At 43.5% G+C, this 142,452-nt stretch overlaps 4 protein-coding genes and 1 long non-coding RNA gene across 8 annotated transcripts; 4 read left to right on the top strand and 1 right to left on the bottom strand.

Moving 5' to 3' along the window:
• The first annotated feature begins 8,795 nt into the window (after positions 1-8,795).
• On the top strand, positions 8,796-14,310 carry SGMS2 (sphingomyelin synthase 2). Its single transcript, XM_010226097.2, has 5 exons — positions 8,796-9,412; positions 10,278-10,395; positions 11,775-11,928; positions 12,897-13,063; positions 13,832-14,310. Exons 1-5 carry the CDS (start codon positions 8,958-8,960, stop codon positions 14,033-14,035), a joined length of 1,098 nt encoding a protein of 365 aa, XP_010224399.1. The 5' UTR covers positions 8,796-8,957; the 3' UTR covers positions 14,036-14,310.
• Positions 14,311-24,368: 10,058 nt separating this feature from the next.
• Positions 24,369-33,081, top strand: CYP2U1 (cytochrome P450 family 2 subfamily U member 1). Its single transcript, XM_010226103.2, has 5 exons — positions 24,369-24,813; positions 27,340-27,969; positions 31,324-31,485; positions 32,158-32,325; positions 32,755-33,081. Exons 1-5 carry the CDS (start codon positions 24,369-24,371, stop codon positions 32,931-32,933), a joined length of 1,584 nt encoding a protein of 527 aa, XP_010224405.2. The 3' UTR covers positions 32,934-33,081.
• A 2,675-nt stretch (positions 33,082-35,756) lies between these two features.
• Positions 35,757-49,447, top strand: HADH (hydroxyacyl-CoA dehydrogenase). The gene is made up of 8 exons (XM_088523984.1): positions 35,757-35,896; positions 37,927-38,055; positions 39,348-39,505; positions 42,936-43,062; positions 44,026-44,115; positions 44,871-44,943; positions 47,708-47,824; positions 49,099-49,447. The coding sequence occupies exons 1-8, from the start codon at positions 35,768-35,770 to the stop codon at positions 49,215-49,217; spliced, it is 942 nt and encodes a 313-aa protein (XP_088380110.1). The 5' UTR covers positions 35,757-35,767; the 3' UTR covers positions 49,218-49,447.
• A 2,350-nt stretch (positions 49,448-51,797) lies between these two features.
• LOC148594783 (uncharacterized) lies at positions 51,798-57,234 on the top strand. Its single transcript, XR_015913327.1, has 3 exons — positions 51,798-52,084; positions 53,050-53,109; positions 57,203-57,234. It is a non-coding gene; the product is annotated as an uncharacterized LOC148594783 (long non-coding RNA).
• A 2,046-nt stretch (positions 57,235-59,280) lies between these two features.
• On the bottom strand, positions 59,281-110,605 carry LEF1 (lymphoid enhancer binding factor 1). 4 transcript variants are annotated; one of them, XM_088524019.1, is made up of 12 exons: positions 110,351-110,605; positions 109,526-109,589; positions 108,154-108,287; positions 85,003-85,135; positions 82,245-82,335; positions 79,950-80,033; positions 78,010-78,132; positions 77,172-77,334; positions 73,777-73,884; positions 71,550-71,598; positions 70,839-70,879; positions 59,281-60,319 (listed from the first exon to the last, which is right to left on the bottom strand). In XM_088524019.1, the coding sequence occupies exons 1-11, from the start codon at positions 110,603-110,605 to the stop codon at positions 70,845-70,847; spliced, it is 1,239 nt and encodes a 412-aa protein (XP_088380145.1). In that variant the 3' UTR covers positions 59,281-60,319; positions 70,839-70,844. The 4 variants fall into 4 exon arrangements, with proteins under 4 accessions (XP_088380145.1, XP_010224398.2, XP_088380147.1 ...); XM_010226096.2 differs by lacking the exon at positions 70,839-70,879; XM_088524021.1 differs by lacking the exon at positions 79,950-80,033.
• Positions 110,606-142,452: the final 31,847 nt, after the last annotated feature.

The following is a 142,452-nucleotide window of genomic DNA, read 5'->3' as shown; positions in this document are numbered from 1 at the left end:
CAGCTGGCACTTTTTCTTTAGTCAGGATATTTTTGCAGCTTTGTAATTGAAGTGACATGTGTTCACTGTGTATACAGACAAGATGTAGATGTTACAAAGGAATTGTCAAAGACAACGATGAGGAAGTATGATGTATTTTCCAGGAGTGATGCAGAAGACCTGTGTTTGTTTATTCAGCTGTTTGCTTGTGGGGATAACCCCTGCAAAATTGAAGTAGTAATGGGGATTCAGAATGGGCATCACTAACTTGGTTCTTGAAGTAATTCCTGGAAGCTTTTTAAAAGCAATGCTCTCAAACTATTGGGGTAGGGATTAAAACAAAAGTATGAAGATCAAGTTTTTCATGAGTGATAAAAGCCTCTAAGCCAAACCTGATGAGGGGCTTGGCATAGGAAGGCTTGAATACTGCAGTGAGCTTTAGCGCAGGGATGTCAAAAGACAGAAAATGCTTCTTATAAAAGGTTGTAGTTTGGTAGGGATGCATGCAAAGAGGTGTGTAGTATTTTGGATATGTCTCAGTAGCTCTGTGAGGGACAGTAAATTGAAGCAGGGTTGTTCTTGGCCTCTTTTCAACTTATCTGCTGACTTCTAGGGTGGTGTCTCAAGTGGAGATAGAAAAATGTATGGGAAAACTTACTGTAGTAGGAGTTTTGGGGGAAATTAGTAACTACTTCCTGCTGCTGCCCCACCATTACCAAACACTTGAAAACTTATTTAACAATGATATCTGAGGTTACAGAGATGCAGTGTGACAGGTAGAAGAATAAATTATCCTAAGGAAATGTCCTTCTGCCTTCATGAATTTCTAGGAGAAACAAAATTGAAGGAAGTATTGAAGTGTGAAACTGAAGTGTGTTTAGTGTTTAAAGCTAAACCATGTTGTCTGTCTTAATGTAAAAAAAAAGATTTTTTTCTTGTTGGCATAATGTGCAAAGTATTTTCTTCTATAAATAGAAAATCCTGAGCTAGTGGAACACTTAAGTTTAAAGAAGACCTGGGACTATGTTGGAAGTTTAGATTGTGTGTGTGGTTTTTTTTTTTTGGCGGGGAGCAGGGAGGTAGGAAATTCAGTGACTCCTAAGTCTCACTCAATGCTGAATATATTCTCATTTGATTTGTATAATAGGGTGTAGCATGGTAAATATTAGTGTTGGTGCAGAGGGTAAACATCAACCAGGATGCATGTACAGGATACTCTAGGGAAGGAGGAAAATGGGGAGTGAATAACACCTTTTCTGGAAAGGGCTGTTCTCACTGCTGGAGGCCTTGAATGCTGCACATGTTGCTCCTGTGCAGAGCTCTCATTTGGAGTGTGGGGAACAGCAGTGGAGCTGAGGGCTGTGTGGAACTAACTTGAACTCTGGTTTGATGCTGACCAGTTTAAAACCAGCTCTAAGAACACTGTTGTAATATAATTAAATATAACCAGTAGTTAAATATAAATATTTGTATTAGATGTTAGTGTTACTTTAGTGATAGAATCTTTTGTCTGGATTGTGTAGTTTGTGTTTTTTATTTATCGCTTGCTAACATTATAAGCATACCTTGCAGATGAAAAAGTCCTTCCTTTTAATTTCTGGAAAGGTATCTTATTGCTTTGGAAAAAAAAACTTAAACACTCATAAATGCGGATGCTTGTTTTAGACATGGTACTAAACTTTCTGGGAGCAGCAGAAGGGGAAAACCTGAGAGGAATTGCATTTCCAATTGCCTAGATATTTTTAGGGTGTATCACTGATGACTTCACTGGCTTCCCTTTCTGAAGCACCTGATGGTGACAGGCTGTAACTGAGTCCCCTGGGAGCCTGGGTGAGTCAGCGGGGTTCCCAGTGCCCTGTGCTGTGCCTTGGTGACTAATCCGTGCCGATGTGTCAGATGTGTCACCGTGTCACCGTGCGGCTCAACCTCTGCCCTGTGCGGCTGGGTGCGCGGCCTGCAAAACGCAGCCAGCCTCCCCGGGCAGGAAGCGGCCTGCAGGGCCTGTGTGGGTAGGAGGCAGCGCGGGGCCCAGCGCCTGCCGCGGGGTTCTGAGCACCCCTTAACTGCCCTGCCCTCCGGGAGGGATCTGTGCTGGGAAAGCGAGTGACTGTGTCCCTGAGCTGCAGCAAGAGGGAAGGGATCTGCATCGAAAGGCTTGCGCTGCTGAGGAAGCAAGCGGTGTGGAAGCTGAATGCTCCAGAGGGGTTTTTCTGGCACTCTGCCAAAATTGCTCTGCCTGATAAGACTGAGGAAGAGCAGTGACCTTCACTGTTATGTTTGTGAAAGTCTTACTGGGAGGGTAAAGGTGTAAGCGCAGTAGTTTCTGTAGTGTTACAAAATATGTGGTGATGAATCATCTCTTCTGTCTTTTGTTCGAAAGCAGCTGACTTGCAGCTTGATAACCAATTCAGCTTAGACTACTTTTCTAAGGACCTAAATTACTGACTTTTTTCCTCATTTTTTTTCGAGAGACTAGATTGAGCATGATCATCTAGCTTCTTTCTAGAATGGAGAGGTGGTGACGAAGCTGTTAACCTGTTTGCAAAGAGGTGGATATTTTCGAATAGCACTCTCTAAGGGTACATTGGCATTGAGGATTAGGAGGAGAAAGAGTAAGTTCCCTGAGAGGTTTAAGTGGCTTGGCCAAAAGGAAGCTGAAACCAGTGAATAAAATGAAGCCAGAGGATAAGAGGAGAGAATACTGGATGCTTGCATACTTGACTCAAGACAGTAATGTAATCTATTAAGCACTGCAAGACTCTGAGAAAGTAAAGGTTTATCTTTTTTTATGGATTAAAAAAAATCAGAGGGATTCCATAGCCAAGAGTTTATAACTTAAATTTGAAATCCTTAATGCTTTTATACAGGAAGCTTGCAGGAAGTTGTAGCATGAACTATGTTAGCAAGATCAGCTAGGACTGGGACCAAAAAAACAAAATAATTTCAAGAAATTACACTATTTCAGAAGCTATTCAAAGTTTATCTTCAAAAGCAGTGTACAAAAACCTTTATCATATTTTTCCTATATTATCAGGTTAGGGAACAAATGTGCAAAGGTTTTTAGTGTTCTGATATAAAATTGGTTTGATATGGGTGGGAGTGAGGCGAAAGCTGATGAATTAACTGAAGAGACCAGTCTGTGACTGAGATCGAGGGGAAAAAGCCATGAGATTGCTGAAAGATCAAGTTAACCTTTGCTGGATCTCACATTATCTCCAGCTGTGTAAGTTGTTCCTGCAGTACTTTATTTCCAGACCCTTTTATTGCAACTGTCAAATACAAAAATATTCCAGCTCTGTGAAATGATTGAGTTGCTTTAGTAAAAGGGAAAAGATAATACTATGTAAAAACTCATTCAGTCTTATATTAATGGCAGTTTCTAATCTCAAAGTAGATAATGTTTTAAACATATCTGTCTTGCTCCAATACTGCAGTTCGTACTTGAAGCAGCAGAATAAGAACAACTGATTTGGGAATCTGACTGCTCAATGCTTGATTAAAATCTTGATTTTAAAGAATTTTGAGAAAGGTTGTGAAAGCCCCAAACACTGGATTAGAGACACTGACTGTTAATGAACGGTGGTAATTACGTGAAAATAAATGACTGACAAGCTGAATGCTTGTTGTTCCAAAGTTGGCTCTTCATGCTAAAAATGTGTAAGTGCTTTCTTAAACTGTCTTAAAGCACTACTGCCAGCCAGTAACTGTTTTAAAGGGTAGTCAAATGCAGAGGTAGCAAGCTAAAGAAGTTACTTGCCTGATCAGTTAGACATTTAGAATAAACTATTTTTACTCCTGCTGTTTGCCTCTTGCTCTCAAATATTCTTTCTTGAGAAAAGTTGGTCCGAATTGCAATTGCTGCCTCTGTAATACTGCTGCATGAGAAGCAATGCTTCTTGATAAGGAGCCTTAAACACTGCGGCAGTTCCAAAAAACTTGTCCCAAAACCCTGGGTGTATGCCATAAAGGCATGCATTTTATAACTTTGTGTTACTTGGCCAGTTTTGCACAGTCCCTGTCAAGTCCCTCTAGTGGGTGCTCCAGAGCTTACAGTTATAAGGGTGGGTTTTTTATTTTTAAGTCCTGAATGCTTGTAAGGTAGCTGGGCTTCATATGGGGGCTTTCCGTCTTCCACAAAGGGAGGAGGAGGTTCTTTTAGTTAATGCAAGGGCAGCATGGAAACTAAAAAGGAGAGAGGCATTGGAGGGAGCTGTATAGGTCTGCTTAACCACAAGGATGCTCTGCCCTTGAGGACATTGGGGAGGAAAGCATCTGTGCTATTTTAGAGCTCATTTTTCAGGCAATGCTAGAGCAGGGAGGTTGCAGGGTTGTTACTGTCCTCTGCCTCTTCCATTTCTCTTGCCAGGCAACTGGCAGCAAGGGGCAGAACATTTGTTTTGGTTTTCATAAATGGGGTTTCTGCTTTGTCTCAATATGGGGGATGTGTATTGACAAGATGCTGCCAAGGAGAAACCCGAGTTCTTGCACATCACTGCTCAGATGATATAGGTCTTATACCATCACTGTAAACAGTCTTGACCACAATATGCACTTGGCTTGAAATAATCTTGCTGATTTATCAGAAACAGTAGATCAATATTCTTTATAAGCCTCTGAAAGTGCTAGGAAGGAACATAACTTTTTCTGCAAGCTTTAGACATTATAAAAATGTAAATGCCACTTTTATTTTCAGAGTGTTAAGTGGTTGTTCATCTGTAGTTAAGGTGCACCTTGATCCCAAAGGCTTAACTAGGTATCATTAAGTATTTCCAAAACCATCTTTCTTTGGCCTCATGTTGCTGGAGATGCTGGGTATGTGGGGGTAGGAATCACTCTAAATTTCCTCTGCCCCTGCTTGTAGAAGTAAAGATACACTGATCTTGTCTAGGTCTGAAGAATCTTCCCATGGGCAGTGGGCTGCCAGGCTGTCCAGCTGCTTATGGGGTGGGCAAGGATAATCCAGTTTGGATGTCATTATGTTCTTTACTGGCACTGGAACTTAAGCTCCTTAAAAGGGGCCATGAAGCAAATGGCTCTGATGGCCTTTTCACAGGAGGGAAGTGCTTTTCTTTAGTACAAAGATTTCTTTGATTTAACAGGTTTACCTGTTTAAACTGATTTAATCAATAGTGGGATAATCACTTTCTTTAAATGAAGCTAGGGCTATATTTTGACTACTTCACTATGACTGATGCCTTTGTCTTAAGAGTGCTGGCTTCAAGATGTTATGTTTTTCTGTCTTCAGTGATCAAAAGGCACAGGGCTGCTTGTGAAATAGACTGTTTGCAGGGATTAGTGATCCTTGAAATGGATATGCAAGCTAAAGATGAAATTTTGAGAGTCAAAATATAGGCCTCACTTAGAAATGCTGCATTAGTGTAATGTTCCATTAAGATTTGGTGTTTCATTAAAATTCTGGAGGGAAAAGCTGGAGTCAGACAGCTTCACTTGTTAAAGCTTTATTTAATGCCCTCCTATTTTGAGGGTTAAAAAGGCAGTGCTGGAGAATACAACAGTGCATTGGAAGTCTTAGTTGCTTTATAATTTTCAAAGCATGTTCCCTACTTGGTTCGAGCTTGGAGATATACAATACACTTCTGAAATTCAGAAATTGGAATATGAAGGAATAATAATTTTTAATTGAAGTAGCTTAGCAGGGCATTCAGTTGTTCGGTTGATATAATATTTGCTTGCTCTAAGCAAAAGTGGGACAAAGCTCTGATACCCTTTGATCTCCACTTACTGTGGGAAAGGGTCACCTGGTTTTGTATTGCTTTCTGGGGCAGAATGAAACAGCTGGCACACTATTTCTATTTTCCCTATCCTTTTATTGAAAGCACATGGTAAATCATTGGTTAGGCTATGGCTCTTGTATGTAAATCCAGAGACTTGCAGGAAAACATTGTGATGTTAGTGTCTGCATATTTTTTTTTTAGTGGAACTGATCTATGAGTTGATGCTTGCTGGAGCAGAGTATATGGAAGCTGATTTTTCTGTTGCTGGCATTTGGGTGTTACTGGAAATGGGGAGCACTATTTCTAAGTTCTTTAGTTAAAGAGTAGACATGGCAGAGATGGGTATAAAGAAGCTTGCTATGTAGCAATCAACTTAATTGGAACTAGAGTTGTTTGCTTTTGGGATCAGGTCTCATTAAAACAGAGGAAGGCAAACAAAGCTTGAGGATAAACCGATGCCATAGACCTCTGTCATCTTACTCTTTTGACTCTGTTTTTTTTATTTTTTTCCACTGAAACTACTGACAATGAATTAGGTTCATGAGCAGGTGGTAATTTGAATAGGAAAGCGCAAGATTAAAAATAGTGAGAAGCTATAGCTGCTCCTACAGGTCAATCCCCTCCAGTAATGTAGCTTCTACAAATGATATCTTGATTATGCCTTAAAACACTGGTGACTTCTTCCTTTGAAATGCATGTGCATGGTTGCAAGCCTGAGACTGAAGAAGGATTGCTGCCCCCTCGAAAAGGACAAGGACAAAAGGATGAAAACGTGGTAAGGACCATGTCAGCACAGGGTTTGACCCTGTTGCCTGCATGCCAAAGCAGTGCTGATCAGTGTAGACCTAGGTGTCAATATATTACTCATTGCAGAAGACTCTGCAACTTTGATTACAAAAGTTTGGAAGTACTAACTAACTTCAGCTAAATCTCCATTTGCCTATGTGTAGATGTGAAATTAAAGCACCTTTTTTTTTTTTTTTTTCTTGGATATTGCCTCTAGCATTCTGGTATGGGTATCCTTACCACCAGACTGAGGGAGCTGAAGAGTGTGTGTGCAAGAAGGACTTGCAGAAGCTGTGACTTTGTTCTGCTTCAAGCATCTTTTCTTTTGTAGCTACTTGAAAATAGTATTTGTGCTAGTGGTGGGAAGCATCACAGAAGTCCTTGCCCAGCTGCTGGGTAAAGTATCCTTTTCTTAGGAAGCCAGATTTGCAGTCTAGTAATAAGAGGCAATAATATCAAGTTATTTGTTGTGGTGTGTTTATGTATGGGTTTTTTGTTTATTTTTGTTTCTTTCTGTTTTCATACACTTTATTGGTAGAGGTTCAGAAAGAGCCTACCTGTGAGTTCCAAAGATACAACCGAGCAGTTAACTTAGAAGCTTTTTGAATATTTTAGAGCTACTTGTATGAATGCTAGTCGGGTTTGGAGCATGTAGCTGCTTCTTGTTTCTCTTTCTGCAGTGAGGGCAGGAGCTGTAATGTCAGCAGGGTTTACATGCTGACCATGTTAAATGCCTCTTCCTCCTCTTTTAATTTGCTTAAACTTAAAAAGTGTCTTTAAGAACTATGCATGTAATGTGATTTTTAGAGGTAACTATTTCGCAGCTTGCTAAGGGCTTTCCTTTACTAATGTGTAAAGTAACATTGGGTGACTGAATAAGAGCGGCCGTGTACGTTGTGGCCTTGAGGCCTTGTACGTTGAGGGCAAGCAAATAGTCCTCAAGAAGAGGGTGTCGCTTTGGGATACATCAACATGGGCCTTGGGTTTCACATAGGGCTTCACCTGGGGAGTTGAAGTGCTTTTCAGGCCCTTGTGGCTTTTGTCTTGCCTCAGTGGCGGTAGACGTGTTGTTGCCCTGTGCGTTTGGTTTCCCGTGCGGGCGGTGGCTTCGGGCGCAGCTCTGTGATGCGGCGGTTCTGTCACAACGGGGCAGCTGCGCGGAGGGCCCTGCGCCGTGCGCGGCAGCCCCGCTTGGCGCCCGCGCTTCTCCCCATGCAGCAGTGACCAGGAGTGGCACAAGGTGGTGGGCGCTTGGTGTGTGACACGTTATACAGTGCTCGCTTTCAGAGCCTGACAGCAATAAAGGCATATATTGCTACTGTGGTAAGTAAGCAGTATTGCAGGACTGCAAAGGCTGGAAAAATGGCAATTATCTAAACTCTAGCTGTTCATGTTCTGGGGACATGAGTTGCTTTCCTTTCTTGGGGAAAAAATGTTATAAAAGGCATGCCTTCTGTCTGAATTTCACTGGATTTGACAAATGTAGGCTGAAATAAATCCTGCATGATAACAAAGTTTGCTACCTGTTCATGTTATTTTAGCATCTGTCCAGGCCCATTTGTAAGCAACATAGGAGTAAATACATATCTATTTGTATCTTCTTACTTACGGGTTACCTTAATTGAGGATTCAATCCAGAGGATTGTTTCTTAGTTCTCTGAAAAGTCCAACCTTATTTAGTGTGCACTAAAGCAGTTACATAGATGCGTTGTTACTCTTTTGGTTGAAGCTTCAATTTTAGATCTTGGAGGAATTAGTAGAGCCAGTCACTGAGTGAATTTTCTAGATGGGTGTGTCTTTGCCTTAAAATCAAATCCTGTACACTCTTCTGTCCCATCCCCTGTACTAAAAAGAATGACAAATCGCAGTGGACAAACTATGTTAATATCTGCAGCAACCCTCTTGTTAAGGAGGTGAGAACTTGTAAAGAATGCCTGTGAGTGATAAAACAGTATTGCTGCAAACATGGCCTAGTCTTAACTCCAACTGTGCTGTTGTGCTCATGAATGTCTATATAGCTTATCTTGGTGGGTAGCAGGGAATCTATGTTGATACTAGCCCCTAAATTCATCAAGAGGTACTCGATAGAAATTGGTTTGGAATTATTTCACAGTAACTACTTGTCTTTAATGTCTTTTAATGTACATGTACACAGAACTTGTTTAAACTTGTAACAAGCATTTTATGATTTAATTTGTTCTGTACATTGCCAGATGCATAAATCTTCAACACTATTTTCTTTTTTTAGATGATACAGCTCTAGGGGAAAGAAAGACTTGTCTCCAAGATTTGCTTTACACTATCTGAATAGTGAAAGCACAATGAACATTTCTTAAGGGCTTTACCAGAAATTAAAGGTCGTCTAGAAACAAGCACATTGAACTTCAAGGAGTAAGAGTTCAACAAGAGCCTGGATATTGCTAACCAGTAAACCTGGTCTGGACAGACAGCTTAGGGATGAATACCATTGAGACAGCAAAGCTCGAAGAGCACATGGAGGGCCAAAGCAATGACACTTCTAATGGCTACACGCGACCTACTCTCTCTGTTGCTGAAGAGAACAAAAATGGCACTAGTAAACCAAAGGGCTTGTCCAATGGCTTGCGGAAAAGCACAAAGAAGTATCCTGACTACATCCAGATTGCTATGCCTGCTGAAACTCGGAACAAGTTCCCCCTGGAGTGGTGGAAGACAGGCATTGCCTTTGTCTATGCTCTCTTCAACTTGATTCTAACAACTGTCATGATCACTGTGGTCCATGAGAGAGTACCTCCCAAGGAGCTTAGCCCTCCCTTGCCTGACAAATTCTTTGATTATATTGATCGTGTGAATTGGGCTTTTTCTGTATCAGAAATAAATGGGATGATACTAGTTGGATTATGGATATTCCAGTGGCTGTTTCTTAGATATAAGTAAGTAGCTTTATTTTTTTTTTCCTTCTGCTACATGCTTTTAAAATGTTGGCTTCACTTATTTACCTTAGGAAGCATTGGACTTTATTCTCAGCCAGTACTCAGGCATACAGCTTTCATTGTATGGCTTACAATGAAAAGAAGGTAGAATCTCTAGCCATGTGGTAGAGTAGTGCTAGCAGGAAAAGGGCAAGGGGATGACCTCATTTGAAAATGAGGCACTCCCTGTGCTGGATGCAGAGATGAGGGTTTTTCCCTAATTATAGAATAATATTTTTAAAATCTGATTTGACACATGTGCTAGTCATATTCTGGGACTGGGATTCCCAGAATGTGTTTATTGAAATGTGTATGTTTAAAAAGGATAATTCTGATTTTTTTAAAGAAAAAATTATCCTCCAAATCTAAGGAGGAACTCATAGTTCACTAGTACTAAACTAGAGGCTTTCTTCTTGTTTTCTCTATTTACTTAAGATATAGAGGTTTTAGAATTGTTTGCTTGTTGATATTATAGGATGGAAATATGAAAATTGCTGAACCAAGCAAAGCAAAGATTGAGAGCACACCTAAACTGTTACCTACATTAGATTGTGGCCAAGCTAGAGTGGTTAGACCAACATAGTTGGAACTCTGTAGTGGCTATCATTTCTTTCTGCATCTGCCATGATCTAGCAAGAGTAAAAATCTGAAGATAATGTGCAAAATTTTTTTTGTATTTGACTGCCAGATGTGCAGTGGGGATCAGAACAGAGCTCTCCAGAGATCCCCCCTAATTTTAAGGGTTTAGTCATTTAATAAAGCTAGAGGTCCCCAATTTTGTTATACATGTATCCTTCATATGAATCTTTTCACTTGCTTGTTTCAGATCGATAGTGGGACGCAGGTTCTTTTTTATAATAGGAACTTTGTACCTGTACCGCTGCATTACCATGTATGTTACCACCTTACCTGTGCCTGGAATGCATTTTCAGTGTGCACCAAAGGTAAGAACCTTTACTTCATGGTACTTCATGTCTGAGACTTTGTGGCTCCTTGGAATAAATTTTTCTAGATACATTGGTCATTTAATAACCAAAATAACTTTCCATTGATATCTTTCGGAAGAGTAGATATGATCTCTAGCAATAAATCAAAAGTTGCATGAAATATTAACAGCTTGAAGCTGTTGCAACTAACATGCTTCAAAATAGAACCTGTGTTGAAATGTTAACTGCTGCTAAATGAGTGAACTGACCTGCTGTAGTACCCTTTAAAACAGAGGGGGGGACTGGGGAGAAGACAGCATATCATGGACTTCACCGTGTTTCTCAGTGACTGGCCTGTCACTTAAGCCTTCTGAAGACCTTAGGTTGTCTGCATATCCCTGCCAAAAACCTAAAAAAGTATGTGTGACTAAACCAAGTTTAGTTATTGAGCTAATCTATAGAAGCATACAGTAACACTTAAATTTGTCAGCGCAGTTAAGCAGTGACATAAAAAGTCCATTACTATCAGTTTAGATTACTGGAAAATTGTAGGCCTGGGATTGCTCCAAATTCTCCACAACGAATAAGGAGCAAATAGTATGGCAGCTGCACCAAAAAAAGAAAATGTGGGAACAATTTGGTCGCGTGCTGAGAAGATGGACCTCTTGAAGCTTTTCTGTGCTGAAAATCACTTGTGTGTGTTACTGGCATCAGAACAAAATTGAAAGGCTCTGTTAAATACATGCTACAGCTAAGGAAAACTTTTTTACATATATATTTTTGATTCTAGAATATGTAACATCTTCTGTGAAGAGCTGATTTGAACAGTGAAGTGTAACTGGCTATTTGCCTAATGTGTGAAGAAATAAACTGTTTGTAATGCATATTTTAAAAAACAAAACAATCTCCTGTATAGAAATCCTAACTGAGTTTGTAAATAGAAGTAAAATTAAGCAAGCTTAAGGTTTTCATCAGGTGGAAATGTTGCTTGGCTCTGAATAAAATGGCAGAGCTGGTACATATGGCAGTATGGCTGGAGGGCAGTGTTCAGTGGTCTCCATCCAGTTCATCAGTGACTATTATGTGATACCTAATATTACACACTTACAGAATATAGTGAAAGGATAAACAGGGTTTTCTTCTCATATGCCTATTAAAAAAGTGTGGGTTTAAATATGAAATAGCCTGGGAAAGAACAGACACAATGTTCAGGTGTTATCAACCTGGCTTTTAGCAGCTGTTACCTTGTAAGTATGCATGCTACTTGTCTAAGAAGTGTGTGGAAGAAACCGAAGAACAGAGACAAGTGTTACCTTTTTGTCTCTAGTCCATGTATGTTTGGGCAAGAAGCTTAGTCAAATCACACAGTCTATCTATTTTTTCCTTTTGTTTTGTAGTTGAATGGAGATTCTCAGGCAAAGGTGCAGAGGATCCTGCGACTGATTTCTGGTGGTGGTTTGTCCATAACTGGATCTCATATACTATGTGGAGACTTTTTGTTCAGTGGTCATACTGTGGTACTAACACTCACATACTTATTCATCAAAGAGTGTAAGTTGTGGTATTTTAAATTTTTGTTCATATCTGTTGTACTGGCAAAACACTTGACAGGAGTGCTGTAAAGATTATTGTTTAGCCTATTACACAGATTCTGTGTTTGAAATGTAAAATGAATTTGATTGTAGAGTGAAAATAGAGTAGTGAGAGTGTGATGGGCTTTAAGGGCCTAATGTGCCTAGATACCTTGCTTCTATTTTTATAAATATTGTGATTACTGATTGAAGCATTCAACTTTCCATTATTTATTGACAGATTATGCAAAATGAGTAAAACATACTATAGTTAGATATGCGGACTTGCTTTTTGCAGCATGCCTCATATACCTTAAAATTTAGGCCTTTTCTGCAGCTTGAGCTCCCAAATCTGATGGGCTGGGGCTAAAGAGCCCTTTTACTCTTGAGGCTTGGCCGCTCATGACTGTGCCAGTTGGGTGTTTCTTTCTTTCTTCATATATCTGGAGTTAGAATCTATTCCTCCTGACTGCATCCCAAACTACAAAATTGCTAGTTTGGTTCATTGGCATGTGCAAATTTCCCTGAAACAGAAGTAAGGCTGGCCAGTATCAGTTACATGCTTTCCTTTACTAAGATGTTCAGAGAATTGTTATAGTGCTATGTTCTGCCTAAATTGTTGTATAATGCACTGAAACTAGAAAGATGTTCCAAGCACCCAATAAAATAACCAAAGGGTATGTTTTACCTTGATCTTGTCACTTTTTCATGTGCTCTGTGACTTAATTGGAAAACCTAATTTGACTAGAAAATGGGTCATGGTGCTCTCTGTCTAACCTTAAGCTCATCTGGGGTTCACTTGGCAAAATAAGAGGACTATAGTAAGTTAGCTTAGTTCTTTGTCCAGTTTTGACAAAATTGGAGCTTTTACCTGTGCTTATAAATTAGCTATGTGTTAAAGTTTGTTTTTCCCCACTGTGGACTCTTTACCTCCTTCCCATTTGACAGATTCACCACGTCATTTCTGGTGGTATCACTTAATCTGCTGGCTGATGAGTGCTGCTGGCATAATTTGCATCCTTGTTGCTCATGAACACTACACTGTAGATGTCGTCATTGCTTACTATATCACCACACGTCTCTTCTGGTGGTACCACTCAATGGCTAATGAAAAGGTGAGTACTGGGTATGTTTATAATCAATACATAGACACCATTTGTTCTGTAGAAAGGCCAAAATTAGTTATTCAAATGGAAATTAAAACACAAGTTTGATATAAATCTTTAAACTGAGCAAAGAGCTTGTCTTTACTGTGATTTAAGATGTTTTTTCTTGGTTGGGACTGCTAAGTTAACCTGTGTTTTGGCATTGAACACTTCAATGTTTTATTGCTGTGGTATAGAATAGACCTTAACTGTCTTAGATGGAATAAACAATAACAACACTTCCGAAATTTCTTTCCAACTTGAACTATCAAGAACTCCAGTGGCAACTCTGCCATAAAAGTCATTAAAATAGCCTGTTCAGAAGGCATCTGCTTTCACTGGGTCGAGTGCCCTTTTGAAAAGGAACACAAATATCAGCTTTCAAACCATTTAGCCTAGTCTGCAGCTATTGGTCATCTACAGAAATATGGCACATGGCAGAAACATGCTTGAAAGTACTTGCATTCAGAAATGGATGCTGTTTTGTGCCTTTGAGTAATACAGTTCCAAAGTATCACTCTGTATAAAATATGTTTAGTTGTCAGCATACTTTTGGCCTATGATATACTACCTTTTGGTATCAGGTTTTTCCAGGCTAGAGACACCTATTCTCCACATAAGCACATTCAGATATATTGCAATTTTTAACCATCCTTATGACTCAGTTGATTATTAATGCTTGGAACTGATTATCTTGTCTTTGTTTCCTTTTTCCCTTGCCTACTTGTGCCAATACAGACTTTAAAGGTCTCTTCGCAGACAAACTTTCTATCTCGAGCATGGTGGTATCCAATATTTTATTTCTTTGAGAAGAATGTGCAAGGCTCAGTTCCTTGCAGCTTTTCCTGGCCAATATCGTGGCCTCCCAGCTGCTTCAAATCTTCATGCAAAAAGTACTCACGGGTTCAGAAGACAGGAGAAGACAATGAAAAATCTACCTGAAGAAATGGAAGAAAGTCTGCTCTGTTTTTTACCAAAACACTAATGCTGTAACCAAAGTTCTCAAGAGGACTACACTGTAACTGAAGAAGTGGACCAAACCTCTGTGCAATTGATTGGAAAGACAATTGTAGACAAATATATTGCCATTTCATATGTTTTCCTGTCCATCACACTGTACAGGCCTATTCTACTCTTCAGTCCTAATAGATTGCGCCTCTTGACGGGATTTTTTTTTTCCTTAAAATGGAGCAGGACTTTGCTTTACAAATGAGATAGAGGTGCCAAAGAACACACCCCTTCCATTACTAACTGTCATTCATTCACAAAAGCACCCCAAAATCCTGTCTTTAGGGTTTCTGGAGTGTAAGGGCAAAAATGTGTTAAATTTTACAGGCACAATATTTGTGTATTAAGATAAATGGAAAATAACACAATGGTGGGAAATGTTTTGTTGCTTTTTTCTTGCTAATGAAGGTAAGGCCTTGCATCACTGGTACAGCTGGAAGCAAGTCTTGACTTTTTACACTCTATGGGAATGAATATCCTATGACCCTAAAATATTACCATCACCATCTCCCCTGTGTTCTACTATATACCAATTTTTACATTTTTATTAATTTTATATAAAAACTGTGCTACCTGGTGACTGCAAATTTGGCATAGCCACTAACATGAAGCTCAAGGGGCCTACAATTTTATTTTTAAAAATACCATTTCAAAGTCTAGATCTTTAATTGCAGTTTGGGCTTGTGTATAGCTATACAGTGCCTATTGGTGTGTATACATGTAAGCAAACACACGCATACACTGCTGTGTAGTTAAACACATTAAAACTACTTAACTGAAAAGAGTGTTCAGACTGTTCTTAATTCAGGCAAGAGTCTTAGGTTTCACCTGCTTAAGGAATGCAAGGCCAGATCCTACATGGGGCTGTATTTTTTTTAACTTTCATAACTATCTCTTGAAACCGCTTAAAGTGTGCTTGGGATCTTTTTTCTGTGTTTTTAATCTCTTGGCACACACTTCTGATTTATTAAAAACAGTGACAAGTGAATACATACAACAGAAGCATTTCTTTAATTAGTACCTGAAACCATTTCATATTAAATGACACTGGTTTAATTCACATGCAAATTACCTTTTTCCCAGGATTTTAGTCCATGTAGAATGGCTATATGAGCGTATTCGTTGAGGTAGTAGGAAGTTACCATGGTGTAAACATGTAACAAAAATGCAAACAATGCCGATCAACAGCTACCTAGTTCTTTTTTATTGTGTTGTTGGGAAGTGAAATAGAAAATTACCATCCCATGTTTAAGTGTTTGTGTTCTATATTCATTTCTGCGGCTAGTCAATTTTATTTCCAAATCTTCAGTGAAGTATGATAGCAGAAGAGAGGTAAAGTGATATTAAAGGAAATGCTGCTTATTTTTAAAATGTCTTGAACTGAGTGGCAAGTGTGAACATAGTTTAATGACAGCTTGTTTTTAAAAAGGATGGATACAGTTAAAATGGGATATAGTATTCAAATATGACTTTTTTCAGTTAGAGGGATCAATTACTATAAGCTATACATGAGAATAATGTTAATGTGCATTTCAAACTTTTTTGTGCATTATCAAGTATAATACAATAAACATTGTTCTTTACAAAACATCCTTGGTAAGACTTAGAAATTAAAGTAGTTCTGCTGATGCTTGGTTTTGTTATTTATAGTGAGCTGCTTCTGTGTTCTTTGTTATTTTGCTTTTGTCTTTTAACATGCCCTTGGAGGTTGTGAGTGTGCAGACCTACTCGTGGTCTCATTTGACTGTTGCTGGCAGAAAGTGAGCAGCTTAATCCAATTTCAAGCATTTATATGAAAGCAGTTTTTCTGTATCTATGAATTGGTACAATGTTAGTCTGTAGACCTCCCCCAAAAATTGCTATATCAATCCAACTTTGTAGAGCATTAACATTTTTGAAGATGAATTTATAAGCCACTCCTAGTAATTGTGGACGAGTTTTGTTGGTTCATGCCTTGAATTCATGTGATGAAAAGCATTCCAGTAAGGATCTGAAACGGTTGGTTTCATCTGTGGATAAATAACAAATACTTTGATAGCTTAGATACTTAGTTAAATAACCATTGCTAGCCTAGATATCTAGTTAGCTAAATAACCAATTATTGTGTTGGTGAGGGTTTTAATCTATCAGTAAAGTATAGTTCAAGAATTTTTTAACACTTGTGAAATTCCTAAGGAAGAGGGGAGTCAAGTAAATATTTAGTTTCTATTGGATGGTGCAAGCTTTCACTTTAATTCTTGTTCTGGCCTAGCCCTGCTTTAAGTGCTTAGATTTTATCCATTGTATCAAAGCGCTTAAAAAGGGATATTGGGTGTATTGTGGGTATGTGACAAAGAATCATACTTTTGTGCTACCTCAACAGCTTTAGGTTGGTATTGTTGTTTTAAATAGCATAAGTTGGAAGACTTTTTAAGCCTATCTGTAAAGTAATTAAAAGGGGGTAAGTAATGCTACTTTTTAGTGCTTATTTCTATAGTATATACAATATAAACCATAGGTGTCCTGTGAAAATGATTATTTTTAAGAGCATACTGATTTTTGTATTTCAATACTAGAGGTTGACAATATGGCTACATCCTAAGAGGGAAGAGGAATGCAATGGCTAAAATGAAGAAAAGGAGAAAATAATCACTTAATATACTAGTCAGTTTTGACTGGAGGCTCTTATCTGGGCCATATACACCCTTTGTGTTATAGTATTACTGTAATTGTTTTTCCTTGAGTTCAACAGTATTTGTGTCTCTCAAACTGCACCTGTACTGTGATCAGAAATAAAATGCTCATTCTTTCTACTGAGGAGCATTTATGCTGAACTTCTCAGCTAGCCCTTCCTCCAACACTTGCTTTAATGCCTTACTTGCATCCAAGGTTTCTTAAATTCCAATGTGAAAATGGATTTAAAAGGTTAACTTGCATATTGAAAGAAATGTGCTGCTACATGATTATAGTAGATACTTAACCAATGCCAGAAATAACAGTGGTTTCAAGTGTATGCTAACTTAAATTTTTATAGTATGTGCTTAGCACTCCCATGTGGCTGTAAATAGTATTAAATGTTAATTGTTCTCCATTTGTGTTCCTGGAAAGACAGCTATGGTCACAGTAGCAAAAAAAGGCAATGCTATATAACCTTACTGGGCTTGTTTCCCTCATAAAGAAAGGGGAGAAGGAGAAAGCTGTATTTAGTAGAGTAGATGATACTACTTTCATATAAATGAAAGCTCACGGAAATAGAACTGAGATGCATGTTAAGGGATGAGAATTTTCCTGATTAGGTTGTCCTAGCTGTATCTTAAATCTGAATATGCTCCAAGTCTGAGTACTCTCTTGTTCTGTCATTAGTATATGGCTGAACAGTTTACTCTTCCTGTATAAATTATTTGGTGCCTGTGCAAATCTGTCTCCTCATGTCAGAAGACAAGTATGGCTTGCTGCTCTAGAGATCAGTTCCCTTAATTGTAGTGCAAAGTAAAGCCTTTTCCTTTCTTTTTAAAAGTAATTTTCCACGGGGCTTTCTTTAGTAACTTAAATGACCCTGGTTTTAGTTCATCTTGAATTGCCTTTTTTAATTTCTCTATAGAACTCATCAGATGTTCTAAGCAAGTACTAAAGATTTGATTGCTTTACTGGCTGGTTTCACAGCTGTAAAGCTCTGTTTTCTTGATATTTTGCAATATATAAAATGCTTTGGATTTACCTAGAGGTCTTGTCTCAACATATAGTCAGAATGACACTGTAAGATAGGGTTCTTCTGCATTGAAGTGTTATATATCAGACACTAAATTGGCAACTGAAAATCTTAAAGAAATACTTCTGCTGGACACTGCAGCTCAGTGTTCCTGCTTAAGTGCGTGTAATCTCCTTGTATGCTATCAATCATTTATGTAGTACTATTATGTTGCTTCCTATCATCCAAAAAATCTGCCAAGGCACTGGGAATGAAGGCCAGAGGCTTCTGTTTTTAGTTATTAAAAGGAAAGGAAAACTGAAACCTTAGGTGGTAACTACATGTATTCTTTTTTTTTAACAACAAACTAAGCCATAACTGCACGAACTTTCAGGTACCATAGAACTAGCCTGTATCTGTGTACTAGCTAGTGCTGTAAAAAACAAAGCTGGAAGGTATCAGCCTGTATTTAAGGTTTTTATCATACAGTACAGTTGTGCATCTGTACTATTGGGTGTATTATGTTTCATGAATAGCCTCCAATGTAAGAAACTCAGACTGAGATACTTGCAGACTTTTAATTATTTAACTGTGATTATCAAACTTTCATATGTCTTTTCTCTTAGCTGCTCTAACAGTTTCTTACAAGAGTAAACTGTTGTGGTGCTCTAAATGTGATTAAAAATTTGCTCCAGGTGGCTGAGGCTTCCGTAGATTTTTATGGCTTGTTTAAATACGGTGCATAAGGATTTCAGGCTAGGTGTATAGATAGCTTATGAAAAACATTGGGAAAATGCTCATACTTGTAGATAATCTTTCCTAACAAATCCCTTTAAGTGCCTGAATGATATTTTAAGATGAAATAACTATATTGATCACTTGATAGTGTGGATCTCAAGTATTCTGTGTTGTTGAAGATTCTTTATTTTCCGTGGTGGTATGTGTTTTGAGGTCTTTTTCTTTATCACATGAAAGACTTGATTTGCTTTCCAGTGAAAACTTAATTTCCTGAGCACTTAGAATTTAACAAATAGCATGAGAAACTTTTTAGTGCTTGTGTGCTATGGGCTAATGTTCACTATAAAGCTCCAACCCACATAGCAGGGAAGATTGCTGTTTCTGGAGGAACTAGATGGTGATTACAGCCAAATGACTGAGCCACATGCTACAGGCAGCCTTATCCATACCATAGTGAACAAAGATGCTCTATTACCACATTTTATTTAGTGGTCACTTTCTCAGATGATACCGTGATGCTGTATTGGTTGTCCCTGCCCTTTCTCTAGATGAGGAGTGAATGTTTTTGTCCTTTCCTTGCAATGTGGTTGGTGACTGCTTATACTCTTGGTAAATGTCAATGGGAAAAGGTAGTTCTATTTTTAAGTCCTTGTGTGTGTGGTGGTTCTGGCGGAAATACAAATTTCAAGCCATGCATATGTGCTATTAGTTCCAAATTTTGCCTTTGTGTTCTGCCCAATATCTTTAGGCAGCTAGCATTTGTGCAACTTCAAAGCCTTGTTACAGGACAAACTTGTGTACCAATTGATATATTCACAAAATTCTCTTTTGAAATGTGTTGGAAGGATTTTTTATTATTATTTTTGTCTTTAAACAAAGGATTAAAATGAGTTGTCTAACTAGCTGAAATAGAGGCATCTTGTGTAGGCACTATGGGTGTGTGCAGGGATCTCCAGAACAGATACAATACTGGATGCCGAGCATGGTCTCCTTCCATGTATGGGATCTTCCATGTTGCATGTACATCACAAGCTGGGCCATCTTCCATATCCTGCTGGGAGCTCTTCAGGTCTCAAAGACGGCAATAGCTCGAAGATCAATTCTTATAGTTGCTTTTGACCTGTACAAGGCAGGGAATGGAGCTATCGCTCTACAGAACTGTAGCTGGTACTTTGCTTAAAGCGTAAAATTAGGACTTGAAATGGGTAGGTTAGTTTGTGCCTGCCTGCCCCTTCTTTATTTTTTAATTAGAGGTGGTAAGGATGCTGAGAAGCAGGAACATGACTTTACCTTTGCATCTGTTGTCACTTTACCAGCTGAAATATGTGTATAGACCTTCAAGGGCTAAGCTTGCTTCAACTTCTCTTTCATTTTGGCTAACTTGTTGCTTCTGTAAATGCTGGTTTTGCAATCTGTTTTTCAGTTACGGCCACTCAAAATGCAGCGTGCCTGTTTTAACATGGGAAGAATTGCACTCTTTTCATCTGCTTCCATTAACTGCCTCCTAAATAGCTTGATGCAGATAAGCGTATGACCTGTGGTTAATTTTGTCTGCCTTCCAATCTCAAGGGAAAACGTGTTCTTGGGTAAAAACACTTTTACACAGCTTGAAGCCTGGAACTTTTCAAGTACAAAATCTCTAGCATCTGGGATATACTTTGTATGGCAGGAAGCACTTGCTTTGAGAAAATCTTGATGTGCTGCTGTTAGTAAATTGCTAGTAGTTATTTTCCTAATTCAGGAGTGTGTGAGATATGACAGTCTGACTTCTGACTGTTTTGCAAGGTTGGTGTCGCACCAAAACCTGAAAGCACAACAGGACCTAATGATTTGTTGGTTACAGTTCTCACTGCTTTCATGTGACTGAGGAGGAGAAATCTAAAGCCTTCTGTTAAGAACAATAGAGAATGTCACTTTTAAATGCAGTGCTGTTTCTGTGTGATAACTGGAGATAGGGCTCCAACCTAGGAAAAGTTATCCAAGAAAAGCTTTTGTTACTGCTTAAGTGAGATTTGTGCTGAGCCTTCTACCAGTGTTTGCAAACGGGGCTTCCTTTTTGTGGACAGCATTCTGAGCCGATAAGTCAGCTCTTATGTTGTAAAACTTCCAGGATACTAATAATGCTTGCAGCATGTGTCAGATTTTGGTTTAAGTGAATGACAGCTGAGTTTTGTGGTTTTTTGTATGCCATGGGATGCTAGAGTACTGAGTTGAAAGCTACTGCAATCTATGTTCAGCTATTTAAAGAACAAAATACTTGCACTGGCTGTACTTAAACAAAAAGTGCAATAACATGAGCATCTTTATAACTTTTTTATCTCTAAAGGTGCTATTGATTACTTGCACTGTTGACCATGAGTTTGGTAAAAGTCCATTTAAAAAACTCATCCTATGTGATTTAATCAGTTGGCACATCCAAGATGATATTTCTTTATTGACAGTCTATCTACTAAACAAATGCAATACTTCAGACAATTTATGTAATTGCACATGTCATTAAAAATCAAAACTATGTTGATATATGGTGCTAATAATCTCTTAGTTATCCAGAGCTGGTTATCTTTTCCTACCTTTTAACACTGAGCAGAGTTGTGATGCACCTTTTCAATAAAGCACAATTTCTCACTTTAGCCTGTTTCAAGTGCTATTTATTTAAATATATTCCTTTAATTTTTCTGCTCTACAAAAACTGAAAAATAGGAGTGTATATGGGTTTTAACTTGAACTAGACCTCCAAGATCTAATTTTTATGTGCTTAAAAAGGACAATAACCTTTAGAAATTCGGTATAAAATGTAAGCATGATATTGGGTAGGATGAAGGTGTAAGAAAACCACCCTGAGGTGGTAGTGGTTGTGGGGGGGAGGGAGGCTACATGGATATTTCTCTGGTTTCATCATCATTGAAGTCAGAGAAGAGAGGATATGAAGTAGACAAAATCATAATAGAGAATGCTATTACTCAGTAGTTCCTTTTTTTGCTTTATAGACTATGCTGAGTAACCATGTCTCAAGAGCAGAAGTGAAACTTTGCTTAAACGGCAAAGCAAACTATAGTGGGGACGGTGACTAATACTTTTTTTTAAAAAAAAAGAAAATATTGGTAGTATGATAATTTATTTTTTCTAAGATATCCCTTAATTTTTAGTTAAGCTGAACAGATGCTTTGTTTGAGATCTAATTGTGAATATTCTTTCCAGAACTGATCTTCTAGATCAAGAACTTGTGAAAGTGCCTTAAACTAAGGTTGCTCAGATAGAACAGAAGTCACTAAACGTCTGTTTTAAAGCTTCACAAGCACCCTACAGAGGAGAAACTGTTTTGTGTGTTCTGATGTAGAAAACTTATTTTTTCAGTCATTGTTTGGTTTGCTGCATGCAATGAAGGGCACTGCATGTCCTGGACTCTTAAGAGGCATCTTCTTGGTCATGTTAAATTATGAACATTCTCAAGGCAGCAGTATTAGTGGTAGTAAGTACATCTTCAGGAACACGTGAAACCTTTAGTTCTTGTTAAATGCCCCTGACTTTTCAGCTCAGCAGTTCCAAAAATGCCTTTGGAAGACCCAAAGGTGAAGCCATCTGTAGTGCAGTCAAGCCACAGCAAAAACAAACTGTGCAATTTAATGCATCCTTCAGGGAAAACTGGTTATCTTTCATTTACCAAAAAGTGCAATATTAACAGAAATGGTTGCATGTATAAATGCCCTACAAAAAGTATTTGTGAGCATGTGATATATCCTTTGACTAATGAACAAATGAGTGTAAATTTTCCTTGCACCTTTTTTTGAGTTAGGTACATGCTTTTAATTATATTACTCTTATTTGGAGAACATTCAAGTGTTTAGAATGTATTTGTGGCAGTATTTTTATGAATAAAGTGCCTATGGAAATACACATCTAAAAGTTGCCTAGAAACTGAACTAAGCTTACAGAAACAGCTTGCAGCTGAATGGCAGGAAACTCAAATTATGTGTAACTAGTCAACAGTGTAAGCACTGATAAGATTCAAAGGCTCAAATGAAGTTTGATTACAAAATATTGTTTTTAAGTTCATTTTGTTGATTTAGAAACTCTCATCTTCAAAGAAAGTTAATTTGACTTTTTCCTTTTCCTTTAATGAAACTTGGTTCTGGTGCTGGTTTTTTGTTTGCTTGTTTCATGGATTTTTTTTTTCCAGTTCAGAATAGAGTTGGCAAATTCTTACCCAAAATACAGGGCAAAACAGATTGAGGAGTAGACTTTATTTAAACTGCTAAGTAAATAGAAGGTCACTTTTGTTACACCAACATCAGGAACTAGGGAGGAAACATTTGAGTATTGTTGTACTGAAGCTTGTATGTATAGTTATTAGTGACAGAGAATATCACATGCTATTCAAGTTGTCTTTTACTGTATTTTTATGCCTTAAAAGGAGGCTTTGGTGTCTTAGGAGGAAAAGAAATTGTCACATCAATTTCTATTAAGTAGAATCATCCATTGAATCACATTTCATGTGAAAAATGGTCTCATTTTGATAAAAATAATGAATTTGTCCTGCACAACCTAGAATTACCCATATGCCACTGAAATTGATCTTTCAGCTGCATATGGAGGGAAGGAGAAAGCATCTTGTTATTTCTCAAATATGCTGTAAAGGGGAGACTAAATTACTTTTGTGTGAAGAAAATAGGTAAGAATTGTATTTTTTCCAGATGGAAAAAAAAGCTTCTTTTCAGACCTCAGAACTCAAAACTAAGCTCCAGATTAAATATTTTTAGCTAGATTTTTCACATTGTCTCTTGCTGTGATTGTCTAATAGTTATTCCAAGTTATAGTTGCATATTTTTGTGATCACTATGGCTAAGCCACTGGCATTTCAGCCCAAAGCTGCATTCTGTTCTTCAAGGTCACTTGCATTTATGAAACTTTTTCTACTTAATCTGAGGGGTAAAAAAAAAATGTTAACCATTTAAGCTGTATCTATGTCTAAAATTCATGTAACTTCTCTAACTGCAATAAAACCTTTTTATATAGTTCAGCCATTCTTTCAGAGCTACTTGTCATTTTATACTTATTATTAAACTATTACATTTTTGTAATGGGGTAAGTACCCTTTGGTCTCTGCTGCTCTTTCTTGGAATCCTTTTTTAGCTGTCTACTGGTCTGGTGGCCTGTGGTGCTTTTTTCTTAAGGGAAGAAATACTGGGAGCACTTAAAGTCACTGCTGCAAACAGGTTTTTACACATCTAAGTACCTTTCTGGAGAATAAATTGTAACAGTGCTTATAAATTTGCTTGTAAAATTCTTGTAGGTTTAGTCCTAGAGCTGTCCTGGGTTGGACAAGAGCAGTGGATGAGCCTAGACCTCGAGCAGCCCTTCAGGAGAGGCATGGGTGATAGTGGAACTTGGTGGTGTGTAGTTGGTGGTGTGCTGGGGTTGTGGGTGTGTGTGGTGTTTTTTTTTTTTGTTTTTGTTTTTTTTTTTCTTTTTTTCCCTTAAAGGATCTCTGAGCCTCCCTGCGTGGTAATGGGAAAGGATGATGGATTCTCTGAGCTTTTAGAAGCCCAGTGAAAATAAATGTTTGCAGAGGTGGAAGGGAAGGCTGTAAGGGTGAAGGGCAGGCGGTCACGCCAGCGTGCAGCGCTTTGGACCCGCCCTCGGCCTTGGCACGGCTCCCCCCGCAGGGCAGGAGGCGGAGGGCGCCGCTCGCCGCCCCGCCGCGCCGTTAAAGCGGCGCAGCCGCCCCTCATCCCGGCGTTGCCTCCCCTCTGCGGCAGCCCCAGCGCCGCCAGGCCGCAGCCGGCCCCGCCATCTTGCGGCGCCGCGAGGCGGAGCGGGCAGGGAGGAGGGGGAGAGGGAGAGGGAGGGCGGCCGCCTGCGAGGATGGCGGCGGAGGGCGCCTGGCCTTGGCTGCTGCGCGGCCCTAGCGCCACGGAGCTGCTGCTGCTCGTCCTGTGCTGGCTGGGCTGCTTCTGGCTGCTGCGGCGGCGCCGAGCGCCTGCGGGGCTGCCGCCGGGCCCGGCGCCCTGGCCGCTCGTGGGCAATTTCGCCTTCGCGCTGCTGCCGCGGCCGCTGCTGCGGCGCTGGGTGCCCGAGGTGTGGGGCGGCCGCAGGGGTAAGGGCAAGGGTTGCCCCGTCTTGTCGCCCCACGTCTTCCTCACGGGCCTGCGCGACACCTACGGCGGCGTCTTCCGCCTCTTCGTGGGCAGCCGCCCCCTCATCGTGCTCAACACGTTCGAGGCGGTGCGCGAGGCGCTCGTGCTCAAGGCGGACGTGTTCAGCGACCGGCCCTCCGTGCCCATCGTCGTCATGATCACCCGCAAGAAGGGTAAGGAGCCCTGCGCGCCGCGACCGTTACGCGCCCTTAGCGGTCCCTTAACGGTCCGTTACTGCAGCGGCGGGCGGAGGAACTTAAGCGGGGGAGGGTTGAAAACCCAGATGGTCCCTGTTAAAAGGCAGTCGGTACCGCGGCTGTAACAGGGCTAAACGGGCAGGTTTTAGGTGCGGATCTTGTGGCCGTTGTTGCAGTGTCTGAATCGTCTTAGCCATGACCGGGGGAAGAAAAGGCGAAGAGCAGTCGAGTGTTATTAGATCGGTGTAAACCGTGTGGTAACAATGACACAGGGGTTATCCGGCGCTATCAACAAGTAGGTTTTTTTTACAGAGAATTTGTATAAATACTGAGATAAAATCCCTGATAAGCAGTGAGCAGCTTCTGTGAGCAGGTGCTGCGGGGAGGCTGGAGCCTCTAAGCAGCTCTGCAGGAACCAGACTGATGCTGCCACCTCTGCTGCGACCCAAACTGGGCAAGAAACTGCGCTCTGGTGTGAAGATAAGAAACCTTTGTCGTAGCTGCCTGCCGGTCACCACTTCTGAAGTACGGAGCTCCGGGGGACTCAGCAGGGCTGCAGCTGCAATAATAAAATCTAGTTGCAGTGGGCAGACCCCAAGCCAAGGTCCCATAAAGGGGTCGGTGGCAGACTTCAGCTAGTATTAATTTACCAGCGGGGTTGGAATTTTGTTTTAAAATACATTTACTATCATAGCTTGTGAAAATCCTGAGTTGGCTTGTTAGCATTTTCCAGAACAATGAAGGACTTATCTCAGCTGTCTGTGGCTGTATTGTGAATAAGGTGCAAATAATATGTTCTGCATGGAGGAGGGCAAAAAGAAGTATCAGAAACAGCAGGCACTACTGTGTGGTGAAGGGGGATGGATATCGTAACTGGATAGGAGATGCAGTAAGAAGCTAAAGGAGATCGTGGACATGAGTTCTTAACCCAAGACTTTTGTGCAAGTGTGCTGGATCTTCAGCTTGTATGGGGAAGTAGAAATATGGACCTTTTTTTCTTTTAGGAAAATGTTTTTTTTCTAAAGCAGTAAGGGGTAACGAGGATTCAGGCTGAAGGGTGAACAGAACCTGAGTGGTTCATCAGCCTTTATGGTCCTACCCTGCGCAGATCTAGACATCAACATCTGCCATGATTTTTGCGCTTTTCAGTGTCCTCAATATTGCAGCAACACTAAAAGAAGCAGTGAGAAATTAAGTGCGTGTGTGGGAAGGTAGCCAAGCAAGAAACTTGCTGTTTTAACAATATTTTTTTTTTCCTAAAAATGAGTTGTTTCGCTTCTATACCACAGGGACTCTTGTTTGTCTGCGTGTGTCTGTGTGTTTGCTTATTTATTTTTAACTGGTTGTACTGGAAGGTTTTAATAGTCAATTCAAAAAGATTAGTGGTCTGAAATGAGCAGGAACTGGTAATCGTGGGTTGATGTTACTTTGGAATTAAGCATATTATAAAAAGGAAATTGAAAAATGCTATCTGTGCTGGGTACATCTGACTTTGCTTCATGTGAGGATTTTCTGTGAAAACAGTCAAATACTATTCCATCTTCATTGCCTGGTAATGACCTGCTTGGTTTAGTTTCCCTCTTATCTCTGTCATTCTAACTTCATGCTTCTCTCTCTCTCTCTCTCTTTTTTTTTTTTTTTTAAATCCCCTTCTTTCCATATGCCCTTAGCTGTGGGGTTTCAGAGCTTTGGAAGATACAGGGCCGTGGAGAGCTCTGTGCCAGGCTGGGATGGTAATCATCGCAAGTGGTGGGAGTGGATTTTAGTTATATAGTAATATCTCTGATGTGTTTGTTAATCTAACAAGGTGTCCTTGTTTGTAAAGGAACAACGTTTATATTTGAAGCTAAGGCATTGCATTCAAATTATACATTGTGATGACACATTCATGCAGAACATGTGCCTTGAGGCTTGAGAGTTATGGAGATGCAAATGAAGTATGTCATTAACAAGTCACTCTGAATCTGCCTTCGCCTTTGCAATTTGTTTGCAACATACCTGCCTGTCTTGTACTTTAGTTATAGTTAAAGAAACATGTTACTAGTAATAAACTACACGCAACAAACAGATTTGAGAAATCTTGTAGCATGAAGAAAAGAAATGAAAAAAACAAATTGTGTTTAATATCTTGCTGTTCTGTCCTGCTCATGGAATTTGTCTCAAGACTTTGAAAAGAAGATTTCCTGCAGAATTGTTACCATTTGTAATAAAGCCTCTGCAGTGCCTTTTTTTCTTCCATCTATTAGTGTCTTGTAAAGACTAATAAAGACATTGATATAGTTATTATGTACATTTATTGTTTGGGAAAATGAGGGAGAGGGATTTTCCAAGGCTGCAAAAGTTGTGGAGAGCTGCTTTCTTTCCCTAGCTCCTAGTCCTGTGCTTGGACAGATTTGCCATATACCATTTCCCTCTGCCCGGCCTTAGGGTTGCAAGGCGTGTTTAACTATGCCCTCTTTAAAACAGAGAGGCTTGGTTTCAGGCTCTCCCTTTCTCTCCTAGGTGTTATTTTTGCACCTTATGGCCCTGTCTGGAAGGAACAGAGGAAATTCTCTCTTTCAACGCTTCGCTATTTTGGAGTAGGAAGACATAGTTTAGAACCGAAAATCATCGATGAACTGAAGTTCATAAAAGAAGAAATACTAAAGCATGGCAAGGATCCATTTAATCCTTTTCCGATTATTCGCAACGGAGTGTCCAATGTTATCTGTTCCATGACTTTTGGAAAGCGCTTTGACTATGAAGACACTGAGTTCAAGACCATGCTGAAGAACATGGCGCGGGCCCTGGAGCTAAGTGTCAACAGCTCTGTGATGCTGGTCAATGTCTGCCCTTGGCTGTACTACCTTCCCTTTGGGCCTTTCAGGGAACTTAGGCAAACAGAATTAGATATTACTGCTTTTCTCAAGAAAATAATTGCACAGCACAGGGATACACTGGATGTAGCAAATCCCAGGGACTTCATTGATATGTATTTCCTCCATGCAGAAGAGGAGAAGAATAAGGAGAGCAGTTTTAATGAGGAATACCTGTTTTTTATCATTGGTGACCTCTTCATTGCAGGCACAGACACTACTTCCAATACACTGTTGTGGTGCCTACTCTATATGTCTCTCTACCCAGAAGTACAAGGTAAGACTATTCTATTCTACCTATTCTAGGTGTTTTATTTCAGTCTGTAAAGCTCCTAGTGATTTTCAGGCATGCTTTAGCAGGAAGGCATGGAAGCAATCAGGTAGACAGGAACAATGTAGAAGTTGTTTAAGTTCATGGCTGTATGTACATATAACCTAAAAGGCTGGTATGTAATAAGACATGATCTATAGTCCTCCTCTGCTATTATGATCGTTAGATTACCTCTGCATATTAACAATCTAAATTGACCAATCCCTACATTTTTTTTTCCAGTTTGGGACAACTTCCATCCTTAAATTACTGAAAAGTAATTTAAGGGGAGCTTGGCATGTTTTAAAAGCTTTGGCGGTTGTCACCTCTCAGGTCTGTTGTTGCTTCTAATCACTATTTGACAAATGCTTTATGAATTTAGGAGTGATATAAGGTATATAAGGCATATAAAATATATAAGTTCTGGTGGTAAGGTCTGCTTTTAGGCTTCCCTGGGCACGTGCTTGATGTAGTTGCAAGGCCCCTTTCTCTCAGTCCGAAAACATTACAGCAGTTGGTTAGGCTGATGATGACTTGGAGAAAAGAAAAATGTTGTGTCCGTGTTAAAGAAGGGTGAGTAATTATTTTTATCCTCTATTTGGTGCTTGAAGCTGTGCCTGGAGCACTGTGGCCAGTTCTGGACCCCAAGTACAGAAAGGACATTGCCATACTGGAGCAGGTCTGCTGGAGCTAGAACTCAACAGAGTTCTAGAAAATGCCTTGTAGAGAGTTGTGGTAGACATTGAAATAATAAAATAGTACTTGAAAGAGTTATTTTCAGGATTTAAGATAAGTTTTCATCTTCAAACACTTATTTCTTTATTTTTTACTCAGTGTTATTAAAGTGTATGTGGTTGCTATGATATCATTTTCTTCAGTAGGCCTTGAAAATTGTATTTGAAGCAAACTTAGATAGTTGAATTTAATGAAAATAAAGCAACTGATTTAGGAACAGCTTCCCGCCTGAAGTCACACACAACAACTGATTCTAACAAAAAAGAGTAAACCTCAAGGTAGGTTTTGGGGTATTGTAGCTGCTTTGCAAATTAGCAAATAGATACTGTTTACAGCATCTATCTATCTGGAATGATCTCTTTAAAAAGGTCAAGATCATAGTTAACTGTACAAAGTCAACGCAAATGGTTGAGCAAAGATTGCAAAATAGGGCATTAGTTCAGTATGTAGGAGATAGAGTTCACTGAGGATAAATCTGTAGAAGTATTTTATTGTATGGGCTTATTCTTTTTAATGGTGCTGTATTATCACTGCTAATGTGACAATTGGGCAGTTACATGTAGTAGATATGTTCTAAACTGTCCAAGTGAGATTTATAAAGGTTTTTTCTTCTTTTTAACTGCCTTTCCTGCTGTCTGCTACTATACCTGGTCCTGTTATTTTTCCCTTTTCTGCTGATTTCTAACACTTCTAATCTCTCCAGTTGCCCTTTCCAGAGTACTCCCTGAGTATGTGCATTGCTTAGTTATGTAATGGAATCCTCTTATTTTCAGTATCCCATTCCTTATGTGTTGGGATTGCTTGGGTGCTTGGGAAACCGATATGGCCCCCTTTTTAATAGTGATATGTTTCTCTTATCCCATTTATGGAAGTGCATAACTTTACTGCTAGTGAGTGTTGCAGACAGACACTTCATGGAAAGGCACATGGTGGGTTATGAGAAGGGAAAAAAGCAGCAGCAGCAAACAGGACTTGTTTGGCTGCGGAATCCAGTTTCGCTTCCTACATGAAAGGGGGGAAGTGGGATGTGCGCATAAGCAGATATGGGAAATCATTGTGGTGGCCTTGAGTTCTGAAGATCTGTGGAAAGTAGGTAAGGTTTCTTTTTTATGTATGTGTGTGTGTATTTGGTGGAGCAGTTCAAATAACAAGGAGTCTTGGAGGCTCGGTTTTTGCAGATGGTAGTATAGTTAGTAGCAATTTGGGGATTTTTCTGTAGGATTCCACATATTTCTGCAAAGTCCTATGAACTGTTGTTTGGCATAAGACTTGTGTGATACTTGGCACGAAACATCCAGTGTAATTATTATTACTTTTTATGAATGCAGAAAACTTTCCTCATTTAAACCCCTGTGGACATGCATACCTGAATGCAGGGCTATGATCTGTCAGTGACGAAAGTAGCAGAAAAAAACAATCTGGTACCAGAGCGCTGTTAGCAAATATTTTTTTGCTATGCAGTCCTTATATGAGAGCTTGTTTCCCTAGCATGCTTTATAGAGGGCAGCAAGTGTTTGTAGAGCACAAGCCATATGCTGTTTTTGAGTGCTTTCTATCTCTTTGAAAACAGAGATAGTTTTTGCATTAAGCTTTTACTTAATCTCGAATCAGTGCTAGGGAGAGAGGAGAGCAAAAGCTCCAAAGTGCAAGTAGCCTGGATTCCAGTGAACAGGACAGCCCCAAAATACTCAGGGTATCAAGAGTAAAAAATGACATTATTTTTGTTTAACACTTAATATTTATATATTTCCCTCTTTAAACATAGTCTCTTGTGTATGCAACCAAAATACAAGTTAAGTGTAATAAAACTTAATATTGTCTCATAAAGGAGTGAAGCAAATCTTGCATCTCAAACTTGTATAAGTTTCTGACCTGAGCCTTTAGTGATGTGAAATAATTTGACACTTTCCTTAGAGACCTAATTTCCATTCTCATTCATCCATCTCCTGTCTTTAATTTGAAGAAGGTCTCTCTGGGAGAAGGAGTGTTTTCTGATGCCTTTTTGAGTACTAAAGTAGTAGTTGAATGTGGTTCAGTGAACTGAAAGTAGGAAATAGTATGGCTTTAACGTATGCAGTACTAGATTGGGATTCTGCTCCAGAATGAAATAACTGCATTAAAAGTTTTCCCATGTCTTCACTATCTTTTTCAATTTTTAGAAAGGGGTCTTTCTAGAGATGGGAAACGAGAGCAGGCAAGCAGTGTGTGTGGCCTGTGGTGGTGGTCCTTGTTCTTTTCATGCAGACCAGGAATGGTATTTTCACCATTCCAGTTACTGCAGAGTTACAATATAAGCTGAGGTTATTGTTACATTTGGAACTGGAATAGAGCTTTTCCTGTATTTTTCCTGTATAGAAAAAGTATCTGACGATGAAGTTGTTTCACTCTGTAGGCGCTTGTCAGGCTGTGCTTGGTTGCTTTGTTCTTAACTCTGTCTGTTCTTAAGGCTTCTCTTGGCATAGTTATTTCATTTAGGGTCTTGCAGTCATCTCTGACAAACTTATGCAAAAAATGATGCATAGACAAGTGAAACTGAAATAATGCCGTCTTACTCTGCGTCTTTTTCTTCTCTATCCCTTTCATTAGAGAAGGTTCATGCAGAAATTGAAGCAGTTCTAGGATGTGACAAAGTTCCCTCTCTCACCCACAAGGCTCAAATGCCCTTCACCGAGGCAACCATTATGGAAGTGCAAAGGATGACTGCAGTTGTTCCCCTTTCTATCCCTCGAATGGCCTCAGAAACCGCTGGTAAGCATTTCTAGAGACTCATTAATACAGTGTTTCTTATGTGGATGAAAGTCTGAAGGGACATCTAGTGAGGATGTAAAAAGACCTCATTTATATCTTGTAACATGTAACCCTAACATGTAAAATGTCATTCACTGAGATTAGGTGGGCTTGAGACTCATGTAGCTAAGGAATGTGCAGTGTGGTTTATAGTAAGACAGTGGGATGCAACTGAGACTAGTCGCTTCAATATCCTTTAGAGATTACTTATCCCTCTTCCTTACCCTCTGTCTTCATTTTGATAGGGCACTGTGACAACACAGGAATAGGAGAAAAAATAATCAAATGGCTTCCATTTAGCTGAGGGCATTTTTGGTTGTGGTGCTGCTGTGATATTGGCATTTCGAATGAGGCCTTGGAGCAGAGCAATGAGACTGCAGCTTCCCTGCTTCCTTTTGCCTGCAGGGAGCTCTTGGCAAAACATGGTGTCTTTCTAGCTGCTCTGACCTCCCACATGCTGCCCCAGTGGGTCTATAATTCAGGTGGCAGCAGTGCTACTTAAACTCCTGCTGTGTTTGCCGTCCACAGCTATGTATCCCTGTCCTTATCATGAAGTATTCTAGTCCTCCTTCAAGTATAAAGGTATCCTCTGTTTGCTCCCAACAAGTTCTGTTTTTGTGCTTTGGTTTAAAGTGCTGCAAGGATATGTTATTCCTAAGGGCAGTGTGATTGTGCCCAACTTGTGGTCAGTACACAGAGATCCTAATATTTGGGAGAAACCAGATGACTTCCAACCAACAAGATTTCTGGATGAAAATGGCCAGCTAATTAAGAAAGAGACCTTCGTTCCTTTTGGAATGGGTAAGATACTTGGTTGCATTCAGTAGATGGTGTTTTGGGGGAGGGCAGGCAGGTATTTTTTGAAGTGTAGAGCCTCGAAGGCATGAAATTTAAAAGGGACTCATAGGAGTAACTATAGAACGTCTTTTATTATTGTGATTTGTTACTTGCAAAACAAAGTAGTTGGATTTTTGAAAGTTTCAGTTGCCTGGCAGAGATGAGAAATCATTAACAGTAATTTGATAATACAGGGTAAATGCAGTTCGCATCAAGCAGTAAAACTGAGCAAGACTCAGACTCAAATACTGGAGACAAAAGCTTTAGAAGTTTGTAACTTATTGCTTGAGGCCTTCTCAGATTGGAAGATCTACAGGGATTGTGTGCATAGCAACAAATAGATCAAGAGTTATTATAAAACTGGTAATATGTCTCTTTCTAACTGTTCTTTAGGTAAACGTGTGTGCATGGGAGAGCAGTTGGCAAAAATGGAGCTGTTCTTAATTTTTGCGAGTCTCATGCAAAGTTTTACATTTTTGTACCCTGAAAATGCTACAAAACCATCCATGGAGGGAAGGTTTGGTCTAACCTTAGCTCCGTGTCCATTCAAACTAATAGCTTTGAAGAGATGATAATAACATCAAAAAAGACTAAATGAAGAAATATTGCACTTTATTTCAGCTTTATTTTGTTTCCAACTTACTGTGCTACTTCCCTTTCAGAAAAACACCGACTGCACAGACTTTCATAATTAGTGGCAATGTTCCTTCCTGCTTCTGGAAGGGGATGATTTTATTGTGTCAGCTATTGCATTCCACAGATGAACTGACAACGCTGTAGTTTGCAATCTGATATTGAAATTTGTTTGCACTCAGGTTCTGCCCTCATGGGCAACTGCTGGTTGTCCTGGTTGACTTTGAGAACTGGAGTCGCATTTCAAATACAGCAGCACAGGCACTACCGATGTATCTTGTAAAGATTTAAGCATGGAAATGAGCAATCTGACAAACTTGAGGCTTGGCTCTTTCTTCTGTCTTGCATATGGCGAGAAAAAAAAAGTTCTGTAGTTGGTATAATATATTACTGTCTTTTTTATACTGTTTAGCAGTATTAACTAATCATGGGGGAAGCCTTTCTGAAGGGAACACTTGCTCTGCATAAGCTCACCATTTATTTGAAGATCTCTCAAATGTTTAATCTTCTGGGGGTCAGGCAACAATTAACCTTTAAGTAATTGTTTTAATCATCTTTAAATCCCTATACACCTCTTTGATTTAGCAGAACTTCATAGGAAGTAAATCCACATATCATCTTTAAAGGGAGTTGTATTTCAGCCTTTTTTCCCATTGGGCTCTAGACAATGCTAGCGGTGTCTAGCTCCTGAGGTTAAAAGTACAAGATTGTAATGTGAAAATGACTGCAGAATGAATTTGGGTAGTCTGTAGCAGAAACCAAACCTTAAATCTAGAAGAAAATTCAACTCTTGAAATTGAAATTACCTCTTTTTGTAACTTTTTCACTTGAAGCCTTAAAAAAAAGGTTGTGCTGCAAAGACTGCAAAACAGTTGCTTTGGGTATAAAGTTTTCTCTTTGTTATTTTGAATATCACTGTGGCTAAATTTCGGAATGATGCATTTGGTTGCTAAGGTACCGTATGGTTTGTGTAAGAACCTGCAGTGCTTATGTAAGCTCACCTTCTACCTTCATAGGCTAATATGTGCTTCAATACCTATGCGAATTTTTTTGAAGACTTCATAGCATAATAAAAAGTTAATACCAAATCTAATTATACTAACACTAGGCTTTGATAAAAGCCTGACAGCCTGGAATAAGCATTTATTCCTTAATATTTTACAAGGAACAAGTAGGTTCTATACAGTTTAATTTTTTTTTGCCTGAACCTCCTTAAAATGGTAATGCGTAATTGCAAAGCTAAAATTACATATTGATAATATTTATCTTTTTGCTAGAATGTCTTTTTAAGCAGCATAATGATCTTAATGTGCAATTGATTATTTATATAAAATACATGTCCTTTTTAATCAGTGAGGGCACATTTTAAAAGCACTTTAGTTTCTTTTTATAGATTCCAAGGAAGACACAATTCATATAATCTAGTCTGTGAAATGACTTGATATGTATACTTGTTTTGCCTATTGAATTTAGTTTAAATGTGATCTTTGACACTATCTTTCTACAAATGCTACCTTCAGAGTGCAATTTTTGGTGATGCCTATAATCAAGTACTGCACAATGTGACAAGCCGCAAATGCTGATGTGACGGTGCATTTGTGTTAATGTCTGCCAGGATGCAAGGTGGTGCTGCAAATGACAAACATACATATATATATATATATATATATGTATGTCCTGGATGTACTGAAACCTTCATAGAAGAATGCCATGGAAGTGTCTAAACTGTACGATAAAAACAAGAAGATGTTTCTGGTTGTAAAAATGTGTAGCCATTTTTGGTAGACTTGTAAGTAAAGTGGTGAAAGAGATGGTTTTGTATTGTAAATGTACCCCTCTTCCATTTTTTTCTGAACAGAATTATCTCTGAGGCCTTATTGAAATATGTATGTTTGTAGAAGTGGAAGTCTACTTCTGAATGCTGAAAGTATCTGTATTTCTAAAATTGATTTCAGAGTTTGCTTTAAAATCATTTTGTTTTTAATAAAGCCATTCCTAAGTAAGTGTGTGACAGCTTTGCATTGTCCTTTTAATGAGTTTCATTTGCTGGCTAAGCTTGTGATTTTTTGTTTTACTTGTTATAAAAAAGGCTCTTGAGTTAAGAGGATGTTACAGGATGAAGAAGCAGAAGGTATTAGGGAGGTAGGAGAAGAAAATGAGGATGGGAACATACATGTTTTGGGTAAAAAATAGAAATGTTATGCCTGTTCCTTCCTTTGGTACAGTTTTAAAACACCATTACTCTGAAGGAATAAAAGGCAGAGAGAAGAGTGGAGAGGGGAAGACAGGAGTGAGGGTGAGTTGCCTCTGTGAGGAGAAAGAGCCGAGGAACCGGGTGGGAGGGAAGCAGCTGTGGAGCTGCCTCGTGGTGGTAACTTGGCATTGGAGAATGTCATCAACTACCTGCTCGGCCACAACGTGTGTATGCAGAGAGCAGTTACCTGCCCAAGTTTGAGCTCCTGTAAAGCCTCACAGCTCAATGTCAGTCAGGTGAGACTCGGTGAGGAAATGTTTCTCGTTTTATGAAGGGCAGGGTTTAATGTTGAGCTGCCCTGGTCTGTGACCTTGAGTCCCTGTGAGCACGGCGGTGCCCTTCGCCACGCGCTGACGGCGGAAACCAGCCCCCAGGGCAAGGGTTGGAGGAGAGGCCGTGGCCGCCGCTCCGCGGCACGGGCCCCAGCCGCGCTTGGCCGCTGCCCCTGGCGCTGCCGTTAGCGCCGCCCCGCGCGCGGCGCCGCGCTCGCCCCGCCCCGCCGCGCTCGCCGTCCCCGCCATGGCCTTCGCCACGCGCCGCTTCGTGCGTGCCGCCTCCTCCGCCGCCGCCATGGCGGCCGCCAAGAAGCTGCTGGTCAAGCACGTCACCGTCATCGGCGCCGGCCTCATGGGCGCCGGCATCGCCCAGGTGAGCGCGGACCCGGGGGCGCCCGCGGCAGCGCGCGCGGAGGGCGCCATGGCGGCCGTTGGGCGGCCGTTAGCGGGCGCGTGCCGCACGCCCTGCATGGGGCTGCGGGCTTCGCCCGACTGCGCCTGCGTTTCTTTCCTTTTTTTTTTTTTTTTTTTTTCTTCCGTTTAAGTGCTTTCTGTGGTGGCTGCCGTACTGCCGTAGTGGGGCCGTGGTCCGGTCTGAGGGCAGGTTTCTCTACGTCGCCGCTTGGTTCCGGACCGCGGTGCATGGTCTGGGCATTTGCACGCTAATTGACTGCCTTTAGTGGCTCTTGATTGCATAGATTTGTCGCGGCTTTGGGGGCTTTATGAGGCTAGCTACAGCCTAGCTGTAGTTCACAGGCATAAAGTTTAACCAGCAAAGTTCTCATGTCCGCTCGGGGCAGCACAAGACACTGTTGCCGCTCTCTGCGCCTTCTCGCATAGTTCTCATATCTTTTCTTTCCCCCGTGCCTTTTCCAGTTAATGTTAAATCCAGATGGGATTTCAGACTTGAGGCCTGTCTGTACAGATATGGGAAAGGGGGCGTAGAGGTGGAGTAGCAGCTCTGTGCTTGGGACGAAAGTGTCACGTGCTGGGCGCGAGCGGCTGCCTTGGCCTTGCTGTTACATACCAGCCCTATTCTCCCAGCCCTCGAAGCCTGCCTCTTCGTGCTGCTGATCAGCAAAGGCAAACTAAGGAAGCACCCATTGCAGATAAAACATTACGTGTGTGAGGCAAGGATTAGGAAAACAAGTGTGTTTCTTAATTCCAGTAACTGGAGGGCCTCAGTCTTGAAACATTCTGCCCAAGTTTTCTCTCTTAGAGCTAATTGCAAGAAAGCAGCCCCAAATTACTTTAAAAATCTCTTATTTTAATACATTGTGCTTTTTATGAAAATTATTGCGTAGCATATGTTTCCAGGATGTACTCGTGTTAATGGCGGTGCTTGCCCTGGAGGAGGGGAGCTCAGCACTGTGACTAACAGGCCTGTTCAGCAAACCCCCTGGAGAGGTGGACCTGCAGGAGTGTGTGTCACACCATGAGATCTGGTGGTCTGAAACCAGAAGAACCTTGAGTTTGTAAATAGCACTGTCCTGTTTTAATGAGTTAATCCTTTTCCTTCTCAGAAATGAAGATTTTTCATGTTTCTGGCAAATCTCTAGGAGTGGATTTTTTTGTTGTTTCCTTTTTTTTTTTCTTTTTTCTTTTTTTCCCCCTTTCCTTATGGAATTAGCTAGTTGTTTATTAACTTATCTGGTAAAAACACTTCTCTGTACCTTGACACTAGAACTTGAGATTTCCGCTAAAGGAACCTTCATAATCAGCCTTTTTACAAAAGGTTGTTGCTCTCATGTTGGAGAAACCTAGGCACTGTTTAAAGGTTGTAAGTCTGTAGGGAAAATCTGCAGTTAATCTGCACATTCTGTTAGATTGCCCTTTGTTGCTGTTGTTAGGGTTTTTTTGTTTGTTTGTTTTATTTTGTTTTAGCAGCTTGTCAAAAAATAAAGTGTGATATTCAGCAGTATCTGAACTGAGGTTGCAGTCTTCTACCGCTGCAGAGGAGAGAGGTTTGGTCTGCTGACCTCTACCTCTGATTTATGCATATTAAATTCATCTCAAACCAGTGGTGACTGTAACACCAGGTGGGGAAGCTTGGGCAAGAACAGTGACAGGTTGTCTTCGGAGGACAGTTTTCTGTTCTGATTTAATCTCAGCTAACTTGTTTTGCAGTTGATCCTGTAGGCACCATTAGTTTTTAGTCCCTAGGTGCAAGTTAGATGTAAAGTGAAAGTCTACAGAATGTAAGTCCCTCAGGTGTGCAATTTAAAATAGTGGTGTGCAATTTAAAATAGTGGAAACATTGAGTGCCTAATTTTTACATCAGCTGAATATCCTTCAGTTCTTTTCTGCCTGCTTCTAGGGAGTTGTCCGCCCCAACAGAAATTAATACAATTGTTTTATTATCTTGATATCAAATCTTTTTTATTTTTATTTTTTATTTTCCAGGTTGCAGCAGCTACAGGACACACTGTGGTGTTAGTAGACCAGTCAGAAGAAATCCTTAAAAAGTCTACAAAAGGAATTGAAGAGAGCTTGAAAAGAGTGACAAAGAAGAAGTTTGCAGATAAGCCTGAGGTTGTTGTTTTTGTGTTTACACCTTTAGGGAAACTTAGGCAATACAAAACTGCCATTTTGAACTTCTGATTGCTGGCAGTTGCAGTATTATAGATCTTGTTAATATACTGGCTTGAAAAGTAAGCCTCTTCCCTATGCTGGAAGAGCCTGCATTTTCTTGGATTTTTTTGACTCAGAAAGGTTGAGAGAAGTCTTCTCTTATTTATTCTAGACTTTAGCCTTAAGATAAAGGTTTCATTAAAACACATGCTAAACTTTCTGATAAATTGTTCATTCTAATTTAATCACAAGTATCTTTATTCAATCAACTGGGAATTCATCCATTTTAGCCATAAAAATAATCATTACATAGTTTGTCATAATACCTATGTAAGGAGGCTTTTGTTGATTAAAAGCTTCAGCACAAAAAACAATTACTGCAAAGGAAATGAAATTGCAAGTTTAACTACTCTGTACCTGAACTAGAGATGCAAGATTCTGAGTGTTTACGTTAAGACCTACATACATCCAGTTACTGTGCAGCAGTTGATGCGTTTAAATTTATATCCTAAAAGTTATTTGCTGCTTTGCCTGTTTCTCTAAATTTATTTGGCTGCTTGGAAGGAGAGGAAGTGTAACATTGCACTTTACAGCAGATGCGATTTGTATTTTATACCTATTTCTCTAGATAGTATATCCTAGTATTGATGATTATCAGCATGAATGGTGCAGCACAGAAAGGAAATGAAAAAGGACTTGTTTGCCTCAGTCAGTATAGGCGAAAACCTGTAATAATAGCAGTATAACTAGAGCAATATAATTACCTACACATAATTACAGAGACTCCAAATCCTGCTTTGCAGATGCTTTTAATCTAAAAGCAAGTTGTGCACATGATGTGGTTATACTTCAAATATGACATTGTATTTTTAGTATGCAGGTATGTTTTTACTTGTGTTAGGTTTCTATTTTCTTTTTTTTTGAAAGTCTTTCATTTGTGTTTGATTTTTGTCTTCACAAACAAGAGTCAGTGATTGGCAGTTTTGCTAGTCAGAAGATAGAGATTTTTTTTCCCCTCATTTCTAGCAAAAACTAGGGTGAAGATTGTGCTTTTATGCTGAAGGTTGAACTTGGGAATGGATTGAATAGCCTTCCTGAAATATGCTAGGAACTTTCTCATCGATTTTGAAATGTAGCAGAATGCTCTAAGTTTTGAGGGCTTAAATACACTTCAGAGGATCTATATGGGATTTCCGTATAGAAATAAATGAAATCATTGTAAATAGAATTTGGAACTTGTTGAAATCTTTCAGGCTGGCACTGAGTTCATTGAGAAGACCTTGAAGAACCTGACAACAAGCACGGATGCAGTAGCAGTGGTCCACAGCACAGATCTGGTGATAGAAGCTATTGTGGAGAATCAGGAAATAAAAAATGAGCTCTTCAAGACGCTGGATAAGTTTGCTCCAGAGTGGGTATATTTTTTCTGTTACTTTTTGAAACTTACATCTTTATCTTCTGTCTTTCTTTAAAGCCTTAATTCTCCATTTTCTTAAAAACATATTTTTTTCCCCTCAGACTAATAGGGAATGTAGTAGAGAATATTTGACAGGTGCAGATGTTCCAGACATTTTCAGATGCATAGACTGGATTTATTTATTTCTTGCATTGCTTCGTGTAGGGGGCTTCATCTTATGTTTGGATATAAACAGGTCTGTGATATGTTTCATCTACTCAAAAGATTTAAAAGTCTTCTTTTCCAAGTCATTCTAAGTATTCCTTTCAGCTACCAACAAATTTTTCATATTGAAGAAAAGCATGAGGAAGACTAAAATTTTCTGCAGCAGATTAACTTTAATTAGCATAAGCCTGTCAAATTGCTAAATAGAAAATGTTTTTGTGCAGCTTATACTTAATATTTTGCATCTGTTGTGCTTGGGATCTTTCATAATGATAGTTTTATAGAAGCATGAAATGAACTGGCTACTCCTTTTTATGCAAATTCTGTGTACTTAACATTCAGTCCTGCAATTGATCTGAAAGTTGGTTAGTTTTTTATTTTTTTTTCTCCTTACTGATGAAGAAAAAGGAAGTAAATGGTGAATCTAAGCTGCAGGATAACAGCATATCTGAAAGAAAGAAATGCCAGTAAAGTTATGAAACATAATAGCAGCCAAGTGTTTAAAATACTAGCTGTGAGATACAAATGGAAATTTTTAGTTATGTGAGAAATACAGGGAGTTTGACTTCATGTGAATAACATGAGGGAAAAGCAGAAATGTTCAGTCAGTATTTTCCCATGTTTATATTGATGCAATTGGTTTTATTTACTGTATTTGATAAGCTGATGTAATATAAAGCAAGAGGTGTCAGTGCTGTTGTCATACAGCCTTTGCTAAGATTTCAACATCAACTTCACAATTTAAACCAGTTGACTGTTACATTAACATAGGAGGGGCAGTAGACTTGAGGTTGATTGATGTCTTAAGATTTATTTAAAGATGATTTTAATTGAGTCCTTGGAAGATTTTTGTTTCTGTGACCCTTTAGACATTGATGACACTTTGAACTGTATGTTATAGGCAAAGTTTATGTATGAGGGCATGTGTTAATGCAAATCTTCAGGCTTACCAGAGGGGTAGCTGATGGGTAGCTATGTGCCTGTGTTATTAACTTTCCATATAACATGAAGAATTATGGAAATGTGAAACTTTGTGCTTTTCTTCCTTTGTACTGTATCCCACTTGTGTCCCACTTGCTTCTTCAGATGCGACAGGTGTATATTTATTTCCTATATTTGATTTACAGCAACAAAGATAAGTCTTCCTATTTTTTTCAGGCATTTAAACACTGCAGTACCTTTGCAAACAGGAGCATCATGAATATGTGCTCCTGAATTTTGAAGTATCTGCTTTCATAAACTTCTGCTTTCTTTCTTCCTGGTAATCTCTGGGTGGTGGGAATGCAGGAAACTTATCTAGAAACTGGCTAGTGTTTCTGGATTTTTCAATATGTTCAGAATCAGTGTGCTTTAAAACTGGATAAGAAGAAGTGTTCTTCAGATTCACTGTCAAAAAAGAGATGAACTATAACAGTAAGTTTTATCAAATAGGTTTCTCTTGAGTTTAATTCTGGTTTTCATTTCGTCCTGTGACCCACTAGATGGCACCAAAAGAAAGCACACTGATGCCTGGAAAAGCTCTTTTAGAGCTTTGCTAATATTGCTGCTTTCAAAAGCCTTTGAACTCAGCTGTCACTTGAAGATTAGATTGTGTACCTAAGTCATGGAAGTATTTTTCTTCCATTGTAAACTCAGTTTAAATCAATTGGTTGATCAGAACAGAAAGTGTAAATAAAACACCCTCGAGTGCAGTACAAATTTAATTACATTTTTTTTCGTATGACGTTGTGTGAGATTAAGGCACAAATATGATGCTAAAGTCTTTTATTGTAAGTGCATTATTTTGTCTGATGTAATCTCTGCTAGGTTTAGATTTGGGTTGAAAATATTTTTATATGAATATTTTGGTTCTCTGTGTGTAGTGACAGATTTTTAGTAAAGATAAGCATCTTTCAAATGGGGGGTCAAAATTCTGGAATACAGAATATTCTTTTTATTACTCCACCTCAAAATATGTAGGACCTGCTTTATGGTGAGGAAGCAACTAAAGTACTTTTGTAAAAATTATGAATAGAAAGTCTCAGAATTTTTTATTTCCATCTCCTAAAGCAATTCTCAAAATGTCAACATAAATAATAAAATGGAAGTCAGAGCATGTTTTTTATCCTAAAATGCTATCTTTTAATGGCCCTGTGTGATGTCTCCATGACTTGCACATAACTGTGAAAGCTCTGTTGTGAAGCTAATTTACATCTTGGTAGAATGTAAATGAATTGCTAGTACAGATTGACATTTGACCAGTCCAGTAGGATAACCTTTTGGAAGGTAGATAGGATATAGTCCAAAATGGAAGGTATGGTTTCATGTCTAATTTAACTGCTGATTTTTGCAGCTCATGTGAGTTTTCTGAAAATATCGCTCATAGAATCATAGAATGCTTAAGGTTGAAAGGGACCTCTAGAGGTCATCTAGTCCAACCCCCCTGCACACACAGGGTCACCTAGAGCACTTTCCTGTGTGCTGTCGGTTTGACAGGGATGTGAAGGCACTGCAATATTTCTAAAATAAAGCATTATGCAAATAGTAAATCGGGTACATGCCTGTGAAAAGGATTTCATATATATAAATGTCTTAAAGTGAGTTTTTAAATTTTTTTTATATCCCTTGAAGTATTCCTTTTTGCATCCCTTGTAGCTGTTTTTTGTTCTGCCTTTTCATTGGCTCTTTTCTCTGGTAGTAATCTTGTTTATGAGGTCTCTAACTGATGATTATTAAAAATATTCCAAATATTTTTAGATTCCAAAAATTTGAGATGTCAAAAGGTTTGATTTCTGTAGATGTCTAAATGATTTAAAATAACAAATTCCATTAGCTTTCCATGATTACTGAATAAATTTTCTGGAGCAGGTTTGGAGTAGGTTGTTAATTATGTTTTTTCTTTAACTTAAAAATCCATGTGCTTGATGTACTGAAGTGTTCAACATACTTTACCTGGAGTTGTAATCCCACACAGCGCTGCTTCCAGTGGTGTTTTTTTTTTTTTCTCTCCTTTCCTTGTCATTGCTCATTGCTGTATTTATACTTCATCAAAAAGATAAGTTTGATCTACAGGGATATATCTAAGTCTATGGATGTCTACTCCGGTCTTCCACTGTCAGAACATCTATGTCAGAAACATAGATGTCAATTTTATTTTATATATATATATATGCACATACACACACACACACACATATATATACATATATATATATAAATTTTTTTCTGTCTCTCTCTCCAGGCATACAATCTTTGCAAGCAACACTTCATCCTTGCAAATCACCCAGTTGGCCAACTCAACCACCAGGCAGGACCGTTTTGGTGGTCTCCATTTCTTCAATCCTGTGCCTATGATGAAGCTTGTGGAGGTAACTGTCTAATAATAATGTAATAAGATTTAAAAATACTGAAATATTTATTAGAAGTCATTTCAATCTTGCATAAATGTGACTCAGATATTTTTATATAACTTAAAAGTAAAAACTACTACTATCTCCTTTCCCCTGAGAAAGGGTGCCTGCTACCGTTGGTTTTGTGTTGACCTCATCATTAGTCATCGGATGACTGGGAGAGAACTCTTAAGCAACTTAGAAGTATTTCCAACTTGGAGTTCAACCATAATACTTACGTATTGCAATTTGCTTGACAGTTACTGCACGTGGAGATTGAGTTTCGACACAGATATCACAACCAGTTTAGCTTCTGCAAATCATTATTTTTTTATGTTGGGTGTCTAATACATAACTTAATGCATTCACACTCTAGTAAATGTTCTGGGAAAGACTACACATGGCAAAAGGAAAATACTCCTTTGAGAAGAAAATCAGATGGGAAGGTACTACTTGAAAGCTAGCAGGCTATTCCAAATTCGAAAAACAGATTTTCATTTTTCTTTAATTGCCTGTGGTCGTGATTCGTTTGGACAAGTAATGTTGTGTCCTTTACATAAACAGCGGTGTGTGTAAATATATTTCTCTAGAATCATGTCAATATGTTCTCAAGACAACAGAGACTATGTGCTTGTAAAGTTGTTCTGTTACACTGTAATCTTTGAATGGGATTCTGAAAAGATGTTTTTACCATTCATACCAGGTAAATGGGGAAGTTTTCCAAACAAACATTTAATTTCAAAATATGAAAAATGCTTTGGCTGTCTTTTTAAAAATAGCTTTCTGTCTCTGCTGCATATATAATAATCAAATTTGTGTTTTGCAACACACATTTTGTGAATTTTTGTAATAGAATTCTGAACTGTGGTTTGCTGTCATACCATGAGGTGAGAAAGATTCTGCTTAAAAATGTATTTGTTCTCGCTTACTTCCCTTGTCTAGGTTATCAAGACACCAATGACCAGCCAAAAGACTTTTGAATCGCTTGTGGATTTCAGCAAAGCAGTGGGAAAGAGTCCTGTCAGTTGTAAGGTGAATACCTTTGGATTATGAGGGAGGGTGTGCAGTGTTGAGAACATCTATTCCCTCTTAAAACTGTTTGGTTTAAGGTGGTAGTTTCTGTTAAATTGTAAGTGCACATCAAGAATGTTCAGGCTGCTTTTAGTCTAGATCACCTTTTCTCCATTAGAAATATTTGATAAAGGAAGCCTCCCCTTTTACCCCAAGTTCCTCTAAGTAGGGTGACTCTAGTCTAAGCATTCTGTATCAGTTTCATATTAACTTCATCTGAGAGCAAATATATTTTCGTGGAAGCGTTGGTGTTTGCTACTGAAGTGATTTAACTTTCAGAAATGTAGTTTAGCAGTGAGCAGTGGGGTAGAAGTACACTGCTTAGCAGGAATACTTCTTGCAATGCAAGCACACAAAAAGCCATGAGGAAAAGAATACTCTTTTTTAACCTTCAGATACAGTATCAGCATAACTTTGCTAAGGAGAAGATTTTTACCAACTGACTGTACTGAGTTGTTTTAAGGTTTACTGAGTTGGACTTGTGGTCATGAATGCTTGCATACTGTTCCTTGTTTGTGAAATTCATCCTTTATTGCTCAATAGTGAGCAGATTTAATCAGATGAAAAATATAGTTTAGAGCATTCCAAAACTTGATGATTCAAAAAAGTGTCATCTTGCCCTTATTCAGTTTGTCATATAGTGTTTTGAGTATAGTACTGGTGAAGAATTTTTATCTAGAATCCTTTTTTTTTTTTTTTTTTTTTTTTTTTTGTAGGATACTCCAGGGTTTATTGTTAACCGTCTCTTGGTGCCATATATGCTTGAAGCTGTTCGACTCTTTGAGAGAGGTACTTATAGTGGTACTTACTTCAGGAGAAGTTGACATATTACTCTGCTAAATAATAAATATCTTCAGAAAAAGCGTTGGGATTCCATTGCAACTTCCATACCTCAGAGGGTGGAAATGAGAATTGGAGGTAGTGTACTTTAAATATCAGCCACTGTGTGGAGTTGAAAGGATCTTGTCTTCATTTTGAAATGCCAGTGTATGCAGAGACAGAAGTTACTAATTCCCTGTGTGGGAAACTTCTGGTGCTGGAAGATGTTTCTGGTTTGGGGATGGGAGGCAAGTGTAATGCCATTGTAAAAATACCCTCAGCCAATTGCTTAGGAAATCCCTTCTCCCTCCACCAAGAAGCCATTATGAAAGTGCCTGGATATTCCGTCAAGGGACCATTAGGAAAGTTCTCCCGAGGTCAATTATATAGGGCTTGCTAGTGAAAACACCAATTCACACACAATTTTCAGGTAAGGAGTATAAAACTCTCTATCATCCAGTAGTGGTATTGGAATACAGGTGACCTGAGGTGAATCCTGTTGCCCCTGAAAACCTCTTGTTCCTCTTCGGTGGCTTTTTTTTAGACCTGTGTTCTTTAGGAAATTCCATTTAAATGCTGGTTGTTTTCACATTAATAATGAGCATAGGTAGAAATAATTACAATCGCTGAAGAAATGCTTAATTTACAATGCATAAATAATCATTTTGAAAAGAAATGTAGCTTATAATGTGAATGAACAGAGAGGAAATTAGAGTGTGGCAGAAAAGTGTTCTCTTCGTAGCTGCATACTACTAAGAACATTATTTGAAACGTTTTGTTTTTGGAAGCACCACTTTCTTAAAGATGAAAGCTATTCATTATCTGAATTCCTCCAAATATACTTTAAATATTAAAGTATCTTTTATAGCACATGGGAGGGATGGTTTGATCTCTAGGAATAAATATAAACCCAACACTACTTGTTTATCCATCAACAAATGTACCTAATTACATCTCAAAGAGGGGAAGAGCAAATTTCAGTGACTTGAAAGGAAGGCATGGATGTGAGGGGGCATTACTCTCTTAGAAAAATATCACAATTCTTCTGAATAGTTTGTGGATTTGTTTTACTATATGTAAAAAAAATGCCTTTAAGTGGCTTGTATCACTGTGCATGTTCCAGGAGACAAAAGAACTTAGTTAAATATAGAGAAAAACAGTCAGTGAATTTATATATTAAAATTGACTGTTACCTGCCCAGGCAATCCAATACTTTGATTTCATCTTTATTCTGTTTGTAGTTTTTTCAACAGAGGGATATTTCCAAGCTTGTTAAAGCTCATTTATTGACTCTTGACTCTTAAGAAACCGGTTTTAAAAGATGGTTAATGTTTTGAGAAGCCTGATGGCTATCTTTTGATTCATATTTTCTGTTGAATCAGGCTAAATTTTTATCACCTCGCTTGTATTAATTTTTAGAGTAGACTCTTGAGTCAGATTGTCATTTACATTAATGAGGAATTTGGGTCTCTTTCCTGACAATACTGAACATTGAAATACCATTTTATTAGGTCAATCTTGAGTCTTTATTTATGCAAAATCTCCATGGTTTAAATGGTTAAAGATTTGCATGCTTTTGCATAGGCAAAATACACTTAGCAGATTAACAGAGGTTTAAACAGGGGACATATTATAAATATTGATGTGTAATAGTCTGTTTTCACTCTTTTTAATGAAAACCTAAAAAGCAAAGTCAGTCAAGTTTCTGTGGAAGTTTCCTATATCCTAGTAGATCTAAGAATAAGCTAGGGTACAGCTCTTGTTTGTCCCTTTACCCTTTTTAATTGTGTTGTAATGCTGCTAATTTCCTGCAGACAGTTCATATTTGTGAATTACCATTAGCTGTAAGGTGGCAAAGTGCCAGGTCTAACAGTCCAAGTGTGCCAATTCCATTGATAGAGGTAAACGTAACTGTCAACCTCAAATATGTTGAGTGTTTACATGTGTTTGACTTCAGGGAACTTAAATTATGCTGGCATTGTGAAACGTAGAGGCTAAGTTTTCCCCCTTTCTCGCAAATAAGAAAGCAGATAAAAAAAGAGAACAGTAAAGAATAAAGGGAGATACATTAAAATCAGTGTTATTTAATACAAAGTTATCAGTGATGTTTTTCTACTTACAGGAGTTTTTGAAAATGTATTTCTGAGTTTCTGTGATTTAGGTGCATGTACAGACTTTGCCTGCTAAGCTTGTGCTTAACAGGTATTTCCGGGGTTTGCATAGCTTGATTGCTTTTTATAGGATCTCCAAATGTGCAGTAGAAATAAACAGTAGAGATGTGCCTGCCTCCACAGCAATATAAATCATACTCCCAGCCAAAGAAAGAAAGGAAGGTTGTCTGTGACTAATGCAGTCAGTGCAGGATTTGTAAACTGCATAGCCACTGACTGAAGCAGATGGTGTCGATTTTTGCCTCTGCTAGAAACTCTTGATTCTTTATAGCGATGGATGCTTCCTCCAGGCTTTCTGGTAGGTTGAGCCTGGTACATAGAAATGCAAGAGGAAAGCAGGAAGGGAGGAAGCAGGCCTGCAGTCCTTTGGTGAGAGAGATTTAACTTTGTATTCCAGCACATATTTTTGTGTGTGCTGACTCCAGTTTTTGTGGTTCTGAAACGTGCAGAGAATTCAGTGAAGAGATCACCAGCATGAAATAACACCCTGTTAATTATTTATAAGTGGTGGCAAGGAGATGCAGAATCCTCTCTGTTCATCAAACTGTCAATCTTTTCTCTAGGAGATGCATCAAAGGAAGATATTGATGTTGCTATGAAGCTTGGGGCTGGCTATCCCATGGGTCCATTTGAATTGCTGGATTATGTTGGACTGGATACTAGTAAATACATTATAGATGGTACTGTTTGCTTATTTTCTTTTCTTTCTCTCTCTCTTTTTTTTTTTTAGCTAAATCGTAGGTAAATGTTGTAATCTGACTCCTCACTAGTTTGAATAGAATGTTTATGGTGCAGCCTTGTAACTGTTGAGGAGAAAGGAACAGGAATTCAACCACACAGAGTAGTCGACCTTGGTTGTGGTCCCATCTCCTTTGCTAATCCTTGCCATGGCTACTGCTGCAGCAACTGCAAAATCATAAGCTGTTGCTGAAATATAGGTGCCTGTTTTCTAAGTGAAAACTGGTCTAGAAACTGTCTTAAAGTAAATAATAATAATAATAATATAATAAAAAGAAGGCAGCCCAAATGGACAAATCTTGCCTTTCCCCTCCCTCTTCCGCACCCATTAAGGTACACGAGGCAGAAATAATGTGCCCTTGCTATCATTTTTAGCTTTGATTTTTGTGACATCTTCAGTTTCTTTGGAGACCTGTGCATATGGGCATGCACATGATATGAGGAAAGAGAAAACTCTTTACCCAAGCAGTTTCTGTGCTTTATGTGGAGACGTCTTGCTGTATTCTTTTTTTTTTTTTTTTTGGAAAATTTACCTCTTTAAAGTGAATGTAGGTACTCTATTTCATATCAGATATGAATTAGGAATAGAGTTTGCATAGAGTTTGCATATTGTATGAAAATAGAGTTGGCCACTTTTTAATGACAGGATCATCAGAAGTGTTTATGGAACAGCATAAAAAAGTGTATGTCTAATATAGCACTGGCTTTGAGATATGACAAAAATGGTAGCAGGGTGTAGCACATTTTGAAGGCAGACATACATTAGTCAGAGACAGTCAAGCAATGTATAATTTCAGTCAGTGTTCTGGAGCAGGGTTGTGTTCTCTAACTGACCATGTCTTTCACAGATAGAAATTCAAGTTGAATCTCTTTTTAGCTGACCCTTTCTTTTTCTTAGTCTTTTGCTTTCTTTTATTTTAAAGATTCTCACTTGTTTTTAAAGTATTAAAAATCCCCAATTCTTCAGCTTACAAGAATAAAGTCTTCTGAGTAGACTGTGCCTAAAAACTAATTGCTAGACTTGCTCATGATTATGAAGTGAGCTGTGCTTTATGAAGCACAGAAACTTTATGAAGGTTTGGGAGAGTCTAGAATAAATTTCAAACTTCTTTCAGTTTGCTAAACTTTTAAGTTTTTTTTCCAAGGAGATGAAAATCTCTGTCTTTCCATATAAACAGGACTATTACTAATCCATGCACTTTTTTGCTTCCACCAGGATGGCATGCGTTAGAACCCAACAATCCTCTTTTTGCTCCCAGCCCTCTGCTGAATAAACTGGTAGAAGAGAAGAAGCTGGGTAAGAAGACTGGAGAAGGATTTTACAAATACAAATGAACTCCAAAATTTGGGAGCTGTTAAACTTATCTGTGTATGCTATTCAGCATTTCCAGACTACAGGTGAATTCTGCTTATGCCCTCCCAAGGATGGCATGAGCTGCATTTAGAGCATAATCCACCTCTGAACTGATTGTACTACTTAACAATTTATGTGCCAAAAGCATGTTTTGGTAGATTAATTTGTCTTGAAATTCTGAAAAGCTTTACATGTACAGTGCCTTCATGCAGATATTGATTCTCTCCCCCCCAAGTGCAGGACATACTGGCAAGTGAATTTATGTATTTTCACATGTTGTTTTATTAACAGGGAAAAAATCTGAACAATAAGTAAATTTTCATGAAAATAAATTTTTCAACAATTGTATACTGAATGCCCTGATTTCAATTGATGTACTTGGTCGTAGTCCACTGGGTGGCAGTCTTTTTGCGCGCTGGCAGATGCAGAGGTGGAAAGGCAGTATGTTGTTGTGTTAGGATTTTTCTTAATTGCAGTGCTAATCTGTAGGTGTAAATTACAGTGTCACAGAATCACAGGAAAACATTTTGTACATTTGTACTTGCACCACTTTGCACCAGCCTTGAACAAGCTTATGCTTTTGAGTGTAATATTAAAAACAACAAAAAAACCCTGCAGAGACAGGCTATCACCTGCACAGAAGAGTCCCAATACTGCCTTTAAAAGAAAACTCTGTATTTCTATTTGGATTTCCAGGCTTTTTCAATTGCAGGTCTAGGGCTACCTTTTGCTAGTTGCTATAGAAACATAATGAAGGTGTTTCCTAATTTGATGAATTTAGTACATAGATTTGTTTTTAATAACTAGACTAGGAAGCTTATAAAGTCTTCTGTATACTTTTTGAGACCTATAAATTGGCCTTATTTAGTGGCACTTCATTCTAAGTGTCATTTTTCACTACAGCACTACTCTACTATTGCCATCAAGTACTTCAGGAGATTGAAACAGCAATCCATGCTGTGTAAATAGGTGTGGCTAGTGGTGTGAGACACCTTGTGCTTTGTAACTTTATTTCCTTGGGGCCTAGCAGAGTCCGGATTTGTTCTTGATGGGAGTGCTGCAAGGCTGCCTCTTCTCCAGCTGCTGGAGAGCACATGAGTGTGAGGGTTGGAGCTCCAGTTTAATTGAGTAGTAGCTTGCTTTTATTATATGTATTTTGGATCTGTAAACTGAGTGCTCATATATATATTTTTAATTAAAGAAATGATGGATAAATATTTAACTCTCATATGCCTCTTCCTCCCTGTTCTAACGCCCAACACAGATTATCTGTAAAGAAAGTGAGGCTCGTGTGCTAAGTTGATTGCACATAATCACACAAGAAGTTACTGAGAGGGGAATAAAAATTGTTGTTTCTTTGGATCCAGGATCCTCATTCCATATTTTTTGCTTTTCAGTTGCTTGTCATGAAAGAGTGTCAAAAGAAAGAAATCATACCGTGGACAGTCTCTTTCCTTTTATAAAATTGTTAATGTGAAGTTGAATTGTTTTTTCTAAACTAAAGTCTACTTCTTGTGCCTAAAGTCCGTTTCACTTGAAGGTTCTTAGTGCCTCTGTCAATCTAGTTAATCTTAAGTGCTGCAGGAGCAATTAGCTTCAGAGCTGCTGTTTTCATTATTAATTAAGAACGGGAAAATTTGTATTACTCTTGTACCTTAACAATGCACGTTCTTTTTTTAGAAAAATAACATTGGTAAGAATTGTTGTTTTACTCAAAAGATCATCTTTCCTTTTAATTTGGAAAGGCTTAGGTTTAAAGCACAGCATGGACTGTTTAATAATAAATGTGCAAAATATTTTTCACCAATGTAGATGTGATATTTCAGAAAAATAAACTTTCTCTAAAAGAGCGTTTGCCTTTCAGGAGGTCTAACAGCTACAGTATGTATGTATGCAATATATACAAGAAAACTGAAAGAGGCATTTTTAAGTTTGGCTTGCTATTTCAGAATAAACTTCTTTTTCTCTGTAGCAAATGGGACACATGGAGGTACTTTGCTGGTGGGCACGGATGGTTTATTCTGTCAGCATGCGGAGTACTGTGCCAGGAAGAATGAGGTAAAGGGCCAAAATGTCAAATATACTTAATTAGATCTAGATTAGAGTTTATATTTGTATTGAACCACTGAAGCTACTGAATCAAGGTAATTTTTTGTTTTTACTCCCCAGTGAGGAGGCATGAAATATGTCAGAAGTCTCTTGTTGGGTTCAAGATCACGATGAACACTCAAATTGGTCAGAAATAGAAAATGAAATAGCCGCTCCTCATTTGTAGAATAGTTTCTGCAACTTGTACAGCAAGTAGTTTAGATACAATGCTAGAAGACTTAAAGAATGGGTAATGAAATAAACAGAAGAATTGTCTGCCTGCAGCTTTTCCCCAGTAAAGTTGACTTCAGAGCCCCTAGCTGTGCCTGTGACTGGATTCCAGAACCCAGAAGGGATCTTCGGCTGCATGTTGTGTTGACTAACAAGCAGGGACCTTCCAGCTGGTCCCTGTGTATGAGAATACTACTGTGGACACTCTGCCCTTCCTGGATTTTATTGTATAGGGGAAAACAGATTGTGAAAACATGAGGAATAGAAAAGAAGGAAGCAAGGATGCTTGGTTTCCATCACTGGCTGCTTTAAAAACCTTTAGTCTTCCTTATCTTTTTTGTCAGCAGACCTCCCAGCTTTAGAGCGTTTGCCCCACTTCCATGAAAGCTCTGAGACGTAGGCTTGGCACAGCTCGGAGGCAGCTTGACAGTCAGCAGCTGAGGAGTCGGATGTGCGCCCAGCTACTGCAGCTGGGAAGATGGCTCCAGATGCAGCATCTGCGTCATTTCAGCTGCCAAATGTGCTCCATGTATGCTCCATGACATGGGTGGGGAAAAGGCAGGAGCGCAGCAAACTTCACAGGGGAATTGAGAGTAAAGTCTTGGACTGGAGGAGAATGCTCTGTATGAGGGGCTTGTGGAGTACAAAGTGTGAGAGATAGCAGTCAGATTTGATCCAAAGGGGAGATGAGTCTGGTGTAGAAATTAAAATGTGGCTTAATTCTGGCTAATGAAACACTCTCCACTAATGCCACTTAGCAGAACAGTACTTGTGTTTGGGTCAATAATAAGAGCTGCTTGTTTGCTGAGTGCAGATATCCTGAAGTAATAAAGGTCAGTCTGTGTTTGCAAAAGTAATCAAGCTTTTCAAGTATACTACTCTAGCAGATTAATTTTCTTAGATACAGATATCAGCTTGCAGCATGGATTTGAATCCGGAATGGATGTAGAAAGTGGGCTTTGTGCTATGTCATTTTTCCAATGTGGGAACTTGCAGAACATCACTTTGGTAAGATTTTAGTTTAGTTTAGAGAAGGGAACTGGGAAACACATGTTTTCAGTGTACCCAGCAAAACCAAACCCCTGTGGTGGGAAGATCTTGCGTGCTCCTGGCTTTCTGCCCTACTAGGGTCAATAAAGTCTGCAACTGAGTAAGGCTTGAGCCAGCCCTCTATAAACTCATTCCTGTTGGCAGAAAAATATGTGCCATGGAATGTGAGGCGAATTCTGCTAGCACCTACACTCTTCAGCACCTGTTTGTTGTAGTGTTACTCTGTTCCTTCTGAACTGTAGTGCAGTATTGAAATCAGGAGTCCCCAGGCACAGTGACCTTTAAGTATGTGCAGTGTAGTTGCATATAGGTGATGGGATTGCTTTGTTCCTTGGGAAGAAAATAAGAGGATGCCGAGTCATGGGAAAGTACCTTTTGGTTTCTGCCACTGTTTTGCCGAAGTGTTGCTAACTTACATTTGATGAATAATTCTTCTCCTTGCAGACAGATAAGAGAATTTGTTTGACCTGACAGTTGCTTGCCGTTCTCTAGTGAACTCTTTGTGTAAGTATCCTCTGCGTGTTGTTAGCATCATGACATAGAACATGTTTTCTGCATCTCCGTATTGCTCTTCAAGCCTATATCCATTTTCATAGCTATACTGACTGATGGTTGTCACAAATGTTAGAAAGACAGAACTAAAAGATACCAACAGGTAATTACCAAAATTTAAATTGCCAGTAAGGAAGTGGCTTTAAGGATATAGGTAAACTAGAAGTTATCTTTGTAGTTTATAGTGACTAACTTTCCTTTAAAAAAATCCTGCTTATGGTTTTGGAGTCTGTGTTTCAAGTGATGCAGCCTGATGTAGTCATCTTGTGCCTGTAGCTATCATGCTACACCCTTCCTCTTCTGACTAGTGTCACAGCAGAGTGAGCCATATTTCAGTGTTTTTATTCATAGCTATTTGCAAGCCCATGAAGAACTGTAAAACGGACCTGAATGATGCCTGTTTTTCTGTGCTATTCAGAAGAGCTAAGAACAGCAGCTGAAACAGATACTGTGATCACTTTGGAGAGCTCCATCTTCTCATGCTGTATGTTCCTTCAGTAGCTTTTCCTTTTTGCAGCCCAAGGAAGTGGCATTTAGCCTTCTGCTGAATTCTGTTAAGAAGGGTTAAGCGCAGGCACACCCTGTGCTCCCTGTAGCAGTTGGTAATTTTTAAGATGCTTTGTAGAAAGATCTGTCTAGAATTTGATGATCTTCTCAAAGTTCATGTTAAAACTTAAATCCCTTTTTATGTACTATTCCCTATTCAGTATACTTACGCCTTTATAAAGGCAGTGCTTTGCAGAGTCTCTTAAAATGTATGTAATGAGGTCCAGGGTTGTTACTGATACTATATTAATCAGATTTAGGATTGCATGCCCATAGAACAGCTTGGTACTTGTTAAATTCCCTCTTCTCATTTGTTCCCTTAGTTGTTTTTTTTTTTTTTAATGTTTTCTATATATTGCAAATAACTTACAACAGTAGATGCTTTTCACAGAAAGCAGCACCATAAGCTGTAACCCTGGCTGGGTTCTTTGGTTGCTACTGGAGCAGGAATAATGCAAAACGCCAAGCCTAGTTATTAAAGGAGCCATTTCTTTTGCCATGTGGTGGCATAAGGCATCAAAATGAGGCACAAAGCCAGGTTTAGTTTTTAGCTTTGGGTCAGATGCTGCTGGTTGGCGAGGGCACAGGAGGATATTTAAGCATAAGGGTTTTGCTTGGCGGGCACTGAGGAACTTGTCGCTTACTTTGGCTGTTGTAGGCTGCCAGATAACAGGATTTTTTCCCAGCCTGTTGTTTAGTGCTGCTTTGTTGGTGCATCTCTGTCCTGCCTAGTAACAGCCTCTGCTATTCTGGTCCCGTTTTTCTGCCAGTAACCACTTCTAGGGTGGTTTTCTGTAAATGGACAAACCCTTACAGTATTTGCTGGATAAAGAATGCAAAATTTTTGTCATTAGAAACCTAAACCCCCCATTTGGAGTCTTGGCTTCTGCAACAAAAATCTTGCGGATTAACCACTTTCCCCAGTAAGGCTTTCTGATGAGCTGTGGGAAGAAGTGTACACTTGGCGGTAGGTCTACAGTAAACAGCTGGAACTTGCATGTGGTGAATTAGCACCAAATAAAATCCCCCTTTTTTGCTTAATTTTCATTTCATTCTCAAATGGATCTATTAAATGTTTGTGCAATAGAAATTGGTTAAACTGCGCATTTGCAATTTGTGCACGCACTGAGATTCAGCTGCTCTGCTGATGGCAGGGCCCGTGTAGGTAAAGTAGTGGTCTGTGATGTGATGAAGGGACGACTCTATTCCCAGCCTCCTCCTCCTCAGCAGGCGGCGTGTCCGGAGCTGGGTGGAGGCAACCAGCCGTTGGGAGCCCTGCTTGGTAAGTTTTCAGCTGCTTTAGACTGACCTTTTGAACAGTGCAAAGCTGCAAACATGAACAGGTGTAAAGAGATACTGTAATTGTGTTTCATAGACACGGAAAGGTGTTCTAAAAGGTAAGATATTTCTGACATCTAGTTGAAGTCACCATTTCTCTGAATATGACAGGAGGGCTGATGGGTTCCTTCTGGTTGATGTTACAACTCTTTTCTCCCTTAAAATTTAGGCAAGTAGGCAAGATTTCTAAAAGCCTTTCATTTTAGTTGGAGACCTAGTGCTTTTTTTCCAGGATGTCTTAAGCAGGTGTGGCCTGCAGCTTCCAGTGACTTTTTGGACACTGAAATGCCTATCAGAATTTAAAGGAGGATTTATTTAAGAGCCTAATTTTCAGGGCCTCGGTTTTCTCTAAGTCTTGAGCTTAATCCTCAGAAGAAGGGGGACTGTTAGAAGAGAGCTAGCATGTATTTTTGTGACAAGTCCCCCATGTACAAATATTGAATGTGAAGGGAAACAGGAGCTTTCTGGTTCTATTTGCTGTTTATTTAGTTTTTTGGACAGCATCAACTGAAAGAATGAAGCTCTGCTTAGTGCTGCTGATTGGTCATTCAGAAAGTAGCAATGACAATTTCCTTCTGAGGGCAGAAAAATACTGCCTCCTGGTTTCTCTGCTTTCACTTTCTGTTGACCCAAAGGATTTTAGCAGCTGCTTACAGATTAATTTCTGGGTACTATCATGAAATTAGTGTCAGAGCAGCAAAAGCTAAGTACCCAAGCAGGGTTTTAAGTGTCTGAAGAAATTTTTGCAGTATTGTTTGAGGAAGAAGCGTGGATGGGTGAGGCTGCAGGAAATTATCCGGAGATAGCAGATATGAATGAGGCTGTGGATTTTAAAACCTGTTCAGGATGCTTTTAGTATCTGGGTAGGGTGAGACCTGTAGAAATGCTAGCTTTAAGGGAGGAGACAAAAGAAAGTTATAGAACCTAATTTGCTTTAGTATTGCATGAGGTTTTGAAAGTGGTAAATTTCCCTTTTAGAAAGAGGAAATATGAAAAGGAGAAAAAGATGCTTTTAATCTTATAAGTGGGTTTCCTGTTACCATCGTCTTTGCCTTTTTTTCCCCCCCTTCCCTTTAACAAAAACATTAATTGGAACAGAGGAAGAATTGTTTCTCTTTCATACAGACTTGGCATTTTCTTTCATTTTTGACTAAACAAAGGCCGATGTTGCTGAAGTTGACAGTAAACTGCCAAATCTGTGAACTGGAGCCAGCATTGTTACTTGGATCTAAATTTGTATGGACATTCATTTGTCTTAGAGTAACTATTGGGCTTTAGTTTGTATCTAGACCAGAGTTAAACTCTGAAGGATCATTTGCAGAGATTTACAGCCGAAAACATTTAGCTTATTGGCAGGTGGCATTTAAGGTAGCCTGCAGATGGAAAGGGAGAATAATATGTCAAATGACCATACAGCAGCCATGATCTTCACCACACAGGCTAACTGCTTTTGGCAAAAGGTAGAACTTTTTGACAGTGGGAGCTAACACCGCAAGTAAGAAACTGTTTCTAGTAAAGATGACACTTCTTAAAAATCCAATTCATTGTGTTTTTAGGGAATAAATGGTTTAGGAATGAGAGGCAGGGGGTACTGGTGTTGTACAGCCTTATGTTCCTTGTCTTTTCTGTAAGCTGTTAGTTACAACCCTTAATTTTAAGGGCAAGAGAGAGTAATGCTATAATAATGCATAATAGAGAACAGGTCAGGTAAAATATTTAAATCTACTGCCAGCATCTGACTCTCTTGTATTCCTGGAGTTATCATGGCTTCTAGAAGTGAGGTTAGCTCTCAAAGAAAAAAATGATGATGAGTTATGCTGGTGAGACAACTGTTGGACTAAGGTGACCTGAAGAATCCTTCTAATGTGGGAAGATTATTATAGTATATTCCATGTTTATGTAACTGTGGTAGCAGATTTAATACCTAAATCTGCAGTGAGGTTGTACACATCTCATTTGTGATACTCCCTTAGTCCTTCCTGGCAGTTTACACCACTTACAGGCTGTGAAGAACAGAAAACAAAAAATGTGTATGTGAGCTAAAATAGTACCATCCCAAGAGTGCAGTGGGGGAACAGATACGCGGGAAAATTTAGAGGGTTTCTTTCTTCAATTGCCTAGCCTTGTGCAAAATTTAAATACCGTCTTTTTATGTTCGTAGGAAATAGCACCAGGTTGCTGGAAAGAGGAGGCTGCTTTGCAGTGCAAGGGGCATTTGGCAGTGCTAGTCCCCAGCTGAGTTTGCTCTGTGGGAAAGCAGCAGAGAACAACCCGTGAGGATGGAACGAGAGCGGAAGGGTCAGAGAAATACAAGAGAAAAGTGGGAGGAGAGAAACCCTGGAGCAGTTGTGAAGTGGAATGGAGCAGAGGGAAAAGGTAGTAATCTGTTTGACATATTGAAACATTTGTTTGCTGTCCTGTTTTGGAAAGGGACACCACTATAAGGAGAGAAAAAAAAGTGTGGAGAATGCCAGCACGGGCAGACCTAGTCTGCTTAGTGGTTAACGGAGTGGTTTTGAGTCATGCAGTTACACCAAGCTCAAGCTAATGGAAACTTTTAGCCCATATGTCAAAACCTGAACTTTCAAACAGTGGCCAAAAACCCTGTTTATAAATTTTTGGAGGGACCTTAGATTAAGATGTTTTGACTGTGAAGTCTTTCAGGACATTTTAAGTGAACAGTTGTGTGGAGTTTGAGCTAGCAGGTTCTTACAGGCCTGAAAAAAAAGCAATGGCCATTCTCCTGTGGTTCCTCAGACATGGGTTTGTTTTTGTTTTCCCAGGTATGATTACTGCCTTCTAATTTAGGATCGAGATGGGAAGAGGTAGAGATAGTGTTAGCTGTGATAAAAATAAAACAGATGTCCCAGGAGGAGAGTAAGAAGGGATCTCATCTCTGGGTAGCAAAAGGAGCAGCTACATTTAAAGAATGTTGGCTGCACTGGACTCTGAAACTTTCTCTCAGTTTAGTGGTGTATCACTAGTGTGTTCTGCTTTGCCTCCTGTTTTATTTACCCAGCACTTCACCTTCACCGCAGGGTCTAATAAAAACTGACTATACTTAGGTTAAGATCTGAGTCCCTATTTCCATGACTTGCTTAGTCTATGACCCTACCCTTGCCTAAGCAGCATCTCTCAGGGTTTGTTAGTCATTTTTCTTGGCTGTCAGTCCAAATTCAAAGCCTTGTGTCTCCAAATAAGTAAGTAAGTAAGTAAGTGCCTTATCACCATTAAGTTCTGGAATATATTGCTTTTCTTATTTTACTGAGGATTTTGTTTTGTTGTAATTTGCCTTGCCCGATTTAAAAGGAAGCTGTTATAGAACATTTTAGATTCTAAAATTTCTTCTTATGTAGCAGAGTTTAAAGGTCACTTATAACCAATCTAGTCACAAAACCTCCTTAGGCAATTAAGTCACACACCTCTGTGAATTTTTTGTAGTTCAGTACTTCCCTCATTCCAAACTCACACCAAACAAGATTCAGGAGCTAGAATACAACATAGGTTCGTTCAATTTACAGTTCATAGTTTGTTTCTTTTTTTTTTTTTTCTGTTTGTTTGTTTTTTTGCAATGACACCCTCAAACAATTGGAACAGTTTTCCTGTAGCTACAGTGTTTTGATTAGTTTTGTTTTTCCTAGTGCAGTCCTTCAGACATCTCCATGTGCTTGAAAGCTGTGAAACAGCAGTCCCTGAACAAATGAGGAAATGGATCAGAGAAGTTTCTGCTGGTGTTTGGGGCTGGAGAGGCTCACACATCTATAGTTTTGGGTCTGAAGAGCGTGGGAATGCTGTGTGGCCTTGTTTGCTGCTCACTCAGACTCTGGTAGAAAACTTAATATAGGGATTGGAGAGCCTGATAGCACAGTTAGCCCAAATGTTATGTGGGAACATGAGGGAAGTCTCAACCTTCCCCTTCGTTGCTTGCACGATGAGAACAGGAGAGTTTTGCTTACCTTGGGGAAGAAAAAAATATACATTCCTTTCAAAAAGAACTATATTCACTTCAGGTAAGCAAACAGCCAGACACTTTGCATGCACACCAAAGAGTGTAGCCTTGCAAATGACCATGCTTTGGGGGACTTATTCCTGCCTTCCAGGGTTCTGCTTCTTCAAATGCAAGCCCTGCTTACTTTTTAAAGCCAGACAATTGACTTTAGTTTTATTACAAAGCTTTTATTAAAAAACAAATGCTCAGCACATTAACTCAAACTGGAATGACCCCCCCCCCCCCAAAAAAAAAAAAAGTTGACAGTATTTTTGGCAAAGGCTGTGCCTTACTCTTTAAAAAAAAATGGGTACATCAATGCTCATTTCAACAACTGGCATAAAATCCCACTAACAGGCTAACAAAAACAGATACAAATACAGAACAATTGAAGTAATAATTCAAGTGCTGGGCTTTTTACAAGGAAAAGGGGAATGGGTGAGAAGGAGAACTCACTGCGGTCAGATTTGCTGGATGTATTGCTTATGTTTACAGAGTAGATGATGCAAGACTGACATGTCTACTGACCAACTGACTGTTGTTATATTTATTTAGCTCTATAGGACACTGTTATTATAGACTTAGAGGCCACTATTTGTTACAAATAGTTTAACAACAACAAAAAAAAATCCACCTTTATCCATACAGGCTTTTCCTCTGGCAGAAAAAAAAACAACAAAAAACACCCTTTATTTAAAAAGTATTTCAGATTTTTGACACTTGTTTAGAAGCTCATACCTAGTAAAATATACACCAAGAAAATTAAAAACTAAAAGTTAAAATATAAAAGCATTCAAGTTTCTTAAAAAAGCTAAAACCAAAATTGATCCTGTCGCACCATTAAATAAAAAGAAGTGAGTGTGTCTTCCTCGTCCGGGCACATTCCGTTCCTCAGCATGCTCGAGAGGGCAGCTGTGGTCGCGTAAGTGGGGTGGCTGAAGCTGCCAGCCGTGCTACGGGGCTGCTGACTCAGTATGGACACGGCTGGGACGGGCATTAAGAGTGCAAGGCAGAGATGGAGAAGAAAGCTGCTTTCCTGACCCAGGAACTCATTTGCTCTTTTTATACCAGGGCTGGACCTTGCAAGAGTGAAGGATTTTGGCAGTGATTGTCTTTATGATTCAGTGCCTCTAGCAGTGACATCAGGGTGAATGGCATCCTGGGCAGACCCGTCAGGGTGGTCTGTGTGGATGAAGGACACACCTAGGGTTTAACAAGCTTCCATCTCCAGAAGGGGTCCTGGTGTCGCCGCCTTTGCTTTGCAAGTCGAGAAAGTGTTTCTTTTCCCACCTACAGAGAAAGAAGGGAGAGTGATAAAGTTTAAATGAAGCACTTTGTTTGTTTTTAAATAAGTCCCCTTCAAAGAAACTGTCCATACAGAAATTCCTGGCGAGGGGTCACTCCAACTCAGCAGTACAACTGTATTAGTGGAAGTTGCTTTTGCAATGCCAAAATTAAGCGCAAAGTGTCGCTACTTGCTCATGCTTAAAGTTTGTAAGAGTATTCATGGCTTTGTTTCATTCAAGAGAGTACTCTGATTGCAAATAGATGTCCACTCACTAGAGTATTTTTTCCCTCCCTAAGAAAGCCTTAAACATTGAACATGTTACAGAAGTAATTTCTATTTACAGTGCGTTCCATTTATCTAAACCACTTGACCCAGACATCTGTTACAGGTTTAGGCATCCTCAGGCTTTGATACGATGGCAGTTGAGGTCAATTAAACCTCCATCACAGAGCCCCAAGCCCTGCTCTCCACAGAAACAAAGGAATGTTCTCTTTGGGAAGCAGCTGCGGAGCAGCTGGAGCCTCATGGGTGACAGAGAGGCAGGCTTCCGTGAACACTGACCCTGCTGCATATCCGTATCGCTGAGGAGGATTCCTTCCACCCTTCCATGAGGTAGGCAACATCTTCCAGTTGGATAAGAGCCATGGGACACTCACCTGGCAGCTGAGTTGCCTAGAACTGTTGGAGGATTTATGCTCTTATGGCATATATGCAAGCCTAGAGGTAGTAGTCTCTGCTCTCTACAGGGTAGGGCAATTCTTGAACATGAGGGTTATGTGGGCCTCATGCAACAGCTGATTTGAGTCACCCCTGCCCTTCTGAACCAGACAAGGGGACTGTAATGGGGACTCCACCCAGTGACTAGTGTGATGAGTCAGGGCATTATTCCCAGACAGACACATGCTTTCCAGTAACGGTCTCAGAGTTACTGGTATCTCACAAAAACAACTCTAACCTCTAGGCTTCCAGACACTATCCAACTGCCAAACATGTCAAGGGTTCAATGAATAGGACTTTAAGGAACAACTGAAATTAGCACCAGGAATGCAATGCAGTGGAGAAGGTAAGCGAAGTTTCACGAGAACACCACACCAAATACTGATTCAGGCAAGGAAGGTAAACTGTTAACACCTCTAATCACGCGTGGCAAGATAGAACAAGTCTTTCATACAGAAACAAGTCTGTTTGAACCACTATTCCAGCTTCTGTTACCAGAATGTGCCAGCTGCCTGCATCCTGTTAGACTAATCATAACAGACTGATTCCTTGAGACTGTAACAGCCACAAAAAGAAATAAGCAGCAAATAATACAGCAGCAGTATTTAATGAAGGGCCATTTTATCCTACATTCTTCACTCCTGCCCCCCTTTCCACTTCCATGCAGTTTCAATTTAATTCATTACAATACAAAGCACTTTGCCCATGGTGGCTGAGTCCTGCTCTTGAATAAGAAGTTATACAAGCTAATGTACTCCAGGGTAGAAAGGCTGCAAAAATCGAGGCACTTAAATTTTGGTAAGAGCCAGATCAGGACCCATTTTTTTTCTGTCAAATTGAATCCCTATTATAGGTCACCCTCAAGACCAGTCTTTTAGTGGAAGGGAAAATTGGGAATATTGAGGATACTCAAGAAGTTTAGCTACAGACTAAGGTAGAAAGAGAGAAAGCACAAGTTCATTCTAAGTTATACTGCATTGCTTTAGCTTGAATGAGACTCTCTCCCCCAAATACCACCAGTCCCTCGTACATGATGAGTAATCTTCACCTGCTGCTGATAGCCACAAAAGGACATTTAAAGCCACTGTGGCCTTTTAAAACAGCACAGCCAAAAAGTCCACTAGAAAAGCAGTGGTTCAACAGAGGTGGTCTGTATTGACTAATTTGGTTCCTATTTCCTCATAAAAACCAGTCCAAGGCCCAACTAAAAAAAGCATTCTGAGTTTCCTGCTTTTTTTTTCTTTTTTTTTTTTAAAAAAAAAGTAGCACAGTGCTCTGTAACACATGGGGATCAAAGAACTATGAAGGGCTCTACCTTTCCAAGGAGCACGAAAGAGAGGCCAAGCAAACAGCAGAGGAACACCAGGGAGAGCACCCTGCAGCTTTATATTTATTTTGTGCCTTTTCATCCCAGATTTTCAAAGGTTTGGTCCAGGTTGCTCTTCCTGGGAAGGTTTTCCTCTCAGTCTTACATGAAAACATTCAGCTTCCTGTTGAGGAATGGCCTTGAGGCGCCAGGCCAGTAGTTCACAGCAGTCTGATACAAGTGCTGTGATTCAGAGCTACTCCCCATTAGCAGCCAGGAATGTCTACTTCACTGAAGGAAATGAAATGCTCTTCTGTTGAGATGATTCCCTGCCTCCCCCCACTTCTCTTAACCAGCAAGCTGTCTTTGAAGTCAGGAGGTTAAAATAACGACCACGGCCTTGCTGTGGCCCTCAGCGTTTTCAAACAGGGGCCATCACTTCTTTCTCCATCCAAATGCAGCTTCAGCAGCTTCTGCCTCATTTTCATAACCACTCTCTACCTGTAATTACCCACCTCACTATTAAAGAGAAATTACAAATACTGTTAGAAATTACAAATCCAGTGTAATTCTGCCCCCATGCAGAATTACATGTACTCTTATTTCCCTGTGTATTTTTAATTCTAGAATACTGCCATGCAGCAGCACAGTAGCTAGCCTAGAAACAGTATCTAGAATGCAGCCTTTTCCCAGCTGTGCACTAAGGCTACACACTGGAAATTGCTTCTGCTGATGATAAACCAAATAATGCCTAAAAACTAATAACTATGATGGTGTTGCCTTACAGATAGAAAACAGGTCAAATCAGGATTCTTTTCAAGAAACCACAGGCATGTGCTAAGGAGACTGGAGACTTCCCACATCTAAGGCTTCACTGGGGGGCTGCAGCTGAAGTCTCGCCAAGCAAGGCATGCCCTAGCAAAGCCCAATCCACAAGTGAAGTCGGCGCAATCAAAGACTGCAATTACAGCTCCCTGGCTGTGGTTAGGCTTCAAAGAAAGTGCTGCAAGTCACATTTTACATATGTGAAGTCTTGAGCCTGAGCCACAATAGGAGGCACTGTCTGTGCCATTTGCAGTGTACAGCTGACTGCAGGAGGGAAGGCGGGTGGGGGGGGGAGGAAACGAAAAAACTTGAATAAGAAACAGAAATAAAATTCAACAATAATTCAATGTAAGAAGAAAAGCCTTACTACTCAAACGATAAACTGGATTTCAGCAATCAGTACGTTAAAAATAAAGCCTCCTAACAAGGCATGGCTCAATAGCTGAGGGCAAGCATTAAAGAGAGATCAAAATACCTCCCTGCTCTTTGAAATGAGATGCATTGAAGGGTGGGTCCACAAAGGCCTTATGCTCCTCCTCTCCTCTTCCCTGTCTTTAACTTGCCTCCCTTTTGCTGGAGCAAGTGAGGGAGCATTATGCAGTTTCATCCAGGTCACCCTAATGAGAAGAGGTAGGAAAGAAACTTGAAGAGTATCTGGGTAGGTGTAGGAGCAAGTACAGAGTAAGAGAGAAAGCTAACCTTCATAGAAGGCAAGACAACTTAAATCTGGCCCTTTTTTCTATACCCTTCCTCTACTAGAGGTTGTTTTCATACAGTCATAAGGAGAGACAAGAAGACATAAGTTGTGTGTATATGTTTTTATATATATAAAAAAGTGACTAAACCAGGCTTTTAATTCAGTACTTCAAACAACATGGCAAACTCAGGGGTCTAACAACTGAAACTGCATCATTTGCTTTTGAAGTCCAAAACAAACATGTTCAGTTTAGTGCCAGCATTTAGCCAGTACTGCAGAAACCAGGCTATGCAAGTCAGGCTCTTATTTAGCAGCAGTTCCCTCCGTGTGTGAAGCTCCTTTGTTTTCTTAAGCAGCAGAGCTGTAAAGAGATTCAGGCACAAGAAGACAGATGCAGGCGCTGCAGTCTGCTCCTCTTCCTGCCCAGCTGTGCCATGGTTTGTGGGGCTAGCCTAAACCAGATCCCTGAAATGTTCTGGGCAAACAAAAACAAACACTCCACAACGTTTGTTGTTTTTAAACAAAAAAAGCACCTCCCAGCTAAACCCCAGTGTTTTCAGTAATCCGATTTGCTGCAGGGACCCACAAGCTGTTACAGTGCATGGATGGAGACAGAGGAACAAGTTCTCTCTGCAAGAGCTGGCTACAAGCAGGCAGCAGGGAAAGCTGCCTTTGTTGCCAAAGAAACTACATAAGATTATACCCTAAAACTCTTAACAGATACTGCCATGCTGAAGCTATGTCAGTTTGGTAAGTTTTTCTTGTTTTATTCTTCCTTGCTACTCTTAGCCTCAGCCCATTGCTAACTGTGGAAGGAGTCTGCCATGCCAAAATACCTACCTGAGTTTAAGATGCCTTGAAATAGCTCCTCCTGAAGATACCTCTGCACTGACTGCAGGTGGAGCCTAGTGTCCCAACTTCTATCTTCTTAGCTTGGCCTAAGCAAACAGCAGTAATAACTGCTTCCCTCCTCCGAGTCAGTGACCTGTTTCAGGGCAGGTTGGTATCAGTGCTGGAAACACCACGTATTTTAAGGCTGGTGCTTTGTGCAGCTGAAGTCAGTGATGCCAACACAGACATCACCCCTTATCAAAGGACCCCAGCGTAGGCAGTATGAAACTGGAGGCTAGATCTGTATCTGAGCTTCAGTCTTTAAAAAGATTATACTGGAAGGTCTGTGACATGTTTTTCCTGTTGGGAGGATGGGGAGGTTCTATGCTTATAATAATAAACAACAGGTTAACTCTAGACAGCTGCCTCTAGTAGCTTCTTAGAGAAGAATATACTAAAAACGATCTGCAAGAGAAGGAGAGGAAGGGGGAAAAAAAAAAAAAAAAAAAACACGCACACACAAACTTGTGACCCTTTTGTATCTTTGTGATATATATTATATATTCAAAAGACTATTTAAAGACAGTTTCATGTTTGCTTTCTGAAAAAAAATGAACCATTTGGGTGTCATTTGTTTCTGAGGTAATGATAAAATTGTAAGCGTTAAAGCACTAAGAAAGGGGAAAGGCCTTTAGCCAAGGACTATGACTGCTTTTGTTAACTCCAGACTATTTACTTTATAGATTAAGAGTTGAGAAGAGAGATGCATCTGTTCTACAGGCACTGAAATACCTACTTCAGTTCCTTTACCTGCCGTAACAGCCAAGATGAGGTACTGGAAAAGTATTAGGAAATCTTAATTTCACCCAAAAGACAAAAAGATAACATATGTAAAATATCCTTTATAGATCACCTTTGCTGTCAAAATTAAATCTAGCTTAGTATTTATGCTCTACTTTGAAAGACGGTCTCAATATTTAAAGCTGCTTATGTATAGAATAATTTAAAGACTCAACTGTAACACGAGTAACTTCTAGAGCTTCATCAACACTTCTACATACCTGCATTCATACAGTTCACCATTGTAAAGACAGCAGTGCACAGAAACCACTGCAAAGCTCGGACACGGCAACTTCCCTGTGATGCAATCGAGTCATCTCACAGCAGAAAGATTCTAGTGGTCCAACATACACAAGCCTCCTATTCTATAGCTCAAAAACACACAGGGTAGCAAACACAACTATTCAACAGTCTCACCTAATTTCAAGCAATGCAAACTCAGTAAAACTAATTATATGCAGTTATTTTGGCCATAACATTTGACCCCTTGCAGTCTCAGGCATGCAAAAGTGCTGGAAAAGCTGTGGCAGAACTGCATCTGAATGCAGTTCTGGTGACATTAGAGGAGGACTAAATTCACCATCTCCAGAAACGTGAGAGAAAGACTCTGGCAATGTCATAACAACTTGCTTTTTAGCTGTTCTAGAATACAGGATCAGTTTCTCATTTTGAAGTTTTTCATACAAGTACATGACCAAATGAAAATGTTAGACTAAATGAGTTACAGTGATAAAGATACTGAAACACTCACGTTTTGATCCCATTTGGAACAGAAACACATTTCAAAAACTTAACAGTTTTTTTATGAAACAGTTTGTTTCCCCAGAGTTTTTTTTTTTTTTTTAAATGACTTCACAATTCTCAATCTGGTGGTGAAGTTTACTAAATTTGCTAAAATACACATTTTTCAGCAAGAACAGAACACAATACCACCAGTTCACTCCCTGTCCCCACCCTGTCCCACAGGAAGGCCACTAGAACAATAGTTTTCCCACTATTCCCTCTCTCCCAAGCCTCCCACTTGCTGCACCTTAGAAGTGAAACAATAACTATTTATTCCATTTCCTGAAAACGCTGCTGCTCACGCTCTAGCTAAGCATCCCTACCTGCACAGCCGTACCTGCAGCTCGGAAGCACGGCTGCCAAAAACAGGCTCTGGCCATTCCCCAGTCAACTGCTACTGGAATTCAGCGGCTTGTGCCCTTTCCCCGTTCCGAACGCGGGCTGCCGGCTCCCCTCGCACACCTCTCCCGCGGCGCCACGCGGAGCGCGGGGCTCGCGTGCGCTCTGCAGCATCCCTCCCAGCAGGTGTCAGTGCTCCTGTATCTGCCATGCACAGCCCGCTCGGCAGCGCTTTCTTTACTTGGTGTTCAAAGCCTGAAAAGTTTTCCGTCTTTCACCCTGCAAGGATCAGCAAGGTCAGGCACAGATTTTTTTGTTGCAGTAGGGGCTCTACATGAGCTTCGTGCCCATGTCTTGGGCAATTTCTGTGCCTAACTGGAAAAAGAAACACTGAACAAACTTTGAACATCTGTTTTGATAATATAACAAAGTGTTTCAATCTAACTAACTTTATTCTGTTCATTTTTCACTTTACTGATCTTTTATAAGCATTAAAGCCCCAGAAGAGGCCCTCTACTTTCCTGTCCTGACTGCTTTTAATATTCAAAGATAATGCTATGGTACTTGCATGCTGCAAAAGGGAGAGCAGCAAACTCATTGCTTCTACTACTTAGTCCTGTTTGGGACACAGAAAAGCCCAACTGTTGGACTCCCCCCTCTGCCTTTCTCCCATGGTGCAGTCAGCCTTCTCCTCACCTGCCTGGCCTGCAATAAATCCCCTCCTTAATGTCCAGGAAGGGCAGCTCACGCAGAAACTGCGCAAGTTTTAAAGCAAATGAGGACACGACTCTGCACCACCATCACACAGCTTCTCACACACCAACTTCTGCACCAATCCTCCAGGCTGTATTTGAAACCTCTAAACAGCCAAGGGCACAGACATGGCATTTCTTTTGTTTTAAAATACTTCAGCAGCAATTTTGAGAGCCCTGGACAAGCCATGTCACAAATCATTGCCTCCAGAAGGCAACACCTCACACCCTCTTTTCTAGGATGCTGGCCAGAAACCAGTGGTCGTATATGCCCGCAGTCATCACACAGTGCTTTTCCACAGTCTTCTGACTGCAGACTGGTCCACTTGGATAGTCTGCTTTCATAACACCACTCCATCTTACTAGTGAGACAAAAATAAGCCACTCTTGGATTGTTACACGCTAGGTAAAATCACTTCTGCACAGAATTTTGGCTCCGATTTCCATGTAAGGCATTTGAAATGTAATAATTAGTCATTGTTTAAACAGTCTTAATCTGATCCTTTTAAGCTTTTCTGATTGTAAGTCACCATTAGTCAAGTTTTTCTTCTCATTTGAAGAAAAAAAGAAAAAAAAAAAAAAAAAACTTTGCTGAACTAAATGTCAGTTGTCATGGAATTTTGTAGGCCACATACATACTTTTTCAGATAGGCTTTCAAATGCCTATTAAACTCCTATCTTTTTAGCCCTTGAAGAGACTCCAGAACGTCAGTTTTAAGTTATATAACTTACGAGGAACTCCCCATTGCATCCCGCCATACGTCAACCAATGTGCCCTTTACTGTACACAGCAAGTCATAAAAAGTTAACTATTTCTATGTTGCTGAACACTCCAGGAGATTCTGTGAGCACTCTTATATTTCTTCAATTAATTAAAGGTAATCATAAGATCAATCAGCTTTTCTTATTTCCTCTCAGAAGTCAAATCATAAAGAAAATCAGATGTCTTCACTTCTGACAACTACCAGCTTGATTTCACCGCTCAAAGGATGAAGTGGCCAAAATGCAGGTCAGAGCCCCATCCTAAAGATCAGTTATGTGCCACAACATTCACAGACAAAAACCTTCACCCTCTCTTGAATCACTTCTGTTTGCATGTCTCTTCCGTTACTTTCCTCTGAACATCCCACCACGCAAGCCTCCTCCTGCTTCATCCTTCTCACTTACATCACTGTAATTACAACTCTGGCTGATTGCCTTTGTGCTGATCTAAAGATTCTTTCTTTGGTCTTGCCACCTACACATTTCTGATTCCTCTCAGATAACCGAGCGCTTGTCTCCTTCCCAGACCTCCCACCCTCCTTCCCCCTCTCCCATACTGCTCTCTCATGCACCCGCCATATGGGTAGAAAGGAGGTAAACATCAGCTTTCTAAGGGTTCTTTGCTGCATTCCCAGCTTCTCAGCTCCATTCAGTCAAGGCTACAACAGCTCTGCCGTGGACCTGATAAAATATATTACAGTTGTGGGCAAAACATTCCTTGGATTGGGCTTGCAAAGGGCAAGACTCTTAACCTTAGGAAGCTTACTTTGAAGTCTGGTTGGTTCAGGTTCTCTAAATCACTGTGTGCGTTTTACTTTCAGCTAGAGTACATCTGTACGCCTGCAGCGGAGAGCGTTTGCTGGGCATGCAGCATTTAGTGAAGCTGCCTACATGGGCATATATGGAGTCAAGAACATGCTCTCCTTCAGTGGAAGTAATGTTCCTACCGCTCCGATACTCCTTGGTATAAATTGCACATGGACAGAGAGACAGGTAATACAACAGCTTCCTTTCTGTGACAGAGCAGAAGAGAAAGAAAGGAGCGTAGAAGTAATATATAATGAAAGAAAGCACACACAACATTCATCCTCTTCTATTTCAGCTCGTTCTCTGCTATGGAGGGTGAAAACAGAGAAACTCTGACAAAAAGTAGGTCAATGTAAGCAAGGCAGCCATCCTTAGATTGTACAACATCCAAGAAACCAAATACTCCCCAGTGCTAAACTGTCACATAAACATTGGTTGTTTTCTGATCCTAGGTTTTGTGCATTCAGTCAGATAAGATTCAGTGTTTCACTTATTGGTATTGTCCTCACACCAAAAGAAAAATGTTCACAACACGAACTTGTACTTGGACATTAACCTGAAATATTAATTATAAAACTCAAGGTTAAAACACTTTTTTGGGTTGTTTTGTGAGTATACTACTTAGGGTAGTAACTAATAACATTTCACAGAAACATTTGTAGTAGAGGCTGTAGAATCCAAATGCTGCAATCCACACCTAAATCAGCAAGCAAAGACAAGCATATTGTAATGGGCAAGACTGTCAGCTTGCCTGAACCTTTTCTGCTTAGCAGAGTGTGCTTTTTACATCTTTTCACTTTATTTCAGCATTTTCAGATAAACTCTTAAACCCAAGCAAGCTTAGACTAACCAACACGTGGTGTAGCTACAGAAGAGCCCTGAACCATGCTGACTGGCTGATGACTGACACACCGCACAGAAAAGTCCACTTGGATTTCTCTGTCTGAAAGTCCGAGCAGAAGGAAAGCCAACTGCTGCTCTGCTGGCTATTCTGAGTGGTAAGGGGATCATGCGGCCAAACAAGTTAGAGGGAAGGGGAGAAAAAGACAATTTCTACTGTAAAGCCAAGTTAAATTTAGAGACTTACTTTTTGCATAGTTCCTGTAATTCACAAGGATCTCTTAAATACAGTCTGGGTTAATTTTATTGCACTAAGGCACTACTATTGCAAATGAACTCCATTCCTACTTGAAAACATATCACACTGTGAGGGGAGGGGAACCGACAGTCTTCCAACACAAACACCAAGAAATGAGAACCTCCCTGCGGTACGGCGTGCACTGACAATCATGCTAGATGCTGTTATTGGATATGTGTAATAATAGTCATTCCACCTTCCATGAAGATGACACGAAAGGAGAAAAATCTATAGGACGGAGAGCACACACTGGAACTATTACAAAAAAATCCACACCACACACAAAATACCATTGTACCATCAAGGGAGAAATTCTTGATAAACCGAAACAGTCCTACTTTCTTAGCTGATATGTTGTTAGTACACAGATAAATCGGGGTACCTGGCCAGCCAGCCAGCATCTTGAAGACATCAGCACATGAACTGTACTGCAAAGCCAACTTCTAACATGCTCTGTGGGAACTGTGACACTGCTGGCTGGGAGGGTTAGCATTGCTGTATAAAACCATCCTTGTGCTTCACAGGCAGACTTGCAGCGAGTCAGTGAGGTATGGTCAGTTCGAAAATGTCAAGGTAAGTAAAATTGTGAACACCTAATAGATAGCCGGTATAAAAACCATGAAACTTCTGCAATTTTTGTTAAGTTCATATTATTGCATAGAATTTCTAAGAAAATTTATTTTACAATTCAGTTGTAGCAGGAAAACTTTAGAGATGTTCTTACCATGCTTCAGATGTAGGCAGCAGTCATTCTGGGGCCTGTACCTGTAGAAGATTGTTTTCCTTTAACAAATTTCCATTACAGAGTTTTTGCACATTCCAAATAAGTCTATATGCTATAATATTACATGGATTTTTTTGTGCTTTTGGTTTTGGGTTTTTTTTTTTTTTTTAATGGTTCTTATACCAGCCATTTTTGTTGGGGAAAAAAAAGATGAGATGTTCCTTTTTTTATATATATATTTTAAAAAGCGAAGAGGAGACCTCACTGATGCTTTGAGCCAACCTACTAGGCAGCTGTTAGTGTACACAGAAATGCAAAATTCAGTGAGAAAAAACTACTGTGGCTACAGAAAAGTTTTCAGCATCCAGTAATCCCCCACACCATTTGACACATATAGTTAAGTCTAAGGATAACAGAATACTGAATGAGGAGAAGAAACAAAAGGTAAAGCAAGACAATGATGACAGCAATGCATAAGCTCGACCAGAGATGTTGAGGAGTCAGGACATCTATAGGGGATAGGTGTCAGAGAAAGGAAACACACATTCTGTGCATTCATACAAGCTTGCGTTCAAGTGAGTTATCTTAAGACGACAACATCAGTAAGAAGCAGGTGTCGGAGAGAAGCATGTAAAAATTAAATAGCAGCAGCCTTGGTTTCTACAATATACCTAAAGTGAATGATAAGAAAGATTCAGTCACACAGCCTACCTGATGCTGATTCTTGTAACTTCTCTCTCTTCCTCTTCTTTTTCTTCCCCTGCAAAACAAGCAATTTTACTAAGCCATTATGCACACCCAACTATTTTTGTCTCTCCCTTCTACCTCACAACACACACATTAAAAAAAAGCCAGCTGGCATAATCCACATCAAGACTACTGTGAAAAAGTGGTTGAGAAAAAAAAAAAAAAAAACAGAATAGCTAAATCAAAATCGTTTTCCTACCCAATCCCAACTGTTTCAATGGTAGCAGGTTTTGCTCTCTGCATCTATGGAGGAATATATACCCAGGCATTACGCATTTTTTCTGTCTGCATGAAATTACTATTTCTGGCTGTTTTTCAGCTAACGCTGGCAACTGCAAGCATCAAGAGAACTTCTCATGCTTAATAAACTGATGACACTTATGTTGATATCATAATTTACAGCTCTTACAGAAACCCTTCACACATTCAGATACTAATACTGGCACACATGGCAGCAGCACACAGGGTGTTGAATGCACCCAAGATGACCACGGCTTGTCCCAGGGTGCAAACCAGCAACTTTGCAGTTGGACACTCCAGCAGAGACCACACCAAGTGGGAAGGACTTGTGCTTGTGTCCTGGAGCAGCCGAGAGGAGAGAGGGGTGGGACCAAGAGCAGGGGATGTGCAAAACCACCCGAAGCTGCTGCAGCAGTCAGCGATGGACAGCGAGTCACAGCCCCAACCCCTGGCTTGCGAGAAGCTCCTGGCAGGGAAGTTTAGGTGGTTTCCAGCCTGCTCTGCCAGTCCCGGCCTGCACAGTTCTTAAGCTCCTGCCCTTACTTCTCCTGAGGCTGGCAACAGGACCAGGCAACTCTTTGTGAGCGAGCTCCCAAAGACAGGAGCAAAACCAGAAACAAGAAAACAGATTTCCAGGGCTCTGGGAAGTTCACAGCAGTGAGCTTTATCACTGGGGCACCAAGACCAGACTGCTTTAGAGACACTGCATTACTGCAGCTATTAACAAGGAAAAGAAAATCATGTGAGGACTACTCCGTTTTATTTCTTTGAGCAGTCTGACTTCAAGTGCTAAAACCTACTGAGTGCCCATTTGAGATCCTAGGTAATATCAAAATCAGAAAAATCAGAAGGAAAAGGCTAGGCTGAAAACTAGCTTTAAGCGGCTCCAACTGCAGCAACTTCTGACAAGTTCAGCACACACTGACAATACTACATTGTGAGGACACTGCTCCTGCTAATGGCTATCACACAGCTTTGTATGAATGCTTTGGGTGGTGGTAACAAAAACATGTAATGAGAAGTATCCATCAATTGTCAGCAGATGAACAGCAACGCTTAGTGTTCTCCTGAGGCTGCTGACAGCCTGAACAACCAGACAAACCAAAACAGAAGAATCAAAACCAAGAACCAGATTTTTTTTTTAAATCACCCTGTTTTGTGAAATCCAGCCATATCAAACAAGAAGAATCACCCCTACGTCATGCAACTCTTAAAAATACTGCAATAATATCTGTGCAAAGTGAACATAGATGCTGGTTTCCAACTGCCCTGCCAATGTGAAGATCTTGCGTCCTGTTTTCCAAAGCAAAAAGATCTTGTCTATGGCTTTTAGAAAAAGAGTTATTTAAATGCTGACAGCATTATTAATACTTGCACTGTTGCTATTAACTTTCATCTAGTATTGGTTATTGTAAGAAAATTTCCTATCTTTGCCAAACTCTATGAAAGCAGAATCTATCATAAAGGTCAACTACGCAAATTTTGGATGCTTCCTTTCCAATAAAACCATCCAGAATTACGTTCCATTAAAGTTTAGTTTGCATCAGGACACCTGGGCTTCAGATTCTCCTGGAAGAGAGGGGCCTCATTCTGCTCAAGTTTAAAGAAGACTTCTGGATGGCAAGTGATCAGTTATGAAAAAGTTCACAGCTGCGCAGTACAATATAAGCAGCCTGTAGTGATTATTGTCCTAGAGAAAAAAAAAAAAAAAAACTATTTTTTCCCTTAAAAATTGTGGCCTTCATAAGATACACTGCACTATCGACCACAAAAATCCAAAGTTTTCTGGATGCCCAAAGCACAGCTAAATATAAGGCTCATGCATGTTTCTTCACCACCTCTCCTTCCAGAGCTTTCCACAGTTTTTTCCACCTACGCACACACAGCCCAACCCCACGCACATTAGATAAAGGAGATTAATTTTCAAAGAAACTTCAAGTGAGTGACTTACATAGTTGTCTCTTGCAGACCAGCCTGGATAAAGCTGCATGTGTAGCTGCCTTTCTTTACGAGCTAGTTCATAATATTTCGCTTGTTCTTCACGGGAGAGAGCATGCCACTGCAAATAAAATAAACACAGTATTAGAGGGAGAAATAACTCATAGCTGGGCAACAGATGACATTAGAAAGTGTTTTTGAGACTTTGACTCAGCCCTTTCCTCCTGCAAAGATGAAATGCATTAGCAACTACAAGCACCCCTGTTTGCTGACCAACATTCAGGCATTTGTCAACTCTACAACTGCCAAGTGCCTTCAGCAAGATAAAAATCATTTATGCAACATGGGTCTTGCCAAATAGTCTGCTCACAGACCCACACTACGTAAAAATATTCTAGTTCATGACAAAACAGACAGTGTTTGTGCAGCTTCTAAGAGGGCTTGCACTCTCCCCCAGCAGAACCTTTGCTCTCTTGTTTTACGAGGCGTCTACACACTGGTTTTCAATTCCGATGTCAAAAGGAATAACACATGTGCAGGGCACCAGCAGGCTCCTTTTCCAAGATCACCCTTGAGGTACTGAGCTTTAAGGTATTTGCATTTTAATTTCTCCGTGTAGCAAAAGAAGAAAAGAAAATGGCAACTGCAAGAAGTGTCCAGAATCCACAAGCGACTGAACTGTTGTCTTAGAAATTGCAGGAGTTGACCTCTATGGCCAAGGGAGGATAGATTTCCTGCTTTATCTACCTTGAAGAAACAAAACCTGCAAGGTTGAAAAGGCACCAACTGTATCTGTATCTAATCATTGTGTTCTTGCTGAAACACCTATAATCTGAAGCAAAAAGAAGAAAAAGATCATTTTTTGAATCAGCTTCCACTGCAGCATTAGCCTTATTTTGATATTTGACCTTGACAACACACAGAGGGGAAAAGCAAGCACAGAAAGAGAGAAGACATTAATGAAAAGACAGACATGAAGTCAGTGAGACACTCAAGCAAGAATAATTTATAGACCCAGGATTTCAGGTCAGATCATATTTGCAGGATTTAATATGTCCTTTGTTACATGTCAGAAGATGTGAACAAAACGGCTTGTCTGGCCAGATTTGGCAAGTTGGATGTGTTACTGAAAGCAGAGCGATTCAGCCCATTTGCAACTCCGATATTCCCCACACGGCACTGCGAGACGGCAAGGTGGCCAACACTTCAGGAACTGGCATGTTTCCTTTGCACCTGAGGAGTTCATGTCAGGAGGTTCGGAAAAAGCAAAGTTCCGACCGCAGAACAAATTCCACACCAAGAGCAGCGTGGATGAGGAGAGGACTGAGGCAACCAAACTTCAGTACAGAAAGTGGCTGGATGACAAGGATCAGGCTGCCTCAGCTGGCTGCCAGGGGACACATTTCTGGTTCACTACAACTGAAGTGAAAAAAGCTTAAGAAAATAAGATGAGGGGACAGCTCCTCCTTCTGCAGAGATTATTTGCTGATAGCAAGAGGGTATACTGAGGGTAGCTGCCTTACCAGAAACATGAAGATAAAACATCTAAGAATGGAAACTTGTTTTTTCCACTCAAAACGCTGTTAATTTTTTTTTTTTTTTTTTTTTTTTTTTTACAGGTAACGTGATGTTTTTCTGTAACTTCAGGAAGCAGTTCTACTGTTAGACACGTTCCACCTTCGTTTTCTAGCATCCCTCTTTCCTGCATGTTGTGCAACTGTTCCTGCATGGCAGTGCTGCCGGACTTGCACTTCTTGATAGCTTCAGCGTCCACCCTTGAAAACTCCTGGGCTAGCAACAACAAAATGGGGGAATTCAAAACATACAGAGAAAAGTTTTTTCTACACCACATCTCTTAGATAGGCACCCCTTCCCTACTGCAAACCCAGCTGGTCCGTAAAGCTGCCATTTCAGTGAGAATATATCTTTTTTTATCCTTCAGCACTTGCTTATTGCTGTGAAGAACTGCTGATTTAAGATCTAGAGCACACAGAAGTATGAGGGGAAGGAGAAGAAAGGGTATGAGGAAGTCCAGCACCACGCCAAGCGCAAGCTCTGGAGAGCAGGGTGGCAGAGCACATAGTAAACAGCAGCCAGGGCAGCTGAGCACAAAACATTTGATAATAATTAATCTCCAGGCAATTATATTTGATAACTCATGCGTTGTTTGTACCACTGGGCAAGCGGAACTTGCGGTATTTTCACAGTGAAGAGTAAGTTGGAAAGAGTCAAAACTGTGGAAAAAAACAGACTACAGAGCGCTGAGGTCTGATTCACTGCTGGAGTGGAGATAAATAAGCCACTGCCATCATTCGGGCCAGGAAAACGAGACCGACATTATGAGAAACTAAGATCAGCTATTGCGGGGGTAAGACTTGTAGGAGAGAACAGCAAATGCAAGCACCAAGATGTCCTTTAGGAGGAAGTAACAAGAGTGTCAAAAAGAGGTTTGCAAGAACCAGGACAAGAAATGAAAGATTTCTAACCCAATTGAGGGAAAACAAGTCTTCAGAAGGTAACAGAAAAAGCAGCAGTTAATGGCTTCCTACTGAAAAGTGCACTATTTTTCCCCCCAGAGCTGCAGTGCCTCTTGCTGAGGCACTCCTCAGAAAAAGGGGTTCAGAGCATCTATTCTCAAACTCAAATTGCTATGAAAGCCATCTGTCTAACTTCTGGGACAGATAAGTCAGAGATGGCCAGGGGCACTTATCTTTGGCACTTTCCTTTCAGAGGAGCAACACTGAAAGCACACACAGTTTGCAGCTGTGGGTTGGCCTGCATTTTTTTCCAGAAAAAAAAAAAAAAAACAAACTTGCCTAGGATGCCACAAGGCAGATGTTCTCAGCAGGGCTCTGGAATGGGCCCGGGATGATCAGCACTGGGCTAATGACTTCAGAGGTGGGCAAAACCTGCCTGGACAACTCCCAGAACAAACCCAAGTAACTGGGCCTGCTCTGCCTGGGCCTGGACTTGATGATCTCGGGAGGTCCCTTCCAACCTACATGTTTTTGTGATCAGACCTACATCATACTGATATTCACTGCTGAGATCTATCTCCATTAGCACTGAGTGTTGCTACTTATAAATGAGCCTCTCCTGTTCTGATGAATGCCACCTTCTAGGAGGACCAAGGCAGTGATCCCTCCATGTGCAAACAGGAATATTTAACGCACAAGATACAGACACAGAGACACGAACGGACCAGACACGCCAGCCTGATGATGTGGGTAACCGAAAAAAGAAAAATCAGCATACTGCTTTTATTTTTAGCTGCATGTTTCATCTTCTAGCTAATTTGATAGCTGCACATTAGTTAACACCTCAAGCAGAAAGTGAGCCATCACACCCGCCAAGGGGAAGCACAAATTAGCAGCACACGTGAGCACACACACACCCCACTGTACATACCCTTCTGCCAAGAATCTGGTTGATGGCTGCGCTTTCCTTCAGAGTACACTCTGCTACAACGTTCGCTCTCATTTCTTTCATGTACAACATGAAAGCGTTCAGAGGTTTCTTAATATGAGGTCTTTTTGGCTCTTGTTCTTTTCTCTGTTCGTGCTGAGGCTTCCTAAAACGTGGTGGGGGAAGGAGGGAAGAGGTGACAAAGAAAAAAAAAAAAGGCATCTATTTACCTTCAGCCTGATAAAAAGAAGCACCCAATGGAAAATTTCCAAGCTGCAACAGCATAAAATTATTAAGAATGTGAATTGCAATGGTCATGTCCCATCCATTTTATAACTTTTCAGGGAACTGGCTTTAAAAAAATAATTCAACACTCAAGGAGGGTGTGAGGTTGGCAAATAACACTTAGAAGGCCATTGCTACAGAGAGAAGGTAGCTCCTCATCCACTAATTTCTTAAGCCTTTTGCCATCAGGTACCAAGCACAAATGCTGTGTGCACTTTTTAGTATAGATCTTGCAGTTAAAGACCTTATCCAATAGAGGCTCATGAGTTCATTCTCAAACAATATCCACAGGAAGACAGCTCCATGTCTGTGTCCAAATCAAGATGACCGTGTCTGATAGCTAGGAAGTGCTGGGCTAGAAGGAATACTGGCTTCATACCTCATTATTCGTCCCCCAAAACAGCCAACATCTCCCGCTGCAATTACAGGAGAAGGTTTAAAATTCAAACAGCTCATGAAAGACACTTGTTCCCTTTATTTTACCTCCTTGACTCTTCTTTTAATAGAGTTCTCAAGCATTTGCAGATTAAGGGCTAGTGCAGAAAGGCAGACTCACACATGCATTAGCTCACTGTCGTTGTGCGGATGCTCTTGTTTGACTTGAGGTGTTACAATAGCTGGGTGAGGGATTCCAGTTGTGTGAGGGCCTGGAGGACCAGGAATCATGTGATGTGAAAACCTAAAAGAGAAAACAAAGAAAGGTCCATAACGCTATCGCAGACAGGCCTCAAACACTCACATGACTGCTGTGGGATGCCCCAAGAATGCAAACACTAGGGAATTTGCAGTGGAAAGACAATTCCTTAAGAGCACATGAAAAACACATGGCTAAGATTCGTGCATTGCAACTGGTCAATTCTAGAAATACAAATATGAGCCAACATTTGTTTTTGAAGATGTTACTTTATTACCTTTCAGGAAAATAGCTTTAGCAGTGCACACAAGAAACATTTAATGATTGTACTGTTAAGACTGACTAGCAATAAAAACACACATTTCTTAACCAAGAACTGCAATTCCACCCCAAGATACAGGCATTCTTAAAATATCCACCACCAGCCAATGCAAAGGAAGAACTGCCATGCAGAAAAACAACATAATAAAGGAAGAAGAGTCTGTTTAAGAAGTCCCTGATAGCTCTCCATGGAATCTCTTGCTTTTCAAAACACTTAGAAGATTTTAATGTCACTCAACTATTTCCTCCAAATACTTAAAATATTCCTATAATCAAGAATAAAAAGGGGGAGAGAAAAAAAAAAAAGTGATAACTCATCTGAAACCTTCATTTCTTTTGTGCCAGAAGAAAAATAGAAAACAAAACCAAAGTACTACAAGCTCCCACATCCCACCCTACTACCTCATTTCATCCCTAAGGCCAAGCTGAGACACATGTTCAGGATGCTTCATATTGCAAGCCCAGTGCAGCAGAAATCTTGCACGCTTTACGTGGACCTGGTGGAAAGGTCCCAGCGCCGTGAAAAGCAAGTCCCTGCTCCGATGGTTTTCGAGCGCCTACTGAGGAGTCCTGTCCATTTTCTCTCTTCTCCCTTCCCCATCCCTTTGCCCACTCCTGCACTCCAACAAAGCAAAGCAAGCACAAACTATCCGTGACCCGATGGAGTCATTCTGTTATGGAGAAAGGATGGCTTTTCTTCCCCATCTCCCTGGCTGGCTCTTCCTTCCATTCCCCTTTAGAGAAGCAAAGGGACAGCAATAACCCAAAGGAAACCTCACGAACAGAGCCAAGAGGACCTACGACTTCCCAAGGGGCTTAACTCCTCAGGCCAGAGGGTTGTCTTCCATAGGTCACACACACACACAAAAAAAAACCAAGAAGGCCTATTGCAACCTCATGCACACCAAGCCCAGGATGCAGAAGCTGCCTTAGGAGCACAGAAGCACAGGAGAGCTGGCCTGGAGTGTCACGGGCGAGTCTCAGCATTGCTGGCACTTACACATAGAGACACAGCGCCTGATTCACACACCAGTGCAGACACACGGGGCTGGCATCCCTTCCCAGGAACGGCTTTGGGCTATGAAATACCTGCGTGAGAGCAAGTTGCCACACGGACTGATACCTAAGTGGTTCAAGACCAATTACTGACAACTTTGAAATTAAAACCACAGAATCCAGACTACAGGGACAATCCACCTGGTTTCTTGCTTGTGCGAGTAAAAGCCAAGGAAGCCTGCTATACATAGCATCTGGAAATGAAATCACAATCTCGTTTCGGGTGAAACACTTCAATTAATCCTTGACAATTCTCCAATGTTCCTAACTGCAATACTTCAGAGACTGCCAGGAAAAAAATGGAGGAGACCAGTGTGGGATCCAGGCAAACTGCATATACACAAATGTGTTAAATCAAAATGTGTGCATAAAGTTTTAGCTGACCGAAAAGCAAGCAAAGACAGACCAAGATGCAAGCAGGAGGGCCACCTGCCCTGTAATGGCAGCAGTTACTCCCCAGTCAGTCATTCACCTCCTACACCTACCTGGACATGGAAGGGTCGACTGAGAGAGAGGATGGATAGGGCTGCCTGAATCCACTCGAGATGGGATATACAGGCTGACCTTGCCTGAGGTCACAGAAGAAAGGAACCCATCAATAACATGAAACGGTATTAAATAGTTACTCTAGAGTCATAAGCACTTGATGGGAACTCAGAGCGAAACAAAAGCAAAACAAAAAATAGTAATAAAAGTCAAAGCTAATGAATTCCTGAATACTTAGGACCCTCTCCTTGTTTGAAAAGGTTTAGGTTCAATTTAGGTTTCCCTTGGGGAGGAAAGAAGTGCACACATGGGCTCCCTGTCTCTCATACCTAATTTTTAACTGGAAGCAGATCCAGTTAATCAGCTCTTAAAAAAAAAAAAAAAAAAAAAAAAAAAAAAAAAGGCATTTTATTCCAAACAGTCCCAGTGTAGATCTGTGCAATAATACCGGCCTATGAACTATCAATCTAGTAACTTATTGGACTCTTATGAAGTCTTTGAAAGATTAGGACTCTCTTCATTTGCATCTTCTATGGGAAGGAACAAGTGGACGGCATTTTTAAGAAATTCGAGCTTATCTGATTTTTAAAAAAACAAAAACCAAAAACATAGAAGACATACATGCTAACTACTTAAAGTTCAAACTTTGCATACCAACAGAAGAATCTTGTATGTAATTCTTACCTCCTTTGCCCATGCACATATATAAAAATATTTTTATCACCAACATATAATTTGGATTCTCCAGCTTTTATTATCACTACGTTTTGTTTACTTCCAATTAGCAGTGGGTCAGGTCAGGGCCTGACCAGAATTATCATACTTAATTATCATGCTGTGGTGAGGTGCACATTTGGACCGAGTATCTGGACCAGCTCTGAAAGGCCTGGCATGTATTAGCTCTAGTAGAAACACTGATCAGTCAGTCCATGGGTTCAAAGGGGAACAAAAGGGATTCAGGCCTTTTCAAGGTCTAGGATACAATTTCCACACTTTGAATACCTTAATTGAAGAGACAAGGTGCTCAAATAGAAGAAGAAAAAAAAAATAAAATAAAATAAGTGGAGGAAGCCTCAGCACTGCTATACCCAGAGCAGAGCTGGAAGCCGCAGAGCTAAGGCAGGGTGGGCTACATTCAGCTGGAAGCGAGCACTGCTAAACACTTCCCAGCTCTGCAAAGCCACAGTGCGTCTCTCCTCCTGTTTCCAGCTTAGCCTCCTTTCCCTCCTCCCCGCCACTGCCGCAAGGAACCATCTGAAAGAAATGACTGACCACAGCTGGAAAACGAGTGCCAAGAGCTGCCTGGTAGAGGTGAGGGCGAGTGTCAGCCTAGCAGCAATGCACAGGGAGGAAGGAAAATAAAACAGGTAGGTGCTCCCATATTTTAGTTCTATAACCACTATCATTTGCTCAAAAAGGGCATGTGACACTTCCTAAAAGATTATCTGACAATAGAGCATTTTACAGTCTCTGATCTCTAGTTTCTCTGCTCTATCATTTGGAGTATACTTTCATAGCATACATAGACACATAGAAGAAAATAATAATAAAAAAAATATACATATATATTATATATATCACTCAAATGTGGAGTGCATAGATTAGTTAAAAAAAAAAAAAAAGGAGAGACTCTGAAGCAATTTGTTGCTGAATTTGCTCGTACCCTGTCCCTACAGAAGTGGGCGTCAGCACCCACCTGCCCCAAGCAGACACACGAACGCAGCCTGCAGAATCGATCACTCTGAAAATGTTGTGCTTCCTCTCCACAAGACAGAGGGTGAGTGCAGCAAAAGATCCCTAGAGGGCTAATACTAAAAAGAACTGCAAAGTCTCCCACCGACTGGGGTCTTCCTCCATGCAGGAACTGTGAAAAGCAGCAGACTACAAAAGTTTGCTCTCCATTTTGATGCAGTTTCAAGATTTCCCCCCCACACACACACTTCAAAGTTTCTTCTTACCTCCCCTCTGTAATTGCAATTTTGTTTATTAAAAATTTACATTTAATTCCTTGAGAACTGTTTTTTGCTATCTTTCCAAATGCCAAGAGCCACAAATCTGAGCCATAAGAAATACATAGACTTCAAAGCGAAACCCTTACACTTCAATTTCAGTACGTGTTAAAAAACCAGATTCAATTCATTTCAAAGATCAACATTTTTTGATCTTTTAAACTAAAATAACATCGTAATTTCTTGCTGCAGCGACACCCTTATTTTGTAAATGCTGCCATTGATTTGGCAGCAATGGATGGTAGGAACATGCACCCCCTCTGAAAAGAAGCTGAAAGCTCTTACCAGCCAAGAGGTGGTGTTATCTGTCCAACACCCCCTGGAGACAAGGGATAGAAGGTGGGGATATCAGGAGCTGGAGGATGTCTGGACATGCCTGTTAAAGAGCACAGAAGAATGAGTGACTTTCCCCTCAAAACACTGCAAAAGCAAGCTAAGGTTCACAGCTAACATGGCCAACGCTATGACAAAACTAGCACTCTAGATAAGAAAAATACCCGCCTTTTCGGTTACCATTGAAAGCAAACGACTACCCACGGGACCCTTAAAATAAGGAGCATATTCTAACAGTTTCACAATTCAAAAGGGAATGATGGAAAAACAAAGTGGAAAGATAGACTAACCATACTGGTCAACATCTGCACAAGTTCAGGTTTCCTGCTAAGTGTGGTAGGCAATACAGCCCTCTAAAGGGTCTTGCCAAACCAGGCCAAACACTGAGGAACCATCTAATGTGTGGCATGAGACAGGGAAAATAAAAGTAGCGTCACACAGGCAGCCCGGCAGAGCTATTAGATTAGGTAAATTGCTACTCGTACATTTTCACTGGTTCCCTCATGGATTCACATATTTTGGAAACTTGCTACCACAGAGGATCAGTGGTTAATTAAGAATCATTTTCAGGCCTGTAATGGTCACACTTGATATGATTCATTTGGCTTCCAATTGTCACTCCAGCTCCAACTAAGCTCTTCATCAAGTTGACTCCTGTGGGCTCCAAGGTCAGTCTGTTTTGCATTGGTAGTATTTCATGGGGAAAAACATAAGAAGTCCCACCAGGAATGATCCATCAGCTCACATTCCCCCGAACGCAGAGTCCTACAATTGTAAGAACCACCTCAAGATTAAAGCTAATCCTGGTCCCCAAAGGGTCCATCGTCTCCATTCTTCACCTAAAACTCATGCATGCCCACAGGAGACGTGGGATTATGGTTGCAGAGGCCACAAAGACATTGGTTTATTTAAATGTGTTTGGGGAAGACGGGGCTGAAACAGCAGGAATTGTTAAGATTACTTCACATGTTAAATCAGCTGCTTTAAAGGGCTATTAAATATTTATGTAGTGGCACTCCACATGTCCAAGATTGAGTGCATGTTACCCTGAGACTTCATTTTACAGACCAGCTCTACTGATTATTTCCCCCCCATAGTTCATATTAGAAGTTCTGAATTTAATTATAAGATTTGAAAAGCACCTTTTGGGACTGTGTACAGGAAAGGATAGAAAAGGCAGTGTCACTGCTAACTCTGTCTGCTCTGGGGTCTTGAGGAAAAGCCAACCTGTGAGACGCAGGAGCGCAACCTGAAGATCAGGCCTGGGGCAGGTTCTTCCCAGAGCTGTAAACCAGCAGCAGGACAGGACATTTTTATGGATCCCAGCATTTTAAATGAGAGCGGACACCCCTCTGGAGCCCCTAGAAAGGGTGAAACACAGGTCCAGCATCTCACTTCTGCTGGGAGCCGATGCTCCCAAGGAGTTACCTCAGGATATTGCCTCTACTGGATCAAAACCTCCGCACGAAGAGCTGGGCTGCTCTTCCCCAAATCTGGCACTCGTGACCCCAGACTGCTCTCACTGCACTAAGTCACAACCCTTATTTCTAGTCCCAAACTTGGTCCCTTGGCGGAGCTGGTGAGATTGGTCAGACAGCTGATGTCCCTCAGGAAAACGCCTGGGAAAGCAGCTGCTGCTGAGCAGCGCACTGGGAAGGAGCTTCGGCTCACAGGACCTCGGCCCATGCAGGGGAGCAGCTCGACAGTGTTAAAAAAAAAAAAAAAAAACCCAAAACAACAACAAAACAGCAAACAACAATCAACCACCTGCCAAACGGCCTCCTCGCCAGCCCCTAAAGCAGGAGCCCTGTGGGGAACCCAGCTCCCTGCTGCCTCTTTCCACCCACTGGGAATCAGGCCTGGCAGGAGGTGGCGGGAACCAAGGGTGGTCTCGGAGCCACCCGCAGCCGCTCGGAGCGGCGCAGGGGAACAATGGTGGGAGGCATCCGGAGGGGCGGCGAGGGACGAGGTCCTCCCTCGGGAGCAGCCGCAGCGCTGGGCCGTTCTGCTGCACGAGGAGGCCACACGCAGCGAGGAGCCGAGCGAGGGCAAGACGGGGCCTGCGGCCTGCGCCGCCACAAAGAGCGTCCCCGGTCCCGGCCGTCGGGGCTGCCAGCAGGAAGTGCCCAGCAAGCTGCAGTCACTGCTGGCATAGCGAGGCCAACATAAAACAAGGAATTCAGGGGAAAAAAAAAAAGAAAAGAAAAAAGAAAGAAAGAAAAAAAAGACACCCACAACTTGGACATGGAAAATTCTGCAGAAACAAGAGCATTAAAAATGCCACATTTGCAAGGCCTGAACTTGTGCAGACTCTGACCTGGCCCCACTCACTTTCTAGGACACCTTTCAGCCGTGCCAGCTGACACGGAGCAGCGTGGACAGCCTGCGTAAAAGGGCATAAAGCAGCACTGCAATTAGAGCTCCGTTCCAATTGCAGCCGTACCGGCGTGTCCTCCCTGAGCTTTGGGGAGGCTGGGGCTGATCATCATTTCCATGCCTGCCCACTGCAAGCCTCGGGCACAACGGGCAGGAAGCGAGGACGGGCTGCCGATTACTGAGGTCTTGAGACATTTTGTCGAGCAAAACAAGCCAGAATTAACACATTAGGAAGGGGCACAAAGATGCAAGTGGCCAACTTAAATCCCAGCATCGCGCAGGATTAGCATCTCCGAAAGAGGGCATGCATGGCTGGAAAATACTGTAGGCTCACCTTGCTTGGAGCTGACGTCTGAGGGGATGTGAGACGGGTGCGACCCCGGGGAAAAGTGCTCATCGCTGTAGGTGATAAGGGGGGTGAGAGGGTGAACAGCATGAGAGGGCTGTACCACGGGCACCTTGTTCGACTGCGAGAGAAGGAGAAAACGCAAGCGTTAGCAGGGGAGCGTTTCTGCATTGATAATAATAGGCACGCTTAAAATGCAATTTTAAATCTAAGAGCCCAATGAAGTTAATTTCATTTGAATCTCGATGTTGAAACCCTGACGCAATAATAGATTTTAGGACAATATTCTGAGTGCAAATCGAGGATCTCTTTCGACACTGAGAACTGGAAGGGTTATTAAATGGAAGAGTCAATTTATTATTAAGACTGATAGAAGAAGGGGAATGGGAACAAATGGGAAGCGGTGCTGCAGTTTCTGCTTTCCTTGTTTTCAGAGCACCACCTTAAGGAACTTGCATTAGCAGGCAGTATCTTCTTAATGTCTGACCTACCCCTCCAGTCATATAGCTCAGAATCTGGTACCATGAATTTTTGCTAAATTATGCTATCCTTGCTCTCCTCTTAATTTTACGGTTTTCAACACAGATTTGCTTTCCTGTGGGAAAGAGATAAGAACCTGAGGATTTTAATTTAAGCTTTGGCCTTGTCTTATATTTTGCAAGATGGAGAGAGAAAGCAGCCCTAGTAGGTGTTTTAAAGCCAACAAGCATTAGGTCCATTTTTGCGACCAAATAATAAAAGCAATATGAATTCTCAATAATATGTATGAGCCGAGTTCTAAAGGCAGTGGTTCAGGCTGCTCTTCATCTTCCCCGTTTGTATAAATTCAGCAAAAATAGAAGCCAACAAATTTCAGATGATTTACACATCTGCCCTCAGTCTTTAGCTACAAGACTTGTGGGCCAGCCCACCATTCAGCAATTACTTTATCAACAATAAACTGTATATTATGAATAAAGATCAGGCAATAGATGTATTTAGGTCACACACACAGCTGCTAAGCAGCATTAATTTCTCAAAATTTGGTAATTAACATACTGTATTATACTGGATATAATCACCATGCACCGTGCTCATGATATCAGGGTTCCTGGCTTTTTAGAAATCCTCTGCTCGTACTTTCTGTAAGCCAGCCCATGTCTCCCTCAACTCTGCAGCATCCTAGAGCTTTTGTTTTTTAAACTACAGCACTTTGTCTCCTAAACTGGTGGCCATGGTTTGCGGCATGCGGGGGTCTTGATGATGAAGGACATGTAGAAGTAAGTGGGAAAGTGAGTGGCTTGTCAGCGGGCTGGAAATCAGCATATAAATGGCCCAGAATTGTTGGGGTCCAGAGACACCCTATTGGTCTGGATGTTTCCAATGGAAATATTACATAATAACCCGCTATGCCACGTGAGGGCCATAAATATTTCAGTGTGACAACGTTCTGGGGCAGGAGGGAACTTACATAGCTTATAGAAATACTGCAGAGCAGGCAGGAATGCAAAACACTTTTTTTAAATGAGAATAAGACATACAGCTAAAAAACAAACAAAAACCCACCAACACACACCTCCTGCTATTGCTATAGCAGTACTATGAAACAGAAGGACCAATGACTTGCCAGAGGATTTGAGGACATGTTGAAGAGACAAGGGGGAAAAAAAAAAAAAAAAAAAAGTGTTCCATGCCTTTCTACCTAATGTAATTTAATTTGTTTACTTTTTACAGCCCTGAATTCCTTCTGCAGCAGGAGGACTTAGCAAGCGCAGAGGATGGCAACTTCAGTCTTCCTTTGAAAGCAGTGATAGACTTTTAATGGCCAAACTAGTGCAGGATTTGTGCTCTGGGAGCACAAATTGCTCCAGTTGTGGCAAGAAGAGGAAACACCAAGAACAACTTAATTCTGGAGCAATTAAAAAAAGAAACCGAAGGCCCACGCCTGAAGGCCTGTCCTTATGGACAAGGCTTCAGCACGGCGGGCTGGAGGTTGAAATAGAGGAGGTACCAACAGGGCGTTTTGGCAAGACCTGGTTACCCACCAATGAAACGAGTTCATCGGCCTCAGCAATAACTGTGGCTGCAGCGCGCCGCGTGCCTGCGAGCTTCGCTGCACAGGGCCTTTCCGCGGGCAACCCTGTGGAAACGCAGCAGACTTGACACCGGAGAGCTCCTTCCCATCCCAAAACCACTGATTTTTAGCAAACATTTACATATAGAGCCAATCTTCTCATCTCTTTACAGCGAAGATCAATTAATGCTTCATTTTTCAAAGCATCCTCCACTTGTTAGTGCACTTGAGAAAACGGCACAAAGTAGACGCAGGAGGGGAGATTTGTAGCCACCTCACTTTCGACCTCGCCATAAACCAGGCTGGAGCCCCAAGCCCGCTGGCGGCCCTGATAAAGTGTGGGCTCAGGGACCTTGGCCTGCTGGCCAGCAGCCCCAGATCTGCTCACCACCAGCACAGCCCACTCCAGAATTTTATTATTCAGACCACACATCACATCTGTTGGCCAAAAGATCAGCATTTGACTCAAACCAGGTTTTGAGCGTGGATGTGAAGGCAACACAGGAGGACATACGAACAGCAAGAGGCAACTGCTCTGCTTGAAGCCCGAAGAGTCGATGCACAATAAAGAGAAATAAAAGAAAGTACAAGAGCCAGAGGAGCTTTGCACAGAGGAGTAAATGGGATTTGATAGAGACGAGGATAAGCATCTATCTCGCTGGATTACAGTTAGTAACCGGATTCAGGGTAATTGTGGCACTGGAGAGAAAATGCCACCCTCGTGGCCTGCCTATGGTCTTAAGGACGGGTCTCGCCCCTTTGCGATTCTTGCTTTAAACAGTGCAAATTTTCACCACAGACTTTGGCTGTAACGTTGCAATAAACACTCCAGTTCCCTCAAGACAACTTTCAAAGCACGGGTGCTGCATCTCCCACAGAAACACGCTGGATTCTGAGCGTTCGTTAAGCACTGGCGTTTAGCACACGATTCAAACAGAGCCAGCGCGAGGACGGCCCCGCGAGCCCCGTCTCCTCTCTCACAGCTTCCGAAGGGCTCCGGGTGCAGGGCCGGGGCCCGCCGGGCCCTGCCTGTGCGCGTGGGCCGCACTCCGCGTCGCGCAGCCGTTGGCTTCCCGGCCCGCCGCGCGCGCCTGGCCCTCGCGGCCACCACCGATCCCAGCAGAGACCTGCAGGGCTGAAGCTGAGGGTGACCCCGGGAGGGCTTTGGAAAGGTTTCTCCAACAGGACAAGTCAGGCCACGGGAAGGCCCATCCGCATTTTGCGGGCAGGTCCAAGTCCCTATCCCAGGATCTTCAGCAGCTTCTCGGGGGCATCGTGGCAGGGCAGGAGCAGCTCTGTCCCCTGTGAAGCCCCACTCCACACCGCTGCAGCGGCTCGCAAGGAGCTCAGGGCAGGCAGTGCTCGGTGGCACTAACAAATTCAGGTACGATGGGGTGCACAGGAAGCCCCAGAAGAGCCCATTTCTGGGGGCTAAGGCCTCCTAGAGGCCGGAGCGCCTACCACATACAGTGGAAAAAGTTTTCAAGTAACTTCCGTGAGTCCAGTTAAACCGTATTAGCAGATTTATCCAATAACATGCAAATTCAGGTTTTAGAGAAAAGTCTTAAGTCACAGCTCTAAGTGATTTGGACTTTTCCGCTAATGGCATCTGCTAATGACCGAAGATTTAATGCATCAAGTCTTAGCATACATCAGTGCAAACAATATAACCATTTAGTGGAGGTAAAAAGTCATCTCATTAGACATCCATCACTGGATGTGGGCAAGATGGTCCAAAGGCTTAAAATAAAATATTCATTTTTGAACTAAGAAAAAAAAATCCCTAAAAACGTACAAATGATTAGGCCAAAAGTAACCGTCTGCTAAAGCTTCACTAGGATTGAAAATGCAAACTGCAACGTGTATCTCGAGGTAAAACGCATTTGCAAGTACTTAAATTCTGCAGCACTGTTCCACAGAAGGCAAAACCAATTTTGGAAGGAATTAAAGCAATAGGGCCCTCCAGAAACAGGATGTCTCTTAGACAGGTTATTTGAACCATCAACAGAAGGTTATAGCAGGAATTATTCCTCCACCACATTGTGAGAGACGAGTTCAGTACAACTAGGAGTGTTGAAAAGCTGCTAACTTAATTTTATAGAATAGTCCCACTGGGGTTCGTAACTCCAAGAAGACAAATCATGCCTTGAAATTACATTTACACGTAGCTAAGAATACAAAAAAAAAAAAAAAAAAAAAAAAAAAAAAAGAGTCACAGTATACATTTAAACACAAGCAAAGAATAACTTGGAAGAAGTATAAGCTCAAAGAAAGGCGGCTTTTTTTGGCCCACACCATGGATGCTGATGCGTTTAGCTGAACTCGGTGCAAATCAGCTCGGTGGTTTTTCCGCTGAAAAACATCACTGACCACTGAGCTCTCCAGGCATAATCTCAACGCTCAGCATTTTCTGGTCCATTTTCTGTTAAGGGCCACCTCACAAGAAACTAAAGGGGCACCAACACCTGCCCCCACCAGCTCTTTGGGGCAGAGAGGGAGATCCACAGCTGGCGACCGCCTCTCACTCCAGGAGGACGAGCGCAACTCGGCCCCCGCTGCCATTTCTCTCACCCCTGCCAATTTGCTCTGCTGCTGCTAAGCTCCTTCCTCCCGTTGGCCGCAGGGCTTAGGGAAAAAAAGGTTGTTGGTATGCATGACACACGTGACAGCTTTTAAATTCTGCATAGGATCTTGTCTGCCTGCTGCTGGGGTGGATTTCTTTTCCTCTTTTTTTTTTTTTTTTTTTTTTTGTTAAATTCAAGAGCTGCCTTTTTGAAATTTAAAATAACCCTTTAAAGAGAAAAGGAAGAAAGAGAAAAAAAAATCAGAAAATAAAAACAACCACGACCTACATCTTGTGCAGGAGGCACCTACAACCCCATAAAAACTCCGGATTGCACTTTCTAACAGGGGTAAGAGTCTAAACACCATAAAAAAAAAAAAAAGAGCCTAAATTGCCAGATTGCCCCAGCCTTAGTAAATCACCCTTCCAGATGGTCTCACGACTGCGCACAGGACCCCACTAACAGCAATGGCTTGCCCTGCAATTATACTTCAATCCTCCTAAACTCAGCAAACATTATACGTGAGTTATGCTTTATTTCATTAGGGGCACATCTGAAGTTTAACATTCCCCTGCTGTTATAAATAGTTGGATTATTCATGCAATTAACACTCCCCGGTGCAATTAGCTCCTCCCCTAAGTGTGGCAAAAAAGAGGTGGACAATTTTTTTTTCCTCTCTCCTCTTGGCATAACTTGGTTCCACTTCGGTAATTTTTACGCAATAAAGGCGCCGGTGGGGGGAAATGCCGGCGCATTAGGCTCTGCGAAACACTGCAGAACAGTTTATCAGACAGAAAATTAGCTTATGCCACAACAGCTTTATAAGGCATTTAACAGCTAGACACACACACACACGCCCCTCCTTTTACCTCCAACAAGACCATAAAGGTCACAAAGATTAAAACAAGACTTTAAATGAGATTTTAAACAAGAAAGCAAGTGTTCCAGTCCAACAAAATTCACGCTCCCCCTTGCTAACAGCAAGGGCCCACGCTGTGCAACAGGTTCCTGCTTGGTGAGAAAGGACAGGTGAGTCTCTCCTACATCTTACCCTCCACTTTAATGCTGTCAGAGACAGTTAAAAAGAGAAGTCTCCCCCCGGGTTGCAGGACACTCCCCGTTTTGCACAGACCCTGGGGCACGGCCAGGACCCACATGTGCACTTGCTCACCCAAGCGAGCGCTTGCAAGAGAAGCGCAAAGAGGCAACAACATGTTCTGCAGGCAGAGGCAGCACTGCTTACCTGAAGCATCTCCCTTCTCCTACAGCTCCTCAGATGCAACTACTTGCACCTGAGCCGCTTTTGTGGGGCTGCAGAGCGAGGCTCCCGAGAGCTGCGCAGGTGCTGCTGACACGGGCGCTCGCCCTGCGCCTCGGCGGTGCCCTGCTCGCAGCATCGTGCAGGAAGGAAACACCCCCGCTGAGGAAAGAGAGAAGAAAAACCCCAAACCTTCCCCCGTGGCAGAGCCAGGCCAGGTGCTCGCAGGCTCCGCAGCGCTGGGGCCAGGCGGGCTAATCTGTGGGCTCAGGCGCTGCCGAGATAAAGGATTTCGGCGAGGTGCCGGGGCTGCGGGAGCCGCTCCTGGAGGAATGCCTGACCTTTCCCGGCGCTTTGATCATGCTGCCGCGCCGTGCCAGATAACGAGCCCGCGGCACAAGCCGGAGGTAATAAAAAGGAAAAAAAAAAGAGAGAGAGAAAGAAAGAAAGAAAAAGCAGCTTGGAGGCCTTGCGCTTTCGCAGGGAAAATACCTGCGCTGCCGGCGCCCGAGCCGAGCGCTGGCCCGGGGCCTTGCGGGAAACGCGCGTGGAAAGTAGGGAGAGGAGCAGCAGGGCAGCCGCGCGCTCCCCGGCCAGCGCCGCTGCCGTGGGGCTGCCAGGAGGAGGAAGGGGAAACCTGTATCGCACACAAATAAGAGACGATTTTATGGATTTTGATTTTTTTTTAATATGTTTTTTGCTTTAAACTGGGGTAGAGCCCCCAACACGCAGCGCTGCGCAGGGCCCTGCCGCCTGCCTCCCGTGGGGCCGCGCTGCAGAGCGTGCCCCGGGCCAGGCTTTGTGGCATTACCAGCCTCCTGAAATTTCATACGTTCGCCGCCGGCGTGCGCTCCTCTCCGTTAATTGGGTTGCGAGGAATTTCGAGGCCTGGGGGCTGGGAGGGAGGGCAGCTGATTAAAGCGCACCGAGATGCCCAGGGACGGCCGGAGCACCCGGCTCCTCCACGTCCCGTCGCCGAGCTGGGAGCAAAAAGCCCCCTCACGCAGGGCGCTGGCTGCCCCGCGCCGGAGGATCCTGGCCAGGATCGCGGGAGCTAAATGCAGCCGCCCACACACCCGGCCTAAGCGCAGCCTGGTGCAGCCTGCGGGAGGGTGTGGAGGGAGCAGACATCAAAGCGCAGCCGGCCGGACGGACGGACGGACAGGGGCTGCCCTGGCACGCGGGGCGCGCAGCAGTACCCTCCCCTCGCTTCCCCCTGCTCCGGCCCAGCTGCTCACTCGTGCGGCGAGGCCGCCCACCCCAGCGCTCGCTCCTCTCATGCTGCTGGCACCGGCTTCATGAATTAAATACATAAAACCAGCCTGGCCGTACGGGCACCTCCAGGGGAAGGGGTTCACACCAGAGCCGACTGTGGGGACCGACCTGCTGCAAAGCAGTAGCGGCACGCAGCGCCCCGGCCCCTGCGCCTACCCCTGCAGCAGCGCGGGGCCCTGGGTGTGCTGCCAAGTTTGGAGCCGTCCTTAGGACACGGGGCTGAAAACACCAGTTATGTTGAGAGCTGCTGCAGTAAAGCCAGAGCGACATGAAAATGCGGGAGCCTCCAAAAGCAACAGCACCTGCAAGGTTACTAAGGGGCTGGAGCACCAGGGAGCGGCTTTTGAGGCAAGCGCCAGGCCGCGGCCGCCCACCCTGCGCTGCCCGGTCCCGGCAGGCCGTGAGGGTGCATCCGTGCCCGCACTGCGAGTGAAAGAGCCTTTCAGGGAGTACCTGTTTTTGTGAGTTTACCCGGCCATTCACGCCCAGCCTGTCACCTCCCCTTGGGATTGCTCCTCACCCGCTGCTTTTAAAGGGCAGCAGCAGGAAGGGCCCTGCCTGTTCACATGCAAACCCGCGTTTGATCTGCTGCTAGGACCACAGGTTCTCCCAAGGAGAAGAAACACCCAGAATCAGTTTTGATCTCCCTTAAAGTACCGCTTATCTCCGTTCTTGTTTGTTTTCTGTTTTTCAGGGGTGTGCGGTAGCATCTGATGCGAATGCCACCCACTGCAAGCCATGCGAGCGGCGAGGCGGGCGCCCCACACCACCCTGGGAATAAAAATAGCAGCACCTTTTCCTCCCGTTCCTCCCTCAAGCTCAAGCCACGGGCGGATGGGGCGGCCAGCGCGGGCCTGTCAGACTGCGAGAAGCGCATCTTGCACAGCACGTATGCCGGGGCACTGAGCACCGACCCAGCAGACACTGGGGAAATTGACCTTCACTTCATTAAGGTCAGGATCAGGCCTGTAAGCACAGCTGGGTACAGGCACGGCTGGTCGGGACCATCCCCAGTCCCATCCACCTCTGCACAGGACCGATGCAATCCCACTAAAAGCTTGGGTTAGCACCTGCAGCAAGAGCTCAAAACACCACCTCCTGCAAGAGGTCTCGCTGCATCCCCTTGCCGCATCCCCAGCAGGGACCATGGAGCACCTTGCAGTCCCCAGACAGACGTTTGCTGTGGGCTACAACCACAGCCACACGGGCTGCTGTGAGGGGAGGCATCACAGAGGGATGGTCTCCGCTCCGCTAAGCTTCACCCGCACTTGCAACCTCACTCCACTTTCAAGCCGGCGAGCTGCAGCTCGACCTCACAGAAGTCTCTGCAGAACTGACTTGTGAGCCGCTTGCAGAGGGAAGGAGAAGCAAAAACAGCCCGGGGATGAGGCAGAGGAAGGAGCTCCCTGCGAGCGGCTGCCGCGGGGAAGAGCAGGGAGCAGCTGCGGCGCAGCCTGGGGCGCAGCAGCCGGGCGGGCGAGCGCCGCGCCGCCTGTCCCCAGCACATCCTTCCTGGCCAGGAAAGGACACAGACCCGCCGGAAAGGCAGGCCGGCAGCGCTGCTTCTCACGCCGCCGTGCGCTGCACGCGGCGAATCCTCACGGCTCCCTGCGAGACGCCCGCTTGGAACCGGCACTAAAAATAGAGCCGGCGCAGCTGCTATATTTGGGAAGAGCCGGCGCTCGTGAGGAGCGGTGCGGAGGTCGGCCGCCACTGAGGAGATGGGCTGGGACATCCCCTGTGCCAGGTCCCAGTGGGACACCCTGACCGGGCTCCCAGAAAAATGAACCCACCACGTGGTGCCAGGCAGGGTGTGCAACCCGCTTGGAAAAGTTTGGTTTCTTCCAAAAAGGTGCCAGGAGAGAAGGTGGCACAAGAGAGGACATGCAAGGCTTTGGGTAGCAAATTTGCTCTCAGAGCTGGTGCATGGGCCTGGCGAGCCCGGACTTTGCTAGGGCCTGTGCTGCCGTTCTCACGTGTCTCCAGGTGAGTCGTTCCCATCCCTACGTCCAGGCTTTTCTGTCTACAGAGCGAGTTAATGAGTGTCATGCTCATGGCACTTACAGGCCACCTCATTTCATCCGGGAACCTGGGGGAGCCGGATGTTACCACAGGAACCGCGCGGTTTCCCAAGGGCCACTGCAAAATTACCAACTTGGGAAAACACCCAAGCTCCCGCTTTAGCTCGCCAAGCCCGGCCCGTGCCTGCCCCACGGCCAGCACCAGCCCACGCAAGGCGGCCAAGCCCCCCAGCTCCAACTGCGCGAGCGCCACGGCCGGTCCCCGCGCGGGGCAGCTGGGGAGCGGGAGGCAGCTCCTCCGCACTGCCCGCGGCTCCTTCCCGCCTCCCGACCGCCAGGAGAGCGGAGCCGGCGCGGGCGCCCGCGGGGACCCCGAGGCAGTCCCGAGCGGAGGCCTTCGCTGCCTGCGGCGCCTGGGCGAGGCTGGGGGTGTCCCACCTCCGCAGCCGGGGAGGGGCGCGGAAAGACGAGCTTCTAATTAAGACCACGGCTGCAGCTAATTGAGTCCAATCCACCTGCGACACGAAGAGCCGGAATCCCATCAGCAATAATGGGACTGCATCGGCTTACACCAGTAATGACCCATCAGCAGCGTAATTCAGCTAATTCAACGTGTTCCGGGCTGGTCACGTTGCTCCCTAGGAGAGCTGGCAAGTGCCACGCGAGCCTGGAAGCGCCTGTGGGTGCGGGCAGCCCTGAGGAGACGCCGCGTCCTCGCGGGGGGCAGCGCGCGGTGGGGGCTGCCCTGGGAGGCAGATGTGCAAAGGGGCTGCTGCACCGGCGGCCTGGGCTGCGCACACGGTGCCGGAGTTGCCCTACGGCCAGGGAAAAACTAAAGGATCAAAGCAAAGGGACCAGGGAAAACCAAGGCACCGCTCTTCGCAGGAGACGTGCGCTGTTTTTGGCCAGTCACGTTAGGACTGGTCCCATTTCCATAGCAGGTGCTCCGCAATTAGAGCACATGGAGCGCTACCCTAAACGAAGGGCCTTGCTGGCAGGAAAGCTGTCCTCGCGTCACTGCTGGCTACTTCCCACGGGGCACCACAGATTGGTGCTCACGTCAGCGTGTGAGGAGCAGCTTGTGCCACCGGCACCGGCCCTGCCGCCATGCCCGGTGCAGCCTGTGCCCGGGCCCTCCCACCTCCAGCTCCCGGCCGGCTCCCGCCGGCTGCGCCGGTGCCCCGGCTCGTCCCCATGCCAAGGCGAAACAGCTCCCCGGTCAAGGCCTTCCTTGAGCTCAGTCTCTTCATTGGGAGCCCCATCCACTCCTGTCTGGGCTGGTTATTTTTTTATTTCCTGCTCGCTGCCCTGGAACAGCTGCCACAACCAATCGTCCTTGCCGCAGGGAGCCAACACAAACCCGTTTGCTGGCATCTCTGGGTTGCTCAGCCAGACCTGGTCGCAAAAACAGCAAAGAAACAAGCGCCTCACATCAAGGGGAAGAGGAACAAGGTCCAGTCAACGGTTTATCTCCAACACTTCAGTCGTCGCTCCTCAAACAGAAAAGCAGCACTGCTGATGCCTCCCAAAACACATCTGTGGGGACTAGCTCCTCTCCACAGAGAGGACTGGCCTGGCGACAGCTCCCGCTCGTGGTTGCCCATTCCCATGTTCCCGGGAAGACACATGGGAAGCCCAGGCCAGGCACTTCCTACGTGGCTGCTGGAGCAGCTCCATGGGAATCCTCCTAGCTCACCCCAATGCAAAAGAGAGAATTTTGGTGCCTGTGCTTGGCATCTTCCAGGACGGAGGCAGAAAAGTCCTCACTCTATCATCTTTCTCATGTCTCATATGCCTCCCATCTCTGTACAGAATTTCTCATTTTCCAGGGATTTCACCTTTCTTCCCTTTGCATCAGCTCTCACAAGAACTCCTTGTCTCCGTCCCATTGGCTTCAGCAAAACCAGAGAGGAAAGAAGTGTGTCTTCTACTGAGCGTTTTGAATACCAAGCCCTGAACCCACTGCTGCTTCTGCAACACACACGATGTCAGGGACGACAAGACCTTCCCCGCAGCGGGCAGCGCAGGAAACCCAAAGGTGCCACCGTGAAGGCCGCGTGGAGCCAGCGCCTGAGGCTGCAGCTCAGCTCCTCGTACAGCCCTGCACCCCGACGGCTCCTGGGGAAAGGTACCCGCCGCAGCACTCTCCAGTTCAAAGAGGACAACAGCGAGCAGAACTATTAAAGCAATTTAAAAAATTATCTTTAAGATGCAATCTAGCCAGAGATGAATTGGAATAATTATCAAGCTGCAGGTTTTTACTCTTTTTTATTTCCCTGTTCTTTTTTTAAAGGCAGTAACTTGCCGAGCAGTTCCTCGAGCAGCGTTGCCTGCAGTATCTTTCACGTTGTTGAAAGGGGAGGCTGAGGGCATGCATTTTCCACGCTGCGGGCCTCATCCTCTTAGCACCCCGCACGGCAGCACCTGTGCACATGAACCCTTCTGCTCCTCCGCCCCCAAGCCCGTGAACACCTTGGCAGCCGATGCCTTGTCTGCCCAGACGCAGTCGCTCGCGGTGCGAGCCGGTGCTGCAGCAGACGTGGGCGCAAGGAGAGCTGCTGGGGCTGGCGGCAGCCCAGGGCGCCGCTGCCAGGGCGGCCCTGGCTCCCGCACGCCGCGGCGGCCCTCCCCGCGGTCACGGCCCAAGCCCTGCACCTCCGTCAATCACAGCACTTAAGCAGCATTAAAAATGGCACGGATCAACTAGTAAAAGGGATAAACAAGATCACCTCTGGTTTTTACTTTTTTTTCCCCTCCATTAAGAAAAAAGAAAATTCTCTGCAATTTAAACTTGCTGGGAGGCAGCGGGGGAAGCACCAGCACCGAGCGGGCTGGGTTTTGTTCTGCTTCACTCTGGAGACGCTGCATCGTTCACCAAACATGCAAGAAGCGAACGCGGTCGGCTCGCAGCTGTGGCAGGGGATTGCCGGGGACCCCAGTTCACCGCAGATGCTTGGTAGCTGGGTGCCAGGCTGCTGCAGGGGGAAGGGGGCGTGCGGAGGGTGCCGACGAGCAGCTTTTATCGCAGACGACGCTTCGGGCCGCCCCGGGGCGGCGCGGATCCAGTTCGCAAAGAGCTGGCAACCCGCAAAACTTTTTGATAAGATTTAAAAAAAAAAAAATCCTTGATGTTGGCTCACGCCAGGCTCGCTTCAACTCTGCACTTGTCCTCGGTGTTTCCTTGGCATCTCTGCTCCTCTCTTCTCACTGTTTTAGCATAACTTTATTTTTCTCTTTTATCTCGAACTAGCTGCACCCGGGGACTGGAGGGATTGATTTTTTGTTTTGACTTATTGTTTGAAGATCCGTAACTCAAAGCAGCTCCTCGCGCCTCTGATGTCGGAGCCTGAGCAGTATGAAAGGTAAAGCTCGTCCCGGGTACCGGCCCGAGCGGGGTTACTGTTTTATCATCAGGCATCTGCGTTTTATTTTGCCTTTCGGGGAGAAAACCTATTTTGAGACTTTACAGGCAATAATACTTTAAATAAACATTCTCGGGGCTGGTGCTAGATATGCTGGTTCTCTTGCTCTTTTAAAGATAGCACCCTAGTGCTTGCTACTCGGGAGCTGGGGGGGGCAGAGAAAAGACCAAAGGTCCCTAATGCGAGGAGGCCGCTGCGCCCGGGACGCTCCCAAGGAGCGCACTGCTGAGCGGACAGCCCGCTGCGGGCCTGACCCACAGACCCGGCGAGGGGCAGGCTGAGGACGGGATGCGCTCATCACACCGCCCCGGCGGCAGAGAGGGCACAGGAGGATTCCCCTCGGCTCGCGTCGCCCTCCAAGTGCCCAACTGCTGGGATTTCTCCCCAAACCCGTCCATCTCCCCCGCAGCGTCACAGGGAGCCGGCGGCCCCGGCGCAAGTTCCCCTCCCCGCGTGCCCCCGAAGCCGCCGGGCCTCCCCGCTGCAGTTGGGTTACGGCAACATATGCAGACACGATGTGCCGATTGTAACCTCATTTTCTGCTCTGCTGGACGGCGTGACCGGCATTTGTCACCCCGCGGCCCCCACGCCGGCCGCGGCCCCCGCGCGCCCGGGGCCGCCGCGGCCGCCCGGCTCCGTGCAGTCACTCAGGTAACAAACCCATAATCTCGCCCCGTTGCCATGATGGTTGAATTACACATAATTGTTCCCGCACAGTGATTGATTTCTGCCTGAATAGAGACCTCTGCCTTTTTTTTTTTTTCCTTTTTTTTTTTTCCTCCCTTTCCAGCGCGAGCGAGCGGCAGCCAAATCTCTGCGCCGAGGAGGAGGACGAGGAGGAGGAGGAGGAGGAGGAGGCAGCCGCCTTTGAAGAGATCAAAGCCAAGGCCGCGAGCAGTTGTGCGCCCTGGGAATATGGAAAGCCTTTATGCTCGCAACCCCATTTCCAACATGATGTTGGATTGCAGCTGCATTACATTCTGCCAGCATCCTTAATGCTTTTAGTATTGACTCTGACATCACCGATAGCTGCTTTCAAAGTAACAAAAGCGGAGGGGACGACTTATTTTCACAACTCGGTAATTGGAACATGCAAAGTTAGGGGAAGGCGGCATTTGTTTCTAATCTGAAATACAAAAGAGAGCACAGAAAATTATATAAGTTCCCCAAAATTAAAAACACGTTTTTCATATGGAAAGAACAGAGGGGGCATTTTTACAGCCGGGACCACACAAAATGAACTGATTATGCACATGCTTTTTCAAGCCTCCAGGCTGGAGTAAAAATATGATTGGGTAAGCGAGTGAAATTGGGATAAAACACTGTGACCTGCGGCACGGCGAGCCGCTCCGCGCACCTGATGCAGGGCGCAGCAGCGTGGTGCCTGGAGCCGCCCCCGCAGCCCCGCTCCGACGCCGCGGCCGCGCGCGGCGCTCCCGCTGCAGCTGCCCGACGCGCTGCGAACGAACACGACGGAAACACAGCTAATGATCTCCAAAGATAAAGAAGTTAAGGAAACAGGGGGCTTCCTCCCCGATGCGCTGCTCTTCTGTCACGCAGGAGCTGCCCTCAAGCTGCTCTTGTCACAATATTATTTTCAGAGGAGGGTCAAATGCCCCCACGTTCCTCCTCTCCCCGATCTGGCTGCATGAGTGAAAGCAAGAGAAAACCCCAGCAAGGAACACCATCCTGCACTGAGGCTAAAGGTGGGAAAAATATTTCCAGGCAACTTTTACAACTCGTCGGTGGGAAGGGAACAGGCAGGGACTGTGCAACGCTGAGCCCCTCTCTGCCTGCAGCCCGAGCCGCGCGAGCCCCGCAGCAAATACGTCTCTTATTTTTAAGACCCCCCTGAACAGGAGGCTGCACGAACAGCGACTTGAAAATAGGGCTGCTGCTGCTTGCAACGTGCTGGATGGTGAGGAATGTGCAAATAAAGCACAAGCTGTAGGAAATTAAACATTATAAGCTGCAAAGAATTAAACGTTATGAGCACCCGTGTATTAGCAATAAAAATAATTTCCTCTCAGCCATATCTCAGCCAGTTTTTCTCCTGCCGTTCTAAGGCTCCGTTTTTCTCTCCTCCCCAAAGTCATTAAAACCCCGAATCGAAGAGCGCAGCGGAGGGATCTGCCCTTCCTCCCTGTGGACACGGCGCTTATGTCCCTGTCACTTCAAGGCTGGAAAACCATCCTGCTTTTACTTTGACTGTTCCTTGACACACACGCCGCATCGAGGCTGACTCCAAAGCCAAACGTAGCAGGATCCTCTCCCAGAAGCAAAAGCTGATTCCTTTTCAGCAGCATTAAGAAAGAAGTCGTCCCTGCTCTAATGTATTTCCCACCACCACCACCATCCTCCTCCGCACACGGATCTGCTGCCGCTCTGGCTGGTGCTGCCGCCCGCTCCCACAGTGAGTCCCTCCAAACCACCCCAAGGAACAGAGCCGGGCAGTCACCGCAAGCTGAGGCCCCTCCTGCCTTGGGGACCCCCCTATTGCAGCTCCCTGCGCCGCCAGGACAGGAGACCCTGGGAATGGGCCCCTGGCTGCAAACTGGGCAGCAAAGACTCTCCAGCTCCCTCCACTTGCGACTGCAGGCCGGGCCGCGCTACCTGCGAGGCTCACACCATCGCCAGGAGGACGAGGTTCAGGGGGTTTTACCGTGCGTTGCTGATTTTTCCTTCCTGGGCACTTTTCTTCTGCATTTGCAGAGGATTCAGCACTCTGAGCCTATCAAACCTGCCAGCCCTCTCCTCACACTGAATTGTACTTGAGGGAGCTGGAGGACCTCATGAACCAGCAGTGGCCAGGACATATAGGAGATATAGGCCAGGCCATATAGGGGCTGCAGGTCCTGCATGCCCATGCAAAGTGGTGAAAGCCCAAGCACATTGCCTCCCCAGGAGCCTGGCAGGACTGAGCACGCGAGAACCAAACAAAAATTAAACATAAATAAAATAAATCAATGGCTACGCCCTGGGAGAGCAAGAGCGCGCGACACCCCTGCTGCCAAACTGGACTGACTCCGGATTTCCACGAGAGGGGCCGAGACGAGAGCGGCAGTGCAAAGGAAGATGCTGAGGGCTGCCCTCCCTGGGGGAAAAGCAACAACAGGCAGGGCAAAAAAGCAGTGGGAAGATACCACAGCTCTGCAAGGGCACAGAGGGGATAAAGAGAAGAAATTAAGAAGAGAATAAATTTTTGACAGAAAAGTTTTACACAAAAACCTCAGTGTGATTCCTTGGTCCTTAACGGGACAGCCGGGCGTGAGACACGGCCGCAGCCAGCCCTGCTGGGGACCTTCTCCCCATCTGCTCCACTTTTTAGTCAGACTGCGGGGCCAGGAAATTCTCCGTTACCCCGTCCACACACATCTCTCGTTTTAACTCCCTTGGCATCCTACTGTCTGTTGAATCACAGCATTACCGGAGTCTAAACACACACGATGGCAGATAATACAAAGGAGACATAGAAGCAGAAGTTGCTCTTTTTTTGCTGTGTTTTCATGAAAAAAGATACATATACGTATATATATTAATCAAAAAAGATATATGTATCTTCATCACTGAGTGGCCTTTCTGGTGCATTCCTGAAGGGAACTCAGGACCTGAGGGTTTCTCTCATGAGGAAACCTCCTGGCACTGGAACTGAGGCAAGATGCAGGCAGTAACACAGAAATGGCAGAAGTCAGCCCAAAACCCACTGCTGGGCTCGGGCTTCTTGCTCGTGCCTCAACACTACCTCAAGCAGCCCAAGGCGAGACCCCCAAGGAACCGCACAGGCTGCTTATTGCCCAAAGCTGAGGAGAAGTTTCATCCGGAAAATGTTGGCCAGAAAGATTCATTTAACAGAGCAGGGCTTTTTTATCCTACAGCGACAATAACTGTTTAACTAACAGAACATATTTACTTACAGTCTTGGAGCTAGATGGGCTTCGCAAAACCTCTCTGAAATCTCATTCTCTTCAAAAAGCCTCCTTCTGCCCCAGATGCAGAAGGTTTTCAAATGGCTTTGGTTGAGCAACATTTGCTGATCCTATTACACTCCTCACTGCCCCATGAGTCTCCAATAGCCCTGTTTCCCCTATACATACACCCAAATGCACCCACCCTGTAAAGAAAAAGAAAATATTTTTTTTAATTTAATTTTATCAGACCCAGGGAGAAGTACAAGTGGCTTTGGTAAAGCCCTTTAATCAACAAAGTTTTCAACAAAACACTATTTTGACCAGCTCTCCTAGAAGCTCTCGATACTTCCTCGTTACGGAGTATGAAGTCATCTTTTACAGGTCACTCTGATAAGAAGCTTAGTAGATGCCAGTTTTAAAAGCACGCCTGTAATCACACTGTCAATGTGTCTGAAGTGGTCTAAAAAAATTAGCTTTTTTTTTTTTTTTTTTTTTTTGCAATTTCCCTGTTCCGAGTTTTCCTTGTGAAGATTTGCATCTAAAGTAGGATCCCTGCACTGTTATCTGAGAAATTATTCTCAAAATAGCAGAGGGAGGACAAAAAAGGTCACAACACAAACAGGAAACTCCACACACTTAAAAGTTAAGCTTTTTTTCCCCCCCTCTTTTTCCTCGTTTCTTTCTCTTTTCCTTTAAGCCCAGCATAGCTTTCTATTCTCCCTGCACATGGGAGTCTATAAGACATGAAATGAAGTGACAGAGAAAGAGGATTTTGAGTAACTAAATTCTCAAATCCAGCATGCTCAGGCCAGTTCTCCAAACATGCACTTATTCTTTAAGTTAAATTACACTTGTGTGAGAAGGAGAAAACCAGGCAGGAAAAATAAAATACACAAATACGACTCAATATTCTGCCGTTGGAGGTCAGAGAAACAGCTTTAAAGGCATTTTTAGGGCAAGATATTTTACTTGCTTATGCTTTTCAAAATGCTTTTTAGTAGGTTTGGTATCTGGCTCTTTTCCTCAAAGAGTTTTGCCGTCTTGGCTATTCCTCATCTCAGCATCACAGTGCCAAGCATGTCCAAAGGCCCTGCCTTCCCCAAATGTGCCTGAATTGGAAGGTTTACACGACAAACTCATGAAGAGAAGTGTCACCTGCTACACTGAAATTGGCTCTGCACGAAGGAAGCTGTGAGGAGCCTCAAATCGAGGCGAACGACGCATGGGGGAGGCCGCTTTGCAACAAGGTGCAGACCAAACTCACCCGCTGCTTCACAGTGATTCCCAAAGCTGCGTTTACAAGGAGATATTCCCAAAGTTGCGTCATGTTATGGTGGCATTGCTCTGCCAGATGTCTCATAGACTGATGGTGGCAACTTTGCTGGCCACAGAGAGACCTTGAAATGGGACAGAACCACAATGAAACCGTTGGGACATGGGAGAATCAAGGGCAATGAAAAACATAAATGTTGCTTGTGATTACAGCTTATTTGCCTAACATGGTCCCAGTCCAACTTTGGAAGCACAGAGCCCAAACCGGCTGCTGGGGAAGAGCTGGGCTAGGGAGGGCCCTCACATGGACAGACGCCTTGGGAAGAAGACGCTCTCCAGCTTGCCAGACAAATACCAGCCCAAACAAACTCTCTATTTGAAGCTTTGGTGCCAAAGCTGGTGTCAATGGCACACTCACTTTCTAAGTTAGACCATCCCTTTTCTGAGTATTTGATCGAAGCCTCACAACTTCACACTTGCGGTTTTTGACGACTAAGCCTGTCCTAATGATTTCATGCCCCAACGCTGCCTGTGTTCGTGGCCACTTGGAGGAAATACAGCAATGTCGAACTGCCCTCTCAGCGTCATGAGAATACCAAAAAAAAGAGGGATTTAACAGCTTTGAAGATGCCAGGTGAAGACACTCAAGACGTTTCACCTCAACACGAGGTATCGCACAGGCTCTCGTGCAGAGGACGCGGGGGACACGGCTCATGCCATGCACAAGCGGATGGTCCTAAGGGCACATTAGCTCCCCCTGCACTTCCAGTGCAACCCCCGGAGAGGCAGCGCACACACTCTTACTCAAGCACTCCATCCCTTGCCTGCCGTGAGGACTGGGTCCCTCAAGGAGGGATCATGTCTGCGGGCAGGACCAGCACCACCAGCATCACACTACACACGCTCCAAGGACAGCCAAGCTGTAAGCTGATGGGGCTGTACGCTGAAACGCCAAGGGGCCATGGGACGTGTTTTGCTCCCACCAGCCACAGGGATGTGTTGCATGGGAGGGTCTGTCCTTGCCGGAGGAAAGCAGAGCTTGCAAGGGGACCAGTCACCAGCAGAGCAGCAGCGATGGGCGGCCTGGACACAGGCTGCAAATGCATAGGTGTATTAAAGCATCTAAAGCATACGTGCACATGTGTCTATTCATAAGCCAGAGGAGTATTTACCTTCAATAATTAACTGAAGAAGAGCACATGCCTCTAGTAGGACTTCAGAAATATTACAGTAGCAGCAAAATGCTTTTGGTGTGGGTTATTTCCTTCGCATACCAAGGGATATTCCCAGCGATAAACAGCACCGGAGAGGAGCCGGGCCGGTGGCTCTCCAGTCCTCCCAGCCATGTGGCACGGAGCTGGGAAAAGCCTTTTCCTCGTTGGATGCCCCAGCCTGCTTGGGGTTTTCTTCCAGGGCCATGTCTTCCGCAGCAAGCGGAGCCTGTAACAAGCTGCTCTTCACCACGGGAGGGGTTTCTGGCCACTCTGCAGCTAAGCTGCAATGTGCAGCATCATCCCCACCTCCACGCCGAACCGCGGGAGAACTCTGGGAGAAGGGCAGGAGAAGACCTGATCCGGAGAAGATCTGGCGAATACCATTTGCTTGCGCTGGTGGGACAGAGCTGTCTACAACCCTTGGGCTTTCCTACTTTAAGGCAAGAGAGAAACTAGTGCCAAGGGTCCCAATGCACGATGGGGAGCAGAAGCAGGACTCCGGGCACTGATGTTCTTACTTGACTCCTCTCTGGCTCCCAAAAAACCTCCTGCAAGCAAGTCAAGTCAGCCAGCCTTTCTGCAAAGAGGTGGCAAGATGCAGCCAGGGAAACATCCTGCCTGCCCCTGCTTGGATGCCGCTTGGATGCCACGCACGCTTGCTGTTTCTGCCCTCGTCCTTCCTCCCTTTCATCTTACCCATGCGACTGCTCCTGGGGTCCTCGCCTCTTGAGACAGAACTGCATCCCTAATGATGGCCATGCAGAGGCAGGCAAGTTCACAGGCAAAACTGGGGAGGCACTTTGCTTGCTACCATTTTTTTCCTTGTGTTCAGATTTCTGTGGCAGCGCCCCTCACCACTTCCAAGTGGATACACTGCATTTCAGAAGTCCCTCTGAGGTGTTTCTAGGGTTGTATCCTCCAAACTACTTAACACCGACTCCAGCAGCTAACAAACAGTTTAACCGCTAAGACAAAACCTCAGACTCCCTGAGCAGACAAGAGCGGGCAAGAGGGGGGTTCCAGAAATCCCACGGCTTACAACAGAAGGTCTCATCCACTGGGAGGAGCAAGGAGCGGAGACAAAACAATTTTCCAGATGAATTTGAGAGACAGAAACAATTCGTCAGTCTCCTCTCCGGTCCCCACGTTCCCACCGCACAGATGAGAAAGTTTAGAATAGGAAACTTAATCTTTTTTTTTTTTTTTTAAGTAAGAAAACCCCACACGTGTTTGTTAGAAAACAAACAGCTGCCTGCTGCCCCCCTCCTCAGTCCCCGTGTGGTGCTGAGAAACCACGGAGGGGTATCCGGAGCGCAGGCCGCTCGCTCGCCAGGTGCTCCCGCGGTTTGGGTTTTATCGCCTGGCTCTGCTCCTGCAGCTCCCTGCACCAGCCGCCTCGCAGCCAGCTGAGAAACACACAGACTGCTCCACGAGGCTCCCAACCTGCAAGCGACACCGTCCCACTCCTACAAAGGCAACTTGCAAAAGACAAACCAGGTACCAGTAAAATCCAAGGGGAAAAAGAAAGACAGGAAGCAGGATGAGACCACTGCAGCAACAGCAGCTGTGGGGAAAACAGCTGCCCCACAATTACACTTGGGTTTTCTTCTTTCAGGGTTTATTAGATATAATGTGCCCGATGACTACAGATGTACATTTCTTTTTCATTTATTTTACAGAACAAGAACTTAAAGCATTTGGCCCTTAAAACAAACAAACAAGCAAACAAAAAAAAGACCAAAAAAAAGATGTTTCATGTATATGTGTGTTGTTGGACTGCATAGAGCAGCTTTGACTAGCAAAAACAAAACAAAGCGAAAAAACACTCACACAAATATTATAGGTATATATGATATATATAACCCGGTCCCTCTGCCCACCGAATCAGCACAGGCTGGCCTGTGAATTCCCCGGATTTCAGGCTGCGCTGGGCGAGCTCTGGCTACACGTGTGACGCTGGAGGGGGCCCCGGCTGCCCCCGTCCTGCCCCAGCTGAGGACTTGCCTGCACGTGGCACGAGGCGAGGCGAGAGCCACAGCATCGCACCCCATGTGCTTGCTCCAGAAACAAAACGCAGAGCTTTATCTTTGCAATATATATGTATACATGCATTCATATACTTATATATATATATGTATATGCATACACACATATATATAGCCAGGCATAGTTGTGTCTGTCAGGGATGGTCCATTTCTCCGTTTCGCTGCATTTTACCAGGCGTGGGGTTGTCTGCACCTACCCACATCCTTTACACAGTTTGCAAAGGAGGGAGAAAGGGAGAAGGGGAAAAAAAAAAAACAGAAAAAAAAAGAAAAAAGAAAGGAAAGCAAAGGCCTGGGTGCCTGGGGCAGTGCGTTAATGCAGCCCTCAGGGCGAGAGGCAGCAGCGTGGCTTTGTGCTGCAAATGGTGCAGGCACAGGGGCAGCCACTGCTCCCTCCAGACCCCAGCGCCCGTCCCATGGGACATGGGACGAGGAAGAGAAGGAGGAGGAGAAGGAGGAGGAGGAGAAGGAGGAAGAAGTAGCACGGCTGGCAGCTACGAGCCCAGCAGACATCACAGCACGCGACTGAGGAAAGAAAGGGAAAATAAAGTACTAAATAATTTGGGCACGTAGCCCTGCGGGTGCCCAGAGAGGGCTCCAGACGGGACCCCAGCCCCGCCGCGGCTTCCTGCTTGCGGGGGCAGAGCTCCGCGGAGGCGCCGGAGCATCCCGTGGGATGGGCAAAGCGCTGAGTGAGCCCGGCCCCGCACCGAGAAGCCCAGCTCGAGACACCTTATCGGGGGCTAATGGGGGAACAGCAGGGGTAAAACAAAAAAAAAAGGTGTTATGAAGTTTCTCAGTCTGCAAATGGGCAGACTGGAGCCTCGGCGCTGCTGAAGCAGCCGTGTTCTTTTCCTCACTCCAAAGTTTTTGGAAGAGGGGTCGTTGCCGCTGCATGCACTCTCACACGCGCTATTTTGCATCGAACTGGCGCAGGCCTCTGCACTGCTGTTCACGTACAAACAAGGTCTCTTTTAAGAAGAGAAGCACAGAAAGCAGCCCCCTGCACAAGGTTTTGATGCTTGGAAATGCAAGTAATGACATGTTAACAAACAAACAAAAAAAGACAGGAAAAACAGACTAGGAAAAACAGACTGTAGCATCACTCTGAATCCCAACATCCAGTATTTTAACCTGCTTTGCTGTTATTAAATCACCAACACAAATTAGGCCCGGTCTTTTTGTTTCTGAAGCCAAAAGCCACAGCCTGGTAGGAAAACCAAGGACACAGCAGAACAAAATAAAGACAGGCTGATGGATAAAAAAAGCTGAGAGCCAGGAAGAGGGAAAGCTGCTTATCACTAGGAAATACCTGCATACAACTCCTGATATCCCAGCATAGGCAATGGCAGATACTGTCTTGCCAGAAGACACCTACAAGCAAATTTGCTTCCCACTCCACTCCAGTCCTACTAAAGCAATTTCCATGGCTAATTTCAGTGGTGCCTCCCCACCACCCTATCCGCATGCCAGCAAAGACACAAAGCGGGATTGACCCTCCAAACCCCAGAACACACCAAGACCCGGCCGAGATGCCTGTGCAGCAGCACGGGCAGACGCGGCGGCGCGGGGCACGCGGAGCCGCTCGGCCGGAGCGGGCAGTGACCGGCCGTGTGGGGCGAGCGTGGCAGCGGCGGCGGCGCAGAGTACGCTCGCGTCACGGCCGTGCCCGCGGGCGCACGAGGCCTTCGTGCAGAGCCAAGGGCCACAGGAGCGAGCAGCAAAGAGCAGTGCCACATCTGAAGGCAAGAGAGAAAACACCGAATCTTTCCAGCTTGCTAAGCAGCAACTTCAACAGCTCTCCTTCTAGACCTCTCTTTTCCCTCCGCAAACAGAGGAGTTAAAGCTCCCCAAAAACCTCACATGTGGCCTAGTCCCTGCAACGGGCATCTACATCTTCCCACCTCACGTTATCCCTCGGCATCAACCAGGGCTTTCCCTCCAGTCCTGCTCAGAGGTGCTTTTCCACCAGTAGCACAACCAACACCTCCGAGAGGGAGCCCTGAAATGCTGTGGGATAGAGCCTCTGAAGACTGAGAAGCTGTCTAAAAAAGATAAATAATAATAATAAAGCACAATCGCGCAGAGGAAGGCGCAGGCAACTCACTGTCCTGGGGATGGGCGGCGACAGGGATCCGTTCGGCATGTAGGGGTCGGTGTTCATATTTGGCATCATGATATACCCAGAATAACCAGAGTATGATGGTCCCTTGCCGTATAAGCCACTGTCCGGATGCTTTCCTAGGGAAGAGGAAACAATGGTCACATTATTCCCTGCAAAATGTGATTTTTGCAGGCCACTTTGATGGGCCTGGGTATTCCTGGGGATGCGCTGCATGCAAACGTCACCCTGTACAGGGCAACTGCTTCTGACAGAAAGTGGCCTGCAACAACACATAACTTTTTTCTTTTTTTTTTTTATTTTAAAGAAGACTTAATTCTTAAAGGAGCAAGCATGCTTAGTGAGGAATTCACACTTAAAAAGTGTGAGGGGAAAAAAAAAATATTTTGCAATCCTTTTATTTTGCTAGCTGCCATTCAAGTGGGCAGCCCCTCCAGTAGCGACACCACGCTTCTCAGGGAGCTGCTTTCCCCCATTTTACATATATTCCTCCTGGATTTATAGACGCAGGAGCACCACCAGGATGGACCTGCGGCACTGCTGTGAGGAAAGGCAGGACAGGGCAATGGTAAGTGGCAGGAGCAGTGTGTGCCACCAAGGACCCGCTCTGGCCACGCTCCCTGGCAAGGACGAGCGGGCAGGGGCTGCTTGCAGCGATACCCTCGTGATTTGGGGCAGGAGGAGGCTGCTGAGCACATGTGGCACCTGAGTGCAGAGGGGAGCCACGTGAGGAGCGCTGCTTTTGGTGGAAAACAAGGAATTTGGCCCCACTTTCTGCACGGAGACAGGCAGGGAGGGGGGTGAAGCGTCAACCATCCCTATGAGCTACCAGTCACTCACAGCTCCAGCCTCTGAGGGGTGCAAGGATGGAGAGACACCTTCTCCACCCCACTACCTGCCAAAACACCCAAACACTGCTGTTTTTCAGCTGATTAGTGGCTAATTTGGAGTACAATCACCAGAGAGCCCTGGCAAGGACCTGTCTTTATATGGGATTTGCGATACGATGCAGTTAGAAATCCTAACTTTGATTAAGAAAGAAAAAGGCGTCATACAGCTTCTGAATGCCACAACTCAGCTGTGCGGCATGAGTGAGGAGATAGATGTGCTTGAGCTGATATCCTAAAATTAGTTATTTCTTCCGCAAATGATCCATTTGGCCTACTTATCAGTTTCTAAACAACCAAATGCCATTTGGTCGCCCAAGATAAACGTGCTGCAGCTCGTCGCCTTTCAGAGCAAGCTCTGAGAGCGCGGCACAGCTCCACCACCACCCCCCTCGAGCTCCCGAAAAAGAGATGGGATTTGTGTTTTCCACAGGGATCCGCATCCTGCTGCATACGGTGCGGGCTCTCACCTTCCTCGGGATGCTCTCTGCCTTTATCATGGTAGGAGTCTGGCGCCTGGGTTTGCCTGGAAACCTAACCACAGAGAAGCCATCATTAAGAAGCAAGCAGGAAAAATAAATAAATAAATACATACATAAAAATAAATACATTAAAACAAAAAAGCAGGGAGTCATTTTATGGATGTTCATTTGCTGTTAACAACACTAGCTCTTCCTGAAAAGGACAGAGAAGGGGAGAAAAGTTACGACAACGATAAGCATCTTTGCTTTTCCTCTTAAGTCATTTTGAAGGCAACTGTAGGAGAGACGCCGGCACAAGTGCTCGCCTCATTCCGGCGCCGATAACTAGGCGGCTTTCCAAAGCTTTCCTAGCAGAAGCGCTGCACGAGAGGGGCTTGATTCAGAGGGGAAAAAGAAGATATTTCGAGCTTCGGCTTTCAGAAACTCTGATTGCTAACGTAACACTGCGGCCAATATTGCAAGCCAGGCTGCCCGCAGCATGAGGTGTAGGGGGGGAATAAAACAGAAATAAAACAAATGAAGAGCGGATGAGGTGAGAGCGCGGCGGCTCGCCCCGAAGTTGCTCTGAGCGCAGTCCTGGGCAATAGCCGGGCGGTTTGGGGCAACCCTCCCCCCTCGAGGTTCCCTCTGAAGCCTCCGGTGCGGGGGGCGCCTCAGGGCGCTCCTGCCCCGCCGGGGACGCGCGGCAACTTTCTCCCCTCACGAAGAAGGGCCATGTTGGGGGACGTCGGGCGGGTTCGGGGTGCGTTTCTCGAGGCAAGGGAGAGGACGGTGCCCCAAACCCTCTCCGGACCCCCCGGCCCAAGCCCGCACCTCGTGTCCGCCGGCGCTGGGCGCGATCTCGGACTCGTTGACGAGGGAGGACTTGATGTCGGCCAGGTCGCCCTCCTCCTCGGGGTGGCTGATCTCGGCGAAGATCTTCTCCTTCTGCGGGTCGCCCTCGTCCTTGAAGGGGATCATCTCGTCCGTGGCGCACAGCTCGGGGTCCCCCCCGCCGCCGCCGCCCGCGCCCGCTCCGGCCCCGCCGCCGGCCCCGCCGCCGCCTCCGGCCCCGCCGAGCTGAGGCATCGCCGCGGCGCCGGGCGCGCGAAGGGGCCGCGGCGGCGAGAAAGGGCGACTGAGGAGGGAAAAAAAGAGGAGAAAAAAAAAAAAAAAAAAAAAAGAGAGAAACGGGGAAAAAAACCCGCCACCCTCCTCCTCCTCCTCCCTACGCCAGCCCACCGCGCTCCCGCCGCTCGGCCGCTCGCACCAGGTAGCGGCGAGGGAGGCGGGGAGGGGGGAGGCACCGGCAGGGCGGCGGGGGAGGCGCGGAGCCCTCGCAAGTTTGGGCGGCGGCGGCGGCGCGAAGTTGCGGCGGGGCGGGCGCTGCGCGGGGCCGCGCGGGGCTGCGCGGAGCGGGGCGCGGGGCGGCGGCAACTTCAGCGTCGCGCCCGCCCCCGCCGCCCCGGGAGGGAGGATGAGGAGGGGGGGATGAAAGCGGAGCCGCCGCCGTGATTGACACGGCGGGGCCGCGCAGGGGGGCGCGCAGCGGGGGCAGCCCTGGGGCAACGTGTGTGTGAGAGGGAGAGGGAGATTTTGGGGGGCGCTTTGCTAAGACGCTTCCTGCACCTCTATTTGCGGCCGGGGGTGTTGGCGGGGAGCCCCCGGCGGAGGATTAAGCCGCGGCGCAGCGGCTGCTTGCGGCGCCTCGGCCCGGCCCGCGAGTTTGGAAGCTGCCCCCGGCTTTTGTTGGAGGGGCTTGAGAAACACCCCCTCCACCAAAACAAAATAATATTATTATTATTATTTTTTTAAAAAAAAGGCAGACAAAAGCAGGGGCTGCGTTTGGGGAACGTCGGAGCTCTGGCGGCGGTCTTATGGAGCGCGTGCGATGCGCTGGACGCGCATTTCGCAGGAAACAACTTCCCGGGATTTTGGCATCGGGAAGGCGCGGCTGGCGCTGTGCACATGCCCCGGGCAGCGGCGAAGGGGAGGGCGCGGGAGCAGGGCCGGGGGATGCCCGAGGGGGCTCCATCCGTTTTGAGGAGAGCGCGGCCGGAGCGCAGCGCGCCCCGAAACGGCGCCGTCGGGGGCGCAGGCCAGGGGAAACCCCCCAAACGCCCGAGCGCTCCCCATGTGTGTCCCCCCGACGTGGGCGAGGAGTTAAAGCCCCACGGGACGCGGAGAGGGATCAAGCAAGTGCGCGCAGGAAGCGCGGGGGAGAGAGGGAGAAACGCAGGGACTTGGCTGTGGAAAAAAAAAAAAAGTAAATATAAAAGCAATAAACATTAAAAAGTCTCTCCTGAAGAGGGCTTGAGACAGGCCATTAGGGAGCGGTGGTTTTAGGAGGAAAAAAAAAAAAAAAAGGTGGTGGGGGGGAACACAGAGACGGCGATTTGCGATTTCTAGTAGCGCCGCCCGCTGCCCCGACGGGAGGTCCGGGGGTTCCTTTCCTGGGGGGGCAAAAGGGGGAGCCGCCGCCGGCCGCGATCGTCCCCTTTATGCGGGCTGGAGGTTTTCATAGCTCCCTGGCTTTGTTTCCCTTTTTGAATTTTTCTCCCCCCTCTTTTTTTTTTTTTTTTTTTTTTTTTTTGCGGGGGGGGGAGTGGGGAGAAGTGTTTTGAAGGCAGAAGAGGTCCGGAGAGGGGGCGGCCGCGGGGGAGGTGGAGACCCTAATGATTTATGACAAGAGGATCAACTCAGGAAACCTCAGCTCCCGCGCCAGGTTTCACTGGAGGCAGCACAAAGCTATGGGGCTGAGCAGGCCGGGACCGGTGGGGGGCATTCCCCCCACACCCCCGAGTGGGCGGACTGGACCGGGCCGGGCCGGGCCAGGCCGGGCCGGAGCGGGGGCGCCTGAGCGGCCGCCGCAGCCCCACGCCGAACGCGGCTCGTTGTGCCGTATTGTTATTATTTTGCATTTTGGTGGGATTATTATTTTTTTATTTCAGCAGATTTGCACATATTCGCTCTTCTTTTTGTTTTGTTTTGCCTTTTTTTTTTTATTATTATTTTATTTTGCGTTTTTATCTCGGTGGTGTCGGGGAGAACTTTCCCCGACGGCGAGCGCGGAGCGGGACGGGGCCCGCGCTGTGCGCGCGTGTCCGTGTGCGTGTCCGCGCGCGTGTCCGCGGGGACGGGCGGACAGACGGACACCCCCCTCCTCCCCTCGCCGCCCGGGGGGGCGCGGGCGGGCGGCGGCGGCCGCTTTGATGTGGCGGCGGCGGCCGCTTTGATGTCGCCCCCCCCCCGTCCCCCTCGCCCGCCCGGCCCCTTTGTGCGACTAAATTTGGCAGGAGGCTGGAGGGGCGCCAGGGCGCCCACGTGTGCGCCCCGCTCCCAGCTGAGCCGGCCCGGGTTTTCTTCCGGGTAAGGAGACGGCAGCGGCGGCGGGCGGGGGGGGACGGGGGAACCGGAGAGATCAAAGAGTTTGGGGAGCCGGAGCCGAAATGTGCGGTGGAAGTGCAAAAAAGAAGGAAAAAAAAATCTAATAGCAATAATAATAATAAAAATCCCGCCTGGAGACACGGGGGAGGGGAGGGGGGCAGCGCTGCGCACATGGTGGGGAGGGACGGGGATCGGTGGGAAGGTGCTGGTTTTCTCTGCGGTGAAAAATATGGAGATAGATATATATACTTTTTTTGAGGTAAATAAAAATATCTATCTTTTGATTCTTTTGTTTAAAGCCACCGGCCTGTGGAGACGAGCAGGCTCTGCCCGGGAAAGCCGCCCTCCCGACGTCGTGGGCAGCTTTCCCAGACTGAGGGAAAGGGGCAAAATCAGTGATAGCTGCATATGGAGGGGGCAAAGAGGGGCAAAGAGGTGACCCCCTCCTGCGGGTCTGGCCCCCGCGGAGAAGGAAAACCTCCCGCCGAGCCTTTTTTAAGGCTGTTTTACCACACACACGCCTGGTCTGAGCTCACCCTCACCGCCCTATTGCTGCAGCCGCCTCATCGTTGCCTTTAAAGCAAGGGTAATTTGCCTAATCTCCCTTATTTGTTATTATTTTTGTCTGTTTTTTTCCCCTGTGAGGAGGAACATTAGGTGGCGTGTGGGGTGAGCGCATGCTCCTGTGCTTGATACCGGGGGAAGAGCTGTAAATAGCCAGTTTGAAGGGTTTTTGAAGAAAACGGAGGCACCTTTACCTTTGTGGGAGACTGGGGGATGATCCCTGCAGGCCCCACATGGGCCAGGCACCCTGTGCTGAAGTGTGCAGGAACTTGCAATATTTTGAGGCCAGAAAGGACATTTTTGGCAAAGAAGCCCTCGAGGTAGTGACACAGAGGTGAGGGGCTGGGTGCTGCTCTGCCCCATGGCTTCGAATGAGGCTGCCCCACGCACTGGGACGTGTGGGGCTGCGGCAGGCCAGGCCTTTTCTTCCAGAAATCCCTGCGTGGCCCATGTCACTCTGTCGAGGGGATGTTGGCCCAGATGTACCCCTGATTTCTGCTTTAATAAGAAAAATATAAACAAAAATGAAAAATGAGGAGTAATCTGTGCTGTTTTTAACAACTTGGTGTTATGGGTCTTTATGAAATACTATTTTTTTTATTTGAAATTTTAATAGAGGGCTTTCTGGCCTTCTATGTTTCTAGCAACTGCACCAAAGCACAACCACACTTCTCATTTAAAGCTACTTTGAAAGAGATTGTGTGTAATAGGTATTAGGATATTAACAGAGTATATGTGATTTTTTTTTTTTGCTTTTTAATTTACACATCCGCTTCCTCATTCTGGGATGCTGCTAATGTTCTTAGGCAAGAATTACTCTATTTCTTAGGCAAGAATTACTCTATTTAAGGAGTGGGGCTTCCTTAGCTTGTGTGACAATGTGGGCTTTATGAGATTTGAAAGGGCAAATCTCGCAGGAGTTTTTTTTCTTGTTAAAGTGAGAATTTCTGTTTAGGCGAAGGTGTTGGTGGCTTACATCTCTTGAGCACTTCAGGTTATCTTATTGGGAGATTAAACAGGCTGGCTGCTTCCTTCCGTGTCCTTCTGCACACTATATTAGGGGTGGAAATGGCGCGGGTAGCAAGAAGTTTGCCCTCGAACCCCCTGCACTGAGTTATCCCACCACAGGAATATTCCTGATGCCTGGTCGGATCAGATAAGGCAGATGGGAGAGGGTCGGGCCCCGGGCGAGGACCAAACCCCGAAGCTGGGCAGGGGCGATGCCTCCGCAAACTTTGTGCCGTGTTAGTCAGGCCTGTAAGGGAGTGCAGCGCCTCATTGCCCCCCAGCAGGGATTTGGGGGCTGGGGTTTTTGCAGGCACCGAGCAGATGTTCAAAGGGAGCCGAGCGCTGCATCCCCGAGGGGACCTTTGCAAATCCAAACTTTGCCGGTTTTGTCGGACGCCGTGTTTATGAGAGTTTGCAGCCGAGGAAAAGTGATTTAACTGCAGAATGGCAGTTTTGTCTCTGGACGTCGTCTTTCCCTCCGCTCTTAGGGAGGAAATACTGCTTACGTGCGGCTCGAGGAAGCTGGGACATGAGGAGTTTCTCAGTGGTGAGACTCGGTGGCTGGGTAAAATGCACAAAAACTAACAAAGACTAAAAATAGTCTTTATCCAGAAAGACCGTAGGAGTTGCATGGTATTTTATCTCTTTAAGAAAGATAGTATTTGGCATGCAAACAGGTTGCGCCTCAGAATTGTATGTTAACAAAGGAGCAGCCATGAAGTGCTCAAGAAAAATAATCTTCAATAAAAATTAGTTTTTAATAGGATTTAATTTCATTTTAATATATTATTTGGACTCTCAGCAAACCTTTCTGTTTTCCCTTGAATGCAAGCAAGCACCTCAGCATGTTGAGCTGTTTTCCTTCCTCTTGCGAACCGTCCATTAGCCCCGATAGAGGCACAGAATTCACCAGATTATTTTGCATTAGACGAGCTCTATCTTTAGCAAGAGCAATTAAAACAAAGGGGCTGCAGGCCAAAGTGCTCATGCTGTATAAGGATAGCAGAAGTCATAGATTAAGCCGTATATTAATTACTGGATTCCCTACTGGGAGCTGTGAATCATTAATTGTTTAAATTTACGTTGCATTTTTAAGGTAGCTTGCTAAAGCCCAACCCAACAAAGAGTTTTTGTATATAGAGAGTGAAACGGGGAAGTTTCAGGAGCTGTTATGGATGTTTGGAAAGATCTCAGGGTGGTGGTTTCATGGGTGGAAAGATGCAAAGTGGCTTTTTGGGGCTTTTAGCATGTCACTTTGTGCAAACAGGTTTGCAATGAGCCGTTTTATTCCATCCGCAGCCCTGACCCGTGCTCGTGTCCGAGTGCAGCCCTGGCTTGGGCAGGCTGGTCTTTGCACCCGTGGATGGAGGCACCGCGCAGCTGGGAATGCTGCCGCCTCCGGGGAGCACGGATCTGCCTGGAGCAGTTTCTGCTCCGGAGGAAGCTCCTCTCTTTTCTTCTGGGCAAGTGAGTGGGCATGAAAACAACTTGTTGAGCCAGATGGCCGGCCTGTGCAGTTGACCTCCCTGGCTTAAGCTTGAAGGGTTTCTCTAAGCAGCCCACTGTCCATTTAGCAGTGGTGAGCAAGCCTGGCCCTTCAGGGACATGGCTGCATCAGGGAGGCTTTATTGGCAGGAAACCTGGGATTTTATTAATCTAGGTCATTTGTGGCCCCCAAAAAACTGTGGGGAAAGCGGCTCTCTCAGTCTGTGTGGGCTTTTGAGGTAAGTCCCTTAGCCAAACTAAGCTATTGGGAGGCCCCCAAACTACTGACTCAAATCCGAGGTAATGCTGTACTGGGAGGTAGCTCAGTAGCAGCTATGGAGTTAGCTCAGGCAGAAACATGGCAAGACATTTGGAGATTAAAACCCAGGACGGCTGACATTAAGAGGCCACGTGCATGTGCGGGGCTGCTCAGTGACTGCGTCGCCGTGTTGCTCCTCAGCCTCGGTTCTGGGGGGATGCTGGCTGTCCCCAGCGTGCAGACGACCCGCCAAGCTTGCTGATGGCCAGGTTGCTCGCGAACTCTAAAATCCTTCACTGGGAGGGCTGGTCAGATACATCCGTCTCATCGAGTTTGGGTGCTTTCCAACATGTTTTAACCTGAAAATATTATTTTTGGCATGATTTTGGAGGCAGATTTATTTTTAGCTTCTTTTGGGGAAGACCAGATCCAGAAATGAACAACCAAAAAAAAAGCCTCCAAGCCCAAAATGAAATGGTACTGCCGCATAAAGGGGCTCTTGTTTGTAAACTTCCATTTTAAAGTGCTGTGGCACTTTCTGCTGGATCTGTTTTTCCTCATCCTCTTGCACCATCGGATTTTTTTTTTTTTAATAAATCTATTCAAGAGTCAAGTACCGCTCGCTGTCTTTTTGAGTGTCTCTTCAGGGCTGCTTTGCCATTCCTGAGCAAGCTGAACTTGCTTTTCCCTAAGGTATCCATCTCCTTAGATAATGTCTCCAAAGGGAAGGAAAAAAGGGTCCGTGTGTTTGCTGGGGAGGAAAGTTGCAGAGGGGCATCCGAAGCCGTCCCCGCATCCTGCCGGCCACCACTGCCATCGCTCGTGTTTCTGCTGCTGGTGGCACAGGAACGGGCCTCCGTTTCAGAGAAACGACCCAGAAACAACAGTGATGACAGCTGAAATAAACGGATTTAAGCTATTTTGGTGGGTGAGGAGTTAATAACATGGGATTTAATGGATTTCTGGTGTTCTCATCATATGGCAGAGGACCCTTCAAGGCTTTTTTTTATGGGGCTGATACAATGTGAAGTCTTTAGGTGAAAAAATAGCAGCTGTTTCAGACAAAGTTGTTTCTTAAGGATCTCCAAAGGTCAGGTCTGAATTCTGGAAACAAAACTGTAGCGATCATGCCTCATCTTGCCTTATTTTGTATGTCTTAAGGGCCTGAATGCTGTTCCATATTCCACGTTCAACACCCTGAGAAGATCCCATTAAAAGTGGAGTGCTCTGTTCTTGCACATGGTGTGGCAACATGTGTCCGTCTTAGATCCAACTGCAATTTGTAGTGAGACCCTGCAGGAAAACATGCTGTCTCAAATGCCACAGTATTATTTCCTCTAGCACCTATTCTCCCTTCTCTTTTTGTACACGTTAAGTGGCAGCAATGGCAGAAGAGAGTGTTTTGGGGAGTCGTGGCTGGGAACCGATTGCTCAGCCAGTGTTTGTGTTCCAGAAGTGTTGCTGGCTTCAGGTTTTTGATTTCTCTTTCAAAGTAATTGCGTGAGACAGTGCCATAGCTTTTCTCTTAATCAGTGTTTTCCTTTTGGCCTCACTTTTTCTTTGGACAATGCAGTGAACAAAAGCTCGAAGTAGTTGCACAGAGAGCTGCTGCACGGTGACTCACCTCGGCCCTAGGCCTTGTGTTTCACCTAGGTGCGTGCGCCTTCCCCCAGAAGGGTGGTCCCGCCCGGGCCTGGGTGAGTCACGCAGCAGTTGGAGAAAGGGCCATCCCTTGAGGTAATGTCAGGACAGCTTCAGGCTACCCAAGGTACTGCAGAAAGGGCCATCCCTTGAGGTAATGTCAGGACAGCTTCAGGCTACCCGAGGTACTGCTGAAGGGCCATCCCTTGAGGTAGTGTCAGGACAGCTTCAGGCTACCCAAGGTACTGCAGAAAGGGCCATCCCTTGAGGTAGTGTCAGGACAGCTTCAGGCTACCCAAGGTACTGCTGAGCTGCCCGTTGTCCCAGGGACTGCCTGTCACACTCCCCTTGATCTCCAGCACGTGGACCCCTGGCTTGTGGGACACTTGGTGTCAGAGGAGGTTGCAAGATGTGCCCAGTCCAACCGAGTGTTCAGGTGAAGATCCCGGCTTTGCCGCTGCCGTGACTGCTGGTTACCTGCTGCCCAACTCTTGCTGCTCAAGCAGAGGCCAGTGCAGACCATGGCGGTAAGGATTGACCCAGTGGCATCTGGATTTTAACTCAGGAAAAAAAGTGACTCTTTTAAAGCTCCAGAATAATTATTTCACCTGGAGTTGGATTTTTTTTTAATTTTTTTTCTCCAGGCTCAACTTATAGTTTATAAATATGTGAGATAGGAGATTGGTAATTCAGTTTATAGTTTGTATGAACCCTGAAGCTTATGTCAATGCTGTTATCTATTATAGAAATGCAAACATGCTCTTTGATGTGTTATTCTCAGTGACTTGGGAGGACACAGATGGAATATTCTGTGGGCATTTGTAAAAGAAATTCTCAAATTGCAAGTCTACCAGGACCAAACAGCATATTTTCATTTATTTTTTCTTCTTTCACAATATGCTTGATGACAAAAGCTTAGAAATCTTACCTCTGTCTAGGTTTCTTAAGTACAAAAGGTTAAGCCACTTACCCTGTTACACTGAAACCCTCTCTTTGTGTATGCCACCCATTTATTTTATTTTATTATTTTCAAAGATAAATTTGGTGGCTCATGTCAATTTTGTGGGACAGATTTTCTCGCTATAGGAGCACCTCCTGCTGGCTCTGCACAGTACTGCCCATGGACTGGGCTTGGGAATAGCAAACAAACCAAGGGGCTTTCTTGAAATACAGAGGAAAATCCTGTGAGCAGGCCTGGCTCTGCTGCTGTGAATGGTGAGAAGGAAGGCTCAGCCGACTGTCGCTACCCAGTCTGCTGCAAATACTTGTGTATAATCCATACTGGAGTAGTGTTACTCCGCTAGCTCAGTTCAAGAGCATCTTACGGAGTCACCGCTCGCAGATTTCCACAGGCCTCATGTCCACAGAAAATAGCTGGCGGTAAAGTAGCAAGGTGAGAAAGAGCACTAAGACGCTGTGCTTCTGCCTGGTAGCTTCAACCAGTCAACAATTTTTTTTTTCCCCCCACCAAAAAATGCCATTTTTATAAAGAACATGAACATTAAGTGGGCTTGTGCTCATTCCAGGGAATTTCTTTTTAACTACAAGAGCAAAATGCCAATAAAAGCTTTGATGTTTTGTTTCCAAGCATTTTTTTTTGTTTTAGTTTTGTTTTATAATTTTTAGAAAACAGTTAAAAAGTCATTTTTAAAAACAAAAACAAAACAAACAAACAAACAAAAAAACAAAAAGGCAAATTGCTTTGTTAAATTTAAATAACCTTTCCTGGCTGGATTTTTTTGTTTTCTTGGAAAACTGAAACAACCGACCTTGCTTGCTGTCAGTCAGCTGCACAACAAAAATAAGTCTGATCTATCAGCGCTTCCCCGGGAAAGCAAGCGCCGCGTTTCAGCCAGCTCTGGCATGTTCCCTTTGGTGATCAAAGCGTTGGGATGGATGGGGCTGACAGAAAGGAAACCTGGTTTGTTAGTTTAATTTGGGTGGGTGGGGAGAATGAGCGAGCGGAGCGTCCTGGGGAGCGGGGCCCAGGCAGACGAGGCGCAGTCAGGATCTGCTCATCAACGCCTCTTTCCCATTGTAAATATTAACACTGTGGCAACGCTGAGAGGCTCCCGTTATTTATTGCTATTCCAATAGTGCATAAAAAGGCCATTGAGATAGACACCAGATAAAAACATAATAAAACGCAGACCTCGCCTCTGCAGCAATTAAACCTCTGCTTTAAGAAAAGGTTGCCCCCGCGCATTGCTACAATAACATTGTCCTCGTTATTGTCCCACTTCAATATTTTGACACGCCCTAATGAAAACACAGCGTGCCCCTAAAGGGCCGTGCTGCGCCGTGCCGTGCCGTGCTGTGCCGTGCTGGCGTGTGGTTTACGGCCCCGCGCTGTCCTTCCGCGGGTTTCCCTCGCCGCCTGGGCTCCTTCCTCATCACTTGTGTCCAGCTGGCGGCTGCTGGCGAGGTGGCCACGAAGGTCACTGCGAGCATCACCCGGCACAGACCTGCGCGGGCCCAGGCTCGCGCGCCGCACCGCTGCCGCGCCGTGTCACGGGAGGAAAATCTAGGGAATAATTTGGAAATATTTCAGAAAATGGGTTAGAATTTCTCTGAGGCTATTTTGGTAAATCATGCTGCTTGTAAAGCCGGGCTCCTTTTATCTTGTAAGGACTGAAAGGCAGAAGAAAATTGTAACTAATATATTTTTAAGAATTAGAAAAAATTACCTAACCTCACCTATTACACATACCAGAATATTACCAATTAAGGCTGTGATTTTCAACAGAGCTTTATGGAAGCGTGGCACCCAGGACCAACTGCTGCCCCCACCGAAGTGCATATTAATTCCCTATCAGCTTGCATGGGAGGGATCAAAACTCTCAGCGCCCACTGAATTTCCCAGGGAGTTTGGTGACTGTCGCAAAAATCCCAGCTCAACCCTCTGAACTGTCACTCTCGCTTCAGGGGGAATTGGGTGCCGATTGTGAAAATCCCAGGCTGAGCAGCCTGATAACTCTTGGCTTTCTGGGCCGAGAAGCAAGCACTGTGCATCCTACCCCAAAGCCAGCAGCAATCTACTCCTGCTGCAGAGGTTTGGACATTTTGGCCTTAATTATATCCCTTTGGCTGGACTGAACCTTACCTGTCCGGGGTTGGAGTTTGCTTTATTTAGGGATGAAGGAATATGTACATTTAGGCAAGAAAAATAATATCAGAGCCCAGGGTAGCAATCTGTTTTTACTCGTAGTTAGTGTTCCAAAGTGGCCCCTGACTCTGCAAAGACAAAAAGTTATGTTTTGTGAGCTGGACAAGCGGGTGAAGGTGGCTGGGGCAGCTGCCGGCACGTCACCACGAATCTGGGTGTCAGTGTCACACAAAAAACTTCCCTTTTCAGAGATGCAAAATAACATGCGTGCTGTTTCCTACCAAATTACTGCAGCAGGACCAGCTTGGTGGCTTTGCAAATCATGCAGAACGGATGCAATCAGTGGGATGCTCTGGGGCAGAAGTGGCCGCTGGTACAAATCTGATTATAAAAACAGCTCCGGACCTGTGATCTTTAGTTGTGATTTATTTAGTAGAAACACCGCTTGTGTAGCCGACAAATAAAGCAGGCCTGCCTGCCATTGCTCTCCAAGCGATGGCAATTACGTAGGTTTTGGGTCAGTCCTGTCATATTTACTTCGCTAAGTTGATTAACCTGTGTAATGAGTACAGGACTGTGACCAATCCTGACCCCACATCAAAGGACGGTGTTGCTGCTGTGTGCTGACCTGAATTTTAATTGTTCGCTCGGTTTTGTAATTGAACCACAGATGTGCTGAAGAAGAGAGGCGGCCCTGCAGCTGGCAGCGCGTGCCTTCTCCCAGACGTGTCCATTGTGTACACTTGAAAACGTTCGGTGCCCGCTTCAATTCGCAAATATCTAGCAACGTGCCACTTCACAGGCACCCAAAGCCTCCTTTTCTTTTGCTCAATATCTTGAAACGGGGAACAAATTTAATTTATATGCTAAAACTTCTCTATATGCATTACTGTGCATCACCAAGGCTCTTGCATAAAGGTATATAAATAAATCAACAACGAATAAATTAGGATTTCAAGTGTCTGTGAAGTTCCCATAGGCTTATACACTCACTCCTCAGAGTCCAAAAAGAGCTACTGCAGACAGATGTTTTTCCCTTCTTCAGGATCATCAGCGTGGTACATCTGTTGCTTCAGCCAGTGGCTATGCTAGGCACAAGAGAAAACACGTTGCTCCTTAAATGAAGACAACCATTAGAAATAAATTAGAACTCTCAGCAAGCTGATACACCTCACTTTGGTTTGGAAGAAACTTCTCTTCTGGAGGCCCTTGTGACATAAAAGAGATGAACTAGGCCCATTGCCCCATTTCACACATCCTCTCCCTCTCTCTTTTCACTAGGAAGAAACATGTGTTTTGACATCCAGTTCTCCAACACGCTCTGCTTCCTGCCTCGTGCACCCTTCGGGTGGGTTTGCAAGGAAAAGTGTGGTGCACTCCCCGGTGCGATTCTGACAAAGCAGGAGGGATTAGACCAGAATTAATCGGGTTAATCCAGAGTTGGGTGGGTTGCGCTGCAAGGGGATGACTGGGAAGAAGATCCCTGTTTCATTCATAATTTTGTTTGAGTCATATGGAAATAATTAGGAGCGACATTCTCATCTTGATGAGCTGGGAGCTGGAAGCGTGCACTGAGATTTATGCAAGACTCTGAATTTGGTCTGAAACTATTCTTTTTTATTGTGCTTGTACTTCTTCCATCTTCCTGTGACTTAGCCTTCCTGTGATCCACCAGCGATGGGTGGGTTGTCGGGACTCACAGAAAGCTGTTGACTCCATGGATTTGATTTTGTGCAGAGGGCTAGCTGAAAGAAGAACAAAACCTGGATTTGTCCCATTCAGGGGGACTGCTGTGCTTGTGCAGTAATGAAGGCAAGATGACAAAACGTGGCGGGTTCACTGTGAGATACAGGCTATTTGTCTCACACCTTTGATAAACAGTTCTTTCAAAATGGGCAGTTTGTCTACCAATGCTATGGGAAAAAAAAAAAAAAAAAAAAAAAAGGATTTTGTATGTGTGTATAATTTCCTGGGATTTTGAGATAGTACTGACCTTTCTCTCTCTCTCTCTCTCTGTCCCTCTCAGAACTGCAGGCTACAAGAGTATCCACCTGGCACTGAACACTGCCTGGTAGGCACAGTGCTTAAGGAAAGGTTTGCAACACACTCTCTGGGACAGTCCCCGCTTTGTTTTTCTTTCCTGTGTGCGGCCCAGGAACCTCAGAGGCTTCTCTGGGAAGATTTTTCTTTCAATGGGGGAATTGTTTGCTCAGCCTTGTAGTTGGGTTTACCAACTAGATTCTTTTTTTTTTTTTTTTTTTCATTTTGCCCCATTATTCCTTGATTGATCCTTGCAGTCCCAGAAGCGACCTGGGCGCTGCTTGGGCCTGAACTTCTTTCTCCTCCGCCTAGTCCCTCTATGGCACTAGACTTGCAGCCTGTTTCAATTGCTTCTTCCATAAGGGTGATTCCAGCAAGCGTTTTAAGAGTGTTAGTTCATATTATAGTGGCATCAGTATACTGGCCTTTTTCTGCTGTTTTGTAATAGTCAGTTACACCCTTAAGCATGGGACTGGCCTTGCAAAGTCAGTGAGAATATCTAAATGCTGAATGTTGGACACTGAGGAATGATGCCTGAGTTATCAAACTGGAATATGCACAAACACCTTGCTTCCATGTTCCAGAAGCTCTCTGACATAACAGAAAATATAATACATGAAGCCTGCTGTGTCTAGCCTTCTTGAATGTATTTACAAGGACTGAGTATTAATTAATACACATGCTAGCTAAAGAAAGTAATGTAGTCCTGCCAGAAACCTGATGTGCTATATTCTTCCACAGTGCATCTATGCACGAGCAAGGGCAGCTTTTAGGTTGTAAATATGGGCTCCAAATATTTATCCTATGTTTTAATCTTGCAAATGATAAAAGCTTGTGCTATGCATAATGATGCCTCCAAACTAAACAACTAAAATGTACTAAAAAAAGAAAAAAAAATCATTTTCTAGAAATCTCAAGCTCTATAAAGTAGATTTTGACTCTCACATCAAGACAGTAGTACTCAAATTAAATGGGGTATCCCAAGATTAAATGACTAATAGAAGAATTAATAGAGAAGAAATGTCATAAACAAATTAGTAAAGTGCAATTTTAAGGTAAATATGTTAATTTAAAACAAGTTTCCATAGTCATTTGAAAGATGTAATTTCAAGAGAGAATAACCAGTTTTAAATTAATATAATTTATTAACAATTAAAAATTATAACACAAGCAGAGGGAGGTTGGAGGTGAAATATTGAGTTTCCTTTGATAGGTAGAGTAATTATGAAGTATGCTTTTGAAGTTCAAGAAGAGAGCCTTAGGACACAACATTTTTTAAAGTAAAAATTGGCTTGCACTCTGTTTGAGTGATTTATTTTGCACTAAGAAATGGGTGTGAGACATGATGTGATTTAGAATGTCATCCCTTGATGGAACTGCTTGAGGGTGACATCATTTTTTTTTTCTTTTTTCTCTACCTTTATTTATATATTTGGCTGATTGATTTCCAAACTTTTCTCTCTCAGGGAATCTGCTAAAATTATGTAGAAAAAAAAAAAAAACACTTCTGAATAAAGCTGCCCACTAACATTCAGGAAGGTGAACTCCAGGCTCTGGAGGAAGCTCCCAGGAAGGAGTAAATTTTCAGCTGTGGCTTTGTCATCCATGTCGTTTACCTGATGATGGCTCCCTTTGCAGAACACCACCTTTCCATACCACCAAACAAATACACTGAACAAATGCTGTAGAAGTCTTTGTTTCTCTTCAGAACAGGTTGTCCTACACACCCCTGGATAGGGACTCTCCTCTGTAGGTGTCCATATGCACTTCTAAAAGTTGGGACTAACCACCTCTTTTAGCTTTTCTTGCCCATGTGTTTACACTTTGCTTGCTTAAGTGGATCTTTTCACCTGATGCAATAGATGGAGAAACAGACCTGTGCTATGGGCAATGGGGCAGGCCTAAGAATTATGTAATATACCTGGCAGCTGATGAAAACTTTGAGTTTGTGACACACTCGTTTGCACTAAGATGTGCAGGCAAGAAGGAGGAGGAGGCGAAGCTGACTGCCGTGGCCTGAATGACAGCGGCGGCACTACAGCCAAAATACATCCTTAGCTACATTTGCAGGCTCATCACTTGTAGAAGTTTTATTTAAGTTCAGTGGCACTTTTATATGCCTTGTTGACAACCCTGGTGATTTTTATCATAAATTTTACAACTTTTGTTTGAAGCCTTAGTTGCTGGAAATATGTGATTTATGTGAGAATCTTGTCGTTTTTGCTTAATGGTGAATCTCATGTTTTACCTACTGCTAGTTGGATGGGTCTTCCTTAAAAAATGAATAATTTCTAGACTTCAGGTTTGCAGGAAAAAAAAAAAAGGCCTTGGAAAGATAACTGTCATACATCCCAAGGGTCAGAAATGAGAAGACAAAAGGTCCCATGCATTATTATTATTATTATTTTAATCACCTGGTAGAAGCCAGGTCCCACAGCTTTGGGTGTGGAGATTGTGACTCATGAGTTTTGCTCTGTGAGGCACTGCGAGCAGTGCGCTCACTCTGCTGTTGTGTGAGAAGAAACAGACTCGAGAATGTTAAAGTTGCCACGTTTTGGTGTAGATTTCCCCAGATAGCAGTGAGTGGGCACACAATTATATAGAGCATGGGCATTAGACCCACTCTTCTGAGAGACACAAGGCTGATGAAGCCCCCTTGCAGCACGTTGACAGTGCTGTACCCTCTCTGCCTGGTTGATCTGTACATGCTCAGCTGCTCTCCCGGAGGCTCCCAGGGAGTTCAGAGGTTGTTCAGGGGTTGTGCAGAACTCTTGCCATCCATCCTGGGCTCCTAGGACATGGCTGTGCTCGTGGGATCTGGGTGATAGGAACATCTGGACACAGGGAAGCTCTGTTGGGCTGCTCTGGGTGAGCCCCACCTGTGTTTGCGCTGTCTACAGAAATTCTGACAACATTTTTAAAACAAACAAGCAAAAACACACACAACAGACAATTGTTTCAAGTTTCACACAGATAAAATATCTGGATGGGACAGGGAATGTGTTCTGGGAAGTCCTTGAAAGTGGTCGCTCCTCTTTTCTTTCAGAGCTTTACCAGCTCTGCAGGGCTGAGCAAGTGAAAACTAGGGGAATGTATTTCATCACCAGCATGAATAAATTATAACCAAATACACACACACAGGGAGCAGATCTGCCAAGTAAGAGAAGCCACTTTTTTTTTTCCTTGTCACTTTTTAAATAAAAACGCCATCTAATCTAAAATGAGGCAGTCTTGCTGCAAGTCTCTGAATTCTCTTTGTGTGAGGAACTGTAGCAAAGTTTGTAGCCAGACTCGTTATAAAGACACAGAAGTTAAAAATAGCTGTGCAATCAAGGAGCAGAATCCAGCTCTAAATGGGTGGCCCAGTTTGCTCTCACGCTCCAGTACTGTAAACAGAAATTACCCTCTTCTTTTTAGGCTACCAGTGATTGCATTTTCTCCTTCCATGGGGAAATGTTCACGCTTCCCTATCATCTGACAATTCTCAAATATTTTTATGATCTTTGTTTGTTCATGGAAGATCAGTGTTAACAGCGCACCAGTATCAGTCTGGCTGCCAGTAGCACATAGTTGAGAAGATGTTTGTAATGGAGGAAAGGGAAGAAGATAAAGGAGATTCCTTCAGGAAGTTTGCAAGGAGCTTTTGCTAAGCTCCTCTTTTGGGCCTCCTGCAAGACTCACCACTACTGTGTTTTGCAGGCAAAATTGCTTCTGCGTGGCAGGATTGACTGGCTCTCGGTCCCTTTCTGGCAGTGGTCAGGCCTACATGAATTATAGTGGCTAATTTTCTGGTTTGGCGTAATTTGGAAAGATTGATCACAGTTTTTTTCATGCATCAGGTGACAAAAGGGGCTGGAAATTGGGGCATGTGGAGCCCCATCTCCTTCCACTGGGAATTGCTTTCCCCTGTGAAGGAGAGTGTGTTGTCCCTCAGAGAAAGATGAGGCTGTAAAGGAGGAGGGAGTAGCAGATATCTAAGTCTGTTATGAATAGAAATGCCTTTTTTTTTTTTTTTAAAAAAATGAAATACTTCAATGAAAAACTGAGGCAAACACTTCACATTTTCTGACTCGCTCTGATACTCGCTAGTAATTTAAGTGATGGTATAAGGAATAAAGTCAAAGTGCGTATCCATGTATTGGGTGATATCCTCACTTAGTGCATCCTACTGCTGTATCTGTGCTGGCAAGAGGCTTGAAAGTCGTCAACAGGGAGGCTGCTAGAAAGCTGGGAAGCACGCGGCTAATCCATAAAATCTTAAGTGTATGTAGAGCAATGTGCAAATGACACCTACTAACTGGGAACTGCTACAGATAAAAGAGGTTTGGCAGCCAAATCAGTAAATGTTATTCAAAGTAAATATTTTACACCAACTTAATAGCCTGGAAACAGCTCCACCACATGAACAGCTTTCAGAAGTATCAACTACTTTCAAAAAGTGGCCCATTAAAATAATAATGAATCCAGCCTCATCCACCCGCATCCTCCACGGCCGCTCTGTTTTTCGTCCTGTTGCTGTTCGGAGGAGCATTCCAACATATGCTCCTCCCGCCTCGCTTAAAGCCCACGAGAATGAGTTTTTGCACTGCAGATACCTGGGGCTTTTAAAATGCTGTGCTGCTCACTTAGCCCGCCTCTTGAATTTTACTCTATTTATTTAATGCAAAACCCCACCAGCTAATGCTGCCTGTGGTTTGGGGGCTCCTGACTACTCCTCGCTGCCTGCCAGAACCATTTGAGACCAGCGTGGAGCAACTCTGGGCATTTTGCACACCTGCCATTTTGTGCTGCAGCCATTTCATGTTGCAGTCATTTCATGTGGCAGCCATTTTGTGGTGCAGCCATTTTGTGCTGCAGCCATCTTGTGACTTGACGCTAATTTTTCTGCCCTCACCTCCTCTCAGCAACCTCTGGAGGATGGACTTATTTTGCAGAAAATGCAAATCAGATACAGCCCCAGCGAACTATTTTTGCCAGACAGGGTACTGGTGCAAATGTGTTTAAGGAAACTGTTGGAACGTTAGCAAAAAAAAAAATCTTTTGGTGTCTTAGTATCTTTGAGATTAATCCTCAAAGCCTTAGACATTTTTTTCTCTCATTATACTTTGGCCTGCTGCTCTTCAGTTACTACATTTCCCCGACTTTAGGGTTATTACCCCTAAAGTTTTGTCTAAAAATTTAGAGAATCTGAAAGGACTTCCTTATCATCGATAAGTATCAGGACAGATGAGACTGCTGTATATGAGTGAGTGCTTGCCATGTGAAGGCCTGAAATACTGGTATTATAACAATTTCAGCTATTTTAGCACAAATATCCAGAAAGTATTTCTAGTACTTTCCCAGTGGGGAGTGGAGCTGTTAAAACAAATGACTGAGACCACACCTTGTTAACTATATAAGCCACTGGATATTTAACTAATGAAAAACTTAAAACTTGTTTTAATTTAAGTGAAAAAATGAAGCTCACACTAGAGCAGAGTCTCACAGGCTCCAGGTGTTGCTTTAGGATTTTTTTTTTCCTGACAACAGCATCAGTTTATTTTTTTAATTGAGGATTTCTAGACTGTAATTGCAACAAAACCTGCATTAAAGTCCACTTATCGTAGGTCACTGCTTATTCAAATATAGCAGATAGTCCTTAGTAATTACTCTTGGCTTCATTTTGGCCACTTAAATCAAAACTTATCTCTTGCTTCCTTATTTTTCAGCTGCAAGATGGATCCGTGATCAAGAATAAATACTTAGATGGCACAGCTCCTGTCAGTGAGTACAATTTATTTTATTTATTTTCAATATCCATCGATATCCATAACATCCAAATGGGTTACACATTTGTTCCGATGAATGCAGTCAATGCTCAGTTTTTCTTAGGACCGCTCCCACCCTTCTGAACAAAACAGGTAAGTTAAAAAACAGAAACTTCTCACACTGAAACACTGATTAAAATTACTGGGCTCCATTATTTATTGAAGAGCACTGTCACGTATTAAAAAAGAAGAAAATAACCCATATAATACCTGTCACAAGTAAGAAAACCATGGGTGTGTGTAAACTATCTGCTGAGCTATTGGCTCAGCTTCTCTGATGGAGAGCTACAAAGCCACATGGTGTCCCCGGGAACTGGTTTTTGTACTGGGACCTCTGAATTAAAACTCACGCAGAGTGACAGCTCCCTATTGGATATACATCTGAAGAGCCGCAAGGGTGCAAGTCATTCCAGCAAGGGTCTGGTATAAATTACACTCAGTAAATTGGCTCCAGATAAATCTATTTTGGACTGTAGAACATGAAGAACTTATGTGGTGTACTAAATCCTCCAACTTCTTGCCCAAACCCTATCTCTTTACAGGGAGTTGCTATCACAGTTATAGAAGTACAGATCTAGAGGCCAGCAGAATTTGAATGGCAGAATCCCACAGGATCAGATTTATACAAAAACTGCTATTAGCCTCCTAGGCATATTATTTAATAACTAGGAGACATAGAGTGGGGATCTGAGAGCTATATCAGATACTGCATTTAGCTCTAGCAAGATCTCTTTCAAATAAGTGGCAGTGCGCATCTTGATTTTGATATAGGTAGTCTGAGATAACGGAAGAGGTAATCATGATGTAGTTGTTTAAACCTCAAAATATGTTTTAAATAATTGATTTCCATGCATGTAAAGTAAAGATCAGTTATTCAAAACATATTTATATTTGCAAGAAATAACAATATGACAAAATAAATACTTATAAATGATTTAAAACATATTTAGAGGCTTTTAATGTTGCAAAATATATGTGTGTAACAGCAGTAAAATCTCAATAAATATGATTTAATAATTCTTTGGATACTTAACACATAAGCGTCCTATTGAGTTGGAAAAAACAAATTTAATTACAGGTTAGGCAATGAGAGAAGTTCATAAAACCAGCTTTTAAGTTTACACCTGCTTTGTGAATGACAGGCACAATTATATGCATGTGAGAAGAAAATGGTATTTATATTAAAGAATTCCTCATTATTGATCTAGTGCAGAAGCAAACTAGAACTTTCTAAACTGTTTTTCTTTCATTATATCAAGTGAGGAATGTTTAGCCAGACTCTCCAGACTGTTAAGACTAAGAAGTGCAAGGTGACTTTTAAAATGGCTGGAGGTTAACTAAAGGAGAATTTCTCTAAACTGGTGGCATTTTTACTGGTATTACGGTATATGCCAGTAACACTCTGTGCCTTTGCCAAAAATTAAGGCTACTGTTTTTAGGGGCATGTCAACAGGTAAGAAGTGAAGAGAGATTTCTCTACCTTTTGCTCTCTGAGAAGCTGGGCAGCTGGACCATGTCTCTATGGCTTCTCCTCTCCTCTACCCTCGAGTACAGAGCACACCATGCTCCCATTGCCAGGGAATTTTAGTTTTTGCGCCTGTGCCCTATCTGCTTTCAAAAGATGTAGTTCTTGCCTTACTACAAGAGGGAAGTCAGCTGCCCTTTCTTAGGCAGAATTCCCATTGACTTCCCTGGATACTGGCTTGGAATAAGGACAGCAGAGCTCACACCAGAAGAATGTTTAAACACTCCACATTTGGTGTCACTTGTAGTCTTGCTTGTAATGCAATTAAGCTGCCTGCCTGTAAACTGTTCCTTTCCTGCAGTAAAATGACTGTTGTTCGAAATCTACTTCAGATAACAAAATTCTTTTCACATCGTGAATTCAGTCCTGGCAAAGGTAAATACAGAATAAGCCAATTGTTTTGCCATTTGTACTCCACAAACCTGATTTGGACTGTCCGCTTATACTTCACTGACGTAATGCAATTGACTTCCTTGGAAGTAATTGCTGATTACAGTAATTTAAAGGCTTGTCTACATGAAGCATTTTGTACCAAGTGAATTAGGGTGTGAAAGTAAATCACATTAGCTCTTCCCCAAGTCTCTGTGTGGACCCTCCTATTCTGAGGGCCTTCATGGAGTTTGGATTTAATCCACTTCCAAAATTAATTAACATATAAATTTACTCTGTGCTAACTTTCTCATAGTCATCAAGCTAACCCAGTATTGCTCCCACTGGCTGTAAGCTCCCAAGTCACCTGTCTCTTCTCTTTCTCTGTTTCTTTCACTCATTCCTCTTATACTGCAGTGTGGTTATATATACCATTTCTGAAATATTCTCAATCCTGGAATTGTCCACTTTGGAGCTAAATATTACATGTTGAGTCCTCTCTCTGTGTCTCAGTGTGGTGAGGAGGGTACATAGTTACACGTGAAACTCCTGGGTCGCTACAGTGAAGAAGTTTAGGTGAGCATCTATCTCCCATACTATCAAATGCTATTTTGCGTGCTTTTGTGAAAAGGGTAATGCAACACAGAATGCTGTACATAGGTTCTTCCAGCTATGAATTAGTCTCTTTTATCTGTCTCTGACCACAACAGATGTTGGCAGCCTTTCTATTCCATATCCTTAAGTCAGACTAAGAATATCAGTTCCGCTCAGAGAAGCTGTAGGGGAAAAGTTTAACCCTTTCGGGAATCCCTTCCCTAATTTCTTATCTTTTCTTTAAAGCTCTTGACTTCTATAATTTAAAGGAAAAAAGTCAGCAAATGTCCAAAGTGACAAATACATCTTTGAGCATCCTAGGAGCTTAAATTTCATAGATTTCTCTTTGGTCTTTTTGCATTTCCAGTCACCCTCTCTTTTGCTGGGGACACATAGACAGAGATTACAAAAATCACTGTGAATATTTCTAATATCAAGTTAGCGAGGAAATTTGCATGGAATACCAGCAGCACTGCAAATGGTTTCTGAGTATAATGTTCAGCGTTTCAAAGGCACTGTTTTGCACCGTGGACAGTACTGGCCCCATCTCTGGGGTAAATCCTCCATCCCAAACCATCAATCAGTTTGTTATTTTGCACTGATAGCAGTATGAAACATTATTTTGAAGGTTTGAAGAGAAACAACATATTTTTCCCTATTGGCAAAATTAACAAGAGTTTCCCATACCTATGTTCTCTTCAGGGATAATTTTGGACTGTTTATTTTCATCTCAAGCTAAAGTGAGCAAGAAAAACAAACCCATTAATCTATAACTTAAAATAGTTATGAATGTGCAGACATTTTATAGCATTGTTCTGTTTAAAATGAGGTCATCAGGGAGTCATAATAAAATAAAAGCATTACGTGAAAAAGTATAATCGTTTGAGAAGTGCCCATTCCACTTCCACGTAGTCCTCACAGCCTGTTCACTGCTGCTTTCTCTTTGGGATTACCAGCTATTGGAAAGCTCCTGGCAAGGCCAGAAACCAGTGCAGTGTTCTTCCCATTCTCCTGCTGCTCTCCTGCCTCAGCTACAGCCCTGTACAGGCTGATGTGTAACTAGTTACAAGTCTTCAAGAGAGAGGGCTGTAAGGATCTAATTTTACTGACTGACACGGAGTGCAGAAGCATACACAGCTTGCTCATATCCTTTGCGGAGTTGGAAGCGGAGCCACCTTTTTTTTTTCCACCACACAGAGACGCCATCACATATGTTCAGAGGCTGATGAGCTAAAAAGATCTGGGAGCCACATGTGACCAACAGAATGAGCATCAGTCTAGAGTAGAGTTTCAGTGGGAGATGACTTTTGGGAAAGTTCCCACAGAAATGCCGTTGTAGCATTTCTGTCCTTGCAGGGCCTGATTTCATTTATTCTGAGGCTTCTTCGCACATCCCTGGCACTGCAACAAGACCTTACAGCGGACATAAAGCACATTCACAATCACATCAAGGACTCTTTGGCCTTGCCAGAAGGATGTGAAAGGACCATGAGTGTTAAGGAGAATCGGGCCCACCGTGTTTATTCACACAGTAGCTTCTGCTGAGTCACAGAGTCTGCCTCTCAGCCAGGAAAAAGAAGGGCTTGTTTTCATTAAGGGACATCCATACTATCTGGTGGCGGCAGAGCACCGGAGAGCAGAGCTGCCGATGAGGATCACAGAAAACATGCTGGAACTCCAGAAAGGGAGTATTTTAGTGTGATGAGTAGCACAGCTGGAAGGAAGGTTTTCTCAACAGTGTAACAGCCTGCCCTTTAGGCTTAGTATCCTGGAGCTGCGAGTGGGTTGATCCCTGCTCTCCTGGCAGAACAGAAGCCAAAGACCCTGGGAGGACCGTGTGAGCAGATGAACCTCCAGCCAGTTGGCTCGTGAAGGCAACAGCAGCACCTTCCCTGAGGGCAAACCCACAGTGCAGGTCACCTGGCCTGAACGAGCCTCCGAATTAGTCACACTTTGTCAGCCCAGCTGCATCCTTGCAGAGGGAAACAAAAATGTAAGCCACTTTGCCTTTGCTTTGAGGGAGGCTGGGAGAATTGCAGAGAACAGGTAGTATTTTCCCCAAATTACAGTGTTTAGATATCTTAGATAGAGTTCATGATACAGCTTTCTGTGTGATTTGTCATTTTTTACTGTGATTTGCAGTTTGGGGAAAGCTCCATCTGAAGCAGTTCAGGGGCAGTGTTCACACTGTTTCCAAATGCTGCAAGCCCGTAAGCAGGACACGCAGCTGCAAGGTCTGGCCTTGGCCTCCTGAATGGTGCCATCCTTACAGCAAATGGAGCAGCAGCCACCAGGACCATCTTTTAGGCTTCTGTCTCCTATATTGCCGGCGCGTCCTTAAAGACCTCTCACTACCACACTATAATGAAATGTAAGTGATGAGTATTCATGTCCCCTCAGACAGAGAAGGGATTTGAGGCTGGGTCTCCAGCATCCCAAATGAGTGCTCAAACCACTTTTGTTCAGAAGTGGGACATGGCAGCAGCTGCAACCATTGCTGGTCTTCTCTTCTGCAGTTTTGTGGGTTTGGCCCTTTGCTTCATCTGCTTCTCCTCTAAGCACCCACAAACTGAATGTATCATATTGAAAAAAAATCTTTTGTGGCCAACAAAATATTTTTTTCTTGGTTTTTGTGAGGAAAGAAATGAAAATTTCAGAATGGTGGAGTCAGAACTGTCCCTGTTCTTTGCCCATTTTATTTGTGACCCAGAAGATCAGTGTTTGCATAGTGCAGTTTCAGACACAGTATTGGCATATAAGGGACTGGTCAGGAAACCTCTCACTGTGGGGAGTGACGGGCTTGCAGTTTGCACCTAAGAGACTTTTGCTACTGGGAAATGATCTCTCATGTTTAGTGTGTGTTTAAACAGCAGCATGTCCTGCAATTACTGGAAGATAATGTTAACTTATTTTAGAGCATAGCAGGCCTGTTGGTGAATGTTGTCTAATAACTGATAGTCAGAGGGTTTCTTAGTCACTTGTGGTAATGTGGTCTTCCTCTTTGCAGGATTATCAGTCTTTTAAGTGGGATCCAACAACTTTCCTCAAAAGAGTGGAATACTAGGCTCCGCCAAGAAACACTTTGAAATGATATTTAACCTAAGGCTGCCAGCATTACAGAACATGAAGGGATAATATTCTCCTTCTCTCTTCCTCAAATTCCTATGCACATGATTAATTGCATTATTTATCCATAGCTAAATACTGTATAGAGCTCTATCTTTATTCATCTCCATTGCAATTTGGCAGTGAGATATTTTTAGATGCTACATACTGTATCTGCTTAGTGTTAATTTTTCTATTTCATTCATCTACAGTTTTGCATATATGTATAATCCTAATGATTATACCAGAATTGTAATGCCTTTTCCTTTTACACTTGATAAACATCTACTAGCTCATTGAAGAGTATGAAAGAAATACCGGAGATGAACCAAAGGGTGTAACTGAGAGCAATACTCATGATCTCCCATAGTCTAATCAGTTTGTTTGTGGAATAGCTTTCCTAAAAGGGTTCGTAAAAAGATCTCAACACATTCATAAGAATGTGAAAAAGACCCATTATCTCCAGGTTAACTTATACTGTGGCACATCATAGATATGATAGAGATAACTCTAAATGAGCTGGAATAAATGCCAGAAGCATTGTACACACGCCCTGAGATATATAAAATTGGTTTAAGAAAAAAGTTTTTTTTCAAAAAAAAAAAAAAAAAAGGAAAGGAATGAATTGAATACTGAGAAAAGTCCTTCTTGTCTCAAAAGGTCCTTGTTGTCTCAAGTTTCATTGGTAACATACGCTTCCCAGTTACCCACTCTGGTGTAAATCTGGAGCTAACACAGTTCCTCAAGGGTTACTTTTGTTGTTATCTTTGTACTAATTAGGACCTGGCTATTTTGCAAATTAGGGCTCTGTGTCAGTCAAACAGGACATCATTGATGCCCTGCTCCACCAGTTGAGAATGAGTATGCATGAGTATTGTGAAGTCTTTGAATCTGAAAATTCCCCTCTCTCATTTTGTTGCCATCTGATGCTTCAGCTACAGATGGTAACCGACTGCGATGAGGAACAGCCCGTTCCTCCTGCTGCAGGAAGTCCACGTAGGATTAATGAGCGTGCGGGTGCACGGCAGCCCGGCGGCCCCACCAAGGCAGCGCGGAGCGCAGGGCTGCGCGGCCTCCCCGCGCCGCTGTGCTGCTGCTGGCAGCGCAGTGCCCAGCCCGCAGGAACCGGCAATGACTGCCTGCCCTTCCTGCTGCCTCCCAGGCACTTGCGACACCCGCGCAATCTGACTGCGTTCTATCCAGGGGCTGCAGTTTTCCAAGGTTGCCCATTTTAGTCACTAGCTTGAAAATCTTCTGCCTTGAATACAGGGAAAAATATACCTTTGTTGACCATTTCAGTGTTCAAATATGACTTTACAGAGCGTACACTAGTAAAGATGGCATAGATCATCAGATCAACTTGGTGGTTCACCTCAGAGAGGCACCCGGTGCAGATTTGAACACCATGTGTCCTGCCTGAGGAGGCTCTGTGATGTAAAAAGGCTCTGAACTGTTCAGCTGAGCTGCAGCAAGCAGAGCAGTTTTTACCTGACAAGGTGTCCTCTCTCAGGCTATATAGAGCATGGATTATACAGTCTCACTCTGGACAGGAAAACTCTTACCTGTCTAAACAGATCCACAAATTAATCCGGTCCTACATTACCACATCCTGAGCAGCTCTCAGAGAAGTTGTGTGGACCAGAAATCTTGAATTACTTTTTATATTTTCAGTGACTTGGAAAGATTTCCAGTTTAGGAGCACTGATCCTCAGAAGTGATAGTGCCTTAATTTGTAGATCATCTCAGAAAGGGTATACAAAATTATGATTGCCCTTACATGAGGAGAGTGTAGTTGCAAGTTAGTATTCTATAAGCAGGTAAAGGTAAATTTGTAGGCTAAATTATTTCTGTATTTAATGCAGCATAGATTCCAATGCTTGTCATCGTAAATTCCATTAGATAAATTCCATTTATATTTTGTTTTTACTTGCTTAATTTTACTTGCTTAGTTTTCACTTGTTTAACATTCATAAAGTCTCCTAAAGAACTTGAAAATCTGCAACTAGTTGAAAAACTGTAGCCTGAGTATCTTTAAATATTACAAAGGCCTGATGTGCAGAAAGGAAAATATTTAGGGATAAACTGAAGCTAGATTTAAAGAATTATATCTCATAAGCATGCAGGTCTAAAAATAGGATCTTTATCTTGTTGGTGATGAGTATTCCTGGCTTACCAAAGGACTGCTCAAGAACTCCTTAGGGCTGGAAAGAAGTAAGATGATGGATGTTAAAGTAGTGTCATTTCTTTTTTTTTTTTTTCAAAATAAGTGGCTATTTTTCTTGCCATTTGGAAGCTACACAGCAGGATTAATGGTAACTAATGCAGTGTAGGTTTAGACAAAAAAGTAGTCCCAGTAAGCAATTTTAAAAGTCTCTCAAACATTATCTGGCATTGTAAATAAACAGGTATAGTCACATGAACTGATTTGTTGGCATGAGTTTGGGATACTATCTTTGCCTTTAAGTACATTATTCAAAATATATCAGTAAAAATGTTTTCGAATGCACATCCTCAATAATTCCCTCTGTATTTTTACTGCATTTTACAATATTTTGTTATATATTGTGCATTTTAGTTGTGCCATCTCTCTGGCAAAGCTTACCAACAGACACACATTTCAGAAGTATCTGGCTGCATATATGTTAGTTTTCTATCCATTGTGTAGTATTTCTCAAGGTCACTGGGGAAGCACTCCTTATACGCCTTCAGAAAGAGCTGTAAGCCTTACTAATGACAGATTTGCTTTATAAGAAAACAACTGCAAATACTTTTTCTCCAAAATGTTTTTTTTCTTTTTTTTTTTTTTGATACTTTCCACAAAAGATCAGTAATTTTTGAAAATGAGAACATCATAATCCTATAAAGCACTTAAGCTCAGAGGTTAAGTTTGGCAATTTTAACTTGAGTTAAGGTTGTTCTCTTCCTCTACAGACATGTTAACATAAAGGAAACCTGATTGAAAGAAATATCTTGGGCAAAGATTTGCAAATAAGACTAGGGGGGAGGAGGGAGAGGGAAGAATTCCGATTTTAGTCTAGAAGTGATAGCCATTAAAAGAAACAGTGCAGTGTGGGGCAGCTATTCTACATGCATTGCAAAAAGGAAGATAGTGGTCCACATGCGGGGGAGAGAAGGGAAGCCAGCACATAGGATGCTCAGCTGCGAGTCAGGCGAATAATGATACTTGAGCATGTCTAATTGTCTAATGCTGCAGTATGTGTAAACTAGGGCAAGCTGTATATTATACAAATTAAAAGCAACCCAAGGCTATCTCCTGTATGAGCTCTGTTGTCTTGCAGAGGAGCTGTCGCTCTTGGCTTTAATGGGAGATGTGTTTTCTGCACTGCCCACCAGGCAGCTGTAATGATATGAATGTGCAGGTGTCATTCACTCTGTCTGCAAGATGCAGTTGCATCAGCACCATGTTATGTGAAAGGTTTTTTCTATAATTTCTATAATTGCAAATGATCTCCAGCAGTCCCTCCTTGTTGCCTTCAGGGATGCAAGTTGGCAAGTGCTCAGCGGGGCTTTAAATCATGTCTTTGGAGCAGAACTGAAGGTCTCACATGCGACCTTCCAAGGTGGTGTGTGCAGCACTGCACATGGGATGCTCTCCAGCAGGAGCAGGCAGCTTTTGCATCCTCTGGCTTCAGGCATCTAAAGTACTTTGATTTGGAGCTTAATCTCCCTATAGTGAATGCAGAGGCAGGCGCCTCAAAGGACAGAATCAGAGTACCTAAACTGGAAACATACCTCTCTCCATTTTTTTGTTATCTCTCAGTTAGAAATCGTAATGTCTGAAAGATATTAAGATGTGAAAAACTCTTGCTTGAGAAATGACCAAAAGAGCTAGTGTTTTCAGATTAAAGAGAGAAGTAATGGCAGCTGATAAGGTGCCAAAAAAACAGTAATAGCAATGAAGTTCGGGAACTTCTGTTTTCCCTGTGCTACAACACACAATGTAATCTTTACAGTATCATGATGACTCTTCGCAACTCATCAAGCTATACAGTAAAGATAGAGGTGACCAGCTCTACACCTCAGTTGCCTCTGTGGAGGCTCTGTGGATGTCTACTGAGCATCATCGTCTGCCTTTTCCTCCGCACAGCCCTGGAATCTGTCTTTTAATCTTAATTCCAGTCAAGGATTTGCAATGTTTAACTACCTTGTTAAAGGCCTTAATTTAATTCAGAGAAGTCACCTATATTGTCTCTGAATATGTAGAGACAAGCAGCTTTTAAAACAAGACATTAAACTGTGAACTGTTTTTTTCTGTAGTGGGAAGGGCTTGCGGTTTGTATCTGCTCACATGCTTTCCTGTATTGTGTCATTCCGAGTCCAACTCTTGTCCTGGGGATGCTGTGTTCCAGGGTTTTCCTAACACAAGGTGCTGTCAGCTGCTCGTGTGAATATACTAGGAGGGCTGCTGTGTCTCAGGGACGGAAACCATTTTGTCTCCAGCCCTAGCAAACATTGTATCACTCTTTTGGACAGTAACTAACATCTGCACAAAGATCAAGGCAAGTTATCGGGATATTTAATGTGAAAGGAGATGAGAATCAGTAAAGCATCCATTCATGGGACACAAATGAAAGAATGGGGCAGGTGTTTCTTTTTGGTAGCAACATTTTGATTGGTGTTAAAGCATGGGAATGGTAGTACTGTCATAAAAATGGTGTGTGAAACAGGAGGTGGCTTTCTGTTCCTCATATAGAGTGAAAAAGTATCAGTGAAAGATTTTCATCTCTAAATACCCAAGGGCAAGTTCTGATCTTGGCTACCCTGCTAGAACTCAGTAGCAGCTGTACTGAGAAGTGTCACCGAGAAAATGCTCTACTCTGAAGAGATAGCAGCATCAGTCCTGGATAGAGATTTGCAACACCATTACGCTTGGGCCAAGATTAAAGCTCTTCCCCTGCTCCCCTTGAAATTGAGCAGAATTTATCTGTATGTTTTACCTTTGGGCTGTTGTGCTTATTCTGGTTCTTTCGTATCTGGGGAAATGAACATGAAAATGGTGAAACACACGTGAGGGCCTGAAACCTGATTTCCTGGTTTGGGCTGAAGACTTAACCAGGTCTGGGTTATTAAGTAATCTATTGGGGAGTGTTTATTAGAAGTAACCAAATCTCTGACCTGCTTGAAGTTACCATGTCATGGGTTGAAGGTCACAGTTCGGATGCTCTTTCATGTTTCCCTGCAAGAAGATTTCAAAGGCGAGAGCCAACAGTTTGCAAACTTCCTGCATAAACATCTACTTTCATATAATGCAGGCATATGTCTGCATGTGCAGAGATATGCATATGTCTATAATTATCAAAACCCCTTCCAGGTTCAGAGTGAAAAGAAAGCCACAAACCCCAAACTTTAAACACTCTCATATAAAACCATAGATCTCAGCACACCCAAACTTTGGGCAGTGTGAAATCCCTATCCAGATTTGGATTTTGTCTCTAAAGCACATCTCTACTAAAGCTGCAAGTTCAGTACACTTATGCATTTTAGTAGTTATTCCAGAAAATACCCAGAGACAGATTTGTGTAATTAAAATCCTGATTACTGAGGGGATCAGCATATGATGAAGCAAGAAATAGTGGCTAATATCTGATATTATCTTGCAAAAGAAGAACCCTAGAGCTTGAATTTGTTTAATGCTCATTTGGCTTCCCATATATGAATGATATTGATCATCTTTTGACAAACCCTGCCGATGATAATGGGTGAGACTGGAAGCGTAACTTGGTTTGGTTTGCCTTGCTGAGCATGGCATTTAATAGCAAAGAATGACATTTTTGTCAAACCTTTTGAGGAATGTTTTCAGATACAGACTCCTGAGCTTCAGCTTTGCAATTCTGTGAGACTGTACCTGTCGGGTAAGGACAACCTCCTGTGACCCATGAGGAGGACCTACTAGCGCACATCTTTTCCAGTAGTGCTGAAGGTGACACCTCTGTAACCAGTGATGATTTGGGTATACATTTATAAAAATGGTTGTATGATCTGTGATTTCTGGAAGAAAAGACTAGATTGATAACCCTAAAATCCTTCCGAGAACTAGACATGTTTGTATAGTGCCAATCTCTCCCATGAATGGGCAACTTAGTGAAGAAAAACACCAAATTACCTTATTACCTCTGAAATTTAATTGCTTCTGAAAATCTGATCCATTGAGGGCTCTGGTTAGACGCTGACAATGAATTCCTGTCTTTAATTAAATTGTATTACTTGGTAGTGATTAGTGTTATCGTTTTAATTCTTTCGCTCAGTACAATACCACTGGCTCACACTGGATCTTTACAAAATGCATCTCTCTGTACCTAGAAGGACAAATAGTGTGCTTTGATTAGGGAACTCATGTGATTTGCAGATACTGTAGTTAACAGAGAGATAGTGTTTCTACGATTTTAAAGATTTAGCTGTCATCTTCCATTTACTTTTAAACCTCACTTTTCTTCTTTTTACCCTGAGGGCATTATGAAAGGAGTTTCTTTTTAAATTTATCTTGGAGTCATCCAAACTGAGAAAATAAAATGTGTGCTCTGGAAAAAAAAAAAAAAGGAAAGGAAAATTAAAGAATACCCACAGTTTCCATTAGACGCATGGAAGACATGGAGATTATTCAAACTTTACTGGTAGAAAAAAAGGGCAAGCAAAGAGTGAACATACTAAGCAACTCTCCTATGCAGGTTGGGGCAGATGTTGGGATGCAGAGGGCATCCCAACAAGCACAGGACATGTGGGGTGGATGTGCCTGGCCAGAGCGGGCAGCAGCCCCTGGTCCTGCAGACCTGCTTAGCAGGGGTCCTGTCCTGCAGCCACCATAAAGGTGAGTGAGGGGACATGTTCCTGCTGTGTGATCAAACAGTGGCATGGTACCCATGATGAACACATGTGGTGCCTCAAAACAGAGCAAGTGTATCCATATTAGGCTGTTTAATCTGAGAAGCATGATAGTGCATCCTCTCTCTGGCCAGGGAATGATTTGGGTGGGACCCAACTGTACTTGCAAATCAGTTTGCAAGAAATAAATTGCAACAAAATCACTACCTGTTCTGGGTGGGTTTTCATAAATAGGACCCTCCCCAGCTCACTAACCTGCACATATCTGCCCAGTTCACACGAGAAGACAAAGAAATTAAAGGTTTTTCAGCAGGAAGTTCAGGAGCACAAGCTGGTGCTGCACAAGTCCCAGGAGAGAGGAGTGGCCTCCAGGCAAACCATACCTGCAAATGCCTTCTCAGGATCCATCCCCATGGCCTAGCAAATGCTTCACCAGGGACTGAAGGGCTAGTTCAGGCAGAGACTAGAGGTAGTTGTCTTAATGAGGTCTCCCTGGGTTAGGCACAGTAACCAGACAACCTCTGCTCTAAACCTCTGACAAATTAAAGGGGAAACAAGAAGATTTTTACATCAATTTATCAAGTGCAGTGCTAGGCAGAATTTAAGGTCTCTGAGACTGGTTACAGGTAGTAGAAAGGCTACAAGATGCTGCGAAACAGTATAGATGGAACAAAATTCCCCGTGTAGGGAAGAAGAGAGTTTCTGCTTCAGCTAAGTGAGGTTTACCTCTTGTGAAAAGGTCCTGTTTCAGTTTGTTTTCGTCTCTGTTGTGTCCTCCTCTGATGTACTGATTCTCTGGCAGCTGGTCCCAGACTGCACTGTACACTCCACTGACACATGGATTTGTCTTTTACCTTTAGCACAAGGGAATGGGTAATGGGTTCCTGTAATTTTCACAGTGTCTGAAATTACTAAGTTATTTTTAAGTGGTCTGCTGGACACTTGCTAGGTTCACTCATTCCTTGTTTGAAATGCAATATATCTGTTTTTTCCTTCTGGTACTTTCCCAGTTCCCAAGTAGTCTTTAAAAGTATTTTTTTCAGAGGTTCTGTAACTGTCTAAATGCCATAATACCCCAAACCTATTAAAATAAGTGTTATCTAAGCTGTAGCCTTTCCATGTATAACCACACTCATAAGTGAACAGAAATCAAATGCTACTTCCTATTTATTCAAAGCTTCTGCTTCTTGATGGACAATTTAGAAA

This window comes from Tinamus guttatus, unplaced genomic scaffold (genome assembly GCF_059628265.1).
Source record: "Tinamus guttatus ecotype Peru unplaced genomic scaffold, ASM5962826v1 Tinamus_guttatus_pri_ptg000202l, whole genome shotgun sequence".
NCBI lineage: Eukaryota > Metazoa > Chordata > Aves > Tinamiformes > Tinamidae > Tinamus > Tinamus guttatus.
Note: the sequence above shows the minus strand (reverse complement) of the source record. Positions and strands in the feature narration are given on the sequence as shown.

Bases quoted from the DNA above. Each gene is read 5' to 3' on its own strand.
- SGMS2 (XM_010226097.2), top strand. From the start codon at position 8,958: ATGAATACCATTGAGACAGCAAAGCTCGAAGAGCACATGGAGGGCCAA. The intron at 10,396-11,774 runs GTAAGAACCTTT...TTTGTTTTGTAG, and splicing joins ATTTTCAGTGTGCACCAAAG to TTGAATGGAGATTCTCAGGC. The intron at 13,064-13,831 runs GTGAGTACTGGG...GTGCCAATACAG, and splicing joins ACTCAATGGCTAATGAAAAG to ACTTTAAAGGTCTCTTCGCA.
- CYP2U1 (XM_010226103.2), top strand. From the start codon at position 24,369: ATGGCGGCGGAGGGCGCCTGGCCTTGGCTGCTGCGCGGCCCTAGCGCC. The intron at 24,814-27,339 runs GTAAGGAGCCCT...TTTCTCTCCTAG, and splicing joins CATGATCACCCGCAAGAAGG to GTGTTATTTTTGCACCTTAT. The intron at 31,486-32,157 runs GTAAGCATTTCT...TTTGGTTTAAAG, and splicing joins AATGGCCTCAGAAACCGCTG to TGCTGCAAGGATATGTTATT.
- HADH (XM_088523984.1), top strand. From the start codon at position 35,768: ATGGCCTTCGCCACGCGCCGCTTCGTGCGTGCCGCCTCCTCCGCCGCC. The intron at 43,063-44,025 runs GTAACTGTCTAA...TCCCTTGTCTAG, and splicing joins CTATGATGAAGCTTGTGGAG to GTTATCAAGACACCAATGAC. The intron at 47,825-49,098 runs GTACTGTTTGCT...TGCTTCCACCAG, and splicing joins TAGTAAATACATTATAGATG to GATGGCATGCGTTAGAACCC.
- LEF1 (XM_010226096.2), bottom strand. From the start codon at position 110,605: ATGCCTCAGCTCGGCGGGGCCGGAGGCGGCGGCGGGGCCGGCGGCGGG. The intron at 73,885-77,171 runs GTATGTACAGTG...TTTTATTTGCAG, and splicing joins ACCAGATTCTTGGCAGAAGG to TGGCATGCTCTCTCCCGTGA. The intron at 71,599-73,776 runs GTAAGTCACTCA...CTTGTTTTGCAG, and splicing joins GGTCTGCAAGAGACAACTAT to GGGAAGAAAAAGAAGAGGAA.